Source organism: Rhododendron vialii, chromosome 11a, assembly GCF_030253575.1.
Source record: "Rhododendron vialii isolate Sample 1 chromosome 11a, ASM3025357v1".
Lineage (NCBI taxonomy): Eukaryota > Viridiplantae > Streptophyta > Magnoliopsida > Ericales > Ericaceae > Rhododendron > Rhododendron vialii.
Genome location: NC_080567.1, coordinates 16,977,825 through 17,100,913, shown reverse-complemented (window position 1 = coordinate 17,100,913; position 123,089 = coordinate 16,977,825). Strand labels below are relative to the sequence as shown.

The 123,089-nt window shown below is 38.8% G+C and overlaps 8 protein-coding genes and 1 long non-coding RNA gene across 13 annotated transcripts; 2 read left to right on the top strand and 7 right to left on the bottom strand.

Annotated features, from left to right (window-relative positions):
• Positions 1-18,430: 18,430 nt before the first annotated feature.
• LOC131306686 (uncharacterized) lies at positions 18,431-20,434 on the bottom strand. Of its 2 annotated transcripts, none has more exons than XR_009193976.1 (4): positions 20,141-20,434; positions 19,082-19,134; positions 18,967-18,989; positions 18,431-18,886 (listed from the first exon to the last, which is right to left on the bottom strand). It is a non-coding gene; the product is annotated as an uncharacterized LOC131306686 (long non-coding RNA). The 2 variants fall into 2 exon arrangements; XR_009193975.1 differs by having other exon boundaries at positions 20,282-20,434.
• Positions 20,435-21,714: 1,280 nt separating this feature from the next.
• On the top strand, positions 21,715-23,767 carry LOC131306645 (uncharacterized). Its single transcript, XM_058333028.1, has 2 exons — positions 21,715-22,258; positions 22,347-23,767. Exons 1-2 carry the CDS (start codon positions 21,803-21,805, stop codon positions 23,727-23,729), a joined length of 1,839 nt encoding a protein of 612 aa, XP_058189011.1. The 5' UTR covers positions 21,715-21,802; the 3' UTR covers positions 23,730-23,767.
• A 2,438-nt stretch (positions 23,768-26,205) lies between these two features.
• LOC131306670 (uncharacterized) lies at positions 26,206-30,122 on the bottom strand. 2 transcript variants are annotated; one of them, XM_058333070.1, is made up of 4 exons: positions 29,840-30,122; positions 28,981-29,113; positions 27,467-27,843; positions 26,206-27,003 (listed from the first exon to the last, which is right to left on the bottom strand). In XM_058333070.1, the coding sequence occupies exons 2-4, from the start codon at positions 29,000-29,002 to the stop codon at positions 26,761-26,763; spliced, it is 642 nt and encodes a 213-aa protein (XP_058189053.1). In that variant the 5' UTR covers positions 29,003-29,113; positions 29,840-30,122; the 3' UTR covers positions 26,206-26,760. The 2 variants fall into 2 exon arrangements, with proteins under 2 accessions (XP_058189053.1, XP_058189052.1); XM_058333069.1 differs by lacking the exon at positions 29,840-30,122 and having other exon boundaries at positions 28,981-29,457.
• A 6,988-nt stretch (positions 30,123-37,110) lies between these two features.
• On the bottom strand, positions 37,111-52,350 carry LOC131306665 (U1 small nuclear ribonucleoprotein A-like). Of its 2 annotated transcripts, none has more exons than XM_058333061.1 (5): positions 52,165-52,344; positions 51,884-52,056; positions 49,823-49,916; positions 38,285-38,373; positions 37,111-37,674 (listed from the first exon to the last, which is right to left on the bottom strand). In XM_058333061.1, exons 1-5 carry the CDS (start codon positions 52,247-52,249, stop codon positions 37,393-37,395), a joined length of 723 nt encoding a protein of 240 aa, XP_058189044.1. In that variant the 5' UTR covers positions 52,250-52,344; the 3' UTR covers positions 37,111-37,392. The 2 variants fall into 2 exon arrangements, with proteins under 2 accessions (XP_058189044.1, XP_058189043.1); XM_058333060.1 differs by lacking the exons at positions 37,111-37,674; positions 38,285-38,373 and adding exons at positions 48,279-48,790; positions 49,376-49,464 and having other exon boundaries at positions 52,165-52,350.
• A 9,836-nt stretch (positions 52,351-62,186) lies between these two features.
• On the top strand, positions 62,187-63,231 carry LOC131306679 (protein SENESCENCE-ASSOCIATED GENE 21, mitochondrial-like). The gene is made up of 2 exons (XM_058333086.1): positions 62,187-62,487; positions 62,794-63,231. The coding sequence occupies exons 1-2, from the start codon at positions 62,414-62,416 to the stop codon at positions 63,011-63,013; spliced, it is 294 nt and encodes a 97-aa protein (XP_058189069.1). The 5' UTR covers positions 62,187-62,413; the 3' UTR covers positions 63,014-63,231.
• A 3,569-nt stretch (positions 63,232-66,800) lies between these two features.
• LOC131306673 (uncharacterized protein At5g01610-like) lies at positions 66,801-67,602 on the bottom strand. Its single transcript, XM_058333074.1, has one exon. It carries the CDS (start codon positions 67,458-67,460, stop codon positions 66,915-66,917), a length of 546 nt encoding a protein of 181 aa, XP_058189057.1. The 5' UTR covers positions 67,461-67,602; the 3' UTR covers positions 66,801-66,914.
• Positions 67,603-87,712: 20,110 nt separating this feature from the next.
• On the bottom strand, positions 87,713-90,507 carry LOC131306932 (uncharacterized). The gene is made up of 4 exons (XM_058333363.1): positions 89,768-90,507; positions 89,414-89,639; positions 89,081-89,322; positions 87,713-87,935 (listed from the first exon to the last, which is right to left on the bottom strand). The coding sequence occupies exons 1-4, from the start codon at positions 90,505-90,507 to the stop codon at positions 87,713-87,715; spliced, it is 1,431 nt and encodes a 476-aa protein (XP_058189346.1).
• Positions 90,508-105,184: 14,677 nt separating this feature from the next.
• Positions 105,185-114,139, bottom strand: LOC131306644 (protein root UVB sensitive 1, chloroplastic). The gene is made up of 7 exons (XM_058333027.1): positions 113,155-114,139; positions 111,576-111,851; positions 111,059-111,115; positions 110,634-110,832; positions 108,180-108,295; positions 107,512-107,688; positions 105,185-106,017 (listed from the first exon to the last, which is right to left on the bottom strand). The coding sequence occupies exons 1-7, from the start codon at positions 114,133-114,135 to the stop codon at positions 105,733-105,735; spliced, it is 2,091 nt and encodes a 696-aa protein (XP_058189010.1). The 5' UTR covers positions 114,136-114,139; the 3' UTR covers positions 105,185-105,732.
• A 2,382-nt stretch (positions 114,140-116,521) lies between these two features.
• Positions 116,522-120,959, bottom strand: LOC131306648 (uncharacterized). 2 transcript variants are annotated; one of them, XM_058333032.1, is made up of 9 exons: positions 120,182-120,959; positions 119,718-119,892; positions 119,429-119,506; positions 118,834-119,197; positions 118,579-118,691; positions 118,294-118,458; positions 118,059-118,198; positions 116,962-117,054; positions 116,522-116,857 (listed from the first exon to the last, which is right to left on the bottom strand). In XM_058333032.1, exons 1-9 carry the CDS (start codon positions 120,295-120,297, stop codon positions 116,698-116,700), a joined length of 1,404 nt encoding a protein of 467 aa, XP_058189015.1. In that variant the 5' UTR covers positions 120,298-120,959; the 3' UTR covers positions 116,522-116,697. The 2 variants fall into 2 exon arrangements, with proteins under 2 accessions (XP_058189015.1, XP_058189016.1); XM_058333033.1 differs by lacking the exons at positions 116,522-116,857; positions 116,962-117,054 and adding an exon at positions 117,061-117,968.
• Positions 120,960-123,089: the final 2,130 nt, after the last annotated feature.

Below are 123,089 nucleotides of genomic sequence, written 5' to 3'. Positions count from 1 at the left end.
AAGGCAAGGAAAGTAAGTTGAGAAACGGCTGGGAGATGATAAGGCACACTGGCAAAGGCTCTTCTTCAATGCTCCTGAGTCCTCAACTGCAGCTTCTTCTGTGTGATTGGTGTATGTGTGAGTTTATGGGAAAACTTGGGGGACAATTGGATCCTACAAGTTTGGACATATTCAGTGTATTCAATCTCCTTCATTATCATTCTTAATCGCTTCCATCGGTTTCCTTAAGTGATCATCTATATAATATGATAGGGAAGTTTTCAAATCCCCTAAATTCCCTCCTATATTTTGGACTCTAGGATCGGTACACATTTTTTCTATGGTTGAGATTAACAGGTAGTAGGGCTAAAATTATATTTGGAAACCTACTATTAATTCCTTATTGCATTTTTACGGCTGATTGTATTTTAATTCCCTCATTCTATTCATTCCTTTAATTATAGACTCTAAAGGTAAAATTTCCAAATTCCTTTCAATCACCGAAATCTTTTCCACCTTCTATTCATTCGACAACAAAGTTTTACCAACTTTTTCCTTTTATTATTGGCCAAGATTGACCGAGCTTCATACGTTCCATTTACCAACTTTTTCCTTTTATTATTAGCCAAGATTAATTCCTTTTATTATACATACCTTTTATCATAACTTCCATTCATTTTCCTCACTACCTCTCTATCACCGAAATCCTACCGCAAATTCAATCACCGAAAAGCTTTTCACTGTTAGTCTGAAAGCTTTTTCACTGCAAGTTTTTTATTTCCAAATTCATTACCATTTTTTTTCCAAATTATATCTTGGTTAGAAGCAGGCAAGTTTCACGATCTCTCTTCGTTGATTTACCTTCAGCGGAGTGCACGGCTTTAGCAGTGGTGTTATCCATGAGGTTTGTATCCGAATTCTCTATCTCACTAACTCAATCCCTCACAAAGTATCTAACTCATTATCTCTTAGGCACGTGACTACAATTTTGTTGGTTCAATTATCTTGGTAAACAATAGGAAAATGATCGAGGAGGTTTATTTGTATACGTCGTATGTACAATACCTCACTGTTATATACTCTGTCAATGTTCTTGAACTGAGATCTAAATGCAAAATATAAAAGTAAAAAAGTGACTTTCCGAAATTTTTAATTCGAACTGAGATCTAAATTTTTTATTATTAATTCGAACTGAGATCTAAATTTTTATTCTAACTCATAATATTGTTGCGCTGATAAAATCATATTTCCTCCATCTTCAGACATAATTCTTTTTTAAGTAGAAAAAAACTCATACACAAATTGCGTTGAGAAATCTGAATTCACATTATACTCCAAAGCAAAAAAAAAAAAGAAAAGAAAAAGGGGGGATCTGGGGGTGCTATAGTGCACCCCCTACACTACACGTGTAGTGCGGCCGATCCGGCTGTCCATCTCGGCAATGGACGGCTTGAATTTGTAAAAGCTCGGATTAAATCCGAGCCCTTCATATAAAGATGGATGGTCGGATCCGTCGCACTATAGCAACACCCAATCCGAAAAGGGGACACGGCCATGATTGAAAAAGAAAGAAAGAAAAAAGATATCTACTTCAGTCTGTCTACAATAAGACAGCGGACTAATAAGGTATCTATAGTCTTGAACATTTTTCATAAACATTTATTATCATAAACGCTTATTTTTTTGAGTCCTGTTTACATGATGAATATCGAGAATGAAATTAATATGCTTCCAGTGACCGAAATAGTCGAGACGCATGAAGATGCTCAAGTAACAGTTGAGGAGTTGAATATGAAAATTGACCAACCAAGTAGTGTCATTGATTCTATGTCTATGTAGTCTTTGTTTTTGTCCCTAGCGTATTTTTTATTTTCCTGTTATTTGTATGTTACTACCATTTATACGAATCTCTTTTTTATTAGGCTATCATACAAAATGTATTGCCCCACATGCTGGTCCTGTATGTTACTTATTTTCTCTTTGGGTAAGTATCTTCATTTTTTTTGTGTCCAGTTTATAGGATGAATAGCAAGAATGAAATAGTCAAGACGCAGGAGGATGCTCAATTACAAGTTGAGGAGCAAACTATGGAAATTAATCCACTAATTTGTAAGCCTTCTAATTACAAATACTAGATTTACCATATAAATAGGAAGGTGTATCTCTCAACTGAATTTAGTCTGCTAAAATATTGAGTTTGTTTTGTTTATATGTATAGATGAAGGAAGAGTTTGCCAGCATGAGAATGCTCAAGAAGCAACTGAAGAGACAAATATGGAGATTGGCCCACCAATTGGTAAACTACGCCTTTCAGTTCGCTAACAATACGGAGTTTCTTATAGAACGACTTAAAAATATTGGTAAACCGCGCTTTTTATTTTGCTAACAACACGGAGTTTTTTTTTATGTTTATGAACGTAGATGTAGTAATAAATGTGCCTCATGTATCTGAAAGGGTTCGCTTGCATGAGAATGCTCAAGAAGTTAATGAAAAGAAAACTATTGAAGGAAATCTACACTAAATCTACCATGGAGTTTTTTTTTACCATGTTTGAATTTTTTCAAGGAAATCTACACTAAATCTACTTTACAACATGCTGAAGTCGGGTTCGTTGGTCAATAGTAGGAAATGGTGGTTCAACTTAGTTGTATTCAGAATGTGTAGCATCGTGTCTTTAGGCACGGGCAATGATTCTGATGATGAGCTAAAAGAACGACGCTACATGGAGCTAAAGGCAAGGCACTACCATGTGATTCTTATTTTATTTTTTCAAGTGTCAATGATTTTAGAGATGGAGCTATTGGGTCCTTTGTTAGACAACTAAGGTCAATAGTAAAAGTAGTTGGTTTAGATTCATTGATATGTGAGCCTTAGCACCTGCAGTTGTACTGTAGTCGGTTTCTTTGATTTGTACTCCTTACTAAGTTTAAAAAATTGCTTGATTGTTTTGGAATTCAATGCACTAAATTTTGATAATCCTACGTTCACTGGGTGTTTGTGAGTGTGAGTGTGAGTGTTTGTGTGGTGCTTGAATTTTTAAAAATTGAATGAGCGAGGGTCGTTAGTTAATGCTTTTAAATAAGTGCCTTAAGTTGCTATTAGAATTCATTATTAGTTAGCATTCTCAGAATGGGTGTGAAGAAATGTGCAAGTTTTTTTTTTGTATCCAACTTAATTGATGAGTTGTTAAAACTGCTCTATGCATATTTTGTGTAGATTAGGGAGGTTGAAAGAGTGGATCATTATGCAATGGTTTAATTGTCTTAGGTTGTGATCAATTTTTTTTTTGCGTAACTTTGACATCTTTATTTTTGTATTTTTTTTGAAATTTACTTGCATGAAATTGATTAGATGTACCCTGTTTGCAGCTTATTTAAAAAATCTTTTCCTGAAAAAGTCGGGTTCGTTACTGGGTTGATTAGAAACAGAGAAGGGTAATGATGTAGTTTGCTTTATCATACAATAGGTTGCGGATTATTACAATTTAGTTTGGCTGCTGATTTTGCCACTTTCTTTTTTGTTAACGTCACTCCCCTGCAAGTGTATTTTTGCACCAAAAATATACTTGCAGGGGAGTGACGTTAACAAAAAAGGGAGTGGCAAAATCATTTCCCTTTAGTTTTCCTTTGTTACCGTATATAATCCTTTAAACAAATAACTTGGCACACTAACTGGGCTTCTGTTGACATATCATTCTTTTTTTAGGATCGGAATCGAGAAGTCTCGAAGCTCATAACGATCAATACAACTAGATTAAGACAGTGGCGGACTAATAAGCTAGTAGGGATGGAAATTTTAACCGAAAAACCGAACAAACCGAACAATTTTTACTTAATTCGGTCGGTTTTAGGTTTGAGTCGGTTCGGTTCGGTTTTGTTTTTTCGAAGACCGAACGGTTCGGTTCAGTTTCGGTTTTATAGAAAAACCAACCAATTCAAACCGAACCGAACCGATTATATTAAAGGGGTTATACTTTCAATCCTAGCCATTGGATTATCATATATATACGGAGTATATACCTAAGATCTTACAGACCCTAAAATTTTCCTACATCTGTTAATCCTCCTTCCCGTCCCCGACCTCACTTCCCATCGCCGACATCACTACCCAGTGCTTCACGTTGAAACACCCCATTCCTCTCTCTCTCTCTCTCTCTCTCTCTCTCTCTCTCTCTCTCTCTCTCTCTCTCTCTCTCTCTCTCTCTCTCCTGTGAGAACGAAGAACACAGCAAGATCGCCATGGACATGGAGAACGAAAAACACATCGCAAGATTGCCATGGAGAACAAAGAAGAGACGGCAAGAATAGATTGCTTCGATGGACTCCAAAAGCACAGATCCACACCTATCTTCCTCTCTTCTCACTCTAAGATGATCTCAAAAGCTTTAAAATCTCGATAGTCGACATTCAACAGGTTTGAAACAACATTTTTTTGAAAAAATTAGGGCTTTTTGAAAAGAACCATTTTTCTATTTAGTTTACACGATTTTGTATGATTTGCGTTGTTTTTGGATGGATTTGAACGTGATTTTGTATGATTTGTGTTGTTTATGGATGGATTTGGACGTGATTTTTTTTTGGAGTAATTATTTGGACGTGATTTTGTATGGTTTGTGTTGTTTATGGATGGATTTAGAAGTCCAGCTGCCATTTCTTTTACAACAGTCAAAACCGATGCAACCAACCGAACCGAACCGCCAAAACTACCAACCGAACCGACGATTTCTTCTGGGAGTGAGTCAGTGTCGGTTTCAAAAACACAAAAACCGACTTAGTCGGTTCGGTTCAAAAAGTGGTAAAAAACCGACCAAACCGAACCGATTTCATCCCTATAAGCTAGCTATGGTCTTGAACATTTTTAGTGTTCTCAAAGGTAACCAGATTGTTGTGCATGCTGAGAATTGGTATGTAGAAGTTGTGTTTGTGGATAGACTTTTCTATGGATACGTTTTGCGCCCTTTTTTTTTATCATTTGACTCTTTTTTTTTGTGTGAATATGACATGTTTTCATGTTTGAATATAACATGTTCAACGTTAGTTGTGTATTGCCTTTTATATTCATTGCTGTTTTGGATGGTATTTTTTGATTGGATCAAGGATTGAAAATTTGTTTGTTCTTTATTGTTTTCCCCATGATTGAATTTGTTGGACAAGGGTTGATATATTGCACACAATTTTAGTGTTTATGTGTCTTGATTGTTCGAGCCGTATATAGCACGTGAGTTCAGCATTTATTTGCGCGTGCTAATTGTTCGAGCCGTGCCTTCAGGCACAAGCATGCGCTAGTCAATTTATATTTTCGGGATCCAATATATATTGTTGTGTACATATAATTTAATATGTTCTATATACTCCCTCTGTCCCCATTTGTTGGTCCCAGTTAGCATTTTTTGTTGTCTTAAAAAGATTTTCCCTCTTCAGTAGTAAATGGGCACTATTAAATAAATTTTTGCTTTTGCCCTTCCTTTTATAAATGAGAAGTACTAACAAAGTAAGAAAATATAATGATTGGAGAGTAAAACTGAAAAATAAAATGATAAGAGATGCAATGATTGTGTCCTCTTATTAAGTTGGAATCTCTTAAAGAGGCCAACAAATGGAGACGGAGAAAATAATAATGTTTGGTTTGCAGTTTTTTGAGATAAAAAAGTTTTACTATAGATTTGCGTTATTTTTTTCTTCTTTAGTAAATTTTTTTGACATTTTAATAAATTCTTTTACTTTTTGAATAGAAGTACGTTATGTACATGCAAAGTAAACAATAAGTAAAAAAATTGACAAAAAATTACTAAAGACGAAAAAACACGGATGACGAAACAATCAAAAAATTTGGAGATTATTTATGAGAGGGGAACCAAACAAAGTGAATTTTGTTGAACCCACAAAACTTGAATATTTATATGCTAACTAAATGTAGTGAGTCTCAGTATTTTTATACTCATTCTAAATTTGTTGATGTGGATCCCACTTAGCCTATATCATTTGATGAGGAAAAGAGGCATAATAATATTATGGGTCCTACAAAGATTGAATATTTGTATCGTAGCTAAATGCGGTGGGTCCTATTTGATGGTTTGCTCTCTCGAAAAGATTTAACGATATCTTAGTTGATTTTGGATTCCACAAGCAATGATGGAAAAACGCATTCCCGCTTTTATTTTATAGGGTGTTTACGCTAGTGATTAACTTATGCAGAATAAGTTTTTGGTTTTGTCTTTATTCAATTTTTTTTTTTGCATTTGTTAGTTTTACGGCAAACTTTTATGTGATATGGGTGAGTAAAGATGAGAGGAACCTGAAAAGTAAAAAAATTATAACTTTTACACAAGTATTTTGGGAAATATCCAAATAAAAGCTCGAAAAGTCAATTTTTTGACCTTTTCTTGGATATTTCACAAAATACTTGTGTAAAAGTCATAATTTTTTATTTTTCCGGTTCCTCTCATCCTTGCTCACCCATATCACATAAAAGTTAGGCGTCAAACTAACAAACCTAAATTTTTTTTTAAAATAAGGACAAAACCAAAAAAGTTGCAATATGGTGCAATTCTAAGCACCAATTGTTTTCTCCCCCCCTACAATTGCCGCCGTCTGTGGGAAACAAAAGAGTTCCCTTTGAAATACGACCATGGTGGAAATAGATCCAGCAATACCACACGATCCAAAGAATATGCTAGATGGAGGTAAAGATAAATCTCCACCCGGGGCTCCGAAAAAGCCCGAAGGCGGACATAAGAGGACCACAAGTAAAGGTCGCCCCTTTACTGTCCATGACAACTCTACAAACAGAGACGGAAGGACAGCGTCTAGATGCACGAGAAGGAGTAAATCCCATCAAAGGGATGAGTCGGTTGCACACTCAAGAAGTATGCACTACAACGAGGATGTCCTTGATAAAAAGAGGCAGGAAATCGAAGAATATGCTCGTTTGATCAAAAAACGAGAGCACGAGATCTGGGAGTTAGAAAGGATCCGAGAACACCCGGAAGACTCTGGACTCTCACGGAGAAATTTCATGGCAGATGAGTATACTATGGTAAAATACAGAAAGGCTCCTTCACAAGGAAGAAGGAGCAGAAGCAGAAGTCTCACCCCAAGGCGACATAAGGTTTCTCCACGAAAAGAGAGGAGCAAGAGTAAAAGCCGAACACCAGAACGGCGAAGGGCTTCTTCAAAGAGAAGGAGGAGCAGGTGCCGAAGTTCTACCTTTGAAGAGGAAGGGACTAGAAAACATCATAGGGACAGGTACGAGAGACTTGGCTTTGATTGGGAAAAGGCTAGACCTAAAGGTCAAAGAGCCAAGAATATGAAACCATGACTGCACGAGAGGCAGCATGGAAAGCACTCAGAAATATTGCGTCTTCACCCTTTGCAAGAAAGTTACAAGAGGCTAGGTTGCCGAACAGAGTGAAACATGGGACGTTCATCCTCTATGAAACAGATGTTGATCCTGTGGCACACATACAGCACTACCAGCAGGCAATGTTCATGCATGAAGGAGACGATGCAATTATGTGCAAGATGTTCCCATCAAATTTGGGGAAGGTAGCTTTGTCTTGGTTCCATAAGTTGGATTCACGCTCCATCCGAACATGGGTGCAGTTGGCCGAAGAATTCACTGCACGGTTCTTAACAAGCAGAAGAGCCCCAAAGACTTTTGAGAGCCTCTCATTTATGAAACAAGGCGAGGATGAGCCGATCAGGAACTATGCAAAGAAGTACTGTGAAACTTTCAACGAGATTGAAGGTTGCAGCGAGGAGTACGCAATAGCCACGTTCAAAATCGGGTTGCCTGTTCGGAGAGAGCTACGTAAATCCTTGAACATGAGCCCAGTAGGGACATTGGCTAAGTTAATGGAACGGATAGAGCAGCACGCCAGGCACGAGGATGACATACTCCGAGAGGACGGCAAGATGGTTGCCGAGCAAGTCAAAGGGCCTGCGAAAAAGTAGATAAGCCCGAGCCCAAAACTTATTGAGAGAGGAAAGATTATAGGCATGCTAAGAAAGAGCCATACAAGGATAAGCAAGCTCCTGATCCCAAATCTTTCTTTTCTATTACCACAGTTTGGAAGAAACCCATCTATATAATTCTTTATCGAATAAAGAATCAACCTTACTTCAAATGGCTCCTAAGTCTAGGTGGAGATAAGAATACAAAATGCGCTACAAATCAGCACTGCAGCTACCACAAGGATTGGGGCCATATGACTGAGGATTGTGAGATGTTTAAAAGGCACCTTGATGATCTGGTTTCACGGGGCTATCTCAAGGAATTTATCCAGGAAGATTTCAAGGATAAAGAAAAAGCAATGGAGTTGGATTACGAGCAAAATCCAAAGGGCATAATCCATATGATACATGGATTGGCCGAGAATTATACAAGGAATGAGGTAAGATTGCTCCAAAGACGGATCAAACACGACCAACATGTGATGCGGTTGGGGAAGAAAAGAGGACGTGACGAAGAAGCATGCAACGAGAGCATAATTTTCATGGATGAGGATCTGGGAGGAGTCCAGGTACCACACAACGATGCTTTGGTCATAACCCTACGAATTGGGGAATATGACATGGAAAGAATCCTGATGGATTCAGGGAGTTGCACCGAAGTGCTATACTACGATGCATTTAAGAAATTAAGGCTAACACAGGCAGATTTTGGTACAGTCAGTAACCCCCTTGGTCGGATTTGGGACAGGTGCAGTTTGGCCATTGGGCAAGGTAACTTTGCCTGTTCGGACAGGGACGGTAGTACTACGAACTGACTTCCTAGTAGTGGACGTGTCATCTTCCTATAACGTGATTATAGGAAGAACATGGTTACACAAGATGAGGGCAGTTTCTTCCACCTACCATCAGATGGTAAAATTTCCTAGATCAACGGGGTTGAAAAAATCCAAGGTTATCAAAAAATAGCACAACAGTGTTTGATTTCCACCATCAAAAGACTCCCAAAGGCCCATCAAGTTCATATGGTAGAAATACTGGATCAACCAACTATCGAAGATGTAAAAAGCAACCTAGTAGAAAGAACAATTGAGGGCTTAAAGAAAATACAAATTAACGAGACTGATCCTGATAGGTATTTTTTGATTGGAAAATCACTGCCAACAGAGGAAGAGGCTGAATTGGTGAGTTTTCTAAAACAATACGTTGACGTATTTGCCTGGGTACCTGAAGAAATGCCCGGGGTAGATGCAGATGTCATCTGCCACCACTCAAACGTTAATCCACAACATAAGCCAGTCATTCAGAGAAAGAGAAGGGTAGTTGTGCAGCACGTGGACGCTGTGATCGAGGAGGTTGACCGCTTGTTAGAAGCAAAGGCCATACGAAAAGTTTACTACCCAGAATGGTTGTCCAACACTGTGGTGGTAAAAAAGAACGGAAAATGGCGTGTTTGTGTAGATTTCACAGATTTGAACAAAGCGTGCCCAAAAGATAGCTTCCCTCTTTCCATAATTGACCAGTTAATAGATGCCACTGCTAGATACGAGCGGATGAGTTTTCTTGACGCATATCGAGGATATCATCAAATTGCTATGTTTAGACCTGATCAGGAGAAAACCTCTTTCATTACGCCACGAGGGTTGTACTGTTATAGTGTCATGCCCTTTAGATTGAAAAACGCAGGGGCAACATATCAAAGACTGACAACCATCATGTTTAAAAAGCTCCTTGGAAAAACCATGGAGGTTTACATTGATGATATGGTAGTGAAAAGTAAGACTAGCCAAAGACACATAGCGGATTTAAAAGAGGCCTTTAAAATCCTGAGAAAATACAAACTACAACTCAACGCCTCAAAATGTGCGTTTGGAGTGGGATCTGGAAAGTTCTTGGGCCACCTCGTAACCATAAGAGGGATTGAGGCAAACCCTGATCAAATAACGGCCCTACAGAGTCTACAGAGTCCTAAGACAACGAAAGAAGTTCAAAGGCTAACTGGGATGGCAGCTGCCCTTAATAGATTCATCAACTGGTCAAGTGACAAGTGCAGATCCTTCTTCCAATTGTTAAAGAAAAGGGAAGGATTTGAATGGGGAGCAGAGTGTGAGCAGGCCTTCCAAGACCTGAAGAAGAATTTAGCTAAAGCCCCACTCCTTTCAACTCCAGAGCCAGGTGAGTCTTTAGTTTTGTATTTGGCCGTCTTTGAACATGCTGTGAGTGCAGTCCTGTTAAGGGATAAGGGATTCGAGCAAATCCCAGTCTATTATATGAGCAAAACATTGCTAGACGCGGAGATAAGATATCTGCCCCTCGAGAAATTAGTCCTGGCGTTAAGGACAGCGACTAGGAAATTGCCACATTATTTTCAGAGCCACAAGGTCGTAGTTTATACTGAATTCCCTTTGACATCACTGCTACGAAAAAGCAGACTTCTCTGAAAGAATCTCAACTTGGTCCGTCGAGTTAAGCCAATATGATATTGATTATCAGCCGCGCACGGCAATCAAAGGCCAAGTGTTGGCTGATTTTGTGGCAGAATTCTCACCTGCAGTAGCGCCTTTGCCTCCTATGAGAAAGGAGCAGGTAACTGAACCACCAACAGAGAAGAACCAGGCCCCAACTGAACAGGATCCCCTAGAATGGAAGCTGTTTGTTGACGGATCAACATGTAATACTGGATCTGGAATCGGGGTTATGCTTTTTCCTCCTGAAGGAGTAATGTTGGAACTATCTATTCAGCTAGGATTCAGTGCATCAAATAATGTGGCAGAATATGAGGCACTTTTAGCTGGCTTAAAAAGTGCAAAAACCCTAAAGGTTGAATGAATAAGAGTTTATTGTGACTCACAACTTGTAGTGAATCAGTTGTCCGGAGAGTATGAAGCCTGGAGTGAGAAGATGGCAGCATATGTCGAGGCAGCCAAAGATCTATTGGACACTTTTGAGAGGGTGTACATTGAGCAAATAGGTTCCGGGCAAAATTCCCATGCAGATTCCCTCGCTTGGTTGGCAGCAGCTATGCCAACATAATTGAAGAGGAATGTGGCAGTGGATTATCTTGCTGAGCCTAGCATTGGAAGAATCGTAGAATTGGTCTTGGACGTGAACCAATGTCCAAGTTGGATAGATCCAATTATGGAGTTCTTAAGAGATGAGATACTCCCCACTGATAAAAAGGAGGCTAATAAGATTAGAGTAAAATCTGCACGGTTTTAGCTGTCACCTAAAAGAAAGCTCTACAGAAAGTCCTTCACTGGACCCTACTTGCTTTGTGTGCACCCCGAGATGGTGCAGAAGTTTCTCCACGAGATTCATGAGGGAACATGCGGAAGCCATGTTAGGAGCAGATCCATTGCCCATCGAGCAATCACCCAAGGTTACTGGTGGCCACACATGCAAGAAGAATCTAAGGTTTATGTGAAAATCTGTGAGAAGTGTCAGAAATTCTCACCAATGATTCGAACACCGGCAGAAGATTTGGTGCCATTGACGAGTCCTTGGCCGTTTGCCCAATAGGGCATGGACATCGTGGGTCCACTCCACAAAGCAACAGGAAACATGAAATTTCTGTTAGTAGCAACAGATTATTTCACTAAGTGGATTGAAGCAAAACCATTGGCTAAGATCACTGAACCTATGGTAGAAAGGTTCGTGTGGAAAAACATCATTACTCAGTTTGGGGTCTCTTATTCATTGATTACGGATAATGGGTCCCAATTTTAGAAAAAATTCAAAGCATTCTGTGCCCAGTACGGAAATAAGGAATTACTACTCAACCCCAACCTACCCTCAGAGTAGTGGGTAGGCAGAAGCTTCCAACAAAACCATTCATGATGGAATCAAGAAAAGGTTGGATAAGGCAAAGGAAAAATGGCCCGATGAGCTGCCCCTGGTCCTGTGGGCGCACCGAACAACGCCTAGGAGCTCTATGGGAGAGATCCCTTATTCACTGGCATATGGTACAGAGGCAATTATACCCCTAGAAGTTGGCCTACCAACCAATAGAACTGCATTGGTTGAGAGTGGGGGCAATGACAGGGCCCTTGAAATTGAACTTGACCTTGCCGAGGAAAGGAGGGAAAGGGCCCTGGTGCACCTTGCTTCTTACCAGGAACAGCTGATGAAAGGCTACAACAAGAATGTCCACCCACGAGAATTTGGTGTTGGAGACCTTGTGCTTCGAAAAGTGCTCGGCAATACCAAGGTGGCCAATGAGGGCAAGCTAGGAGCCAATTCGGAAGGCCCATATCGAGTAACTGAGATTGTGGGCATTGGAGCTTATCGTTTGACAGACCTGGACGGGAACCCGGTGCCAAGGCCTTGGAATATCCATAATTTGAGGAAGTTCTTTGTTTAAAAGACTCCAGTTTTGTTTCAGTTAATCTTTAGGATGCACTACGTGATTGTGTGGGAGTTACGAATAAAGCTCCTCTGTTTTTATTATTAGTTGCAATGGTTACGAGTAACGCCCCCTTGAGTTATCAGATCATGAATAATGAATAATAAATTTGATTATGAATTTTTTTTTCAAATTTTATGGTTATGGATTTCCACTTCCTCCTTTTTGTTTAAATACGAAGCTAGCAAATTCTACACCGCTTCGTATTGGGGAGCAGAGGAGTGTAGTATGAATTACGAGCAAATTCAAAACTTCACAAAGTACGAATATACTTGGTTTTTTGTCCAAGTACGAATACACCTAGAATACCAGTAATTCTGCCAAATATAAATACATTTGGACAGTAATCTAAGTACGAATATACATGGTTATAATTCCAAGTACGATTACTTGAGTATTTTTCCATAAGTACGAGTACACTTAATGGGTGTTTATTCAAGTACGTGATACTTGAGCAAGTACGTGAGACTTAGATTTGCATATGCACATGTGCACAGGATTGCTAAGTATGAAAACACTTGAGCACAAACATAATGAGATGTGTTTAGTAAATTAGACTAAGTATGAGAACTTAGATAAACATTCGTACATACAAACAATTGCATACGAAATATCCACAGAGATGGTATGAGGTACTAGGCTAAACATTTCAAAACAAGAATTTATGGCCATGAGGGGCCGAGCAAAACATGTTGTTACGCCACATTGGGCCGCATACCTGTATTATCAAAAGTATGAATGTATTGGTGCCTCGCAGGGCCAATACTTATGGTCACGCAGGATTAGCAAAATGTTCCAAAACTCAAAGGTTCACAGGAAGTACTTACCTATCAGTCCAGGTTTTGGACCTCTGGAGGAGACTCGTTTATAGCTTGTACATTAACCTCAGTACTGGTACCACAACCAATAGCATTCTCTTTCAGGTTGATGGGTTCATTGGTCCCCTCCGAATAGGTGCATGATCAGCAGTGGCACCTAGAGACTCATTAGGTGTACTCTCATCAGCGTCAACGAATTCGTCAATCTGCTGTTCAACATCATCAGCTTGTTGTTCCATGGATTCGTGGGTAAGTGCTGCACGGTTGCTTGGTAAGCCATTTTCAACCCAGAGGGGCGAATCATCTGCAACCCCAACTTTCGTCAAACACGCTTCCCAACATGCAATCCAGATCTGGTCCTGAATGGCCGGCATCTGTTCCACATAACTTGCGGTCGTAGCGTTAAAACCTTTTTGATACCCATCATCATAAGCTGCCTTTTTGGTACTATCAATTTTAGACAGAGTGTGGCTAAGACTGTCCTCAGCGATTTCAAGCTTCACCTTCATTCCGTCCACTTTTAGCTTCGCCTTGTCTCTTTCCCTTTCCAGCCTGGAGACAGTTTGCAACAGCCTGGTATTGTCCCTGAGCAGCCTATTGCGTTTAGGTTCAATCTCCTGCATCTTTTAACCCAATGCCACCATTTTTTGGATAAACTAGCCGGAACCGAGCAGTTAGCAGATGATATGGACATACGTGATACATAAAGTATACAAAGGAATAAATGAGATACCTTAATCCCACTAACAAGGCCAGTGGATATAACCCGATCTGCAGGGGAAGCAGACTCCTTTTGCATATCAATCGGCAACAACAGGCCTTGGGCGAGGGCCAATGCAGTTTTCGAGGAACTAGCGCTATCCCCGATGTGTACTGGTCGATCACCCGTAATGAATGAAGGGGCCTAGGTTTGAGGAAGTACCTGGGTTGCCGGTGAGAGAGGTTGTTGAATGGAAGCAGCGATTTGAGCTGTAGTATCCTCGGTATCACTTCTGGGACGTTTGTCCCGGTGAGCCTCATCTGCCTTTAGGGAAGTATCACGTTCCCGAGGAGATGAGGAAGATCATGTAAAGCCCCCCCCCCCTATTACGACGAGGTGGTGGGAGAGCATGACCAGTTGAAGAAATTCGCCCAGTACCACGTCCCCGAGCAGAAACGATAAGCAGGGAACTGAGGTTTATAGGTTCTTGAGACATAATACCTAAGTATGGTGGTGGTGGTGGTGGTAAAGGTGAATACCCTGCAGAAACGGTAAGCAGGGAACTAAGGTTTATAAGTTGTTGAGACATAATACCTAAGTATGGTGGTGGTGGTGGTGAAGGTGAATACCCTGAAGAGGAAGATTGGCTGGTTTCACGATCTTCGACCTGTTGTTCGATTTGTTGATGAGGGGTCCTCCTGACAATTAAACGAGGCAACGGAATGCCCTCAGAGATGGATACTTCACCTGGTTGCCCGGCAATGGTAACTCTAGCATGAGATCTCAAATTCCTTGGCTGAGGAGCAGTCGAAGTTGAGGTGGCACTGGTACTTGGGTTGGCAAGCCTTCTGTCAATGAAGCCTTTGTAAGAAGGATCATAGCCCAACAGGACACTCGCATCACGACCCCGACCAGCTGTCAATGTTCCAGGCTCCCCTATGTACTTGAGAATCCTATTGATTTTTGCTGTTCGGACGTTGCTAGGTTCACGTTTTGGACGTTTGTTAGCATTATCCGCTGCAGAATTAAACGCAAACATGAATTAGAAACATAAAGAAACTATGAGAAAGTAGTAAACAAGAATTATGAAACAAATTAGGAGCATACGTGGGTAGCCCCATACGTGGGGGCAATGGAAGCCCACCACTTGGCCGTCTTCCCCCATTGGCTCGAAGGCTCCAGTGACATAGAGGAAGTCCATTTCATGATCACGAGCAGAATCTGGCAAATTAAGCACGAGACGCTTTTCTGCTTTCCTTACTTTGAAGTAGTAGATATTGTATTCAGGGTTTAGCACAATGCTATACCACCATTGGATGTCCCAGATTCCTAGTTGGGTCCCTAAGATCCTATTTAGAGACACGACCCCCATCACTAATCTGAAGAAGTTAGTGGAAACTTGCATGGGCGAAAAGCGGTACCAGTTTAACACACGACAAAGTAATGGATCGAGGGAAAAACGAACCCCACCCTCAACAATAGCTACGATAGGGATGCACATCCTATCCCATGAACCAACGTCCCTATCTGCTCCTAATGGGGCAAGTTCTAACCCTACATTATCAGGGATATTATATTTTGTTCTAAAGGTCGCCATGGCTGCGGGAGTATCGCAAAGCTTCCTTAATTTACCAGGCTTGGGGCCATTATTATCCTCATCTGCCATGGATAAACTCAAGAAGCTATGAACAGAACAAAGAAAATCAGAGAATGGGTATAAATGAAACCCTAAGAATGAAACGCGAGAAGGGAATAAGGATCTTACGATGCTTGTTGCAGTAGTGGTTGGAGGTGCAAATTAACGAAAGCTTCAGATGGCGTTAATGGCTGAAGAGAAGAGAACTCTTGCCTGGTTTCAGAGAGAGAAAGATGAGATTCGAGTTTTGGGTGAAAAACCCAAAAAAGGTCCCTTTTTGGGGTTTAAAGGTGAGAGACGGAGACAAAACGTCTCCTCTCACACCGTTACTTAAAAGGTAACGTGAAACAGGGATCGAACGGATGCCGTTCTGATGCCGTTTAAACAAAACGTCAGACGAAATTTAATGCAAAGTGTATGAAACACACCATATGAGGTCATTACCTCGAGAAAAGTAATGACCAAGCCGCCAAAAAATATCAATAGCTTTACCAATTACCCCCGAACAATGGCAAAAAGCAAAGCTGGGGAGCAATTGTAGGGAGGTATTCCCGGACAGGTAAAAATAATACCCGAACACGTGGTACGTGGGACCATGGTTTGATTAAGACAGGATAAGTCGTCATGCAATACGGTGGTCGGCAATGATGACCGGTGACATGAGAAGTTGTTTGATCAAGAGATTGATATAGGTGCAGTGACATGTGGAGTCAAATGGTCCAAAGTAGTTTGTTCGGCAACGAGATGGCCGAACAGAAGGAGAGCTCCAGAGGAGACATTGGTCCAAATAGTTGATAAAGGACTAGTTACATATGAAGTGACTGGTCCAGGCAGTCTGTTCAGCGATGAGATAGTCGAACAAGGAACGAACTCTAATCAAGTGTTGGAGTATAGGGAATACTCTAGGAGATTCCAGGATAGTGGTGTTCCGTAAAGGAATGGGATCCTGAGAATATAGGATCCAGGAAAGATACCCAATGGGAATGGCATGTTCGGCCTAAAAGGATTGAGGTAATAAACTGATGAGGGAACGAGAATCCAAGATATCTTGGGTTTCCTATACGTGATAGAAAACCTAAGGCAATAAGGATACTTGGACAGCAAGCATCTATGAATCTATAAATACAAGGGAAACCTAGAGGTAGAAGGTAAGCAATTGATTGCACTCATGCGATACTTCCTATTGATGTTTAGGGTTTTTTGCTAGTACGTGATACTAGCTGAGGCATCGGAGGGCCTTTGCCACGAGAGGCAAAGGGTGCACTCACCCCTTGTCTGTTTTACAGATTAGGGTTCTGACAACGAACAAGGGCTCCGGTGAAGAGGCAAGGGAAGTCGTCGTTGCAATCTGGTGCAATTCTAAGCACCACTTGTTTTCTCCCCCTACAACATTGCATCATAAAAATTCAATTGGCTTGCTAGACACTTGGGCAACTATTTCATGGAAAAATCAATTAGTTTACCGGAACATTTTATCTCATAAATTGTTCAGTCACTACATATGATTTTCACAAAGTTATTATATCATTTCAAATAATTAAATTCTGTTAGGTTTACTTTCGAAATAAAATTATATATGATTTCCACATAATTGTGGTCAACAAACATGAAAGGGAATTAATAAATCACGATCACAGATAATGATTGCTCATATTATTCAAACACAAGAAAAGCCTTGATAAGATCCTATTCTCCTATAACTTCGAATTAAGGTCTCATTGAAACGACCATACATAGTGGAATGATTTGCATAAAGATCCTGTCAAATTGCTATTGACGAAATGAAGAATTTGGCATATAAAAGAAGCAAGCTTTGGAGGGGAAGAGATCTTAGGTTGTAACTTGATCATGAGCGAATTTGTTGATGTTGCACCCATGAAGTATGGAAAGTGTTCTATTCTCCTATAACTTCGAATTATAATCTCCGACTCCGATGTTTTTTCAATTTTATGATTTCATGATCACAAATAATAATCTCCGTTTATCATACTCCAATTAAGCTAAGCTCAACTTATAATGCCTATACTAGTCATGATCACAGATAATTATCTCATTTGTCATACTCGTACGTACAAAGCACAGTATAACTAACTAATGAGCGTCACATTGAATCTTACTCTATGTCTCAATCCTATGATTTCACAATCACAAATAATAACCCCCGTTTGTTATACTCTAACAAGCTAAGTTCAACCTATAATGCCCATACTGGCCATGATCACGTATAATGATCTCCCTTTGTCACACCTCTTACAAAACATAGTATAACTAACTAATGAGCGTCACATTGAATCTTACTCTATATAATCCTATGATTTCACGATCACAAATAATAATCTACATTTCTCATACTCTAACAAGCTAAGTTCGACCTATAATTTAACGAATATGATGCGGTTTAGAAACGTTCTCACGCTCATGATACCGTACGCAAACCCTGCACACACATTATGTAACTTAGATTATATCTATTCACTAGCGAATGCCCGTGCCTAAAGGCACGACGCAACACATTTTGAAGACAACTTAAGCTACGGGTTGAGCAATGAGCAAAGGGAGCATGTCGAAAAAAATGGGTAGGAACAAAGTAAAATATGGTATATTTTTGTTGTTGCAAAACTTTGATATGCTAATTACCTATGCCTGTAGCACTCCGCAACAAAAAGTTTTATTTGTTACGCCCCTACCCGTGTGTACATCACTACCAATGATAATCGCAATCACACATACCGAGTTAATTGCATTGATAGGATACACACTGAACTATACTAATCCAAACCACAAAACTCAAAATTAATGCCATGTTGCATTCATAGAATCCAATTTTAACATGCATAAAAAATCTAAAAATCTATATAGAGTCAAATCTGATACACTACGTAGGGGAAAAAAAGGTGTTCAACATAGGTTTTATTGTCTTGAACTTTGTCTCTCCATCTGCCTCCCGAGAGTTTTTGTACCAACGCATATCTACTTCATCCAAAAAGCACAATTAGGAACATGAATAACAGCCTAAAAAAATAATTAATGAGCAAGAATCCCTTCTTGTAAAAGTAAAATGATGACTAATAATAGTTACCTTAATTCTAGATCTTGTTTATTCGTCTCTCAACACTATCATGGTACGATCATGACCTTTGTAGATGTACTTGTGGATATACTTAATAGATTTTATTCCAGGACAAACTTCCACATTGTTATGAGAATTATATTTTCTCGAAAGGTATGTATTGTATGGCACCACATCCCTTTTATCAATTCGTTGACCCCTTACAGTACAGAGGGAGTAAAGTAATAATGGCATTGGTAGGCATACCTCATGCATAAAAATACTATTAATTTCTTGCTCATCATGAATCACCACAATTACATTTTTTTCTCAAAGACACGTAACCTTTGTACTGAAAATATAAGACAAAGCAAATATGAATCAAATATATAAAGTCAAATTAAGTAATGCAATTGAGTAAATAGTTCTAACATTTTCTGCAAGTTACCGTCGAGCTGCATAAGAAAATGAAGAATTCACCGAATGCATAGAAAACAATTAATTTGATTATTACGACCAAGGTATAAAATGAAACGGTTTAACTCACATGGCCATAGACGCTTAGATTGTCCATGATTAGTTAAAGTCCCAAGAAGTTATCTGAAATTTGAAAGAGAGTAATAGTCAAAAGTTATCATGGGAATAACAACAGAAAAAGTTTTAAAGATATATATAGACTCCCATAATATTAAATGAGTGACAAAAAACAAAAACAAAAAGGAACACAAAACTCCAATTTGCGGTGTGTTTAGTTAACATCATAATATTTTCATTGATGCATATATGGTAACGTTTAAAAGAGTGTCAATAACAACACATGTTCTAATGAAACGAAGTTTAAAAAAATGAGAAAAAAGGTTTACAATTACTCCATGTGTTAATCTTGCAAAAAAATGTTGTTTTGACAACTATCAAGGAAAAAAAGAATAGGGTGTTGCCGTTAAAAAAAAAAAAGAATAGGGCGTTAATTAGTTTTGAACTCTTTCTTTTCCTATGTCAGTAGATATTAAAAGACATTTAAAAAAATGCCCCTAGCCTCAAGTAAACACCCCAATTGCTTACAATTTTTTGCGAACATGTCTCTCATCGTTCTCTTCTCTGTCATTTTGATTTTAGACTTTCTAAACATTCAGAGCCGACTTCAAAACCAGTCCTATCTCCTTAATTTTAGGGTGTAAATATGGCCGATCTTCTTGTTGTCTTATACAGTAATACAAATCTTAGGAATTTAGGATTCTGAAAATAAGGAATGGATAGGTTAAATCTTTATTTTTGCATCTATGTCCATAAACATTAAAAAACGCTGCGGTGTTAGCAAAATGAGAAGCACAGTCTACCAATATTCTTAAGTCGTTCTATATCTATGAACATAAAAAAAATCCGTATCAATCTATATCTATGAACATAAAAAAATCTGTATTGTTAGCAAAAGTATTGTTAAAAAATTTGATTAAACATGAAAATCTATAATAATCACCAACAAAACTCCAAACCACAAAAATATTAATGGGACCAGTCATCACTTTCCCTCTTTTTTCAATACGTTTGACGCAAACTCAGGCATACATGGCATCAAAACATCAAGAATGGTATTCCGTTCACGTACAGAGCCTTAATCTTCATAGAATAGCGAAGGGCTATAATTCCGTTCTCGTAACGTCTTTGTTTTTTTAAACTGTAGAGAAGGGGATTTAGCTCCGTGCATTAGAACTGGAAAAACTGTTGAAGCAGAAGAACAAAACATTACCTCACTATCGGTGTCTCGGTGATGTCTGCAATGGTCCTTATAGTTCAGCATCAGAAGTTGGAATAAAAAATCATCATTAAATTAGAAGTTGGAATTGAAAACTAATATTAACAAATTGTATCGTGCCGATTAAAAAAGAACACATTATATCGTCTTTCCTTTACGTTTACGGGAACCTTTTTTGCTTACCATGTAGATATCTCTGTATCTCTGTGTATGAGAGAGAGAGAGAGAGAGAGAGAGAGAGGGGGGGGGGAATTCACAGCCGTGATTGTGATTGTAAAATTTTATAATAAACCCCACAAAATCACAGCCATGATTGTGATTCGTAACTGAAAAGGAAATTAAAAAATTTTAGTAACTGGCAGCCGTAATTGTGATTGTGATTATCGCTTAACAACCATGATTTTTTCCTCCTTGCAATTCATTACGTGATTGGGGGTTCATTCTTTCCAAACATACTTGCTATATATTTCCCAATTCATGTGATAATCAATAGAAGTTTAAATGTCAATTTGGTAAATGTGGTAAAAAATTAAATCCCTGAATCACAGGGAATCAATCTCAGAGATCCTTTTTCTTTTTTTCTTTTTATTAGCCGATTACCAAAATGCGATGATGATAACCCTTGAACAACCAACGGTCTAAATTTATAGAGGGGACAAATCTAAGCGTTGGTTGTCTTTTGGATTCAAACCGAGTCCTATCTTATTATATAGATTATTAAATTATATACAATTTATTTAACAGTAACACATTTTTTTTAACGATCTTATTTTTAGAATATTTTTGTATATAAACATCCAAACCTACTTTATACTCTTTAGTTATTATTAGCCGTAACTTTTTTTCTTAGAAACTCAAAGGTCATATAGGATAAAGAGAAAATTGAAGCTAGCTTCCCAATATCCTTGAAAATGTGCAGAATGGCACTTGCCAAGAAAAAAATGTCTTCTATTCTGTATAAATACATATCACCAAAGTATGAAAGGAGACCAAAATTTCTGATTTACACTTCAGATTCACCATGGATCTTAGTCAAAACATATATTCTGAAGATGAAGAAGATCAAGAGATTGAAGAGCCATAGGCTACCCCACTTTGGAAATACATTACCAAAGTTTCTGGTGAAAAGAAAGTTGGAGGTGGTGGATCTGGAAAGTTTCTATGTAATTTCGAATGCCAAACTATGCATTTCACTAGGTCTTATTCACGAGTTCATGCCTACTTGATAGGCCTAAAACCTGGTGAAAAGAAAGCAGGCGTAAACCTATGCCCGAAGGTGAGCCAAGAAATGAGGGAATTGCTGAAACAGGAGGAAGAAGATGCGCAAAGAATCTTTGGTGGAAATGCTAGGGCCAAAAAACTTCAAAGGCCGAAGGTATTGTAATTTTTATTCCGAAGTGTAGTGTTAAACTGTTAATACAAGTGATGAATTTTATCTTAGTTTGCTACTTTGCTTAAAACTGGAAAAGTTTTGGGTTGTTGCAGGTTATACATGATACTGGGTCCTCTCCTGGTATGAAGAAAACAATTGCAGACATTTTTCAAACCAATGACAGGGAGGATGTGGACCAGAGGGTTGCTAGATTCTTTTATTGTAATGACATTCCGTTCAATGTTGCGAGGTCCCCTTTTTGGACAGATATGGTTACTGGCATCAATAATGTACCAAAGGGGTACAAAAACCCCAACTATGAGAAGATAAGAACTTCTTTGTTGGACAAAGAACAGAGCAAGGTGCAGCGTGCCCTTACCCCTATAATGCAAGATTGGAGCACACATGGATTGTCTATTGCTTCTGATGGTTGGTCAAATTTAAAGAACCAACAGTTGATTAACACCATGACTGTGTCAGGTGGTAGAGCTGTTTTTGTAAATGGGCATGATGTTTCTGGAATAGAGAAAACTGGACTCAATATTGCTGAGTTCATCTTCAAGGCCATCGATTTTGTTGGGCCCTCCAACGTGGTGCAGGTTGTAGCTTTTTTATTTATTTCGATCATCGATCAATTTTTTTCATATTAATCTCAAATTCTCAACAAGTATTACATACATGTTGCAGGTTATCACTGATAATGCATCCAATTGCAAGGCTGCAGGGGCAATAATTCAAGGCAAACATCCACACATCTTTTGGTCCGGTTGCTTAGCTCATACATTGAATTTGTTGATGAAAGATATTGGTAAGAGTTCCGATCCATCTCTATCTTTCTTCAATGAGAGCTATAATAAAGGCAAAGCAGTGGTAAAGTATATAAAGAATCACGGTTCATGTCAGTTTTTATACAAAACCTTCTCTGATTTGGAGCTTCTTAAAACAAAGAAGACTAGATTTGGGCATGTTTTCATAGTAATGCAGCGGCTGGTAACAGTACAAAGTTCTTTGGTTGCTATGGTTCTGAGCAACCATTGGGAGACCTTGAGAAGAAGCTCATCAGATCCAAATCAGCATGACACTATCAAGAAAACTGTGATGGAAGAGGATTTTTGGAGCAAAACCAAGAGAGTTCTCAAAATTACAAAACCCATATATAAGATGCTCAGGTTTTGTGACACTGATCAAGCCATTATTGGGGAGGTTTATGAGCAAATGTACACCATGTTGTGGAAGCTCAAAGATATTCTTGTAACTGATCCCGTGGTTTACAATTTGGTTCACCAGATTGTTGTGGAAAGGTGGGACAGGATGAACATTCCTTTGCATTGCCTTGCTTATGTTCTTGTTCCCAAATACTACACCCATTCTTGGCTTTCAAAACCTGCTCCAGGTGGTGTGAGGAGAATGAAACCTCATTGTGATTTGGAGGTTCAAAAGGGCTATCTTGATGCAATTGAAAAAATGATTATTGATCTGAGTGAAGCTACTAAAATAAGGCATCAGATGAGTGATTTTGTTAGTGACAAGGGTGTTTTCGCACAGCCTCAAGCAATTAAAGATCGAGCAACCATGCAAACCTTGTCATGGTGGCACATGTATGGTGGGCCAGCACCTGAGTTGTATTCTTTAGCACTTAGAGTGTTGTCCCAAGGTGTTAACACATTTTGTGCAGAGAGGTGTTGGAGCACTTACTCATATATCCATAGTGTGAAGAGGAACCGGTTAATTTGTGATCGAGCGGAAAAGTTAGTCTTTGTGCACTATAATCATAGGCTACTATCGAGGTACAGAGCTGATTATGAGTCTTTCAAAAATTGGGATGTGTTTGATGGAGATGCAAACATTGAAGAACCTATGCCGACAATGGGGGAAGGAGAAAATATGATTCTTTCGGATAGCGATGATGATGCTATCCAGGTTGTCATTACTCCCACATCAACTGCCCCGGGTTCTAGTTCTACTTCCATTGCCGCAACTTCATCAACTCTACCTCCAAGTGCTTTGACGGAAAAAACACACGCTCAAATGCGACTTGAAAAAGCACGAGGAAAAAGACAAAAGAAATGAGGAAAGTTCTTTGTTTTGGTGATTGTGAAACCATTACATTTTAGCGGATTGGGGTTTTTTTTTTATTTTAAATTTCAGGGCGTGTTTGATTGCAGATTTCGTTTTGAGGGGATTCGTAATGACGTGGGATTAGGATTGGGATTGAGAATGAGGTGGGATTATTAATGAGAAGACGAATTATTTATTCATGTTTGTTTTGCACGGGATTAGGATTGGGATTCGGATTGAGAATGGGAAGGGATTGTAAATAACATGTTTGTTTTGGTTAGGATTAGGATTGGGATTGGGATTGAAGTGTGTTTTTAAACATGTATTGCTCAATCCCATGGGGATGGGATTACTAGTAACACCCCCCCGCCCATGGTATTGCTAATACCCCCATTTTGGGGTGGGACAACTAATCCCCCCTCCAAAAACCTAACCAAACAAGGAGTTAATAGCCCCATGGGATTATTAATCCAATCCTCCCCTCCCAAACCTCCTATCAAACACGCCCTCAGTCTTGTGATCTTATAAGAAGTAATGAAGTATGCTATATGCCATATGTGGTTGTATATGTTGAATTTTATCAATGGAAATTTTTAGGTTTTGCAATTTAAGTGGTAGAGAATAATTTTTTCTAACATTTAACTATATAAAAACATAACAATATTTATTATTTTAATAAAAAATTACTAGACGCTCCCGACGGCACTCCCACACTTATATGATCATCCGCTCCCGCTCCCATCCCTGCTCCCGCTTCGTGCAACTAAGAAAAAAATACATAGGTAAAAGAAGAAAACACAGCTGAAAAAGTTTGGATCTGTGAACTACAACACTTGGAACGACGCTTGATTTGTCTGTTTGTTCGATGAAGAAGATGAGATGTCGTCGTACAACAACAGAGAACAACAATCTGTTCCGCAGCGGTAGAAATCAAAGGCAAAAATGGTATTAGTACTACCTTGTTCGATTTGGGTTGATTGATTGGAATCGGCTTCGATGTCGTCGTCGTCGTGGTGTTTGAGTCCCAGTGGGAGCTGTGAAGAGGGGAAACCATTGTCTTCCAGCTGCTGAAGGAGTCATTTTAGGGTTTTGAAAAGCATAGGGGAGTCAGTCGTAATTGTAGCATGTATTCAGGGCTTAATGTGCAAATATTGGAATTGGAGTCAGTTGGTTATAAGGGGGAAGGTGGCGTAGGAATAAGGCAGAGTTGTTGTTACCCATTTCTTTTCTTCTTCTGAAACTCTTTTCCTTTACAATTGTTTCTGTAATTCTTTTCCTCCTTCAATATTAAAGTTCTGTTGGAATTAGTACACAATTCCATTTCACTACGAAGACTCTATCAGGTTTAGATTCATCCAGAGAGAGAGAGGGGCTGCGCATATTTAGGTAAAAGAGAGGCTGTGGAAGTATCTGGTAAAGAAGATATCTGTGGGAGTTTAGTGTTTGTGATCTTTATATATGAATTTCATTTAAGTATGTAATAAATAAAATTATTAGACCTAACTATTAACAAACGGACAAACAACCCAATGGTAAGCTGAGTCTGTGTAAATGCTTGGGGCCTCGAGTTCGAGCCTCACCTCTCGAAAATTTTTATGTACAAGCATTAATCCGGTCCGGTGTCTAAGTCTCTCAAACCGGAAACCGAACCGGAAAAATTATTTACATTTTATCAAACCGGACCGGACCGGTTCAAGTTGAAAACCAGATAAAACATCCGGTTCGGTCTAGTTTTTCTTTCCGATCCGGTTTTCCGGTTTAAAAAATCACTCCTATCCAGTTCGGTCCGGTTCGGTCTGGTGTCTAAGTCTCTCAAGCCGGAAACCAAACCGGAAAAATTATTTACATTTTATCAAACCGGACCGGTTCAAGTTGAAAACCGGATAAAACATCCGGTTCGGTCTAGTTTTCCTTTCCGGTCCGGTTTTCCGGTTTAAAAAATCACCCCTAGTTATGGTTTTCACTTCCTCAAATATTAGGGCTGAAGATGGGCTTAGGGCCCGAGTGGCCCAAAACATCTTGAACTGATTTTTTTTTTTTAGTGGGCTTGCGGGCTTTCGACCCAATACCAACTTCGAGTTGGACTTCAACATCGGGTTTGGATCCTTCAAAATGCTATGCACTCTCACTCTTAATCATCGCACTGCACTCGAGCTCTCAATCCTCCCTATCATAGATTCCAGTGGTTTAGGTCGTGTTTCATAAACGCTTTCACGTTCGCGCTCCTGTACTTGCACGCAAATTATGTGACTTACAATGTGAAACTAGTGGATAAACTATTACTACATATAATCATCAAAGCGCATCGTCCCCAACTGCAAACAACCATCAGAGCGCTAACTAGCCTTGCAGTCGTAGTTAAAAGAACCATTTACTCACTTCCTCTCAAGGTGGCAATGCGGATCATAAATGACCACATTAATCAGTAGGAGTATTACTTTTGCAAGTACACTCTTCAGTCATGGGGATGGGGAGAATAGATCAGGCTATTGTATGATGAAAAAATCGCTAAAGAACTCATATATATTGGTAAATCTATCACCATTTCACAGTAATGGGCCAAGGCACTTGTCACCCACTTGACCAAGCATGCTTTTAAGCTAAATTTCTTATCAAGCTCACTTCCACCCTTTGCATATTTCTATCAGAAAATAGGCTTTTAGATCGCCTAACTGAAAAGAGAACATAAAATTCAACGTTACAAAGAAGAGGATTATGAAACAAAGAAAAAAAGGTAGTGAGCAATTCAACTCCACGTTTACAAAAGAGGAGGGCCTTTTACTTGTTGAAGCCTCCGACCCAGGGCCAGATGGTTTATTCACCATCTCCTCCATCATTGCCGGAATCAGTTCAACTTCATTCGATCCTAAAGCTTCAGTAGGTGCATTCCCTTCAGCAACTGCCAACACCTTGTCCAAGATCTGGCCGCATTTCCTCTCTTTTTCTAACCTAACCAGAGCCTCTGCGTACTTGTCTTTAATCTCTTTCACCGGTTCGTTGTTGTAACGCTCATTAGCTGTAGTTTCTGCGACTGAGGTTTCAGTTAAGTAACGATCAACGACGGTGTTGACTGCGGGGTTGCCAAAGACATGCGTTTTTGGGCCTCACTGAAGGTGAGAACGGCGCCCTGGACGCCACATATTGAACAGAGCGCTTGCATCTTGCTGAAGAGCCCGTCACGGCGCTTGACGAAAGTGACCAATCGCTTGGATTTGTCCTCCAATCTTTTGATTTCGATTTTTCTACGGCCCTTGCCTGGATGTCTTGGTTTTTTCCTCTTTAACGGCTGCCACTCACACAGAGCAAATACAAAATTAATGGTGTCAAACATGCACCTACTCTTACTTCCTGAAAGTTCTTACTCTCTCAAGAGCAACCTTAGCTCTTAAGGCCATCTCCAACCCTTACCCACACACAAAAGTTCAAGTAAAAGCTTTATGTGATATGAAGCACCCTACGGGAAAACTCAAGTCCAGCTGTCCAGGCATAAATTTTGAGTAAACACTTAACTAGTAGAATAATCGGGCAAACATTTGGGTCATCTTTAATTTCCGTATGACTTTGAATAAAACAGCATAAATTAGGGTAAAAAATTGGAGAGGGTTTTAAGAGTTGTACTCAAATATTGAGTTCAAAAAAAAAGAGGCAAGGCTTGGAGATGGTCGTTGCAGTGGGAATACTAGCCTATGCACAACATGACAGATACTAGATCAAATTTTATGATTTGCATAAGCGTAGGACCGCCATACCTGGTTCGGTTCTAAAAGCCTTGCATCATCTTTCTTTTGAGCTTCCACAACTCTATTATCATTAACCAAAGGAGAAGTTTCTTTCTCAAACTCCCTTCTCATTTCAAATTCAGAAGCTATAGGACTTGCAGTGGATGATCCCAGGAAATGAGTTGGTACCAGATCTTCCCTCTCCTTCTCCCAACCTGCTTTTCGAAGTGGAGCCTTAATGGACATGCTCTTCTCCACCGGGTGCATTTTTTTGCTGAAACCAGGCTTCCCAAGGAGAGGGCTCTGAAAGCTAATGCCTCCATGGTCATCAAGAACATTGCCACTGGGAAAATATGCGGACACTGGGTAAGCCTCAGTTATGATAACATCATGTTTCCTCTTTCTACCTGGCAAAATAGAATCAAGGCCAGCTAGGTTATTTAATGTTACAAAAGCATTAATAGAAGGATGTGACTTCCAAACATGTAGTAAAGCCTACACGAGCCACATGTCCTCCAGACTAAGATTTTCTGCAATGTGATCAATAATAGACAATCAAACCAATCACCTCACAGCCAATGGCGACTCCAGAAATTTAAATCATTGTGTCATAATTTTAATAATGGTCTGATACGTACAATGTCAACATTGAAAGAAGACTTGAAAATACTAGTAAAAGAATGCAAACACCATAAAAAGTAGCACCACAAATATGCACTATGTATGCCTGCAATATATGTTAAATATCTCTGAAACTATGTTTTGTATGTGTAAATGCATATGGTCTATTCTAAAAAACAAAAATGTGTATTGTCTTGTAAAGGTGCTGGTAAATGTATCCAATAAATTTCTCCTTGCACCAATTTTGTTTTTATGAAATGCCAGGATCAGTACATAAGTCATGAAGTTGGTATGAATATCTGTTCAAGGGGTTTTTGGCATCCAATTTGGCAGTCCACATGCACATAATTACCATTCACCCAATGGGTTGCTTCAAAGCCATTTTCACACAATCAAAGGGGTAAAAACTTAAAGGGGTAGTCTAAGAAATTTCGTCCCATGGGGTCGCCTGACCCCACTATCCCCTTAATAGCATTGCCACTGCTAGTCACAGCTGTTCAATCATAAGTCTTTACCATGGTCCATAAGAACTCAACGGCAATCTAATTAAAAGTACAGAGCTTATTTTATAATGGCAAATACCGTACAGGGAGACCATGGATTGGTATATTGCCCCGGCTTTTCACAAACTTCCTCATCAAAGGCATTAATCAAGTCAAAAGAAAACGAAAGGTAGATATAACCTGTTACCCATATAATAATAATCTCTCTGGAGGTCTGTATTAGATCCTTTAACTGGCTTTCTAGAGGCAGGTAGGAATCAGTTTAACAGTGATGCCTATTCATGTTGAGCCCTACACTGGTGTGACATTAACAAAATGTATTGCATGACCACACTTCCCCCTACAGGCCGCAAGTCATGTACTGTGGTCCAAACAAGCCCAAATTTAACTAATTCGAGATAGTTTGATAACTAATCTTACTGTTGGAAGTCTCATGCGACATCCTTGCATGGCTGCATTCATCTTCGTCTTCAAACTAATCTCCTTCTTCATTTTCCCTGTTACCATTGGGATCATCATCATCCTCATCTCAATGTGATCCTACATTTTCATCCTACAGAAACGGAACACAAGCAAATTTTACAGATTCACATTAAAAGCAATGAGTGGATATGTGGCATTCCAATAATACGGGATCTTGCACAATGTAGCTCATCAGTGCTACATGTGTTAGTCTGTTGCATATAAATAAATAGATTAAAACAGATAAATTCGAAATAATCAACAAGACAACAACCAATCCTTTTGACAAGCATATCTCAACAGGTTAGTGGAGATGCTTTGGGTTTGGAATTCAAGAGCCACGTATGCAAAATACTGATTGGTTGTGACTTGAGAGAAATAAGGTTTCCCAATTAAGAGACAACATTGACGGGCGGGCATGTTCGGCTTTTGCTTCACCAAGACACCCCTTGCGTAGTTTCGGTGTCATCTCCTTACATTATGGCTTGATATGTTTTTTATGACTCGACCTCATCCAAACTTACCCCATTGTAGATTGGAAATCAAAATATCAGTCCCTTACTGAATCCATCAACAGAATATGGCATGATATATCTAACCTAAAATCAAGATAACAATCTTGGGTGATTCTTTTCGGTTGTTCTTCGTTGGGCAAGTTAAGACAATAATCTTTTCAATTAACAAAACAATCTTGCAAAAAAAATAACTACTACTATGCAAATAAGTTCGACATGAAACTTTCCTTTCGTTTCTTCTTTGTCTATCTAAACCACCAATCATCAGAAGTAAAGAACTACAAAAACAGATCGAGACCAACCTCGAATTGCTCCGAAAACTCCCACTCGGAGTTGTAAATAGGATCAAACCGACAGCTCTTTCTCTATTCTTTACAAACACCGTTGGAGTCATCGGACTCGGTCTCTTCGCTGTCCGAAAGAACAGCAAGGTTCAGATCAAAGTCCCGCAACACGCGAGGGGCCAGGACTTCCGCTCCTATCGCCTTCCTTGATCTTGTTTAGGGTTCCCAAATTCGAAAGCTTTCTGTTGTCATTCATGGTTTTTTTGTTTATCTCTCTCTCTCTCTCTCTCTCTCTCTCTCTCTCTCCTCGAATGTCAGAGTTGAGCATGGGGATTATGTTATGTTCGGGCTTATGGCACAAGCGGCAAATTTTCGTTTTCTTGAATTTGTATCAGGTTCGGATTCTTTCAGGGTTATTTCCGTACTTTCACACTTTTTGGATATCAGTTTTAATTTTTTTTTTTTAATATTGATCTATATTCTATATAGTGATACTTTTGAAATTAAAAGCGAAGTGTCCAAAAAAAAGAATTTTCTAAGGAGGACATGAAAATTAAGTTTTCTCGTTTATAGTATGATGTTTTATGAGTACATTATACTTTTCCATGGCAACGTAAATTCAATTAGCATGAGGCTATGATGATCCTATTTGAATATTATAGACTTTTCATTGCATACGAAAAATAATGCACTAATTATCATGTAATAAAGATGCCTTGTGTGTTTAATCGAAAGTCCGTTACAATTACAGTAATTGATGATCATACCCAACCATCTAACTTATTTAGTGTACATACATTGTCATTGAACTAGTGATAAAACATAAGTTAAAAAGGATCAAAATATATGAAACTTACCGAAAATCAGCTATTTTTAGCTCCTTTATATTGCTTTTGACTTTTAAGCCCCAGATAAATGCTGTTTTAATTTGCAAGACAAAAAGGTTATTGGGTTAATTACTTCACTTAAGTAACAACGACAAACACATTGAAACATTGCATTTTTCTAATGCTTTGGAGAAGGTTTTTGTTACCTTAACAAACAATTCATAGGCGTAGAAGGATCATGACCACTTTGGCTTTAGCCTCCATTCTTCCCCCTCATAAAATAAAATATAAAAAAAAACAACTGCAAATAAACATTTATTTTCGAAATGCAAGAGAGAAACAATTTCACAAAAAAGGCCCAATTGTAGCAGTAGTAAGTAGTACTAAACTTGGGGAAAGATGGTAAAGGTGATCAGGAGAGGTGAGGTGATCTTGGAGTCGAATTGAACTACTATACCTACAATATTTACATGCACGTCGACGTCCATCCAGCTGAGTTGGGGTGGAGAGAGAGAGCTAGGGAGGTGAGGAATCCATGTTGGGGAAGGAAAGCACGTGCACAAGATTTCACCGGCATGTTAAGACGCCAAGGCCTTTGCACGTGCCCTGCTTCTCCATCAAGGAGCTACTCACCAAATAATATTGATCAATGGCCAGCGCTTCTTATTAAAATCAGTCCTGAGATATACCCATATTTATAGGTGATATGTGGAGAGAGAGAGAGAGAGAGAGAGAGAGAGAGAGAGAGAGAGAAACCAAAGGAGGCATGGGGACGAGCAATTGAGTGAGTTGCAGAAGCAGTACTAACAACTACGGAGTACTACTGGAGGAGTGGAGATAAAAATAAATAAATAAAGATAAAAAACGAACTGCTATTCCATTCCGTGCCCATGATCATCTTCGTTTTTTGGTATAATTTATGTGTTTTGGTCAGCTTACGCGTATCTTAACTAAACCTAGCTAGAAACCAATCCCCGCTGCCCACTTCCTAACCCCTAGGTCACAGGTGTATGAATTGGCCCCAAATGAGTTAATAGCACCTGAGAAATTTCAAACCTGAGACATTTAAAATGAGCAAACCTCCAAATCTCAAGCTTTAATCACTAGGTGAACCCCATAGGTTCAATCATCATCTTCGTTGGCACACACGCTAAGATAAATAAAATTCATCAACTCTTGCTTCCCTTTGAGGATTCATCAATGCACACAGGGAGACAGAGTGACATGAGAACCAGTGACCCATATTGGAGGCGTTTTATTGGCTCAAAATGTCCATCGATTTTAATTGCAGCATTGAGAATTTGGAGGAAGCTATGGTACACAGGGTATACCGTATACCTAAATTATGATAATTTGTGATTTTTCTTATGCCAATTTTTGGTTTTCTAATGCATATTTATGATTCTAGTTACGACTTGTACATTAAAATTTCCCTGTTGAACAGGTCATTAGCAGGTTACCTATAATTAAAAAATATTGTTATTATGTAACCATAATTATTCGTACTGAAATCCATAATACTTGTACCCTAACCAAATATATATGTACAATATCAAAAATTAAATAATGTTACCAACAAATGTTATAACAACACCATAAATTGGCATTATCTTACCACAATGAATCGTACCAATTTTTTTTTTACTCGTATGATATTCTGTTACAAAATCAAAATATGTCGTACCAGAATCAACAATTGTTATACCCAAGCCAAAAATATTTGTAAAATGCCACAAATTTTATACAATAATCACAATTATTATGACAACACCTAAAATTGCCATTTTCTTAACACAACGTGTCATATCAAAAGAAAACATATTTAAATACCACAAATTTTATAACAAACCATAATTGTTATGACAATACCATAAATTAACGTTTTCTTACCACAATGTGTCGTACCAAAGGAAATTAATTAAAATATTCCGTAATAACACATGTCTAAAATACCACAAATTCAGTAATATAACCAAATTTGTTATGACAACACCATAAATTAACATTTTCATACCCACAACGTCTCATATAAAAAAATTCAATCAGAATGTTCAATTAACGATAGTTATAATCAATAAAATATCATACCTCAAATTCAGTAATATAACCAAATTTGTTATGACAACACCATAAATTAACGTTTTCATACCCACAACGTATCGTATAAAAAAAATTCAATTGAAATGCTCAGTTAACAATAGTTATTATTAGCAAAATACCATACCGCAAATTCAGTAATATAATCAAATTTGTTACGACAACACCATAAATTGGCTTTTTCATACCCATTACGTGTCGTATAAAAAAAATTCAATCAGAATGTTCAGTAAACGATAGTTATAATTGACAAAATACAATACCACTAATTATTTTCAATTCCCGCCACATTATTTTTTCAAATTTTAAAATTTCCACCATATTATCTTAATTTTCGATTCCCTCTACATTATTTTTTCAAATTCTTATTTGTCCCTACACAATACCTCAATAATTTAAACTAAAAATGAAGTTCTCGCACAAAATTTTCATCCAAGAAATTCACCAAAAAGTAAGTATTATACCCAAATTTTTGAATACAACTACAATTTCCTCTCAAAATATTAGTCTAAATCAAATTCTTTTTCTACAAAACTTAATTCAAAAAATCAAAATTCCTTCGTGGAAAAATGAGAGGTTACGAAAAAAATAATTTTCCAACTGTCTCAAATGCATACAATTTCAACACTAAAATGGAGTACAAAAAAATAAGTGTGAATATCAAAAAATAGAGTGTGAAAATTACTCTCTTTTTTGTAATTGGTGAAATTAATTATATTAATACCCAATCTTATCAATATTCAGGGCGGTGCACTTAACAATTGGCACTATATATTTGACACGTGGATCGGTGTCGAACCTTCACCCTATGCGTACCAATCCAAATTTGATGGTGGTCCTTGGAACTAGGTTGTGGAAGTAAAATCTAAATAATTTTGTAAATTTATTGTCATTGTACTTTCTTTCAAAAAAAATTATTATAGTCGACATTTTGATTTACATCAATGACATAGGCTATAATATTGATCTACAAGTGTAGGCCCAGCACTAGAATGGAGGCATTTGAGGCCTCTGTCTTCTCAAATTTTCAGCCTGAAAATAAAGCCCTTACATACAAGAAAATATTATATAATTAATAGCCTTTAGAATTACAAATTCTCAATTGTGTACCATAGTGATAAGGTGTTAGAGTTTAGACATTTATCTATAAGATCTAGGGTTTAAGTCTTAAACCCTTCGTTCCTTTTTTTTTTTAAAAAGAATATTGTTATTTTTTAAGATAAATCACATAGTTAGTCCTTGAAGTTTCATACTTCAACAAATCTCGTCGTTCAATTTCAATACAACATTAAAATATAATAATGCACCATCTGAACCCCACGTAAAGTGTTTTTTTCTTTTATCAAAATCGTCTATCTTTTACATAATATTAATTAAGTCATTCTTACCAAGAATGAAGTTGATGGCTTATAGCTAGACACTTAATTGGATGGAAAATATCATTCTATTATTTAATTTGCGTGCCGATGATGGAGCTTCCTAAACTTGATAGAGACAAAAAATTACGTAGGTGACTTAATCAACAAACATAAAAAATTCAACGGATTTGATCGTCATTATTGTGTCACAGTCGCATGGCTACATTACATTCAACTACAATAGAGGACTAGGTTTCATACCAAATATAAATTGACTGTACAATCTAAATGTCGTTAGTGAGTGTATTTTTAAAATGATCGATCAGGACTGTTAGGATATTAAGTTATACAATATTTAATTTGTGATATTTTAGACATGTATCTTGTTTGGGTATAATAATTATTGATTGTGCAACGATATACTTTGATCTTGTATCTAGTATTTTTTGATCGATTTCTTTTGGTACGACATATTGTGGTAAGAAAGTGTCAAATTTTTGTGTTGTCATAGCAATTGTGGTTATGTTGTATAATTTGTAGTATTTTACACATGAGGGAGAGGGAGAGAAAGTCAAGGAAGAGAGAACAACCTGTTACCTGCTAAGCCCTTTTTTTATTTTATTAATTGATTTAATAAATTGGTGGTCTGGATTATTTACTTTGAAATCCAAAGGTTTAAAATCATGATGCGTACGGTACACCCCTGAATAAAGGATGTGTACCATAGGACTACCCTGAGAATTTTAGACATATAATGATAACCTATCAAGTATGGACATGTCTTACATGTGTCGGAAATACACACGACATTGTTCGGACAATGTCGAACACGTTTAAGTACACGTTCAAGATACTCCTGGAACACGTTAAGGACGCATTAAGAGATTAAAAGTCAATCTCTTAAACTTGTTTCGGAGTTAAAACTTCCACCGATCGATATTGAGTTCATATGAATTCCTAAGATACATCAACGATATAAACGTAGTTTATGTTTTGCGTGTCCATATATGTCCTTATTTTTGCATATGTTTTTTGTGTCGTGTCGTGTTTGTGTCCATACACAATATCATAGATGGTAACAGTCACAGTGTATCAATATCGAGATTATTGAACGAGACATGCAATGGGCACCCAAGATGATTATGGTGAATGTTTCAATTGGAGCAAGTGTATTACAACCGGAAGTTCAAAAATTGTAAACCGTTCTTAAGAAAATCGGCTAAACTAATAAACACATCAAACGTGGAGAACAATCAAGTTTAAAATAAAAAAATAAAAAAAAGACACACAGAGGAGAGCCAGAGTGGTGCACCCCATCAGGAGGAAATAGGCTATAATTATTAGATCAACAGATGGGTGCACGGGACCATCCCAAGAATAGAAGGGGGTATAATAACTTTCAGGAAATGTAGGTTAGCTTTGCGTGTTGTCCGCAAGTTTTTGATTGTTTGGTTGGTTGTTTTTTCTCCCTTGTCCAGACGTATGGAGCTGCCGCTGGGAGCTAGCTTCTATAATAGGTATGCATAATTCCACTATATGTTAGCTATAGGCACCAGCTTTTCCTCCCGCATCTCTATTTTTTTTAGTTTTCGACGGTAAGGAATATTCGGGCTAATTTACACGTACATTGATTAATACTATTTCTGAGCTGATCAAAGATAAGTCATCCACGCAGGGATTAGGGGATTTACAAGAAATTACTCTTTTTCCTCCGACATCTCTGGTGAATTAGTTTCCGCAAATCAAGAGTTGAGGATTACCCTTCTGCTAATACTTGAAGTTATTACAGAACAAAAAGACTACTAGATACAAGATTAGGGATTTTAATAAGCTAGTTCTTCCGAAACATCCAGCAGTAAATGGTTAAAGTCTGGAATCATTCATTTCAGTTGTACCAAAATAAAAAGTTTGAAATCAAGTAATTCTTATAATGACCTTTTCATTTAGCATCGTGCAGTGACGTCGACGGAAGAAATCAAGGTGTCGCCGGAGCGCCTAGAGCTCGACACAACAAATCAATTTTAATTGTTCGGTCATAAACTCTAACTTTAAAACTAATCGAAGTGCGCATAAACTGAACAAATACCCGATTATCAACGGTGATGTCCACAAAAACAGAGCAATTATAGAGCACAAGTGGGCCATACTTAAACATGAGACGGAGCTGTTGTCACTCTTGAATCACTCTCTGTGCGTTTGTCTTGTGGGAGAAGAAGATAGATTTGGGATGAAGTCATGAAACAAAATCTGGAGACATAAATGCACGGATATATAGCGTGTGAAGCTACACTTGGTTCTAGATTTAAATGCCTTATTTGGTCACACACTCATATCTCTGCTCCTTCACTGTCAACACCCTCAATTATGCCCTTTAGGACCCAAATTCCACTCTACTTGATTCACTCTCTTGACTTCGTCTGAGGAAAGAAACAACGCCAGCAAAACAAAAGCAAAAGCAAAAGCTGAAGCTGGGATGACGTCCAGATTTCTGTACTCTTTTTTTTTTTTTCCACTTTTTTAGGAAATGTTTGCTCAAAAGATAGAAATCTTGTCCATTGGTTGGGAGAAATATGCTTATTTACGAAGAAGTATTATTTTGTTTCAATCATCAAACCTGGAACCCTTCTAAACCAGGAGCTTCAACTATTAACAAAATTATCTGGCTGAACCACGATGCTGCTGCTTTCGTCTTTTTAAACGGTTCCCCGAATTCCCCGAGTTTCTAGCATGTCGCTTCAAGCACTTGTTACGAGTTATGATGTGAATCGCTAGGATTGTTGATGTTCTTTGAATCCTATGGGACGAACTCCCTTACACGCCCTCATTATGAAGAAGACAATTATGTTAATCCACCAGCGACATAATTAATTGACTAAAGAAGCGAGCTCTATTGCTTTGAGCGGACCCATTTCACTGTCTTGAGCAATTATGTTGGGTTCGTCTTTGCCTGTTTGGTACTTGTACAAATAGAAGTACTGCCAATAAAATGGAAAGTTTATGTGGACTAAAACAAACATAGGCTAGTCGAACTAACCTGAATTCAAGATATGCTAATAAAAAAAAGTAGATATACAGGGAAAACTAAGGTTTAATACACTACAATAAGTAAATAATTACTTGTCAAAAAAAAAATGTAAATAAGTACACTAACAGCCAAAGCAAGATGGAAATAGGTACTACACAACATCTTTCCAGATCAACGGTCCAGAGCTAATCCTTCTTAAGTGCATCCATTTTACCAAAAAACAAAAATGGCAGCTTCAAAAGGTCATCTAATCTATTTCTTTGCCTAGGTAATCAACATTGGGTTCTCAAGTGATATCTTGAAACCCTGGAGTCCCTGCATTGCGTATGTGGATTGCATCTCATTCTCATACTCAACAAAGGCGATTCCGGGTTTTGCTTCCACCATCCTTGCTTCCTTAAAGCCAGGGTATTGGCGGAAGAGCACTTGCAGCAGCATTGGAGTGGTCTCATGCGGAAGATTCTGAACAAATAATATGTTATTTGGTGGAGCTGGAGCTTCTGGAACTGCAGATTTTGCACCACCCATATACGGTATTTGTGATAAGTGCACCAAATTGTGGAAGGAGACAGAAAAGGTGAGGTCCTTACAAAACATACACCAAAATTATCCATAAATACTAAAAAATTACTACAAGGAATGAACACAAGCTACCACATAATATTCTAACGAGAAACCTATTGCATCCATTCCATGCAAGTAGAGTACTGAACAGCAGTTAGTATATCTACTTCATAAAGTGGAGTCTAAAATCAAACACTGAGTCAAACATCCGTATGGGGTATAGTTGTAATCGACAAAATATTACGCCAACTTATTAAGTGCCCAATAACTATACGGTCTAATATATCGCGTTAATTCCTATTTCCTTTCTCGAAGTCTGCACGGTATCACAGCAAGCTCCTGTGACAGGACACACCAACCGTAGGAAAAAAAGGACTATACCTTGAATATCCAAACAAATCAAGTAGCACGGAGAACATAGAGATTTCTGAAGGATAAATATAGTAGTGACAACAACAATACCTGATTTACTCTTAGAATATTCCTTATAAAACATATGCATGCAAACTCAATAAAGTTAATTCCAAACCATTCTCTGAAAAACAACTCCAAAAGTAATTTGACCTTCTAAGATAACAGGAAACATGCTTACATGAGGAGCTGCACCGTAGGCACCGCCATAAGCAGGATTCTGACCCATTCCAGCTTGATTTGCATCGTGTTGGTCTTTTCGCTTCCTCCCTGTTGAAAGAAAGAGACAAGAAAACTCATATAACTAAAGAGAAAGCTTACCATCATCTTTTTTTGATATGTCTACTTCTATATGAGTAGTCTTAACTTGAACAGCATCAAGTGGCATCAATGTTTACTTGTCAAATACTCTTCAAAAAAGAAATGAAACATAGCAAATACCCTTTACCATTTATAAAAGGGCGAGTGAAGTACATAATATAACTATAACAAGATACCTGAATGAAACCCATGTTAACATTAGGAAAACTCCGACTTTTCACAAATCATCAGCATCATCGTAAGGAACTTATAATATTTAATTTTGCATAAATACACAAATGTGATTAGCAAAGTTTCTCGACTCATCGAAAACTCAGACTCAGACTACCATAGAAATTGAAGGAAGAGAGGCGTATTCCATGCATGTGTGCAATAATGTCTCACCTTTTTCCTTGTGCCTCTTTCTTCTTTCTCTCGGAACAAAAGTACCATCAGCTTTTGCTATTACATCTGATTTTGTCTTTGCATATTGTATCCTCTGCATTAAAATAAAAATTCCTATTAGTCATGCGTCTATATGAAAGAGCAAAACAAACACAAACACACGCACACCTACACGTCATGACTACAAGTCTACAACTAGTCAACTGGCATGAAATGCAACATAAGCAACATAGGACTCAGAATTACCCGTTGACTTCCATAGGAGTCTAAACTCAACATCTACTATCGGAACACGAATGTAATGCATATTTGTAGCTTAGTGAGCTAAAGTTTTGCAATAACTTTAACTAGACACAAATACAAGTTTCTCTTCAGAATTTACTATTTCAGTTCTCAGACACAATGATGAAACTTTGTTGGGGGAGAACCCTATATATTATATTAGTAAAGTCTAATGACCAGGCCAAATATTCGATGACCTTGAAATGGAAATAATCTTTTATAACAAGCTCACACCCAAAATTTCTTATTCCAATAACCTACAATGTCGGACCTTATTATTTCTTCTCTTTTAATAGGCCAGTCCAAACACAATTCCGTCATCAGTTGGTTACCATACCAGAAACCTGGTGTCCCTTTCCTGAGTATTTGGTCTTATAGAGGCAAGTAGGCAACAAAACAGGGGCAAAGAAAACAACCATATGGGAGAACACAATAAGCTAGTTGAGCACTATAGCAAAAAACATGACCCGGTCATGACGTCAACAAAGTGAACTAAACAACATTGCAACTGGAATCATAAGTATCTGTTCCACCAAGGAGATAGATTTCTCAGCTCCCAATTGAGTCTCCTCAAATGTAAACATTTCTCAAACAGAGCAGGCAGCAGGGAAAAAATAAGGAGCTCCAACTGTAATACATAGCTAGGCCACCATTCAAAGGACCACTCGCAGGTCCACTATCAACCATTAACAGCACAAAGTCAAACTTGTATAGAGCCCGGTACTCGCAACGTGCTCGGAATTGCTTATGACAATGAAAAGCAAGCTGCCCGACCACAGGTTACTGGTTATGGACTGTCACCTCAAACCTTAGATAAAAGTTATACTATAAACAATCATAGACTAGTAGCGCTTAGTATTGCTTATGATATTGAAAAGCAAGCTGTCAAAATTTAGGTCATTGCATATGGCAACCAATCAAGGTTGCTGTCTGAAAGACACACATGCATAAATCTTACATCTTTAGGGGATTCAATTCTTGCTGGGGAACAAGACTAACTATGGTCCACAGGGGCTCAATCATCGACCAGATGACTCATCATATGAGACCCTTATGTAGTTAAAATGAGAATTATACGATGAAAGCAAAATTTGATTCGTCTGATGGTGTTATTGTCATCAAATGGAGATATTTTTTATATCATGAACCCCATATTTATCGTCATATGCTCTCATTCCAATCAACTAACAATGTCATAAAAAAGAAGAAAATAACTTGCATTGATCTGTTTTGCCTGCATAATTAAGTTATCCTAACAGTATAAAAGCACAACTGTCCATGATATAACAGAAATTCGCCGCTGTAGAGAATTCCCACAAAGAAACCATGAAGAATATTAGAGTTTGCTGAAAGAGAATGCAAATTAAAGACAGTTCTTTCTGAGTTCTTTTTGTTTCCTGGTAGAATTTTGCTACTTCAGTTCGATAACACCACCGAATTAGTAACATAACAAAATGAACTGTCATAGAATCCATAGTTCCGATTTTTTAATTGACTAAACAAGTTCGTAGCACATTGACTATGAGGAGCTCTAGCTAAGTAACACCTAGTCAAGGTCCTTAGAGAGGCTACCTTCGGCCACTCCAGTTACAACTATAAACCAGAAAGAATCAGCAAATGTGTTATGCAGTTCTCCAAATTATCCCACCGGTGCTCGCAATACTTATATTGCACTGAATTTAACCTGACGATGCCATCAAGTACTCGTGAAAACTGAAAAGAATGGGTAGCAAAATATGGGGCCACTATCCATACCATAGGTTTGTCATAAAACATAGAGCCTTGCTTTTGGCGAAGCGCACTGGAGGCGGAAGAGACATCTTCGAGCACAACCCAGGCTTGACATTTGTGTTTAAGCGTCTTGAATGCTAATACCACCAATATCTTCCCGAATTGAGAGAAATCGGCTAACAAGGATTTCTTCAACTCTGGAAAAAATCAAACTCAGATGTAAACACCTCCGTTCCAGATAGAGAAAGAGGAACTAGGGCGAATCAAGTACAAAAAAAGACGATAGGGAAAGGTTTTGTAAATTTGAAAGTCTGGATTTATTTTCTTATTTTTCACTTTTCGTAACTTTTTATTTATTGTAATTTTTTGGGTTAATTGTTTGACTCGACAAAACGAATATAAAAATATGGATCGATATTAAAAAAAATTTAAATAAGACAACACTTTAAACAAATAAGACAGTTGTTTAAAACTTTTTTTCCATCTTCCGTCGTAATTTTGTACTTTCGGACTTCTCTTATCGAGCCGAATGATTAATCCAAAAATTATGACACGAATCAAACAAAAAATTTAGGGGAAATTTCTTTTATATCCCTTCGACTTTGACTAAAAATTCATTTTGGTCATTCACCTTTTAATTTCGGCATAAAAATACTTCGACTTTCCAATTTTTTTCAATGTCATCATTTAGAAGGAATCCATTTTCTTTGAGTCCTGCTATAGGGACGTCGGGCCGTCTCCGGCACCGAATGATCGATCCGAGTCATCCAAAAATTCTATGAAAAAACAAACGAGGGGCTAACGCGAGAATCAACGGCATCCAATATGTGTAGATTTCTTGATCCAAACACTCTATTTTTCGTGTATATATGTAGATATCCCTAAATGATGACATTGAAAAAAATTGGAAAGTCGAAGTATTTTTATGCCGAAATTGAAAGGTGAAGGACCAGAATAAATTTTAGACCAAAGTCAAAGGGATATAAAGAAATTTTCTAAAAAATTTAGGACGCTGCTATTCGTAGCCCCATATTTTCTCCCATAGCCCACTGTATTTCGGTAAATAGTTGTTGAAAATCATATATAACATTTTGGTAAATAGCTGTTAAAAACAAGATTATATTTCGGTAACTACGTGTCGAAAATATGTTCAACATTCGGTAAACAACTGCCGAACATACATTTTCGGTAAATAGCTGTTGAAAAAAATATTATATTTCAGTAATTGGATGTTGAAAATGTATCTCAATTTCGGTAATTAACTGTCGAGTATAATTGAAAATTTTTAACGGGCTATGGGAGAAAATAATGGACTGCGAATAGCAGCGCCCAAAATTTAAAAAGAAACAAAACACACAAAAAAGAAGAAAAATAAATTTACAAGAATGGAACCTGAGTACCTTCGAGCTTGATCTTCTCATTAAGGTTGTTGATATATAGGGTCATGTTCGGAGGAACCTCGCGGCCCATAGCCATCTCCGCCTTGGGTCTCTCTCTCTCCCTGAAAAGCTAGTAATATAAACCCTACCACCTTTGAACTCCGACAAAGCAGCGAGAAGTTTTCCAGTGATTTATTCCGAGTTTTTGGCCGAAATGGCCATAATTTGTAATCAAATTGGAGAAATATCCATCTTTTGAAACGTATTGTAAAAATAGGCCATCGTGCCTTTTCAAAACGCGTTATAGCGGTTAGGTGCCATGTGGCCACGGTTTGGTTGCCACGTAGGAATCACGCATTTTGCCATAATAGCGCCTTTTGAAAAGGAGTGATAGTTCTAACCTAAATAGCGCCTTTTGAAAAAGAGTGATAGTTCTAACCCAAATAGTGCCTTTTCAAAAGGAGTTATATTTCTAAACCCTAACCCTAATAGCGTCTTTTTCATATTTTAACCCTAATAACTCCTTTTGAAAAGGAGCTATAATTTTGACCCTAATCACCCTAATAGCTCATTTTCAAAAGGAGCTATAATTCTGACCCTAATAACACAATCTCGAAAACGGGTTATGTAACATCCTAATTTTTTTTACACAAAATGTGAGAATTTGTTATCACCAAAGATATTATTAAAAGATTGGAAACAAAGAGATATTAAAAATTCTCACGATTCGTGTTTAAAAAATTAGAATTACTATTAATTTGGAAAAAATTTGGATATAAAAGAGTTCACGAGTACATTGATTAACATAAAAGACTTGTTGAGTACAAACTTTTCATATAAAAACATCACATGACATGTAATTTGAATTTCATTTTCCGCATCTTCTCTTGTTGTGACCTTGTTGACCACACTTGGAGCACGTCTGTGGCGGTTGGTGCTCAATCAAATCATCTATTTCATTTCGGATTCGATTCACTTTCGGGTGGCCTCAGCCTCGGAGACGTTCTTTGTCTGGAAGAATTCTTGGCCCATCGTATGGCAGCCAGTAGGCTTGGTCAGGCAGTGGCTTGAATGAGAGAGATCCATACATGGCAATTGTTGTGTCGACCGTCCAATATTTGCCAAAGTAATCAAGAGGGTCAATATGCATTTTGTTGCAAACCACAATAACGTGCGAACAGGGCATTTTCCACAACTGAATCTTATTGCAAGTGCACGTCTTGTTCGTCAAGTCAACTATGTGTTTGTTATTTCCTTTGTATGGGCTCGTTCGATTGATTGGTGTATGTACCTCAAACAAGCCCACTGCCCGGTTGAACACAATGACATCGTGTCCCACTGCATTTTCCCTCCAATGATCGTACTTTTTCTTTGCATATAAGCTAAAATGATTCCCTTTGGCTTTTGTATCCATTGACTTCACCAGCTTATCGTCAAAGTACTCTACACACTTGTAGAAGGTAAACACAACAGTTGCCATGATCGGAAGGTGTCTGGCTTCTTTTTTACGACCCCATTGAAGCTCTCAGAGCAATTGGTAGTTTCGTTGCCGTACCGCCTACCTCCATCGTATGCAAACGTCAACGCTCTAGTAAAGCTGTCATGAGGCCAAGGTCAAGAGAGATAAATGGTATATCTATGACACCACCAAAACCAGCCTGCCTAATCAATTGTAAAACTGGTGGCGATGAGGGGTCCAACTTCTTTAGTCTAGCTTCAATTCGTCGTACTTTAAGATGTTTCGAATCAACTGGAGGCTCTCCCTGAAAAAATATGTCAAGTTACTTTCACAATTTATAATCTGAATCATATAAAGAGTGTTGACAAATATTTAAAATTTGTACTTACATTATTTGCCCATATAGAATGGGAGCGATGACTTTGCTAATAAGTTAACAAACTCCCGTCAATGGGCCCCTCCTGAAGAACCATTTTTACCTTGCGTACCTAAAATAAATTGAGTTAAATTATCAACTCAACAATCTCAAAAGAGAGTAGGAACTTATCATCCAAAAGATTACAAATTTGTAAAAAATAAATAAAATATTACAAAATATATGGTTGCTGAAGGATTCAAACAAAAAAGTTGTAAATCATTTACTTATCAATAATAAAATGCCACATATGCATATAGTACAAATGGTTGGATAAATGATTGTGTTAATAGACTTCCCCCAATACGCTAATGGTCTAAAACTATTCGAACATGTGGGTTCCATACGCTGCATCTAGGACTTACACACATCGAGTGGCTACACATCTTTGTTGAAACACACATCATAAAATCATTTTCCGAAAACATAAGAGAGACAAGGTGCAAACCCAATGTACCACATACATGTTGGCTCGTTATGGCACTATTGGAGCTCGATACGAAATTGGGGATAAAGACGCGAGATGATGTGTTGAAGATGGGGATTGGAAATTACAATGAGGAGTGTAGGAGCATTGTGACGAGATATGTGGGGGATTGGGAGAAGGTTGTGGCGAGAACTGGTCCGTGGATTGATTTTAAGAATGATTACAAGACGATGGACTTGAAATTTAGGGAGAGTGTTTGGTAGGTTTTCTCACATATGTTTGAAAAGGGCTATGAAGCACAGATACGGATACGAAGTATGGATACAACAATACGACAAAACCTAAACAAATTATTGTGATTGTTTGCAACTTATCAAGTGCCAGCAGTTTTTCACATGTTCTCATACCAGCATGTGAAAGTCTATGTATAGGTTTTGGGGCTTCAAAACATAATTAACCCCTTCGTATGTTGTTCTAAGTTGTGGTATAACTGCATCCTAAATATTTTCTGTATCTTATAGTTTACAACTACAATGGAGGTCCATGCTATCGGTGTCTATTTCCCACCCCGCCGCGACCAACAATATTTTCTGTATCTTACGTGCTCAAAGATGCTCTAAAAACAACAAAACCCTCCTCCTTCTCGCCGATTTCAACCCCAGATTTCTCATAGATCTATTTCCGCCTTGTGTTGTTAAGAGTATATGCATCTTTTCTGTAGATAAGAAAGATAAATTCAAACCTTTTTTAGCTAACACTGTGTTCAGCAAATGGGGATAAGTTTTCTTTTTTCGTATATGGGGATAATATTTTCAGATAAATATGAGATTGCAATTTCTATGAATGTGAATTCTCAAGGGGGTTTTGACCTTAATTTTTTTTTTAACCTTAGTTTCTAGGCATTTGGAACTCAAGAAATTTTATATTGCATTCAAAACTATAGGAATTTTAGATTCAATACTCTTGATATATTCGATCATGTCTTTAAAAAGTGTGTTTCGAGGAAGCTAGAATTGCTAAATTCGACTGTAGGATCGCCAGACAATCAACCTTGACATGGTTAAACGTACAAGGGGTCCAAGACATAAGGTTTCTTTGAGTTCTGTAAGAGTGTTGCATTTCTATACACTTGCTTTTACTGCAAGGGGTGAAAAATAATACAGTAGCAAAAAACTTGATCACTTCAGGGGTTTAAACATGAAGTTGCATTGCATACATGTCATTCATTTTTTTTTTTTTTGATCCTGATATAGGAATTCATTTGATGTTGCCAAGAAATTTCCTTTTGGCTAAATGGGTTGTAGATTCGAGCCAAAACCCTAGTATATATACACACATACATACATATATATAAATATATATACATACACATATACATGAGACAAGGAAGATGGAGATGAGAAAAGGAAGATGGAGAGGGAGAGACTTACTGTGAGTGAAACGGAGGGTGGAGAGCAAGACGACGGAGAGGGGAGGAACGTGGCTGGAGGAGATTGCGATCGACGTGGAGAGAGAAGGTCGAGCAAATAGGAGGAGAAGGAGGGTTCGATATAAGTTCAAGTGTTGGAAAAAACCTGGATTTTAAACCTATAGCTCCTTTTGGAAAGGAGTTATAATCTATAGCTCCTTTTGAGAAGGAGTTATAATCTGCCTATAACGCCTTTGCAAAAGGCGCGATAGCCTATCTGCCTATAACGCCTTCCTAAAAGGCGCTATAACAATCTGACGAGGACTCCTTCGCCACGTAGGAGTTGGCCTAACCGCTATAACGCGTTTTGAAAAGGCGCGATGGCCTATTTTTACAAAACGTTTCAAAAGATGGATATTTCTCCAATTTGATTACAAATTATGGTCATTTCGGCCAAAAACTCGATTTATTCCGAGTGGTCAAACAAATAGGTGAGGCAATTCAATTCCTACTGTTGGTTTGGGTAGGCTAAACGGGCCTACTGTTGGTTTGGGCCACCAGTTGTGTGCCCGAGAGAATAAATTATATACACCAATGGTATAAGCATTTGTTTTTTCCAAATTAATTACATTGCTGTTTGGATTGGATTTTTGGTTTACCTCCAAAATATGATTGTGTGCGAGCGTGCCAGAAAAGACTTGTAATTATCCTTTTCAGATTTGAAGCTTACAAAAAGCCAAACCTAATCAGGCGATTGTGTGTCGGTTCAATTACCTCAATGAAGAGGATTTCTCTATCTAGAAGTATTAGAACGGCACAACGATTCACTGGAAACTTGATAAATCAAAGAACAAGCAAGATACCTTGATCAATTCAAAAACGAACTTGCTTTTCAATTGATTCTCCAAACTTCCACTAATGAACAGAACAGAATGAGTTACAAAGTGATTACAACTACTACAAACTCCTAACTTCTTCGAACTTAAATATAAGCTCTTCTAACTACTGCCTAATGGACAAACCAAGCATAGCATAGCTGTTTGTTTGATGATTTGTCTGGAGTTTTTCCTTTCTTCATTTTTTCTATTTATAAGCAAATTCTTGAGTCTTCTCCACGTCCTTATTTCCCGCCTGGCTGTCTTCGAAGGCATCTTGGTTTGAATTCAAACTTTCCCTCCATGATTCCTGATTGTGGCAATTCGGTTTAAATCATCACCCCACTTCCCTTAACTGCATCGTGGAGGATATGGGCAGTTATTTGCTTGAATCTTACTCCTTTGACCATGTCACTTGTAACTGCTTTTTGTTTGAATAAAACCATTCGCGCCTTTGAGCTTCGAACTGCTTACTTTCTAAGCTATTGTCTGAGTAACACCTGGCAACAATTAATATTACCTATAAAACGACATTGATTTAATCAAAACGTCATCGTTCTTTTAATTATGTGATTTCATGCACTTCAGTCTATGCGTACTCCGTTTTGTCTAATATGAATGGCCACGTGCCATTGTATGACTGGACCAATAAATTCCCACGCAAACAATTGCGTCACGTCGTCAAAACAGCGGTTTCAATTAATAAAATATGGCGACATGGCATAATATAGTAATTGATTTGAAAGAAACAAATATTAACACTGGCGGTGTAAATAATTTAACCTCGTGTGGCCTAATGGCTTTCGTGTTGGGCACATGCTTGGTCCAAATAAAAAACCCAAATCTCATTAAACACGGGCACGGCGATATGGCGTAATATAATTAATTTGAAAGAAAATAAATATTGACACTGGTGGTGTAAATAATTTAACCTCGTGTGGCCTAATGGCTTTCGTGCTGGGCACATGCTTGGCCAAATAAAAAACCCAAATCTCATTAACACGGGCTAGTGACGGTCCAATAGAATAGAGCATCTCTCACTTGATGGGACCTTCAAGAATTCTACAAGGTTAGAATAGAATTAATTTATCAGGCTTGCATTGTGAAGTTTATCCTTAATGGGTAGAGTCATGCATTCGAGTCTCTAATCAGGCTTGCATTGTGAAGTTTATCCTTAGCGGGTAGAGTCATGCATTCGAGTCTCTAGAGCTATGTTTGGGGAGACTTTTGTGGTTGGAGTCAGGTTATGGCTTAAGTTTGTCTTGAGAGAGCGAATCATCAATCATGTGTTATATTGTCGCCTCGGCTCCTCTTCTCTGACCCCCAGTATCCCAGAGAAGATTGCCACGGGGTTGATCGCCCCTTTTCGGCTCAGCTGAAAGATGCCAGACAATGTGGTGTTCGTGTTTGCCTATTTGGTACTTGTACAAAGAGAAGTACTGCCAATAAAATGGAAAGTTCGTGTAGACTAAAACAAACATGTGCTAGTCCAACTAACCTGAATTCAAGATATGCTAATACAAAAAGAAGACATACAGGGAAAACTAAGGTTTAATACACTACAATAAGTAAATAAGTATGGTAACGGCCAAAGCAAGATGGAAATAGCTACACAACATCTTTCCAGATCAAAGATGGTCCAGAGCTAATCCTTCTTAAGTGCATCCATTTTACCAAAAAAAAAAAAATGGCAGTTTCAAAAGCTCATCAATCTATTTCTTTGCGTAGGTAATCAACATTGGGTTCTCAGGTGATATCTTGAAACCCTGGAGTCCCTGCATTGCGTATGTGGATTGCATCTCATTCTCATACTCAACAAAGGCAATTCCCGGTTTCGCTTCCACCATTCTTACTTCCTTAAAGCCAGGGTATTGGCAGAAGAGCACTTGCAGCATCATTGGAATGGTCTGATGCGGAAGATTCTGAACAAATAATATGTTATTTGGCGGAGCTGGAGCTTCTGGAACTGCAGATTTTGCACCACCAATATATGGTATTTGTGATAACTGCACCAAATTGCGGAAGGAGACAGAAAAGGTGAGGTCCTTCCAAAACATACACCAACATTATCCAAAAATATTAAAAAATTACAAGGAACGAACAAAAGCTACCACATAATATTCTAAGGAGAAACCTATTGCATCCATTCCATGCAAGGAGAGTACTGAACAACATTTAGCATATCTACTTCATAAAGTGGAGTCTAAAATCAAGCACTGAGTCAAAAATCCGTATGAGGTGTAGTCATAGTTGATAAAATATTAAGCCTAATATATTGCATTGATTCCTATTTCCTTTCTCGAAGTCCGCACGGTGTCACTGTCAGAGAAAGCTCCAGTGTGACAGGACACACCAACCGTAGGGAAAAAAAGGACTTTACCTTGAATTTCCAAACAAATGAAGTAGCACGGAGAACATATAGATATCTAAAGGATAAATATAGTAGTGACATCGAGAATACCTGATTTACTCTTAGAATAATCCTTATAAAACATATGCATGCAAACTCAATAAAGCTAATTCCAAACCATTCTCTGAAAAATGACTCCAAAAGTAATTTGAACTTCTAAGGTAACAGGAAACATGCTTACATGAGGAGCTGCACCATAGGCACCGCCATAAGCAGGATTCTGACCCATTCCAGCTTGATTCGCATCGTGTTGGTCTTTTCGCTTCCTCCCTGTTGAAAGAAAGAGGCAAGAAAACTCATATAACTAAAGAGATAGCTTGCCATCATCCTTTTTCGATATGTCTACTTGTATTTGAGTAGTCTTAACTTGAACGACATAAAGTGGCATCAATGTTTACTTGTCAAATACTCTTGAAAAAGGAAATGAAACATAGTAAATACCCTTTACCCTTTTTTAAAATGGCGAGGGAAGTACATAATATAACTATAACAAGATACCTGAATGATACCCATGTTAACATTCAGAAAACTCTGCAAAGTTTCTCGACCCATCGAGAACTCAAACCATCATAGAAATTGAAGGAAGAGACGCGTATTCCACGCATGTATGTGTGCAATAATGTCTCACCTTTTTCCTCATGCCTCTTTTTTCTCTCTCTCGGAACAAAAGTACCATCAGCTTTTGCTACTACATCTGATTTTGTCTTTGCATATTGTATCCTCTGCATTTAAAAAAAATTACTATTAGTCATTCGTCTATATGAGAGAGCAAAACAAACACAAACACGCACACCTACACATCATGACTACAAGTCTACAACTGGTCAACTGACATGAAAGTGCAACATAAGCAACATAGGACTCAGAATTACCCGTTGACTTCCATAGGAGTATAAACTCAACATCTACTATCGGAACACAAATGTAATCCATATTTGTAGCTTAGTGAGCTAAAGTTTGCAATAACTTTAACTTGACATAAATACAACTAAGTTTCTCTTCAGAATTTACTATTTCAGTTCTCAGACACAATGATGAACCTTAGTTGGGGCAGAACCCTATATATTGTATTAGTAAAGCCTAATGGCCATGCCAAATATTCGATGACCTTGAAATGGAAATAATCTTTAATAACAAGCTCACACCCAAAATTTCTTATTCCAATAACCTACAATGTGGGACCTTATTACCTCTTTTCTTTTAATAGGCCAATCCAAACACAAAATCTGTGCATCAGTTGGTTACCTTACCAGAAACCTGGTGTCCCATTCCTGAGTATTTGGTCCTATAGAGCCAAGTAGGCAACAGAACAGAGGCTAAGAAAACAACCATATGAGAGAACACAATAAGCTAGTTGAGCACTATGGCAAAAAACATGACCTGGGCATGACGTCAACAAAGTGAACTCAACAACATTGCAACCGCAGTCATAAAGTATCTGTTCCACCAAGGAGACAGATTTCTCAGCTCCCATTGAGTCTCCTCAAATGTAAACATTTCTCAAATGGAGCAGGCAGGAGGGAAAAAATAAGGAGCTCCAGCTCTAATACATAGCTAGGCCACCATTCAAAGGACCACTCGCAGGTCCACTATCAACTATTAACAGCACAAAGTCAAACCTGTATAGAGCCTGGTACTTGCAACAGTGCTCGGAATTGCTTATGACAATGAAAAGCAAGCTGCCCGACCACAGGTTACTGGTTATGGACTGTCGCCTCAAACCTTACATAAGAGTCATATAAACAATCCTAGACCAGTAGTGCTTGGTATTGCTTGTGATATTGAAAAGCAAGCTGTCCAAATTCAGGTTATTGCGTATGGCAACCAATCAAGGTCGCTGTCTGAAAGGCACATGTGCCTAAATCTTACATCTTCTGTGGGTTCAATTCTTGCCTGGGAACAAGACTAACTATGGTCCACAGGGCTCAATCATTGACCAGATGGCTCATCATACGAGACCCTTACATAGTTAAAATGAGAATTATACGATGAAAATGAAATTTGATTTGTCTGATGGTGTTATTGTCATCAAAGGGAGATATTTTTTATATCATGAACCCCATATTTATCGTTGTAGATGCTAATGGTCGACACTATCATCATATGCTCTCATTCAAAAAAACTAACAATGTCAGAAAAAAGAAGAATATAACTTGCATTGATCTGTTTTGCCTGCATAATTAAGTTATCCTAACCGTATAAAAGCACAGCTGTCCATGATATAACAGAAATTGGCTGCGGTAGAGAATTCACACAAAGAAACCACGAAGAATATTAGAGTTTGCTAATAGAGAATGCAAATTAAAGACAGTTCTTCCTGAATTCTTTTTGTTTCCTGGAAGAATTTTGCTACTTCAGTTCGATAACACCACCGAAATAGTAACATAACGAAAGGAACTGTCTTAGAATCCATAGTTGCAATTTTTCAATCAACTAAACAAGTTCGTAGCACGCACATTGACTACGAGGAGCTCTAGCTAAGTAACACCTAGTCAAGGTCCTCAGAGAGGCTATGTTGGGCCGCTCCAGTTATAACTATAAACCAGCAAGAATCAGCAATGTGTGATGCTGTTCTCCTAATTATCACTTCGGTGCTCGTGATACTTAAATTGCACTGAATTTAACATGACGATGCCATCAAGTACTCGTGAAAACAGAAAAGAAAGGGTAGCGAAATATGGGGCAATACCATAGGTTTGTCATAAAACGGAAAGCCTTGCATTTGGCGAAGCGCACTTGAGGCGGAAGACACGTCTTCGAACACAACCCAGGCTTGACCTTTGTGTTTAAGCGTCTTGAATGCTAAAACCTCCAATATCTTCCCGAATTGAGAGAAAACGGCCAACAGGGATTTCTTCAACTCTGGAAAAAATCAAACTCAGACTTAAACACCTCCGTTCGAGAGAGAAAGAGGAACTAAGGCAAAACAAATACACCAAAAAAAGACGATAGGGAAAGGGAAATGAGTACCTTCGAGCTTGATCTTCTCGTTGAGGTTGTTGATGTATATAGTCATGTTCGTAGGAACGTCGCCGCCGGTGGCCATCTCCGCCATGGGTCTCTAACTCTGAAATTCTAATAAACCCTACTACCTGTGAAATCCGACAAAGCAGCGAGAAGTTTTCCAGTGATTTGTTCCGAGTGGCTAAACGGGCCTACTGTTGGTTTGGGCCACCAGTTATGTAATGGCTTTCGTGCTGGCCACATGGTTGGCCCAAATAAAAACCCAAATCGCGTTAGGATTATTCTAATCTCCATAGAATTAAATAAAATGTGCATTGATATCTGAGAAAATTATATGGATATTTATAAAAATCTATTAATTTTCATGAGATGTTCATTAATATCTGTACTTATTTGAAATTATTAGTATATTATTCTCCGCCCACTAGGCGGAGGTTAGCAAGACCGATCTCATTAACACAGTCCAATAGAACATCTCACTTGACGGGACCTTCTAGAGTGTTTTAGAAGGTTAGAGAAATGAACTTGGAAAGGAACTCATAGAGAATGAATGTGCAACTCAGGTGTTCGGGCTTGGCCCAACTTTTTGGGCTTTGGCCCTCAGGTGTTTGGGTCTCGGCCCATTTTTCAACCTTTGGTTGGATCTCCCTCTCCCCCTACTTGATGTACCCCTATTAAGTTTCTTAATAAATTTTTGCCGTTTCAAAAAAAAAAAGAAAAGGAACTCGTAAAGAATGAATGCGCAACTCTCATCACGTGTCGAGAATTAATTTGTCAGGCATGCATTTGTGAAGTTTTGTTCTTAGTGGGTCCCTCCATTGTTCTAAAAGTGTGTTTGTTTAGGCCTTTAGATTCCACGCAGGTTATGTAGGCGGAAACCTAATGAAGAGGAAGAGACGAAACCCGTTAAACCTGCAAATTTTTGTTGTGATGTTGCATCGTGGAATTATTGTTTGGTGGATCGTTTACAATATTGCTATATATAGTATGTTTATTTAGCTATCGGATTAGCATGCAAATTATTTAATGCATACTCCTGAATTGTTGTGACTTTGTCGCAAAGGAAGATTCGCATATTCGTAATTTATTATGACTTTGTCGCAAAGAATGACAATAAATTATTAAAGAGGGAGATTAAAACTCCATTTCTCGCTTATCATATAGGTGACATGTTTACATATTAATGATGCCCCATTACCCTATCCAATATGATGGATTTTTGCTTAGGTTATGAAGAGTTTATCACATTTTGTTATTGAATTCCCCTTCAAATGTTTTTTCCTGAACTCAAACGTTGGAAAAATAAATTGTTAGTAATTGAACTTTTTATCAAAGTGCCCAATGAAAAGTGAAGAGATTATTTTTCAAACATAAAACCAAAGCTTTACGACATTTACTAATTTGGTAAACATCCATCCAGAAGCAAGAAGATAGGCATGAATGATTAAAAAAAAAAAAAGGAAGATAAGCACGAAGCAAGAAACCAACTGTCTGTTCGGCCTTTGGCTGGCTTTGGTGGAGATGCGATGACCTTATCCTTGACCTTTCTTTTAGTCGACGTTCGAGAATCTCTTTTAAAACCGTTTGCCGCTCATACCTTCCTCTTTTTTTCTTTTTATTAGTAATATAATACTCCTATAATACGTGATGTTTCGAGTCAGTTTGTGCGAATTTTGTACAAACTCTCATGAGGGTAAGATGACCCAAGTTTAACACGCTTATGCGTGAGGTTAAGGTGGCTGAAGTGTTGCTCGTAAAAAAAAAACGAATCTTGAGTTATTAATTAAGAGTGAACAAATCTGTAAGTGTCAAACAAGACAATTTGGCCAATGCCTGGGTGCTTGCAGCCTTGTTTGTAAAGTGGACGCCAGTGATGATTGGGAGGGAGAAACAGTCCGACGGCTGAGAGAGAGATAATTCATCGCCCATTTGAAAGATGGGAAATTACATATCAGTGGAGAAAGGGGTAAATAATGCCCAAGTGATGGAGAGGTTTTTTCAAAATTCCATAAATATGGAACGGAGGAAAAATAATTCCCCATACATGAAACGGAGGAAAAATAATTCCCCATACATGGAGTCCGAATCTGGATATCCTAAGTTGCCATTTCTATGAATTTAAGTTGCCCCTTCTATGAAACTAAGTTGCTCCTTCTATGAATTTCCTGGGTATTCAATTTCTTGAGTATTTCTTCAATCTCCTTACCATTTCTATTATTTTTTGAAAAATTTGGAATCTGGGTTACTTGTAGATTTGCATGAAACGGACCAACTGAAATTCTCTATGTATGAAACAGAGGAAAAAAATTCCCAAAACAAGAAGTCGGTTTGTAGTCAAATCTGAGTTTGAATCTAAGTTGCCCCTTCTATGAATTTAAATTGCCCTTTCTATGCACCTAAGTTGCCCTTTCTATGAACTTAAATTGCCCCTTAATTAGCTAGTAGCATAACTTCTTCACATTTTCAAGTAAAACCAAACAAGAAATTTTAAGTGGCAATTCCTAAAATCTAAAAGCAAAAGTATAAAGTGGATGCTAGAAAACATATATCTTATTTTCTCTATCATTTCTTTTTTTAAAAAATTAGCCAAAATACACTAATCTCAAAAATACTTTAAAAACTCAAATCTACAAGTAACCCAGATCTCAAATTTCTCAGAAAATAATAGAAATGATAAGGAGATTGAAGAAATGCTCAAAAAATTGAATATTTAAGAAGTTCATAGAAGGGACAACTTAGGTTCATAGAAGGGACCTAAGTCTATGAACCTAAATCTATCCGCTTCTACATAAATCTATGAACCTAAGTTGTCCCTTCTATGAACTTCTTAAATATTCAATTTTTTGAGCATTTCTTCAATCTCCTTATCATTTCTATTATTTTTTGAGAAATTTGAGATCTGGGTTACTTGTAGATTTGAGTTTTTAAAGTATTTTGAGATTAGTGTATTTTGGCTAATTTTTTAGAAAGAGAAATGATAGAGAAAATAAGATATATATTTTCTAGCATCCACTTTATACTTTTGCTTTTAGATTTTAGGAATTGCCACTTAAAATTTTTTGTTTGGTTTTACTTGAAAATGTGAAGAAGTTATGCTACTAGCTAATTAAGGGGCAATTTAAGTTCATAGAAAGGGCAACTTAGGTGCATAGAAGGGGCAATTTAAATTCATAGAAGGGCAACTTAGATTCAAACTCAGATTTGACTACAAACCGACTTCTTGTTTTGGGAATTTTTTTCCTCCGTTTCATGCATAGAGAATTTCAGTTGGTCCGTTTCATGCAAATCTACAAGTAACCCAGATTCCAAATTTCTCAAAAAATAATAGAAATGGTAAAGAGATTGAAGAAATACTGAAGAAATTGAATACCCAGGAAATTCATAGAAGGAGCAACTTAGTTTCATAGAAGGGGCAACCTAGGTACATAGAAGGGGCAACATAAATTCATGGAAAAGGCAACTTAGGAGATCCAGATTCGGACTCCATGTATGGGGAATTATTTTTCCTCCGTTTCATGTATGGGGAATTATTTTTCCTCCGTTCCATATTTATGGAATTTTGAAAAAACCTCTCCATCACTTGGGCATTATTTACCCCTTTCTCCACTGATATGTAATTTCCCCGAAGAAAGATTCGGCCAGCTCACCCGCTTTTTGCTATCGTCGAAGCTTCTTCGCACTGTTTACAAAAATCACACGTTAATACCGATTGGTAGCAAAACTTATGTGATGCTTTCAAGTGGTATGGGAGGAGTCCATCTCCTCTTCAATCCATAAGGAATTGGAGAATCCTTCAATTGCAATTCAATGGTTAGAATTATCCTAGCATCTTCAATCCCAAAACTCATATGGTATTCTACGGGCACCCAATTACTCCCAAAATATTTCCCATCGAATCTCAGACACCAAATTCCAAACATTAGTAAAATTTCATATCGTAACTTTAATAACAGGTGTAGATTTAAAGAACTATTAAATTCACAGAGTTAATCAAAGAATTCATTTTGCATTTCTTCTAAAATATTTTTTCTGTAAAAATTATCTTACGTTCAATTACTTACTCTTGCGATTTCTTTCTAATTTCCATAACTGAATCTTAATTTCAACTTTCTTATATACAAGAACAACTACATCAATGAACACACGATTTAGTGCGAAGCACACGTGAAAATATACTAGTATCGGTAAAAATAATCTCATGGACTACATAATAAGATAATATCAGCGAAAAAACGATAGTGAAAGAAAAAAATTATTGATATAATATTAGTAAAAAATTCATGAGCTACATGATATCGGTTGAAAAAAATCCTCACGAGCTATATAAAAAAGTTTTTCAAATGCAAGTTTAACAGGGAGAGAAGACGCCCTTCAAAAAAAATGAATTTTTTATAAACTTCGAAGAAAATTCATTAATCTTATGTAATTGCGAAATATTTGATTAATCCTATGAATCTGATAGTTCTTTGAACCTGCCCCTGTTATTAAAGTTATGATATGAAATTTTACTAATGTTTGGAATTTGATAAATTGGTGTATGGGATGCGATAATTAAGGAATATTTGGGAAGTAATTGAGTGCCTATAGAATACCATATGAGCTTTAGGGCTGGAGATACTAGGGTAATCCTAACCCTTGAATTGAAATTGGAGTATCCTCCAATTCCCTATGGATTGGAGAAGAGCCGGACTCGTATAGAAGCATCATACTCCCAATGAATTACGGCCCTTGGATTGAAAATAGATAAATCACAGCCCTTGGATCAAAATCAAAAACTAAAAATAAGGTGGTTTTGTTAAAAACGAGGTGGTTTTGTTAAAAACGAGGCGATTTTGACCCAAAAAACGGAGGATTACTTACCACAAAACAGGCAACTCATACTATTCACTAAGGCAACACTTACCATTATATAAGGTAACACTTACCACACAAATAGGCAACACTTACTACAACCGGTTGATCAGGTAACAAGTTACCATTAAGTAAAAAAAAAAAAAAGTGCCTGATTTTTTGGTGGAAAAATTTGCAGATTTTAGGGATTTATATATTAGAAGAATTATCTAAAAAATGGTGTTCATTTATAAATCTAGTTTAAAATTTTAATTTGTTATGAAACTATAAAAATTTGAAAAATATTTTCCATAATTTTCAAATGACATTATAAATGTATTTAATTAATTAATTTTCAAATAATCATTTATTTTAGATATATTTAAGTAACTTAGTTTTAAATATTATGGAAAAAAATAAGATATTTATTAATATTTTGATAGCTTACAAATTTAGTTAATATATATTATAAAATAACGCTACAAGTTGATTGTTACAACAAAATTGAACCATAAATATATTTTCATTTAATAGCTATTGAATAATTTTGTAGGATTCTCAATTGAATTTATGGTAGTATTTAATAAAATTAGGCTATTCAATTTCATTAATATAGTTTATAGTGATTAATATGATATATTTTACAAATCTAACAACTAATAGTGTTGATACTAATATACTTGGCAGCGAACAATCAACGAGAATTGATTCATTTGTAATTGATTGATCTGGTTATATGTTCAGCCAATTAATCATATTTGGCAGATGTGGTAGTTAACAATGATGTTGATTGCTAGTGATTAGTGAAACTAATATAACTGGCTAAAGTAGGCTAACTAATTTGTTTAATTGCTTAACTACAGACTTATCTATTTCAATCATTCAAGTTACACAATTAGCACATTTCAAAAATGGTTATTTGATTGTTAACATTGATCACTTAGAAAATAAATGAGTAACAGTCTTTGAGGTTACATTGATCACTTGGCTAATATATGAGTAACCACTAGTGAATCTGTAAATTGAAATATCTCATTTATTTGATCCGTTTTTAAAAGTAATTTTATTAATATAAATGCTTTTATTTAATTTATCATAAAAAGTAATACAACAAATTCAAATAAAATTTAATATGGTAGGTAATATGACACTAATGATGGTATACATAAATGTATACCTACCCGTCATTAATGTCTTACTTACTATAGGAGTATGCTAACGTTCAGCAAAACAGTGCGATACCTTCTCATGACTCGTAATGACGTTACAGATGAACTGAGACAACTGAATAGTAAGATTACTCGATGACCCCTTTGACCCTTCTGAACCGTGATTATTTCAACCCACTACAATATGTAATATAGATTAGTATTCAGAACTATAATATGCACAAGGACAATGTTGGTATTGTGAAGTCGAGGAGTGGGTATGCTCAAAAGAAAGATATAGAGAAGCTAAACAATTGGAGAGAGAAGATCGATTAAGATGGCCGCAGGCACTTACGAGAGTTGGATGTTCTGCTATATTTATATGGTAAGTATTGCTATGGAAATGGTAAGTATGCTCAGATTTCTGTAAGTATGGTTACTGAAACGCTAAGTATGCCCAGATTTAAGTAAGCACACTCGATTTATATGGTAAGTATTGCTATGAAAATGGTAAGTATGCCCAGATTGTAGTAAGCACACCCTATTTATATGATAAGTATTGCTATGAAAATAGGAAGTATACCCAGATTTTAGTAAGCACATGCATGACCTTCTCATTTTGTTCTTTCTTTTAGCTCAGAGAAGGTAATGAAACAAGTACGTATACACATGCATGTTTAAAGTGTACCACATACATAAACCAATGAGGTTATCGACTATATCCACCATAATGATGACCATAATGCATTTGGGTATATCTTCCATAAATTGAAGAATCTCGAATAAGTGTTTCACAATAATCTAATGAAGCTTTCCATGTTTTGAACCCTGTATTTGTGGTAAGTATGACTATGGAAATGGTAGGTACTCCCAGTTCATGCCTTGCCTACTAAGCATATGTAGATTTTAGTAAGAGAACCCATTTTTCGTGATAAGTATGCCCATATTAGTTCGCACACCCTGTTTACCTACCACCAATTATGGCATTAGTAGTTTTAGGTTTCTCCATACCTACCTTAAACCCTGCAAACTTATCCACTCTAACTCTTCTAGCTCCCATTCATCTCTCCTCCTATCCAAAAAATGAAGATTTAAGAAGAAGCTCCATGACAAGTTAAAGAAGCTCAAGTGAGTTTTTTTCAAGAACAAACTGAATTTAGTTGTAATTATTACCTCGTACCAACTTACCAAAAGATCATAAGTTGAAGAATCTCGAATAAGTGTTTCACAATAATCTAATGAAGCTTCCTAGGTTTTTACGTTTTTTATGGTTATACTTACCATTGCTTATGGCTATACATACTACTTTTTATGGTATTTTTACTACAGATGAATTCCGTATTTAGGAAGTATCTGGAGAATAAGTTCTTCATATTCGTGGTAAGTATATCCAGAATTTAGTAAAAAATCTTGTATTTATGGTAAGTATGGTTATGGAAATCGTAGGTACTCTCCATAGGTAATATAATTTTGTTTGTCATACCGTAGGTAATATAGTATTTATGGTAAGCATATTTATGTTAGTTTTTACCACTAATTGTGAAACTATTTATTTGGATCAAATTTTGATAGTGATTAGTGAAGATTAATACAATTAGCTAAAGTAGACTAATTAATTGTTAAACCAGTAAGATTTATCTATTTCAATCCTTCAAATGACACAATTAGCAAATTTCAAAATTGATTACTTGGCGGTTAACATTGATTACTTGGAAAATGATGGGGTAACAGTTTCGATGGTTAACATTGATTACTTGGCAAATGTAGGAGTAACCACTATGAGCATCTCCAATCTTTACCCATTTTACTACCCATACCCAAAATTTGAGTAAAAAGTTTAAAAATCCATCTCCAATGTTATACCCATTTGCCTACCCATTTTGAGTTTTATCCATTTTCTCACCCAAATTTAGGGAGACTCAAATCCATACCCATTTTTTTCAAAACCTATTTTTACTCATTAATTACAAGTGTGCCACTCATTAATTACAAGTGTACCATTCAAGAATAGATTTGGGTACCATTCATTAATATAGTTTACAGTAATCAATATGATATAATTTGCAAATCTAACAACTAATAGTGTTGATACTAATATACTTAGCAGCGATCAATCAACAAGGATTGATTCATTTGTAATTGATTGATCTAGTTATACGTTCAGCCAATTGATCAGACGATTTGAATCGATTAAAATTATATTTGGCAGGTGTGGTAGTTAAAAATGATATTGATTGATAGTGATTAGTGAAAATTAATACAATTGGCTAAAGTAGTCTGACTAATTTGTTTAATTGATTAACCACAGACTTATCTATTTCAATCTTTCAAATTATACAATTAACAAATTTCAAAAATGGTTAACATTGATCACTTGACAAATGAATGAGTAATAGTCTTTGTGATTAACATTGATCACTTGGCCAATGTACTAATAACCTCTAATGAACCAGTAAATTGAAATATCTCATTTATTTGATCCTTTTTTTAAAAGTAATTTTATTAATATAAATACTTTTATTTAATTTATCATAAAAGTAATACAAATAGATTCAATTAAAATTTAATGTGGTAGGTACTATTAAAAATAAATAAATAAATATAGATATATAGATATATATATATATATATATAAAATAAATGGTTATTTAAAAGTAACTTACTTAAAAGTAAATATATCTATAATATAGTTTTTCCATAATATTTAAAAGTAAATTACTTAAATATATATATAATAAATGGTTATTCAAAAATAAATAAATTAAATACATTTATAATGTTATTTAGAAATTATGAAAAATAGTTGTCAATTTTTTTGTTTTTAGATAACTCTTCTAATTATATTATATATTCATAACAAATTAAAATTTTAAACTAGATTTATAATTGAACACAAATTTTTAGGTTTTTCACTACCCAATTCTTAGCAAAAAGGCAAAATATATGGTGTATATAGCTTAAAGTGATGTGAATATATATATATCCCCAAAATCTCCGAATTTCTTGGCCAAAAAATAGGGTACTTTTTAAAAAATTAATGGTAACTTCTTACCTGACCAACCAGTAGTTGTAAGTATTGCTTGTTTGTGTGGTAAGTTTTGCCTTATACGATGGTAAGTGTTGCCTTAATTAATGATAAGTGTTGTCTGTTTCTGTGGTAAGTAATTTTTCATTTTTTTTCGTCAAAACCACCGCGTTTTTAACAAAACCACCCTATTTTTAGTTTTTGGTTTTGTCCAAGGGCAGTGATTTATTTATTTTCAATCCAAAGGCTGTAATTCATTGGGAGTATGATGCTCCCAAAACTGCCTGGGAGCATCATAGCCATGGCCGATTGGTAGTGGAAAAGTAGTGAGTAGCTCAACCGTCCGATTGTGTTCATTTTACATGACCGAATAATTCGCGGGATTGCTCACTCTTAATTAATTACTCAAGATTCGATCTTTTTTACGAGCAACACTTCAGCCACCTTAACCTCACGCACAAGCATGTTAAACTTGGGCCATCTTATCCTCATGCAAGTTTGTATAAAATGCGCACAAACTGACTCAAACATCTTGTATTATAGGAGTATTAACAAATTTGAAGGTAGTAACAAATTTGAAAAGAATCACTTTTTACTTGGTAAACTTTATTCAGAAAAAACAACCAATAACATAGAAGCTAAAAACATTTTAAAAAAGACTTACAGTATATTACTCCTATAAGGAAAAAAAATTAACCAAACTTTTCGTGAATAATTATTTATGGAGGTGAATCTCGAACATTCAAACAGTCCATCCAAAGCTGAAATTGATGGCCAAAATGAATGACCGAAATCGCACAACTTTATGAAAAGCCTGTTTATAACAGCTCGGTGAATAAGTGCATCTCTCTTCCTATATTCTAGAAAAAAGTGGAAGCCGTTAGCCTCCACGACTTTGCGTCAACCAGTAAGACACAACTTTACGCGATTAGATGCCGACTTTGACGGGGCCCCATTGGCAAACCACGCGTTGGAAATTTCTCTCTCTCTCTCTCTCTCTCTCTCTCTCTCTCTCTCTCTGTGTGTGTGTATATATATATAAACTCTGCAATCGTCTGTGACTCTCCCTCATAACGATCTCTTCATAGCACGAGAGGTACCCTTCTAGAGAGAGAGAGAGAGAGAGAGAGGATTCATTAGCTGCTGCGAAAGGTTTTTCCATAGAAGAAGAATCCACAAGCCTTTTCGCAGTAGCCTTCAATTTTATTTTCTCCAATTCGCATAAACATATTATACTCCTACACAAGCAGAAATGGCTCGCTCTCTCTCGAACGCCAAGCTGCTCTCCGCTTTCGTGGTTGACAGAATCTCCGTCGTCATTAGCAGGTAGCTACCGCATATTCCTCAATCTTCTCTCTTTGATTTTACCCCTTTTTTGCTCTCTGTTTCTACAATATATGGAGAAAACGGAAACGAAAAAACAGAGGAAACCGGTAGATAACAACAATTACAGTACTATACTTCAAAATCAGCATATGGTGTATTTTCCATTTTCTACGAATATTGCACATACAAGTATATTCTGGAAAAGTCAAAAATTTCCATCCTTTATTGCATTTTTAGGTAGGATTAATAAGATATTCAAAATTGTGTATTGAATATTGAATTTAAAATCCAATTTTGTGTGTACAGGCGCGGATACGCAGCGGCATCACAAGGTGTTGCATCGGCTTCCGTGAGAGGAGGCTGCGTGATGGCGAAGAAAGGAGGGGAAGAAACAACCAAGAAGACATCTTCGTGGGTACCGGACCCGGTGACCGGATACTACAGGCCAGAGTCCCATGCCGACGTGATCGACGTTGCCGACTTACGGGAGATGCTCTTGAAGAACAACAACGTTAGACGAAACTGAATAGGAAAGACGGTGATCGCTCAGAAATTATTTTCATTCCGTTTCTTCGCTTTCGAAGAGATGGATTAATGTTATAGTAGACTCCTCCGCTGTGCCTTGTCGTGAGGGATTGTTATGGTTACTGACTTACTGGGGTCTATTGTTCTTTCCATTGTTTTGTTCCCGAAATTGGTTTACCATTGAATAAAATTTACCAATTGCGATGTTGGTTTTCTAGATGCCTTTCTCTCATTTTTTTAAATAACCGCATGTCTGGTTAGCTTGCATGCATCTCGACCCTCTCATCTTTTCAATTTTGGCTCTTTTTGTCATTGTTGTTGTAGTTTGTTGTTGCGTTTCAACTAGAGTCGAGAATCACACGTGCTCTAATAAAAAAGGTGGTGGTGAGCAAATTGAAATTGAGATACTCAAAAGCTTCAGCTCCAAAAAAAAATTCTCACTAATAATAATAGTGGAAAATGGAAATTAGGTTGTCCTGTAGAATAAAGCAATCGATTGATAGCAAACTGAAATACACAATTTGTCTTCCGGTAAAAGACTAAAGTCAAGCATGGAGAGGAAATTAAATAAAAAGAAAGTAGTCCGGATTACCAAATTGGTAAGCGAAACGGGGAAATAAATACTCCCTCCGTCCCACTTTGTTCCGCCTGTTTCCTTTTTTGGACGTCCTAAAAAATTGTCTATATCTCACAATCTATAATATTTTATATATTCAATATGGATCTTGTTTGATAGATCTCAATTTATTTTATTAAATAAAGTTTTCGAAATCATAAAAAACATTATAGATTGTAAGATATAGATAATTTTTTGTGATGTTCCAAAAAAGAAACAGGAGAAACAAAGTGGGACAGAGGGAGTATATTGGTAATATATAAATTTGAGCGATCAGTGTCAGCCCGGTACATGCATGCACCTACACCTTACATGGCCAAACACAGAGAGTCATTACGGTGATTGGATGAACCGTCCCAAAGGAGTCCTAGGAGTACAAGGCCTCTCTTGTAACAGCCTCCTACGACAACAGGGATAAGCTTATCTCTGCGGAAATAAGGATTAGCATTCCAAGTTTTACGGGAACTCCTAGAAAAGCTGTGCAATTGGACCAGTTCGGTGCCATCCTAATTCACACCCCAAGATCCAAGGATTCTAATCCTAATGGTACTCTTGAGCTTCTAACTTAATACTTTCCTTTTCATGAAAACAAATGTTTACACCGATGGTGTAAAGAATTTATTCTCTACTTATATTTTCATGAAATAAGAAGAGTAACACGAGGAAGATGCATCCCTTTTCAAATACATGTACTTCGACGATAGAAAAGTCGATAGAAGAAGCAATCCAACTAATGCATTTTCCCACTGAAAGCAACTTCAAACTGTATTTACTTGGATAACATTTTCCTGAAAGGAAAAAAAAAAAAAACTTATTTCATTGAACACGCAAGCGTTTTCGTCAAAACATCTTTACCATATATATAGCATACATGTTGATACCACTCAGCCTACAGAAGCCTGCTCAAAAACAGTAAGAAAACAACAAACAGTGCAATCCCTGATCCGTCTGGTCCGAGATCTTTTTTGCGAACACTTGACTTAAAAGATACTACTATATATTAGTCGAAAGGTGTCAATAGACTAGCGTGGTCATTAATATACCAAGTGAGGCTCTAGTTCCCGGTCGATGTGGGAATAAGCACTCAAAACACCAGTCGATCGCCCCTCAAGACTGAACTACCGCTCCCCCAAATCTGGGGATTACAAACAGGGCACCAAATTGAAATTCAAGCTAAACATGCTTCCCAATCAATTCAAGTAACAATCCATAATAGTTCAAGATGCTTCCATTCAAGTACCAATCCATAATAGTTCAAGATGCTTCCATTCAAGTAACAAAATCCATAATAGTTCAAGATGCTTCTGCATTCCAATCAGCCAAAATCAAGTACAACCAACATAAATAAGATCCAGAAGTAACAGCAGTAGCAGAATTTAGTCAATATCCATGTGGAAGTTTAAGATGTTTGATCCTCGACATCTTTCTTGCAAAAACCCACCATCGACACTGCTCGGTTTTTGGCACTCTTCGTCAAGAATGCCTCTCTCTCATTCTTATTTTTTACTAAACAGTCGAATGCCCTCAGCAGTGTCTATTCATCGAAATACTTCACCTTCATAACTTTCTCGTATTTTTAAGGCACTTTTAGAGGATTATAATAAGAATAGTCTCTTCATGTAAAAGGGAATCTAATAAATGCGCGAATTTGATTGCCTGTAAAGCTAAGGAGGGCCTTCTTCCTCCTCCTCCCCTTTCCCCTCTCCCTATAGAGTTGTCTACCCTTTTGGACACTGATCATGTTGCTAAATGAAACATTCTTGCACAGGGAATCTAATAAATGCGCGAATTTGATTGCCTGTAAAGCTAAGGATGGCCTTCTTCCTCCTCCTCCCCTTTCCCCTCTCCCTATAGAGTTGTGTACCCTTTTGGACACTGATCATGTTGCTAAATCAAACATTCTTGCACCAAAAAAATTGCAAGGAAGTTTTGAAGGAGAAGGATTGTGACGGACAGACACTGCTGAGGGCCTTTTACTATTTAGTCAAACACGAGAATGAAGGAAAGCCATTCTTGACAAATAGTACTTGTCATAAACCAATCAATGTCGGTAGAAGGTTTTTGTAAGGAAGTTGTCGAGGATGAATCATCTTCTTAAACTCGTTCCTTCCATAGTAAGCTGACGTTGAATCGGTCCTCTGTAATTCTGAGAGCAAAGCAAATTCTCCAAGTTGTGCAGATAACTTGGAGAAATGAACATGCATCTTAATTGGACGGAAAATTCCTTGTGATGAAACTTCTTCACTCGCAGGACCAGTTGGTTTCTCTTGTAATACCATATACCTCTTTCGGAGAAGTGATCTTTTCTTCTACATTGAAGACTTTGCAAAAGTCCTTCACTCGCGGGACCAGTTGGTTTCTCTTGTAATACCATATACCTCTTTCGGAGAAGTGATCTTTTCTTCTACATTGAAGACTTTGCAAAAGTCCTAATTGACAGGTCTTTTACCCACTACGTCACAATTCTAACCCAAAGCCTACGACCTCGTTTTTTCTCACCCATCCAAAGATGGACTTCGCTGGCGAACATAACGGGTATGATCACCTACCCGTTATGTTCTCTTTAAACTTGGACAGATATGCATCCACCCTGAAACTGCACGTAACGGTCCTTTTCAGTAAACTAAAAATTGGCGGATGACCTGTGATTTGCGTTGGGAGGAGACCCACGGGGTACTCGTATGTGCAACGAGTACCTCGTAGGTGTCGGCAACGATGGGTGGTGGAAAATTCGTGAGTAGAGATGCATAGAAGAGGGAGAGTGAGAACTGAGAACAATGACTCTTAGTTTCTCCGATCTGAATGGGATTGATTGGAATTAGAATTAAATTCAAAGAATTTTTGATAAGGATGAAGATGTTATAAACAAAACGTGTGGGATCTGGTTAAATCTTTGGTTGTGAATCAAAGTAGCTAGGGGCGAGTAAATAGCGGAATTTTTTTTTAGTGGTTCTTAGTTTTTTTTTGAGGGAGGGTAAGAGGGTAATTTTATCTATCAAACTCACATAGGCAATTGCTGACTAGGGAGAGGTAGAGTGAACCTTTTAAACACACACACAAACCCAAACTCCCGATGTGGGAGCAAGCCTCTATTATTGTTAAAAATACTAGGCAAAAAGACCAATTCAACCTCTGTTGAGGCTCATCTTGACTGTTAATGAAACTAACAGCATTGACCAACAAACAGTCGTACCATTGGTGAAAAAAAGGCATATTCCGATCGAACAGCACATATTTCAGTTCCAAAACACATGCAGGTTACAGCATTGTCAGCATAGATAAGAAATCAATTCAACAAATCGGATAAAACACGATACAAATTGAAAATAACCCCTCTCCTGGATCTCATTCTTCCCCCACTGACGTCGTCACAATCAAATCCACAGCCACACTGCGGGCACTCGTCAAAGCCATCAACGGGGAAATCGGCGGAGGCGATTCCGACGGAGAATTCGAGCTCGTCGCCATCGCGAATGACCTCAGCAATGTTGAGCCAAAGGAAGAGTACTTTGACGCTGATTCCGCTCAGCTTGTACAGATTGTCCGTGGTTATGACGCCCGTGATTGTGCTCTTATACTTGAGCTTGTAGCTGCTGATGGTGAATGTGCAGCTGCTGTTCAAGTAGGCCGAGAATTTTCCTGTTGACGTGTCCAGTTCGTAGCCGGTGACGCCTTGTGGGAGAAGACCGATGGGGAAATCGTATTCCTCTAGGACTTCGTACGCCGTGAGCGTGTCATTGACGGCGGCGGCGGAGGAGGAGGAGGAGGATGAGGTTGAGAGAGTGAATACAAGGAGTAGGAAGAGGCAATAATGAGCAAACAGTGAAGACATCGGTGGAGGATCGCCTGGTCTCTCTCTCTCTCTCTCTCTCTCCAGATGGAGAAATTATGGTTTGTTGGGAGTGGTAGTGAAGGGGGGTTGGGAAATTGGATTTGTCTTCGGTCAATTTGATGCAGTCCCAATGCTAAAGTCATTCATAGCGAAAAATAGTCATTTTAATAAGTTTAAAGTTTCGTGACTCATGCTACACGTACAACAATTTCAATCTACGTGACGGAAATATTGAAATGTTATGCATAATATTTTATCGATTATTTTATTTTAAGTTATGCTAGTCCGTCATGAGGTGTCAAAAAAAATCTACAATAATTATGTGAAGGAAATATTGGGATGTTATGCATAATATTTTATCGATTATTATTTTTTTTAAATTTACGTCATTCCGTTATGAGATGTCAAAAAAAAAATCTACAACAATTGGCCTTTTCAAATGTCAAACAATGACTTTAAGTCAAATTTAGCACAAAAATAACAAAACTATTTTCAATTTCACATCAGTATTTGTGTGTTATACTATTTATTGAAAAAATCCATGTGTCACAAGTGATTTAACTGTCGCGAGCAAGTAAAACGGAAAGAATGAGAAAATTTAAAGACACCCTGAACTCACACATCAGTTATCTCATAAATACTGATGGCATTTTGATGCAACAGGCAGTTGAGTTTGTTGTCGCAGGGATGGATGTAGTAGCACGGAGCTTGATGATTCTATGCTCGATCAGTCACATAATCTTTTAAAATGACATTCGCTTCCGCACTCGATCATTATTCTACACTCAAACTCTCAATTCTCACATTCTTGTATTCTAATTGTTTGGTGGAGTTTTTCAAAGAACGCTTAAACACTTCCGCGCTTCTGTACCCGCGTCCGTGTGCGCCTTATGTGACCACTGGATGAGCTCTCTCTAATCAGCTACCCAACCACGTGGTTTCACGTTTCTCGTGGTAGATGAGTTCTAAAAAGTACTCAACGCCTTTATTTTTATTTTTCCACTGGTAGGAGTATTAAATTTGTCTGCCCACTTCATGAATTCAAGCAATAAATTTACCCAAAGCAAGCACGTAAATTAAGAAGCAACAGGCTTGTCTGCTGTCCAAACGTGTACTGCAGAGGTATGGTTAAAATGTTCGCAACCGTCAAATGATATTTTTAACGGTCGAGATTTAAAAAAAATTTGAAAAAGTTTTTAAAAGTTTGGACCGTTAGATGCAAAGATGAATGACTGTGATTGAACTGCAGGACTCTCTGCAGTTGGAGAGCAGAGAATCCGCCTCCATTAAGAAGCTAGGAGTAGCTAAGATAAAAACAAAGATATATAAACCCGTGGTCCTGCAAGTGAACGTGTACGAAAAAGCTGTTGTAAAGTTTCGTTGTTCGTTCCGTCCAAGGACGGAATCAGGATTTTACCCTAACAGTGGCGAAATGTATACTAAAAAAATTTAGTAGTGGCAAAACTATGTAAGTTGGGCATAATTTTTATTTTTACATATAATAATTGTGTTTTCTAAAATTCTTGTCGTGACGGTCGCCACCACTAGACCCCCCCTGATCCCATCCTTGGTTCCGTCGTCGACCCTATCTATGTTTCTACGATGGTCCAAGAACACGCTCATTCTTCAGCTGTAGAGAGACTTTTGAATTGCGAGGTACCATTACGAGCTCAATATATACGAACAGGTCCAGACTCGTGGACGTGTGCGCCACCTTGTAAGCTGATGGTGAGTGGTGAAGAGAAAACTAAACATACCTCTGATCGGACCTGTGGACCACGCGCATCACCTCGTAAGCTGATAGTGAGTGTTGAAGAGAAAATTAAACATACCTCGTCGATCAGAGGGATCAGAGTGTTTTGGAACACCGCTATGCGGTGTTATATATATATATATATATATATATATATATAGTCAGTCTTAAATGAGGGAGTCTTTATTTTAGTTAAAATGCGGACCTCCTCATTTCTCCCATTTTCCGATCGAATTTCGATGATCCGAGCCGCTCAATGTGTTCAGAATGTGATTTTAAGGGTAACGAAAAGAAATCGGCAAAAAAATGACCTGGAAGGACTTGATTTGAGTAGTTTTTATTTGAACCATTCGATAAAAAATAAATAAAAACTGCTCAGATGAAGCCATTCCTGGTCTTTTTTTTTTGCTAATTTCTAACGGGTACTCGTAAAATCACGTTCTGAACACATTGAGCGGCTCGGATCATCGAAATTCAATCAGGAAAGGGAGGTCCACATTTTATTAAAATAAGGTGGTCCTTACAGGAGATGGACTGTGTGTGTGTGTGTATATATATATATATTGTGAAGGCCAAGGATACTACGTAGGCGCACCTAGAATAAACCTAGTAACCGTTGTAGTCCTTCGGGATGTAGGATGTTAAGGATTAGGACCATCTCAGCTTGTAGTAGGAATTCTTGTTCTAATCTATTTGTTTTGTAGTAGAACTCTATGTTTATGTTTGTAAATTCTATGTTTATGTTGTATGATGTTCTTACGAAAAACCTGTTTTATTTTTAAAGAGTGCCGTTGCATACTATTTGTTAAACTACTTTTTGCTTTTGAAAGATAGACCATTTGCAAAAAGAAAATTTGTTTTAGTAAACAAAAACCCCCTTTCGATTTTTCCCCCGTAGATTGTTAATACGTGCCATGGATTAGGATACGACAATGGAGAACCCTCTAAACCCCGACCTAGCCCAAATCGTGCGAGCGTTCATAGCTGCCTTGAACGCCAACCGCCAAAACCAAAAAAACCACAACGATGGATCCATGACCCGAACCCGAGCGATCTACAAATTCTGCAAACGCCGACCTCCGACCTTTCATGGAGACACCAACCCTATTGTAGTCGAGACGTGGCTGAATGAGGTCAAGATGATCCTCAGCACTTTCGGAGTTACCCAGGACGGAGATCGTGTGGCTTTGGCCACGTACCAGTTGAAGGGAGTATAGCTGTTAGTCTAGTGTGTTGAGAGTGCGAATTAGGAGTAGCCGACCTGTGCCTAACTTGCGACCTTCGAGTGATCAACATGGCAGATTTTCGACGTAATCCTGAGGTTGGACCAGCGATCGGCACGTCAAGCGATCGTAGACTGCCATCAGAAGAATGGTGACAACTTATACCCTAGAAGGGACTCGATTCCTTTTAAGGGGGATAGACGGACAGCGAGTTCGGCGACGAGGAGATCAAGATGGAAGAACCAACTATTTGGATGGCTCGCTAGTCTCCAATTGGAAGAAGCCAATAGCATGGAAGTGGGATTACCACGCGTCGTGTGCAAATACGCCAATGTTTTCCCTGAAGAGCTTCCTAGCTTACCACCCCTAGGAGAGATAGACTTCTCCATAGAATCCAACCGAGGATGGCACCAATCTCTGCAGCACCATACCAAATGGCCCCTGTCAAACTAATAGAGCTCAAGACCCAATCGAAGGAGCGGATGTACAAAGGATTTACTAGGCCAAGTACGGAAGCACCGGCATTGTTCGAGAAGAAGAAAGAAGGCACGCTTCGACTGTGAGAAGTTAGGAAGGTTTATCTTTCCGTGACTGCATAGGTTCTTTCACTGCCTTAGTTCATAAAAGCTGAGTTCATGGAGTACTGCAAGGATTGCCTGCTGAAACCCGTTTATTCTCGGAATGAGGATGGAATACTCATGCCTTACGATTATAAAGGATGGACCCATTTTTCCTACTTTTGGAAATAGGTTTAATATCGAGAAGCATGAGGGTTCAACAAGGATGTACTAGGAACACTTGTAGGATACGAGTCCGCAAGATGATTTGGTAGAAGTTCTGCATTTGGTGTTGGTATTTACGATGGAGACCTTACCAAAGGCGTACGACGAGGCAAGCTGTTCAACGGCAGAAGCAACTTCAACCCCATCTCGTTAAGCAAGTGATGAGGCTTAATTCGATTGATGGTGACCTACTCGATTCTTTTTAAGGGGGATAGTCGATGATCCCAAGATCGGTTTAGCAACCTAGTCTATTCTGTAGTCGCGTGCCAATTTCGGGGACGAAATTGTTTTAAGGGGGATAGATTGTAACGACCCTGAATTTTGGTCAGTAAAAATTTCGTTAAATATTTGAATTTTATTGAATTACTTATTTTCTTTTATGTGGCTATATGTTTCCTTGTTAATTTTCGTCATAGTTAGATTTTGGTCTCGACTAGAAACCCTACTTGACCAATGTAGTTCGTTTCTAACCGACTACTTGGAGGAACCGAGCAACCAACTCACCCAGTTACTAGTTGAACCTTTTGGACCTCTTGAACCTTTTCCATTACCCATTGGTCCATAGTGGTTAGGGTAATCTTTGTCCATTGGACAATAAGCTTTTCATTATAGTATTTGATTAAAAGTACATGTAGTCTTTTCAAAATCTTATTTAAGTATAAAAGTACTCATACTTCTTTTATCCTTTGGTCTTTACCCGCTAGGGAAATTATTATCTATTGGGTAATAGCCCAAATCTTCCTACCAAGTACAAGTTTCATTTTAATAATCAAGATTTGGATTCCCATGTACTTTTGTGCATTAAACTATTGGGGTATATCTAAACCCTAGATTTTCTAGTACTTGTACTCTATTATAAACTAATGGGGAGAATCCTAGCCTTTTTATTTAATTGAGGTACTTGGTACCACACCTATATTTAAATATAGGGCTTTTGTCACATGCTTTAAAGGACTTTGATTATTTTAATTTAAAGTTCCCTAGTAACTATTGTCCATTGGACAATAAAAGTTAGGGAATTTATTGTCCATTGGGTAATAGGTCCATCTTTCAAAACCAAGTACATGAGTTTATTAAAATAATATTTTTCTTAAACCCCATGTGATAAAGTACATATTATTTTATTATTAAAAATACTTAGTAGCCTTTAAGGCCTAATATTCTCCTAAGTACCTTTTTATTATTTTGTATTGGGGTTTTGTACCCAATTGGATTAATTTATTGGGGAGTTGATCTTCCTCGAGTACATTAGTACACATGTGCTTATTTATTTGGAAATCTTAGCCCTTAAGTTTCTTTGATTCAAAAGTACCAAAAGTACTTTTTGTTTATTGTTATCTTGTACCTTCTTATTCTCTCTTGTTATATATATATATATATATATATATATATGTGTGTGTGTGTGTGTGTGTGTGTGTGTGTGTGTGTTTGTGTGTGTGTGTGTGTACTAGGGAGAGAGAGAGAGAGAGAGAGAGAGAGAGAGATTGCCGAGAGAGAGAGGAGAGAGAGGCCGAGAGAGAGATAGGAGAGAGAGAGAGAGAGGGAGAGATTTGTTTGTACTTCCATATCTTCCTCATCCTTTCAAGTCCATGGGAGAATCTTTCCCCTAACAAAACTTAACTCCCCATTTGTACCTCCATGCTTTGTTTAGAACAAAATCTTGTACCATTGTCTCCTTGTTACCAACAAATCTTCCATAAATCCCATCATTGGTACAAATCCTAGCCATGCAAGCCTAATACCCTAGCCCATCAAGCTTTCAATCAAAGTTTGACAAGTGAAAGATTGAGTTATGGAGCAAATCCATGGGAGATTTAGAGAGAGAGAGGGCTGGCCATTAGAGAGGGAGAGGGAGCCAAGGTTTTGCCTATAAATAGCACCCCATGCTTCTCATTCAACTCACACCTTCACCTAGCAACTTCTCTCTCTAGAAAAATTGTGTTCTTTCTTTGTTCTTATTAGTTCTTCCCTTGTTCTTGAGTAGTTCTTGAGTTCTTCAAGAAACTCAACCTAGGCCGCCACTAAACCACCACCCGACCACCCTTCGATCCATAAAGTAGAGTAGTGTTAGTCAAGTAGAAGTTTCAAGAGAAACCTTTCTCTTTCGAAGCTACCGGAGACCACCGTAGGAAGTTACTCCGCCCGACCACCGACGTACTTTCCGTAGCCGACCTACCGCCAATAAGAACGGTAGATTATCCCTATCTACTACTCCCAATTATATGTAGTTCATCCTTACGTACTTATCGTTTGATTAGAAGTATTCGTATTTTGTTCTTTAAGATGATTAATGCGTATATGAATTGCTTGTATTACTTGTGGTATGTGATAAAGCATAAGTGATTTCACTCCAAAGACGTCCGTACATGTGGCGTTGTGCTTTGAATAAAGCATAAGTGATACACTCCAAAGGCGTCCGTATATGTGGCGTTATGCTATAAGTAGTAATTGAGCGTGATGAGTAATATAGAATTGGATGATCTTGTTAGGATGATTCTTGCTTACGTTTGTCCTACCGCGGAGTCTTTACATGTAAACGAGACACGAGAACCGAGAAAGTAGAAACATGACACCTAGGGTGTGGTTAATAAAAAGGCGTGTTTTGAAAAGAATGAGATGTTTTGGAAACCGCAATGTGGCCGGACATGGTAGCCCATTGTGTGGTGTGTGTTGAAAAAAAACCAATGAGAACCCGGAGCGGCGGAATCATTGTGGATACTCGGGAACCCGGAGCGGCGGAACCGAGGTTTTGTGTGTGTTGAAAAAACCCAATGAGAACCTAGAGCGGCGGAATCATTGTGGGGATACTCGGGAACCCGGAGCGGCGGAACCGATGTTTTTAGATTTCGAAAACCCCCAATTGGGAACCCGGAGCGGCAGAACCATTGTGGGAGACTCGGGAACCCGGAGCGGCGGAACCGAGGGTTTTGAAATGTGTGTGTTCCCATGGGAACCCGGAGCGGCGGAACCATGGTGAGGTATAACTTGGTTATCCGCGGTACGGAGCCAATGCAAATATTTTTGTGTGCCAATGGGAACCCGGGACGGCGGAACCATTGTGAGGATACTCGGGAGTCCGGAACGGCGGAACCGAGGTTGGGTGTGTAGCTTGGTTATCCACGGTACGGAGCCAATGCAAATGTTTTGTGTTAAACAAATGGTTTTTGAAAGATTGTTTTGTAAGTGAAAATGTTGACACGGTCTACGATGAGTCGCGTAAGAGAAACTCTGAAATCTTGGACACCAACGATAGTTGATTAACGAATGTGGATGTGTCATTGTTAAGCTGCGTATATATGTATCATGTGGAAATCGATGTGTTATTATTTCCTGTTGTTTTAAGTTATGGGTTAGCGGGTATGGGATTACTCTGCTGAGCTTTGTAGCTCACGATGTTGCCTTTTTGGTGACCCTGACATATTATATCGGTGGCAATGCTGGTATAATGTGTCAGATCTTGTAAATAGTCAGGGTAAGCAGATCACCGTGGAAGCTTTTGGAGCTGAGGAGCTGGCTAGGATGGAGAAGAAGGAGGAGCTGTAGTTAGGAACCTTAGAACCCCCTTCATTTGTGTAAATATTGAACTCTCGTGAGAGTATTTGTTGTAATAAGAGCCAGACTCTATTTTGAGGTTTTCAATAAAATGTCCTTTTAACGTACCCAAAATTCGGGGCGTTACAATCAAGTCATAAAAATGAGTCATAACACCTAAGCTTAGCGTGTGTGAACAAGGGAGTTGGTCACTTGTGAAAAATAACTACAAGTTCTCCCCGGACCGAGTCTCGACTTCAAATCTCACCGTGTCATGCACTCAATAAATGAAATCACTCGAAACAAGGTGCATATTAGATACTCTCAATATGTGCAGGCAAAAGTTATGTAAATGAAAGCAAAGTATCCTGCACAAGTTGACACGAAAAGAAAACTCTATATAATGGATACACGATCTCATGAACGGAATGCCAAATATTGAAAACTCTCTATATCCACCAATCCACAACCCATCGCCCCAAAGATCAAATAGGACTTCAATTCGGTTATAACATCAGGTAAGGGAAAATACATCAAGGTTAGGTAAAATATTCAAGTGTCTGAGAATGGCTTACAACAATAACTCCACACAGGGCAAATATAATTATGCATGCCCCTTTTCTTCTTCTTTTATTTTTTCAACTTCGCCACATCTCTTTTTCCTACCTTTCTTTCCCACATTCAAAACAAGTATTTCTCTTCTCCACAATGATTTGGTATCTTCCCTTTAATTTTACTCTTTTTTGAATGTACACAATTTTTTATTTTTTTATGGGAAAGATCACCAATCAACAAAGCTCAATTCACAACTCACCTTGTCCCCTTCTTTTCTCAATAATTCACCTCATCCTCGGACTTGGGGACGGCCTCGCGCCACGACTAGGGTGGAGCAGCACTCGATGCAGCCTACGGCTTCTTGGGGGACTCGTCGAGGACGGAGCAGGGAGCTGCTGGCTATTGGAGGATTTGGGAGGTATGATTTCAATAACAAAGTACAATTTCCATTATACTTGTATCATTCGCATAGCCTTCTTGAATTCATAATTGCATAATGTGTACATCTTGTGACTGACGTATATGCATATTTGAACACTGTAAAGCTCTAGGCCTATGAAATGTTGCGGATGTATCCGCCGATGTGCAAACATCCTGACTTGAGCACCCTCCCTCGCACGCTGATCTGGAGTAAGAAGAACATGGGGACAAAGGAAGGAAGAGGCGACCTTAATGCCTTCAGACTGTACCTGGACGAGCTCAAAGCCTCATAGGTATATTGAAAATCCTTGAAACAAATCACGCATTCCCTTCATTACTTTAATGTCATCGCTGATCAATTGCATACATAGCCTGTTTGTCGTAACTGCAGATCAATTGGGAACCGTGGAGAACAGCAGGGTGAGAGCTTGAGTACTTGACCAGGAGCAGAACTGTCATAGCTAGCAGGGTGTTACTAGAGTCAGCCTTTGGCTGGCAATGGTACTTGGGTGATCGAGTGACTTGCCAGTCACTTGGTTACACTGAGTTTCAGGTGCCAGGGCCACTTCCACCCCGAGCTTCGCACACAAGCAAGTACACACGGGCCGAGCTGGAGACATTCACACAGCCTGACACCGACCTGACACGCCACTTGCATCTTAAGATGGACTATGATGCGTACCAAAGAGAGCGCCTAGCGGGGCCGTTGGGAGTTCGGGCTTTCAGAGGGGTTCGGAGTCAGGCTCGTGGAGCTGCTGAGGAGAGGAGGGCTGCTGGAGAGAGACATAGAGGAGGCGAGGGCCGTGTGAGAAGGGGACTTAATGGTCTAGTTAGAGGTGGGCCACCATAGCTGCCGTGGAGAGTAGCAGTGGTAGACGCACATGGCAACCCGGGAGAGATACACTTTGCGCCTGCTAGAGTGGAGCCTGCACCGGTGACCATTCAGGTTAGACTTAGCTTCCATTCCTATCTTTGCATAGTAATTGAATTGCCTGAATTGCTCAATACTCCCAATTTGTACACAAGTGCCTGTTGAGTGGGTGAACGAGGCCGTTTGTCGCATGCTTGCGATGGAGAACGTGATCAGAAAAGTGGTAAGTGGCATGCCACTGGAGATACACTATCCAGCACCGACTCCACTACCGGCTCAGGCAGTAGCTGTTCAGAGGGCTCAAGTATTGTAACGACCCTGAATTTTAGTCAATAAAAATTTCGTTAAATATTTGAATTTTATTTGAATTACTTATTTTCTCTTGAGTTGCTATATGATTGCTTGTTAATTTTCATCGTAGTTAGATTTTGGTCTCGACTAGAAACCCTACGTGACCAATTTAGTTAATTTCCAACCAACTACTTGGAGGAACCAAGCAACCAACTCACCTAGTTACTAGATGAACCTTTTGGACCTTTTGAAACTCTTGAACCTTTGTCTTTACCCATTGGTCCATAATGGTTAGGGTAATCTTTGTCCTTTGGACAATAGGCCCCCCATTTAAATATTTTGGTAAAATACAAGATATAATATTTTAATGGTTTATAAAAACATGTGCTAGTACTTATATGCATTGTTTATTGGGGATTCTCCCACCCCTCCATTATCCATTGGTTAATAAACACAAGGGTAATTTTTGTCCATTGGATATTATAAAAGTACATGTAGTCTTTCAAAATCTTATTTTAAAATAAATGGTACTTGTACTCTTTTGTCCAATGGTTATTAACCGCAAAAGAAATTATTATCCATTGGGTAATAACCATTAGGGAAGTTAGTGACCCTTGGATAATAGAGTCTTTTGACCAAATAAAGTACCGATGTGACTAGGAAATCTTCCAATAAAGTTGATTTGACTAGTCAACCTTTTTCAATCCTAGAAATTACTTATTTATTTTCTTTTATTAATTTGGTTTTATTCTTTGTCCATTGGACAATAAATTTTAGGGAAACTATTATCCATTGGATAATAGAAATCCAATTCTTTATATTAAAAGGATTTTTGAAAGATTTGAACAAAGTACTATAATCTTTTGGAAGTAGACTTTAATAATTACTTTAAAAGTACTTTTTGAATATTTTACTATAAAAAGTACCCTCGTAACTATTGTCCATTGGACAATGATTGTTAGGGTAATCTTTACCCATTGGACAAAAGCTTTTCCTTTATTATATTTGGCTAAGTACATATATATAAACACATGGGTAAATTTCAAAAAGGACATGTAGTCTTTTAAAAGACTTAAATTATGATTTAAAATACTCGTACCTTATTATCCATTGGACGATAACCGTTAGGGTATTTATTATCCATTGGGTAATAGAGTTATTCTTTCACCAAGTACATGGGCTTATTAAACTAGTCATTTTTCCTAATTGCCCATGTGATGAAGTACCAAAATTTTATTTTGAAAGTACTTAGTAGCCCTTGTAGCCTTTAAGGCCTAATATTCTCCTTAGTACTCTTTTATTATTTTGTATTAGGGTTTTATACCCAATTGGATTTATTTATTGGGGAGTTGATCTTCCTAGAGTACAATACCCATTAGTTTATTGGAGACATGTGTTTAATTAAGATTCTTACTTGATTTTGTAAATCTTGTACTTTGTACCTTTCTTATTCCTTCTTTCATTTATATATATATATATATATGTGTGTGTGTGTGTGTGTGTGTGTGTGTGTGTGTGTACTAGAGAGAGAGAGAGAAAGAGAGAGAGAATGCCGAGAGAGAGAGAGAGAGGAGGAAGGAGAGAGGAAGGTTGGTTGTACCATGCTTAATCTTTCCTTGATCTTTCTCATCTTTTCAAATCCTTGGTGAATCTTCCTTCCTAGCTAAGAAACTAGCCCTCCATTAACCTCCATTGTACTTCTATATTTGTTTAGCACAAAATCTTGTACCCTTGTCTCCTCCTTTCCAAACAAATCTTCCTTAAATCCCATCCTTGGTACAAATCCTAGCCATGCAAGCCTAATACCCTAGCCCATCAAGCTTTCAATCAAAGTTTGACAAGTGAAAGATTGAGTTATGGAGCAAATCCATGGGAGATTTAGAGAGAGAAAGGGCCGTCCATTAGAGAGGGAGAGGGAGCCAAAGTTTTGCCTATAAATAGCACCCCATGCTTCTCATTGAACTCACACCTTCACCTAGCAACTTCTCTCTCTAGAAAAATTATGTTCTTTCTTTGTTCTTGCTTTTGTTCTTCTTGTTCTTAAGTTCTTCAAGAAACTCAACCTAGGCCGCCACTAAACCGCCACTCGACCACTCTTCGATCCATAAAGTAGTAGTAGTAATAGTCAAGTAGAAGTTTCGAGAGAAACCTTTCTCTTTCGAAGCTACCGGAGACCACCGTAGGAAGTTACTCCGTCCGACCACCGACGTACTTTCCGTAGCCGACTAACCTTCCGTAGCCAACTACCGCCTAGAAGAACTGTAAGGAAATCCTTACTTACTTCCCATTTACTTACTCCCTATTTATTTACTTACTCAAGTATAAAGTAGGTTATCTTTATTTACGTACTTATCGTTTGTTTAAAAGTATTCGTATTTGATCTTTAAGATAGTTATGAGTATGCGTATATGGGTTGCTTGTATTACTTGTGGTATGTGATAAAGCATAAGTGATTTCACTCCAAAGACGTCCGTTCATGTGGCGTTGTGCTTTGAATAAAGCATAAGTGATACACTCCAAGGACGTCCGTACATGTGGCGTTATGCTATAAGTAGTAATTGAGCGTGATGAGTAATATAGAATTGGATGATCTTGTTAGGATGATTCTTGCTTACGTTTGTCCTACCGCGGAGTCTTTGTATGTAAACGAGACACGAGAACCAAGAAAGTAGAAACATGACACCTAGGGTGTGATTTAAGGAAATGTTTTCCGAGGAAGGAAATATTTTGAAACTACATAATGACCAATTTTGGGAGGCATTATGTGAGTCGTGTGCGTGTGTAAAAGAAACATTTGAAAAGGGTGAACTGTTTTGAAAACCGCAATGTGGCCGAACGTGGTAGCCCATTGTGTGTATGGAAACCCACGATGCGGCCGGACGTGGTAGCCCATCGTGTGGATTGTGAAAACCGCAACATGGCCGGACTTGGTAGCCCGTTGTGTGTATGAAAACTCGTAATGTGGCCGGACTTGGTAGCCCATTGCGTGGATTGTGAAAACCACAATGTGGCCGGACTTGGTAGCCCATTGTGAAGATTGCCAATGCGGCCGGACGTGGTAGCCTCATTGGTAATATGGCTTGGTTATCCGCGGAGAGGAGCCAATGCAAGTTTTGTGTGCCAATGGGAACCCGGGACGGCGGAACCATTGTGAGGATACTCGGGAGTCCGGAACGGTGGAACCGAGGTTGGGTGTGTAGCTTGGTTATCCGCGGTACGGAGCCAATGCAAATATTTTTGTGTGCCAATGGGAACCCGGGACGGCGGAACCATTGTGAGGATACTCGGGAGTCCGGAACGGCGGAACCGAGGTTGGGTGTGTAGCTTGCTTATCCGCGGTACGGAGCCAATGCAAATGATTTTGTAAATTGTGTGTGTTAAACAAATGGTTTTTGAAAGATTGTTTTGTAAATGAAAATGTTGACACGGTCTACAATGAGTCGCGTAGGAGAAACACGAAACTCTTGGACACCAACGATAGTTGATTAACGAATGTGGATGTGTCATTGTTAACTGCGTATATATGTATCATGTGGAAATCGATGTGTTATTCCTTTGTTTATAAGTATGGGTTAGCGGGTATGGGATTACTCTGCTGAGCTTTGTAGCTCACGGTGTTGCCTTTTTGGTGACCCTGACATATTATATGGGTGGCGACGCCGGTATAATGTGTCAGATTTTGTAGATAATCAGGGTAAGCAGATCACCGTGGAGACTTTTGGAGCTGAGGAGCTGGCTAGGATGGAGAAGAAGGAGGAGCTGTAGTTAGGAACCTTAGAACCCCCTTCACTTGTGTAAATATTGAACTCTTGTGAGAGTATTTGTTGTAAGAAGAGCCAGACTCTATTTTGAGGTTATCAATAAATTGTGACTCTATTTTGAGGTTTTTAATGAAATTGTCTTTTTAACGTACCCAAAATTCGGGGCGTTACAAGTATACTCTTCAGAAATGATACATTCCTACTTTGATAGCCCTTGATAGCCAATAGATAGCCTTTGATAGAACGTACCTGTTTTCAAACATTTGACATACAATATGCACAATGTATTCTAATGCTTTAAACTGAAATGACTATGTAGGAAAAGGGAAGGGCGGTGCCTAGAAGGAAAAGCGCACGGGACCCTCCACAGAAGAAGATGGCAACAAAGGCCCCTGCACCTCCGGCCACCACACAACGGCAAACAAGAAGCACATGCTAGACAGTCGGAGACCTGCGGGCGGCCAAGGAAGCTATGGCACGGGCAGAATGGCAATACCACATCAAGATGCGCGAGAAGCCAACGCAAGATGAGCCGGTTCGCAAGAAATGACTAATTCTGCCTGAGATATCTGAGGAAGAGAGCGAGGAAGAAGAAGAAAGAGAAGGAAAAGAAGAGGAGGGAGAGAGAGAGGAGCAGTCGAACGAGGAGCGCTCTTCTACTAGCAACGGCTCTGAAGACTCCGTCGACGATCCAGGGTACAAGAAAGACCCTAGAGAGGATGAAGACGACGACGAATGGCTCGCAGAGTGCTGAGGGCTACCATTGAGCGTCCTTTACTTTATGCATTTTGACTTTTGCTTTCGGGCCTGCGTGCCCAAGTAGATAGCTTGATAGAGGACGAATGTGCCCTTTTGACATTAGCACCTGGCCTGCGTGCCCTTTTGACTTGAGGGAGGATGTGCCTTAGTTGACGTGATGCTTTTGATTGGCTAAAGTGTCGTACATACAACAACTTTCTCTATTTTGACATGGATAGATCATGGTAGCTATAAAATTTGCATTTTGACGGTTTATTTACTCTTGTAATGTTTAAAAAGAGAACAAACACTCACCGCTAATACCAAACTTGTATTGACAACGCACTGAGACTGTTCACAGACACAAGTGTATGTACTGGAGTGACTAGCTCGAATGAAAAACTGAAATAAACCCTAGGATACGACTAGGATACGAGGATGCGGGAAATATAATGAAATTTTGGGCATTAATGAGCCAAAATCCAAAATATTCCACTCTAGACAAAACTGACACTTCTAAAAGGTCACATACGCATAACATGACCTATACGACTCGACGGAACTAAGAAAATTGTCCCAGAACAAGACTTAGACCAAAAAGTGCTAAAAATGTCGCAAAAATGGACAAAAGACACAAAGTGTGACTCAATTATGTCCCAGACTGAAATGGACACCTCCGTACAGTCACATTAGGTCCATATGACCTGTACGGCATGATAGAACTTGGCGAAAACCCTCAGAATGAAATTTGACCTCCCGAAACCTCAATCTAAACTTGAAACGAGCCTCCGAAGGTCCAAAATCTTCGTTAAGCGCAATATTTGAATCCGATGCTTGGATACAGTCACATATGCCTATGATGACTTGCTAGAATCATCAAAAGTGCCAAAAGACCTTTGGAACCAAAAATGCCAAAATCAGATCAGTAGCTGCTGCAAACTGTAGATCTGCACATTGCATACGCACGCGATGGACTGGGTTGCACGCGATGGAGATACCCTCGCGCGCAGAAATGAGACAGTCGTGTGACATTCATTCACTGCTAGGCTGCCTTTGTTTGACCAGATCACTCCATTAAGGCACAAGAAGCCTTGTCATCCCACCAAACGGACTGCAGACTGTCTTGAAGCTGTAGGGGAGGGTGTCCTTGCATTGCAAGGTGGTAGGACACCTATGCCTTGAACTTATCTTCCGGCACAAGAACCAAGGACGATATTTTTGATATTTTGCCTATAAAAGAGAGGTACTAACAACATTATAGGGTATACCCTTCCCTTTTAATCACAAAACACCTTCCATCCTTCTCAATGGAAAGCCCATTGCCCGCTTTGATTGACCCTTGGCTCACAAGGTTTGAAACCAATTGGACGAGCCCTCGGTCACGAGGACTAGCCTCCATCCGTGATCTCCGATAGGTGGGGCCACGTCCCGAGCTCCTCGAAGCTGCTATGATACACTGGGATCCAATCATGCACGTCTTTCGGTATTATGACGACGAACTATGTCCCACAGTGGAGGAGTTTCAAACCTATCTCCAAGGTTTCGTGAATTCCCACATACTTGCTGTCCCACGGGTCCAAGAGAACATGAGTCATCTGCTGCGGATGACACTAAACATTTCAAAAGAGCTGGCGGCCAGTATCATTCACGACAGCGAATTGGACATTGCGCGCCTGATTGAGCTGTATGGCCCAGACGGGATTTTAGAAAACCATGTCGAGCAGGCACATGGACGTTTCGCCTTTTCAATCTGCGCCCTAGCTGCGTATATGCTAATTCTTGCTGACGAAAAAGTCAGTCCTAGCTTAGTGAGCATAGCATCATAGATGGGAGCTCGAAAGAACATCATTCCCACAGTCCTGGCTGAAACTATAATAGGTTTAGATTTGTTCAAAAAACGGCCAGACCAACACATTCAGCGGTAGCCCGCGCTTGCTCCAGGTAAACTCTCACTCAGCTCACTTTTTTCACTCAGGCTTTATCTGGCTTCTTACTTGTTTTTACACTCATGTAGCTTTGGCTGTCGGACAAAGTGCGTTTGCTCGAGGCACCTCAGGTAGGTTTCGATCACTTTCCTAGGCACATGCTTGAAAGATCTCCGTTGTACCCTGAGAGGGGAATGCTTGAGTGGTATGCCTTCCTGCATGACCTACAGTCTGATGACTTTGTCTGGAGATGCCCCTGGCTGAACATGCCGGAGATGGCCATCAATTCCGCAGGTCTTGAGAGAATGGTAATTGCCGGTTTAGCGAACTTTACCTTTTACATCCCGGGGCGTATACTTTGTCAGCTAGGTATAAGCCAAGGTTTGCACAAAGCTGGAACTAAGAACTTCCAACTGCCCAATTTCGATGTTCAGACGCTGTGAGATTACTGAAGGAGCTGGAGTAGCAGGGTACTCTTGAGTCCTAACCCGAGTTTCATGGACTGGCTGGACAGTCTTTACGTGATGTGGCTTCGATCGAAAATAGAAGCAAGACCCGGAGGCTACTACTGAATCCTGAGGAGAGCTCCACTTGTATTGAGAATAAACTCGAGAGCCGTTGGGTGGTTCAAGCATTTTCTTCGCCCTTATTGTTTGCTTTGAATTTTGTTGTATGGCCTTTAAGCTTGGCATGCTCAATAAGAGAACATCCCATTTAGCGCTAAATTGCAGAATCAACACTTCGACACAGTCATAAATACCTGTAACAACCTGCTGGAATTGCAAAAAGTCCAAAATCTGTCTTCCTGGCAGGGAAAAGGGCTAACCCACGCGCGACGAAGTGATCCAGGTGTGCGTGTTTCACTCACGCGTGCGTGAATACCACACAGGCGCGCGCTAGTAAATACCTATCACAGCTGCCAATTTTGACTCATTCAGAGGTTGAAAGGTTGCAGGCCTTGTTATCACCCTTGGCCGTCCAAGATATCTCTAAGACATCACAGAGGTGTGCCCTTGTGTTGAAGGGATGGAGGGCACCTTGCTTGGATATTTCTCCTGGAAAAAAGAGGGATATTTCTCATCCTTTTCCTATAAAAGACAAAAGCCTTTGTGAATGCAAGATATTCCACCAGATGGAAAGCTTCACATATCAATGGAAAATCCTCTTCCAACTCTCATCGACCCCTGGCTAGAGGCATTCGTCGCGGGCGACTGGTTATCCTTCCGGACCCACGGCCTAGCCGTTTTCCGTTTTCTTCGAAGCGTAAGGCTTTGTCCCGAAATCCTATGGGCCGTACTACGGTTCTAGGATCCAGATGTCCATGTATTCAGATTCAGGGACGACGAGCCGTGCCCTTCCGTGGAGGAATTCCAGGCGTATCTCCAAGGCTTTGCTTCCAGCGTGATTGTCGTACTGCCGTACAGAAAAAGTATGCCAAAGGTTTTGAAAACCAGCCTAAACATCTCAGGAGGAGCAGCAGAAAGCATGTTGAGCAGCGACCCAATCAATGTGATGCACCTAATGGAGTGGTACCGGCCCGAAGGCAACACAGGAGATACCGCTGCATAGGCCAAGCGCCGATTTGCTCTGTCGATCTGCGTGTTAGCCGCGTATCTGCTTATATCACTAGACGGGCGGGTTAATCCTTCACTGGTGAGTGTCGCCGCTCAAATGGGCGCACGGAGGAATGTGGTGCCACTGGTTCTCGCGAAAACACTCATAGGTTTGGACTTGGTTTCTACTAGCCAAACAAACATATTCAGTGGTAGTCCACTCCTATTGCAGGTAAACTCTCACTCAGCTCACCTTTTTTCGGCTTTCACACATTCTGTTTTTACCTCAACTCTCAGCTAAGGCTATATAGGACTAATAGGAGCTACCCACTTGTTTTTCCGTTCAAGTTTTATATGGCTCCTTACTTGTCTTTTCGCTCATGTAGCTATGGCTGTCAGACAAACTCGGACTAATTGCGGCTTCTGAGGTGATCTGGCCTCATCTGTTGAGCCGGATGCATCAACGGGGATTGATTTATCCAGAGATGTCTGAGGAAGCATGGTTCCAGTTCATGACGGAAGTGTCACCAAACGAAATCAACTGAAGACACACAGCTTTGAATATCCCAAACATGGCTACAAACTCTGCGGGCTTCGAGAGAATGGTGATTGCCGGGCTGTCCAGTTTTACATTCTACATCCTAGGCTGTATCCTTCGTCAACTAGGCATGAGTCAAGGACCGAACCGAGCCGGGGTTGAAAATTTCCACATTTCGGCATTCACCGCCCAAAACTTGACCGGATATGAACACAACTGGGGTCTGAGGCAACTTCGTGGAGCAGATCCAACTTTCAACACAGGACTCAAGCATCGCTATAGAGCATGGCTACGGAAAGAAGTTGCAAGGAGACAAAACATAGGTTGACTCCTGACAAAAACTCCAATGATCTAGAATAAACTGTAAGCCTATTAAGGCCGCTAGCTTTTCATTCTATTTTTAGGCTTAACTGTTTTGAAGACTTGCTCAGCCTTTGTAATAGAAATAGTAGTTTGAATAAAATTGAAAGATTAAGGACTTTCCCCTTTTGATTCAAGTGTTGAATGTCACGCCGCTTTGAAATAGAGATACACCCTGGAGCAGGAAACCATGGATCAAGTTGATTGAATGTGACCGAATCTCACGGAGAGATTGCCTACGTATCCCTTTTCAAGGAATCAGGTCAAAACATAGTTCAGGCTAAGGTTCACTCATACTATATTTTAGCTCTCCTTTTAGGCTCTAATTTTTGCCTAGAACTGCCTTCTCAGGTATTCAGTCTAGCAAGCTTTGATTGATTGCCTATTTATTTTTGCTGAGGCTACCTTCTTAGGTTTTCAGTCTAGCAGACTTGCTCTAATTTTTGCTTGGAACCGCCCAACCTTGTGGTTTTCGTCCCAACGAGCTTCTCTCAGCAATAGTAACGTTTAAGTTTATCCAGGTTGACTAGAGTGCTGAACTCGTTGTCGTCGAGGTCTATGAGCTGAGCCACTCCACCCGAGAGGATGGTCTTGATAATGTAATGTCCTGAACGCTTTGGACGGAACTTTCCTCGAAGATCGAAGATTGGGCCCGGATTTCCTTTGTAACAATATTTCCTTCGACTAAGCCTCGAGACTTCACCTTCTTGTTGAAAGCCCGAGCAATTCTTCGCTAATACCCCCTGAACATGATACAAGCCACGTAGCCTCCTCTCATTAAAGAGCATAAGTTCAACAAATCTTCCACTGAGCCATTCGGATTCCGTGAGTCCACATTCTGTAACGATCCTCAATGATGGTACTTCAAGCTCAATGGGGAGTACCGCTTCCATCCCGTAAACTAGGGAAAAGGGGGTTGCCCCTGTTGATGTTCGAATTGACGTTCGATACCCCCAAAGAGCTAGAGGTAGTTGTTCATGCCAGTCCCTGGCGGATTCTGCAGACATCTTGTTGATCGTCTCGACATTCTTACTCGCTGCTTCAACTGCACCATTCATCTGAGGACGATAGGTTGTTGAATGATGGATCTGGATGTTGAACTCTTTGAAGAGCTCCAAAACCCTGCCTTTGAAATGAGACCCATTGTCTGACACAAACGCCTATGGGACACCGTATCGATAGATAATGTTCTTCCTGATAAACTGAGCAACTTGGACCGCAATTAAGGTTTTATAAGACTCAGCTTCCATCCACTTGGTAAAGTAGTCTATCGCCACTAAAATGAACCGATGACCATTCAAAGCAGACGGTCTGATCATGTCAATAATGTCGATGCCCCATACGTAGAAAGGCCAAGGCGATGTCATGCCAAACAAATTGGAAGGAGGGGCGTGCATAAGATTGGCATGGATCTGGCACTTGTGACAACGGCGCACATAATCCACACACTGTGATTCCATAGTGGACCAAAAATACCCCTGCCGTAGAATTTTCCTAGCAAGCATGACACCACTCATGCGAGGGCCACAGATTCCCTCATAAATCTCTTTCATTATTCTGGTAGCCTCAGCACCATTGACGCAGAGTTTGTGCATTCCACAATGTGACCTCCTGTACAGCTTCCCTCCACAAATGATGTATTGAGCCACCAACCTTCGCAATGCAATTTGATCCTTCTTTGTGGCCTCAGTCGGATACATCCCACTCTCTACAAAGTTCCATATATCATGATACCAAGGTAGGCCATCATCGATGGCGTTGACATACTGATATGCAGGGAAGTCCCGCTGTTCGATCAGGATTGGACGAAGCTTAACACCCAAAGGAAGCTCGACCATGGAAGCCAAAGTTGCCAAGGCATTAGCGAATTGATTTTTCAAACAGGGAATGTGAGTAAAGGACACCTTGTTAAAACGAGGAATAAAATCTTCCAAGTCTTGATGATAAGGTTTCAGCTTTTCTCACGAACTTTCCAGTCCCCATTGGCTTGAGATACAACAAGATTAGAATCGCCAATGACCTCGAGCTTTTCAACGCCGAGAGTAAGAGCAGCTTCCATGCCAACAATACAGACCTCGTACTCAGCTTGGTTATTTGTGACATCGAAATTGAGTTTGAATGCAAGCGGAATATGAGAGCCATCAGGCGTAATCAATAATACTCCAATCCCATACCTTATAAGTGCCAAAATATAAATATTTTGGCCCTCCAATCTACATTTATTAGTCTTTTATATTTCTTAACTGATTTTTATTATGTGTTTTTATATTTATAGGTTGCTCGAGCCCGTTGTCCGAGATTTTGGATTAAAAAAAAGATTTTAAAGAAGTTTGGGGTTAAAATGCAAAATGATTCAAAATTGAAATGTTGATTTATTATTTCATGAAATCTAAAGGGCTTTTGTGTGATTAAGGTGTTCAAGCCTTTTATAAGCAATTTAACCTACTGACTTTTGGGGGTCTGGCGTGAAAAAAAAGAAAAAAAAGCTGTCGTGGAACAGAGAAAACGGACGGGGCTGGCCGTGGAAAAAGAAAAAGAAAGTTGCGGCATAAATTGTTTAGTACGTATTTTCTTTTCCTTTCAAGTTTTGAAACTTTGTTTAATTACTCGCATTTCGATAACTCGTTTTAATTCGTGTTCTTATTAAAAGTAGTTCGTTTATTTTTGTTTGGTTTGGATCTCTTATTTATTTTTCGTATCGAGTAATAGAAGCATGTTTCAAACTAGGGTTTCTTCTGTTTCTTGTGCAATGATTAGTGAGTAGTTGTTTGGGTAGGGTCGCGGGGTAATTAGCACACCGTGGCCAGTCCGGGTACTGCTTCTATTTTCAAACAATAAAAATGATAATTTTAGATTGGAAAAATACTTCCCCCAGAAGAATCCGGACATTGTCGGAGCCCATGTGAACGGGAGAATAGGGGTCCAAAACTCATTCTCCGCTGCGGATGGGTGAACGGCAACCATAGGATCTCGCATCTTGCAGGGTATCTTTTCTCACTAAAATCGAACGTTTTAAGAACACCGATTGGAGCAGATTAATCCGGACTGCTTGCGTGAGCTATGAACCCTACGACCATGCCTTCCTTTTAATTATTTGAAAAGTACAATCAATTTCATAGGTTTTAGTTAATCCCAATCAAATTACAAGGGGTGGCTACCTAAGAGCCCGTTAAATTAGTTAAGCCCGAGTTTTTAGTCAGCACACATTACCGTCTCTGTGGATTCGACTCCGAACTTACCGGATATTGTGCTACGTCGGTCTCCGCCCTACGCTTGGGGCAACCCATTATTTTAGGTCTATGAAATCGTCAAGCAATACCCTTTCTGGTTGGCTGCCCCATCAAAGTAGAGAGTCCACACATCTTCAACGACCGTTAGCACCTCCTCATCCGGAAACACAAAATCAGAATCCTCCGGCCCATCAACAGGATGATCCGCTAAAAACTCCGCAACAGCATGTCCTTTGACGGACTTCCTCGTGACATACTCGAGATCGAATTCTACCAGTAAGAGCAACCAACGTGCTAATTTACCAGTAAGCGCAGGTTTCTCAAACAGATACTTGAGAGGATCCATTCGAGAAATCAGCTTCACTGGGTAAGCCAGCATGTAGTGTCTTAGCTTTTTGGAAGCCCAAACAAGAGCCCAACACATCTTCTCCAGAGCGGTGTAGCGTTCTTCGCATCCGACCATCTTCTTGCTTCAGTAGTAGATGGCCTTTTCGACACCCATATCCCCTTCTTAAGCCAGCAAACATCCCATAGATGAAGGGTTCACAGACAAGTACAGAATCAAAAGCTTTCCCGACGCTAGCGGCATCAAAATCGGAGGGTTCTGCAGGTAGTTCTGAATAGACGTAAAGGCCGCTTGACACTTGTCTGTCCATACAAACGGGGTGTCTTTCTTGAGTAGAAGAAATATCGGCTGGCAAGTTAAGGTCAACTTGGCGATGAATCGGCTAATGAACTGAACCTTCCCCAAAAAACTCCGCACTCCCTTTTCAGACTCCGGTGGCTTCAGCTCAAGCACTGCCTTGATTTTAGATGGATCGACCTCAATTCCACGAGAAGTAATCATGAAACCAAGCATATTTCCTGCTATGACCCCGAAGGTGCATTTCTGTGGATTGAGGCGCATGCAAAACTTGCGGAGCCTCTCGAAGAACTTCTTAAGCACAGGAATGTGGCCTTCTCGAGTTTTGGACTTGGCAATCATGTCATCCACATAAACCTCCACCTCTTTATGCATCATGTCGTGCAAGATAGTTGTTGCAGCCCGCTGATAAGTAGGACCGACATTCTTTAAACTAAACGGCATGACCAAGTAGCAGTAAGTGCCCCACTCAATGATGAATGTGGTTTTTTCACGGTCCTCGGGTGCCATATGAATCTGATTATAGCCCGAGAAGTCGTCCATGAACGAGAGCAAAGCATGCCCCGCTGTATTATCCACAAGCACATCGATGTGTGGCAAGGGAAAGTTGTCTTTGGGGCTTGCTCTGTTCAAGTCCCTGAAATCAACACAAACTCGAATCTGTCCATTCTTTTTGGGAACGGGAACAATGTTGGCCACCCAGGTTGGGTATTGAGAGACCATGAGAAAACCTGTGTCAATCTGCTTGGTGACCTCTTCCTTGATTTTCTGCACCCAATCCGGCCTCATCCGCCTGAGCTTCTGTTTCACAGGTTTCGCATCCGACAGTAAGGGGATACGATGCTCCACAATCTCCGGGTCGATCCCTGGCATGTCCTAGTGTGACCATGCAAAGACATCGCTGAACTCAATGAGCAGCTCTTTGAAATCACGATGCTCCTCTGTTGAAAGTGTGGAGCCCACCTGAACCATCCGAGGATCGTTCTCATCTTTTAAGTTTATAGAAACTACTTCTTCTTTTAATGGTTGAGCATGTCTTTCATCTTCCCTTTTGATGAAGGCACGGATTTCCTTAGGAATTTCCCCATCGAAATCTATCCCTTCATCGTCGGGGTCAACACAGTTTATATAAAGATCATTGAAGTAGTCAGAAGATGATTCTTTCATTTCACAAAACCCGTCAGGGTTGCCAAGTACAAGAGAATCAAATCAAAATAAAAGCTATGACATGGAGGGCCAAGAGGCATGAACTCCGACTTAGAGCTAGACTTTGATGACTCTACAGACTCTGTGTCAGACTCAGACTCAGAGGAGTCATCAATGCAAGTTAGGCGCGGTTTGAAAATGCAATTTTTAAGGCTGCCCTTGGCTTCCACGATGAGAGAGGTGGTATCCTCGAGGGCGTCGGGCCCGAGCATGAGCACTTCGGCCTTTTCAGCTTTCCTAGCCAAACCCACTTGAGAGAATTCATGGAACAGCATCTCCAAGCTCCCCTGATCAAATGATCCCAGCCAATCAGTCTTCACCTTAACCTGACTAAGCTTCCTCTTGTGTTCCGCTTTTGCTGGCTCTTCATCGCTGCCTGACCAGGTGTCATCAGCGAACACTTCAAAACTGGGCAATAGCTCCCCAGTCTCCAGATTGACGAACATCTCAGGTTGTCCCGTGTAAGCGACATTCCCCATTTCACGGACAAAGTAGCTATCGGGATCACCATAGAGGGTTCGAGGTTTTTTCCTGTACATTCCCTTTTACTTGGCATCTTTAGCAGAGGCAAAGTACCCCAAACCAAAGCGGCCCTCGCATGAAGGAAAAGTAGGGAACTCCGAGACCCTTTGTTGGTGAATCCTTAAACCCAGGCCAGGCAGATAGGACATCCTTCTCATAATGTCCAATGCGATAGAGCTTATGATGAAGTCCTCATCCACTTTGATGGCCAAAACGGAGCCGGAAGTGTCAAATGAGAAACCTCCGAGATCAACATCCTCTTCGCCATGCATAATTCCCAGAATAGGAGTTCTGTCCTCCTTGAGCAGGCGAATCCCCAAGTCCCCGCAAATAGTCAGAGTGCCGGGTAGGAAGTCCAAGCATGACTTTTTTATGGAGGGTAGATGGCATAGCCATGATGTCCAATCGATGGAGCCATGGCCTGCCCAGCAGCAGATTGAAAGTTGCAGGTATATGGACGACATGGAACTCAACGTCCATTTTGAAGCCCTCAGCATCGAGCTTGAGCATCAGAGTGCCCTCGACCACACGACGCGTGCTATCGTATGCCTTAACAGCCAGATTTGAAGGCAAAAAGTCCTTAGCCAGTCCCAGAAGATAAGCCACCCTCATACGGCAAATGTTGATCGCTGAGCCGTTATCGATGAGGACGGTAGGAACCCAGAGTCCTCGGCATTTGACAGTAATGTGCAAAGGGCAGTGTTGATCGACCTCTTTAACAAGCAGGTCCTTATCAGTGAAGACGACAGTCTGCTTAGAGGTAGGAGGGAGGATAAGAGATACCATCGCCTCAGGGGTGACATCAGTTGGGACCTCCAAACAAGATAGAGTGTGGCATAGTTTCTGACGATGCTCACGGGAAGAACAGATCAGTCCCCAAATTGATATAGCAGCGGGAATCTGCTCCAATTGTCTCTGAACCAAATCTGCACTTGTAGAACCAGCTAGTGCCTCAAGCGATGCAGACCTTGGGAAATTAATGGGTTCGTTCCTTTGGTTAGCAGAGTTGGACGAACTTCCAGCTTGCAAATTAGCAGGCTGAAAAACTCATCCACTTCTGGTAACGTTGTGAACATTCCTGAAAGAAGGCACGACCTGAGGGTCTTCGTTTACATCCCAGAGGTCAGCAGGAACCTCTCCCAACTTACCCTTTCCTTTATCAGCGGCCGACGCAGTAGTAGGTACTTTCATATCCAGTCCCAGATCCTCAGCCAAGTCTTTCATCAGCAGTGAGTCCCAGAAGTTCAAATCTTTGACGGTTGCAACCTCTGTAGTAGGCTCCGGGTTAGTAATGAAGGGAACATCCCAAAGGCCATCGTCTACTAAGGACCGATTGACAACCCAGACCTCCGCCCCAACTTGAACATCGACTACATCGTTAACATCCCAAAGGTCAGCAGGGGGAATAAGATCCATGACCATAATGCTGCAATCCTCCTCTGGATAAGAAGCAAAAGGGCATGGAAGTAGCTCATCAATGAAGTTGAGAGCGGGATCATACTCAGTGTCAGTGACCGTATTGACCAACCTGCTGACAGTAGAAGGGAAAAAGCATTCCCCCAAGACACGACGCTCTTCTTGGACAAGGTCGTCCTCCACAAAGTGAGTCCTATGATCTGGCAAGGCGTAGCCCTGGAGAGCATTGGGGTCAAAACCCATGGGGAATTGCCAAGTCAGCTCAAGGTCCCACAGGTATTCCTCCGCAGGGATAGCCGATTCGGGCTGCTAAAAGAGTATGTACAAAGAGAGGCCATCCAAAGGATCAATCATCGCCTGATTATGTTGAAACAACCATTCTGCATCCCAAGCGTGATTGATTGGAGCTTGCTCAAGCAGCGAGACATGGTCGGGATGCAAAGGGAATCCCTCCAGCTCAAGCTGGTAAAACTCTTGAATAATGGGAGCTGCATAGTCATCATTGTCAGCTATTGCCCATCCTACGGCTTGCATGTCCATTTTTTGCTCTGGCTTTGGCTGAGCTGGCATCATGGTCCTGAATCAATCCACAAAACTCTGAGAAGAGTTGGAATCAACCATGATGAAGATAGGATCACGACGGGTTGAGGTTTGACCAAGTTAAACGGGCTGTATGAGGCCATCGTGGAGATCATTGATGATCTCGTTGAAGAAATCCAATCCCAATTGTAGAGTATAAGGAGTTGCATTGGGGCAAGAGGGCTCTCCAATATACATGAGTTCAGCTTCAGGTTCCAGAGGTATGGATACCACCGGTTTGGGTTGACTCACAGGGATTATATGATCGATGGGGTTAAATATAATGGAGCTGGGATTGATATAAGTGGAGGTGAGAGATATTTGGCTGATATGAGGGGCTGAGTTATGCTTTGGAAGGGAGTTGGAAATGACATTGGGTTTTGAAGGAGGAGGCATTATGAGAGTGCCGTCATTAATGAGGTCTTGAATCGCATGACGAAGACGATAACAAGAGTCAGTGAGATGGCCAGCGCCCTGGTGATAGGCGCAGTAAAGGTTAGGTTTGAAGTTGGATGAAGGGTTTTTGGGAAGTGGAGTTGGATCAAGGGGCTTTAGATGCCCAGACTTGATGAGTTTTTCCATGACGGAGGAGAGCGATGCCTCAAAAGCTGAGAAACTACGGGGCTGAGTGCGTGGCCGGTTGTTCTGCGGTGTTTGCACTTAATTCACATCGGCAATATTGGTCGTGTTGGAAGAGGAAGCGTTAGTGCCGCTCGTTGCTGCATTAAAGCAAGTCCCACCCCCAAAAAGAGCATTGGCGTTCCTAGAGTACGCCCGAGGCTTTGATTTGGGAGGGTTGGAAGTTTCCCCTTTTGACAGAATTCCATTTTGCAAAGCGTCTTCGATGGCCAAGCCAGAATCGAAGAAAGTTTTGAAGTTGGCAGACGCTTGAACAAGCACCAGGTGCCTGGCATAGTCTAGTTGGAGATTGCGGGAGATGATGTGCAGTGGGTCTCTCTTGCTGGGGCGCTCAGTCATTAGAGCGGCTTTGGCCCTCCACCTTTTGACGAAGTCTGCAAAGGACTCCTTAGCTTCCATTTTAGTGGATTCAAGTTCCCGTATTGTCATCTTCAGCTGGGAGTTGTAACTGTACTGCGAAATAAATGCAGCTCCAATGTCCTCCCAAGTTCTTCTCTTGGCAATGTTGAGTGATAAGAACCAATGGAAAGCAGGGCCGAAGAGGGTCTGAGGGAACAACTGTGACATGGCCTCAGGCTCAACGGACAGCAGCTTCATGGCGGCATGGTAGCTGTAAAGGTGAGTTTTGGGATCGCCACTTCCATCGAACTTGGCCAAGTCAGGCATCTTGAACTTGTCAGGGAGCTTGGCGTTAGGGTATAAACAAAGACGATCCAAGTCGATTCCACCAGCACTGATACTTTCGGATTTGGAGACAGAGTCCTCCAGTTTGGCTATCTTGGCCAAGAGAACGGCCATATCCAAATTCCAAACAGGCTTACCACCTGCCGGAGCTGGGTTTGCAGTAGGCGCACGAACCTCTCTAGGGTTGGGCTGAACAATGAGACGCCCCTCGTTCCGTGGATCAGGGATCATGACAGGCTGCTCTTGGTTGGCCTCATCGTCCTCGCTCTCCTCTTCAGGCGGAGGTGGAAGACAAGTGTTGATAAGGTCATTGAGACGGGTGAGGTTAGCATCGATCTGAGTAGCCCTTTGTTGCATCGCAGTGATGCTATTCTGAAGATTCATGAGCATGGCTTCCACGGTGATTGGTTGCAACTGATCTACCATAACAGGTGTCTCGGTGGTGCTTGATGTGGACGATGGGGAAGCTGGTTGACCTTCCTGTAGAATTGACGGTGAGCCTAACTGTCGAGCGGCCAACAGAGAGTGCGGAGAGTCTTCCGTAGTGACTGACTGGGATTCAAGCTTGATAAGTCTTTGAACCGGATTCCGACGCAGACGTTCCCAAGCGGGTTGGCCTTTCTACTTCAATACTTTCCTCGGCGGTGCAATGGTTTAGAACTTGCAGCAAAGTAAAAGAAGTCTCAATAAGGGTCCTGCAAAAACTTTAATCTAAATAAAAGACTAAAGTAAAATGCAGCCAGCGTCTTCAGTGTCACCCTAGACTCTAGAACTAGAAACAAGTCTGTCTCAAGATGCTTAGACATTGCCAGAATCCTCAAAATTCTTTTCGAATGTGTATCCTTACTCGGAACATGTGATCCTGAAGGATGTCAAAAGAAACCTAAACCTTTGGCTACCCCATCGTCGGAGCTTCAAACTTCGAAGTTGGAACAACTCGGCATGAATGTCATGATACTATAACCAGAATGGCATGAGCGGCACAGCGCTGTTAGCCAGGCGGTGTAAGTGACAAGTCACTTGTTACCTATTTGGTGTAAGTATCATGGCATTCTCTCTGTTGTTCCGCATTTTCGATTTGAAACCTCAAGTAGGTATATAGATAAGGATGTAGGAAGCCGTTGATTTTCCAAAGTCCCATTGTTCTAAGGATTTTGAAAATTTTGAAAACACGCATAAAGATGCATGACTCGTCATCGGGCCGCAGCAATGTCCTAATAAGCTTAAGACAGACTCAACAGATCAAGAACCTAGAAGTTGCCCTAAACATGCTCCTACGCAAGACGGAATGTATGTACAGTGCATGCGATAGGGAAATCAGTAATACATAGACAGTGTACGGGGTTAGATGCAAGTAATTCTTACCCTGTAGGTACCTGTCCTAGTTTGGAGAGTTCTAGTGCTTTGTATATGCAAAGGCCGGTTTTGGCTTGTAACAGGTTCCTCGGACTAAAGCCAAGATATACCTCCCGCTGCCCGCATAACCGCAGAGCAACAGTTGAACGGTAGAATGACTTATCATCGTTGAAGGTTGCTGGTCATTCGGGGTCCCTGAGCTCCGGTAAACCATGCCGGATTGCCAAAACGATCCAACAAGGCTTATCCCACATCGATGCAAATGAAGAATGCTAGAAGTTGATTAAAAAGAAGAATAATCACAAAAATTCGCAAAATGCCTTTTCAAATTTGGCTCACTTTATTTAGTCCATCTTTAGAGAAAACTACGCAAGTGAACAATTGAAAAAGTCCCAGATCAGATTGGCCGGACACGAGGTCCTGTTAAATCACCATTCCAACCTTCGGCAACGCGAAGCTCACCGTTTTGACAAGCTTTTATAGGATTGTTCCCAAGTGTATTAAACTCTAAGTGTGGATCAATATCGGTTGGATCTTCCCCAGTAGAGTCGCCACTGTGGGCAGCATGCCCTTTGGAAATTCTGGTTTCCAAAATGCAAGGGCCCGGATCGAGGGAGCTCCAGCGGAGAGGACAATTGCTCGGAATACAGAGTCGCCACTCGGGTTTGAAGGTCCGACACCCAAGGAACCGTATTTCGAAGCACCTGTCGCGCTGTTTGATTTGAAAAAAAGTGAAGGAACGAGTCCGTCATAACCATATCTAGGTTCGGGAGCCAGGTTACGAGAGGGGAAGAGTTTTAAGGCACTCCTCTCGCTCAATCCAGAGATCGGTCTCTACTTAGGCATTTTGTGAAAATATTTGAGATTCTTCTTTTGTTTAATCAATTTTAGCCAACTAGGGCGGGGGAATAGTTAATCGGAGATTAAAACTGTAACATTTTACAGGATGTGATCGAAAAAATAGTATGGATGGATGAAATACTGAAAGATTAATAGGAATAAAACCCAACACTGTGAACAAACATCAAAACAGTGCTTTGAATGGTTTTGACGTGCACATCGGCCAACTTGCATGCATGGATCTACGTGCATGCAAGTTGATAAGCGTGCGCCAAATCCACTCAAGCGCGTGACGGTTCATGTTCCACCACAGGTTTGAATTTTATCCCCTTCTGGGCTCTAGAAGGACCAGTGCACACCTAGGGGCAAACCAAGCAGTTTATATGTACTGAAAGTAAATAATTATTACATACAGAATGAGCAAAATTGATGAACAACCCCTAAATAGTGGGGGTACTTAAACAAGAGGCAAAGGCCAGGTTGCCCATGCAAGAGCAGCCACTGGAAACAGACTAACTAGCGCGCGTGACAGCATGACTGGCGCGCACAGGTCATGACTGGACTTCCAGGAATTGCTTTGCATGCCTAGGCCCTGAAACATACTCAGAAGCAACCCAGGGGCATTCCAAAGTAGACAGAAAAGCAGGCTGAACTAATCTGTAAGTTTTAACATGCAAAATAATGGATCAGTTTTAAAACATACACCACAGTGATTAACAACACTATGAAAACAAGAAATAACTAGCATCTCATCCCCACGTGGACCATCACGCGCAACCTGTGACAGGCGTGCGTGTATACCAGTCATGCGCACGCGGGAAAGCAAACCTCACGGATCTTGTAACCCTGCTAGCCCCCCTCAGGGATCAAAATAGTAAGCAATAAAGGAGTTTATACCTTTGCTTGAGTGTTTGGAAATGGCTTGAGCAAGTAGGTAGTAGTGGTAAAATGAGTGTATGAAAGTGGATTGGACAAGAGACTATGAAGAGTAATAGAGCTTGTGTGGCTTTTACTTGACTTTTGATAGTTTTTGTAACTTGAGTTTTCGTAACCCTTTGGAAGAAATACAATGGGGGGTATTTATAGGAGATGGGAGAGGTGTAGTGAGTGGTAAACAAGGCTATACAACCAGCCAACAAGGCTGGTTTGTTGGCTGGTTGTGGTTGCTTGGTGGAGAAGAGAAGTGCAAAAAGTTGATGGGAGTGGTTGTGAGGATGGTGCACCCTAAGCCTTGCAAACGTTGTTCAGGCAACGAAAATGGGGTTCTACAACCTTGTAGACCCCTGATCATCACAAAATCTAGCTGGAAAAAGGTGATGGGGATAGGTATTGACCACCGCACGTGGGATCCAATCACACGCGCGTGAGAGCCACCAACCTCCACGCTGGTCAACAGTCAAAGTTTGACCTTTGACCAACACCTGGCAAGCTGACAATCGCGCGTGGGAACCACCTCAGCGTACGTTGGTCAAACCCATGATTAGGGTTTTGACTGAGGATTTTTAGGGATTCAAAAGGTTCATAAGAGGTTCCACTCATTCCAAGCCCAAACCATTCCACTCTCAAAACTGTGTTTGATCTGATTCATCATTGGAGAAACAAGAAATCGAAAAACAAAGTAAAACAATTGGGAGATCCAGATTGGGGTGCCTACAACTCAACTTAAGACGGCATGTGATATTATACGCAATCTTCAGGAATGAAGTCATCCGAAAGGCTCAAGAAAAATACCGCAACACTAGAAGGATAAGTTGATACCAATTGTAGTTCTTTTCTTTTTTTTGACAAATGTAGTTAAAATTCAGTTATGGAGACAAACAATTATATGACAAATGCTGCTTTTTTGTGAACTTGATCATATGGCAAAATTCAATCATGTTGTAAACTTGATGAATGTGAGGTGCCTTTGTGGCTTTTGTTGTAAACTTGATATGGCAGGTTGTAAACTTAACATAGCAAATGCAGCCTTTTTGTAAACTTGGTGGCTCTTGGTGTTTGATAAATGGAAATCTTGGTTAGTATCTTTGTGGTGTTGTTTGGTGTGACATGAACAGGTTGTACCATTTCAATACCCATACATATACTTACAAAAATTCGAGCATACTTCTCATTTCTGTAGCAATACTTACCATATAAATAGGCCGTGCTTACTAAAATCTGGGGATTCTTACCATTTCAATACCCATACATATACTTATAGAAATTCGGGCATACTTCTCATTTCTGTAGCAATACTTACCATATAAATAGGGTGTGCTTACTGTAGACACCCCAATTTGAAAATCCCGGATAACCTTTTAAGTTCCCAATGATGATAAACAAAGCTTGATTTAAACCTTTGGATTGATATAAACCTTTTGGAGCGCTACCTTTCGAAAACCGTACACAAGTGGCCGATAAGCTTTCCAATAATAAAAATGTGCCTTGAAAGCTTCAAACAATGCTCTTTGTACTCAAAGGAGTGAGGAAACACCTTAGAACTAGGTATGAGAGTGCCAAGTAACACTTAGAATGAGTGAGTACGTGTTTTGGCCATCATGGCACTATCGGTCTTCGGTTTAGTCAGCTTTCAGCCCATTTTTCATAAACCAAACTTTCTTATTTTTATGTTTGGATTCCACCATCTTCTTCTACATTCAAAACCCTCTTTATCAATATATAATAAGCCTTAATCCGATTTGAAATGAGGGAGATACAAGGATTTTGCCTAAACGACTTATTTTTGAACCACCTGAGGGTAAAATCGTCATATCTTTTGATGTACAAAATTATTTTTATCCAAATCACTTGGGTTAGAAAGTAGACTTGACGAGCTTTCCAACAGTTCAAAGAACACCCAAAACCGAGTTCGGGAGTGTCCGGGGTGGCCTTACGAAGTTTGGTCTGTTGAGCAGTCAAGTGTACCGTACGGCGGTCAACTATGCCGTATGGTGGTCAACTGTACCGTATGGTAGATGTATTTGCACCGTACGGTAGAGTTTTTAACCGCCTTAACTTAAGTCGGTTGGGATGTGCCGTACGGTGGACCCTAGTACCATACGGTGGACTTTAAGTGCCGTACGGTAGACTAACTTTTGGTCAAAAATGTCAGGAACTTTGTACAACTGCCTGAAGGCCGAAATTCTTTGTGTGCACACCAAGTATGCTTGATTCCTAAGCCATTTTTACCCTATAAATACCTCCCCTGCTGTTAGACAAGGATATACAATTTTTTTGAAGAAAAAGAGAGAGAAATAAGGCCAAAACTAGTTCAAAAATGCTTTGAAAAATTCGTACTTGTTTTCATACCTCTTTCAAACACCAAAAGCATCATTCTCTTTCAAAAGCCAAGTCCAAAAACCATTCTTCGAAGGCAACCCACGGTTTATGTCTCACACCTTGTCATCACAGCATACTAAAGTCTACGAATTTGTTCAAGCTCGTGCCAAAAGACTTTGCAATTGTCACAATTTTCCAAAGAAAGGTTTCGCTCCAAGAGGTATAAATCTTTCATCCACTACTTGTCTTTTTAATCTAAGGGGAAACCACTAGGTACAGACTGGTTCCTCATACCAGTTCTGGGCCTAAATGGTTTAAACATCATAAGAAATTAAAGTTGGAATCCCTTATACTTCCACTGTACGGCACACCTTACTACCGTACGGTACAGGTTTTTCAGGGAACAGTCTAGTTTGCAACTTCTTTTCTTCTTCTGATTTGATATAAGATACCATGTTGTTTCATGTTATGTTTTAAATTCATGTCCTGTTTACATGCCATGCTAGCTAGATTCATGAAATTTGCATCAGTCATGTGGCATGTTTTGACATAAAAATTGCTTATTTGATACATGATCATGTATGCCTGTTAGAACATTGAATGTTAAATAGCTTTGTTTTGAAACTGGAAACCATATAACATGTACCGTGCGGTACATGTGTCTGCCATACGGTTGAGTTCATGTGGGACAGCATGTTATTTTCTGCAATTAATTAGATTTTCCCGCTGGCTTCCTGTTATAAACATGGTAGTTGTTAAATGTTTATAATGTTTATATTCCTGACATACCAACCTGCTTATATTTACTGCATGCTCATGTTTCGATCTACAATTAAACTGCTTTATGTGCTATAAACTGTTTACCTGAATAAAGTTAAGCAATAAAATGATTTTTTTTCAAATCCCACAAGTATTAGTGTAAAGACCGATTTTATCGGGCGAGGAGGGTGCTTTTCCAAACAAAACCTTCCCATTTCGTAACCTGGCTCCCGAACCCAAAACTCTCTGTTTTCAATAGACCAAAACCTTCTTAAAAGGGCAAAAGAGTCACATTTTTCAATTAAACGGTTTCTCGGGGGACAATCCTTTTCAAAACCCGGGTGGCGACTCTCAAACGAACCAACCATTTCCCCTTTTTGTGACACTAAAAATACAAAAAGAGAGATGGGAAATTTTTCCGGGCATATAGCCCACACTTACTAAAATCTGGAGATTCTTACCATTTCAATAACCATACTTACTAAAATCTGGACATACTTCTCATTTCCAAGCATTACTTACCATTTAAACAGGGTGTGCTTACTAAAATCTGTAACACAGTTTAAGATGTCATTTGCATAAATGATGATTAACATCAGGTTACACAATTTTTATTGCTCTTTGCATAGCCTTATCCCAATCGGTCATTACCGACACAGGCTTCTTGTAGTCCATGGAATCAAGAAATCTTTCCAACACCCATGTATAAGCCTCAACAATCTCAACAGTCAACAATGCACAACCAAAAATTGCTGTTTGAAAGTGACTATTAACTCCAACTAGTATCACCAGTGGCTTACGGAGATTACCTACCATTTCCACAATCATAGTTACCACAAAAAAAGGTTTTTTTACTAAATTCTGGATATTCTTACCACGAATATAGAGAACTTATTCTCCTGATACTTCCTAAATATGGTTTTCATCTGTAGTAAAAATACCATAAAAAGAGGTATAAAAAGCCATAGTCAATGGTAAGTATAACCATAAAAAACGTAAAAATCTGGGAAGCTTTATTAGAATATTGTGAAACACTTATTCGAGATTCTTCAACTTATGATCATTTGGTAAGTTAGTACGAGGTAATCATCACAACTAAATTCAGTTTGTTCTTAAAAAAACTTACGTGGTGAGCTTCTTCAACTTGTTATGGAGCTTCTTCTTAAATCTTCATTTTTTTTTGGACAAGAGGAGAGATGAATGGGAGCTAGAGGAATTAGAGTAGATAAGTTTGCAGAGTTTAAGGTAGGTATGGAGAAATCTGGTACCATTAATGTCATAATTGGTGGTAGATAAACAAGGTAATTGGCAAAACGTGAATCAATTTGTGTGGTAAGACTGGTTTAAGGATATAGTCGTTCTGCCCTCATTTCATGGTAAGTATTGTCAACACGTGGTAAGTTTTATCAACGAATATTAGTCCATCGTAAAAATTCAATTTTTGTGGTATCTCTAGCCTTATACGTACTTTGGTAAGTAAGATTTATTCTATAGTAAGTATGACATTAATGACGGGTAGGTATACAGTTATGTATATCACCATTAATGTCATACTTACCTACCACATTAAATTTTATTTGGATCTATTGTATTACTTTTATAATAAATTAAATAAAAGTATTCATATTAATAAAATTACTTTTAAAAAAGGATCAAATGAATGAGATATTTCAATTTACTGGTTCACTAGTGGTTATTCCTACATTAGCCAAGTGATCAATTTTAACCTCAAAAACTGTTACTTATTCATTTGCTAAGTGATCAATGTTAACCATCAAAAAACCATTTTTGAAATTTGCTAATTGTGTAACTTGAAGGATTGAAATAGATAAGTCTGTGGTTAAGCAATTAAATAAATTAGTTAGCCTACTTTAGCCAATTATATTAATTTTCACTAATCATTATCAATCAACATCGTTGTTAACTACCACATTTGCCAAATATGATCTTAATCGATTCAAATCGTTTGATCAATTGGCTGAACATATAATCAAATCAATCAATTACAAATGAATCAATTCTCGTTGATTGATTGCTGCCAAGTATATTAGTATCAACACTATTAGTTGTTAGATTTGTAAAATTTATCATATTGATCACTATGAACTATATTAATGAAATTGAATAGCCTAATTTCATTAAATACGACCATAAATTCAATTGAGAATCCTACAAGATTATTCAATCGCTATTAAACAAAAATATATTTATCGTTCAATTTTGTTGTAACAATCAACTTGTAGCGTTATTTTATAATATATATTAAGTAAATTTGTAAGCTATCAAAATATTAATAAATATCTTGTTTTTCCATAATATTTAAAATTAAGTTACTTAAATATATCTATAGTAAATGATTATTTAAAAATTAATTAATTACATACATTTATAATGCCATTTGGAAATTAATGGAAAATATTTTTCAAATTTTTATATTTTCATAACTAATTAAAATTGTAAACTAGATTTATAAATGAACACCATTTGTTAGATAATTCTTCTAATATATAAATCCCTAAAATTTGCAAATTTTCCAGCCAAAAAATCGGTTACTCTTTTCTTTTTTTTTACTTAATAGCAACTTGTTACCTGACCAACCAGTTGTAGTAAGTATTGCCTGTTTGTGTGGTAAGTGTTACCTTATACAATGGTAAGTGTTACCTTAGTGAATGGTATAAGTTGCCTATTCTGTGGTAAGTAATCCTTCGTTTTTTTGGTCAAAACCACCTCGTTTTTAACAAAACCACCATATTTTTAGTTTTTGGTTTCAATCTAGGGACTGTGATTTATCTATTTTCAATCCAAGGGTTGTAATTCATTGGGAGTATAATGCTCCTATACCACTTGGGAGCAACACAAAAGTTTTGCTACGTGAGACCTTAGAAGCTAGGGCTCTTTGATCCCTTTTTGTGCCCGTTGTAGGGATGAAGTCCTTATAGTAACGTCCTTAATCACATAATCCTTCTGTATGAGTTTTCCGAGCTTTGCATTATGAAGCTGGAGGACAACAGTGATTAATTTATTCTTATTGGCAACCAACAATGCTACCACCACACACACATGCATTTACAATAGGGGTAGTAGGCCCCACACACACTGGAGGTGTCTAGTATGTGCGGGACCCACCCCTATTATGAGTGAATGTGTGTAAGTATTTGTGGCTTTGTTCGTCTTGATGTTGTAACTTTGTTTTAATTTTATTTTCTAATCATTACCCTATATCTTTCTCTAATCATTATCATATTTCTCCAATGAGAATGAGTTCTGTCCGGATGAGGCGGAAACCGTGGGGTTTCCGCTACCGCCATTTGTGGGCCCTGTCATGCGTTCTTTGAAGTAATTTGAACCATTCATCTTGTAAAGCTCACAAAAAATCAACTTCATTGGACATTCATAGGTATATCAAAAATTAAATTTTGGCTTAGAAAACAGACGGCCTGGATTCTTTCAATAGTTTTTAAGTTAAAATGTGTATGACCATCCATTTTATAAATCAAAATTCAATTTTTGATATACCTATGAATGTCCGATAAAGTTTATTTTTTGCGGGGATACACTATTTTGCAAGCTCTACAAGATGAATAATTCAGATTACTGCAATAAACGTACGGTGAGGCTCACAATGGGAGGCAGAAACCCCATGGTTTCCACCTTATCCAGAAATAATTTTCTCTTCTCGAATTATTATTTTCATTTCTCTCTCTATCTCTCTATAGTCAATACCCCTCTCTTAAATCATTACTTTATTTCTCTCTCCACCTACTACCAAAACTAAAATACCCAAAACTAGCAAACGAATAAGGTCTGTGTATTTGTGTGTAGTTATGTACTTATTGATTGGCAACAAAGTAACAGTTGAGTATCAAAGTTGCAAAATCCAAAGTATAGTAAGGGCTATGTACGTATCATGATATACTACTTGAATGGTGCGAATTGTAATTTGCTTTTTCGCGAAAATGATGCAAACTGCATCTTCAATTTCACATAGGCGTCCTTTTGTGTTTTTTGTATTCACGCTCTCAATCTTCACTATATGCTCGCACTCTCAATTTTTGCCCATGAATTTTAGTAGTGTAGAATATTTTTAAAAAACGCTTTCACAGACACGCTCACATTCTCGCTCACACACGAGCATTGTGTGACTTATGTCACACTCAAGAAAGGACTGTTACGCCCGGTTGCCCCCTCCGGCCTCCTCCACCCTTTTTACTCGGCCAAAAAAAAGAGATCGAGTGGAGTCAATCAGACAAAATTAATACTGCCGAAAAATATGTGATGTTAAACAGCGCGCTGAATCTCAATTTCCCACCTTGAATACTACATTTATACAACTAGAAGGACCTGTATCCAGATGGCAGAATCATACCAGTGTTTACCGATTGTAATGAAAATTTCTGCTTTTGTGAACTCAAGCTTACATTGCGAGAGAAGGAAGTTTTTCTATGACCTCGAGCAACATTTCAGCAACTCTCAAAAATTCAATGGGAAACTTTTCTGAGACCTAGACAAGCACCATGGTAGCACAATGAAAGAATGTGGTTCTGAACTTAGCAGCTAATCATCTGTAAATTCAAGTTGCACACCAAGTCCACGCCGCCCGTGGACCTGCAACTTTCAATTGTCGAGCGGATCTGCAACTTTTAATTGTCTGTACACATCTTCCCGGTCCTTCCAACCACCAAGGGCGTTCTAGTCTTTTTCCACACCCTTCGACTTCTCCATTCCATCTTCCCCCCTGCTGAAGCCGGTTCTTGCTGCATAGAAAGGCATTTCCTTCCCTTATTTGTTTGCTTGCAATGTACACATGGCGACTGCATGCCTGCTTTCTGCATATTTAGATCAGCATTGTACAGCAGAGGAAATGTTTCCAGGACGGATTCTGTTAGGCAAAGGCCTCGCAATCAGACCATCTACCGCCCAACCCGCCAGTTCGCCGTCCTTTTTGACATGGTTGAACTCCCTTAGAACATAGTCTAGCGATATTTGCAGCTTTCCCCCTTGTCTGCAGTCATCAAACAAGCTCCTTGTTTTGATTCCAGCATTTTTCTCCAACCAATACAGGTAGCTGACATGGAACATTGACTTGAGCATGTCTTGTGGCAAGGAGCTTTCTTTGAGTACTACCTGATTTAGTTCAAATTCCAACCACAAAAGGAAGTTTAAAAGGCAATAATTAGCAGTGAGTTTTGCTCTTCCTATCGTAGGGAGATTTTTTAATACAAAAAAGTAGTTTCATGCAAATAAACAAAGGTAAACGAACAACAAAAGTAAGAACAATCTTCACCGACATAATGATGTTTTAGTCATATATTGGCTGATGCAAGGTCCAAAAATTTGGAAATGACAAAATACATCCTTAACCTGAAGGATTATAATTTGTTGACTTTACTGACCTTCTAATTTTGGACTCTTTTTATTTGCCATCTTCTATCATGACACTTCTACGAAAAAGCTCAAACTCAATAAAAGTTAATGAAATGACAAAATACATCCTTAACCTGAAGGATTATAATTTGTTGACTTTACTGACCTAATTTTGGACTCTTTTTATTTGCCATCTTCTATCATGACACTTCTACAAAAAAGCTCAAACTCAATAAAAGTTAATGAAAAGCTTGCGGTAAATATTTGTCAACCACCCAATTCTTCAACTTCCGCAGGGGAAGTGTTGATTGGTCAACAATATTTGAACAGCTTCAATTGGAGGAAGAAAGTTGCAAATATCTAATGGCAAGAAACCGACCAAATAATGAGATTGACGACAAATACAGTCTCTATTTCATAAAATACGTCTTGTGTGATTTCCAAAGATTGGGAGTGAAGGAAAAACTACTTATCAGAAAAACAGTAGAAAAGAAGTAGAAACTTAGAAAAAATTGCTATTTCAGTCCGTCCAATGATCTTAGCCTTAGGATGTACCCGTCCCAATTTAAGTATCCATTATGGTTCTGCGTGTCATTTTCAATTGCTTATATCTCAATGTATATTACAAAAAATATGCAATATGGATCTTGTTTGATAGATCTCAATTATTTCTATAAGACAATGATTATAAAAACATAATATATGTTGAGAGATATAAGCCGTTGAAAATGGCATGCAGAACCGTAGTGGACACTTAAATTGGGACGGAGGGAGTATATATTTTGCATGGACCAGAACTGCTGGTGACTGGTGAGTCACCATAACTGCGGATCAAAAAAAATCAAAAAAAAAAAGGTCACCATAACTGATTTTTAGAAACACATCAACTTAATTCTTAGATTCACCAACTCACTAGAAGGGGAGGAAAACTCAACTGTTCTTTGAGCTAGAACCTCATAATCTATGAAACAACCGTATCTCTAACGATAAATCATGAAGTCATTCAAGTTGGGAAATACCCCAATGAAACAGGTATAACAAACACACAGATCATGGGGAAAAAATTCCAATATTCTGAAGGTTAGATCTTCAGTCTACCATCCTAGGCCTAGCACCACAAATTAGCAAGAACAACACCATATAATGGACTTTCTATGGATTTGATGAAATGCATGAAGTATGAACCCAAAAGAAAAAGAAATAACCAAGAAAACAAAAGAAAGACATTGGGAACCAAGGTAGGGATGAACATACACAAAATCTTCCCTCATGCTCGGTCAAAATGTAGCCTTCATCTCTGAAGAGATCAAACAGCGCAAGTGCATCATCCTTGTTTTTAACAACTTCAGAGAGTTTGGTCCCCAGCTGCAGCCGAGCCTCAATAGTGGCAGCCGCACCCTTGGCTTCTCCTGAAAGTACTGCCGACTGTGACTGGAAAAAACCAAAATGCATAAGCATCAGCAGCAAAACAATTCCCTGCTTTTTCTTCTTCATTAAAGATAAATGAACCAGAATATGAATTTTTTTAACTTTCCTTTCTTTTTATTTTTCTTTTTCCTTTTAAATGTTTGAGCAAAGGGGAGGCTAATGCGCACTATCAGACTCAGGGAGTGAAATGCAGTAGTGGTACAACAGAATGTATATCATGGGCAAAACATATTAGACTCCAAAAACAAACATGTCATTCAGATTCACAATGGATACCATAAGAGTTTTAATCATACAATCGATTGCAGCAAGTCAGAAATCACATGCACGGTTTATTTTCTAAGACTCAGTTGCTTTAGAAAGACCCCAAGTGTGCCATTCTAGGAACAATCAGCCATATCTCCGACTCACACTTCTCAGCAGTATTTGATGTTTATTACAGATACCAATATCAGAAGAAAGAAAGGACACACGGATAAAAAAATACAACTTACTTTGTTTGCAGGACTTAGGTTAAGAAGTGGTACAGCTGGAAAAAGTGGTTCCTCATCATTAACCTCCTTAACTGAAGGAATTAGACCACTAAGCAAGTATTCACTGAAGACCAAACCTGTTGAAAGAAATCAGAAGGTGTGTTTATAATTAAGTGCGAGCTAATATTCCACCCAAAAAAAAGACCTGTAACAAACATATTATTAATCTCTGTTCGTTCACACTCAACTTGCTCAGAACACATTTCAGATTACAATAGGACACAAATACCAATGCCAGAAATCTACCGTGGGAGATAACAAGGATTTTAGAAGGATCAATCTCATAGGTGAGGCCGTGAGGGAAGTCTCCTAATAAGGTTAAGAAAGGACGGAAACAGATTCCTTTGTTAAGCAGTTCAGAGAGTGGTGTCCAAATACTGATTCAGAAGAACTACGTTTTTATACTGTTATGTTCAGGGATAAAAGAAATACAACAGAACTTGGCTGTGTTCATGGATAAAACCTTTACAGTTTATGTGCTAAAGTTGTAAATTTTGGGTGTCTAATTTAGGGTACCATCTCAATACGAAAGACCTTGATCAGGTAATATAAGCTCCGGGCATGAAAGTAACATTGCATTTACACCAGTTTCGCAAAGTATGTTGCAGATCTAATAAGGGTCCGTTTGATTAGAGTGAAAATGGTAGAACATGCAAGAAAGAGACAAAAGGGAAACTTTTTGCGAGTTTGATTAGCATGAAAATAGCAGAAAGTACTAAAAAGTTAACATTAGCATACAACCCATATAACTATGGTTATACAGCTTTCACTTTCATGCTAAAACCACAAAAAAATAAAATAAATTATTTTTCTTGTGAAAGTAACCAACTTTTATGGAACTTCATTGTGCCCATGATTTTCACTTCCCATCTTCTCTTTCCCAACTGTTTACCAATAGCCTACTATTATCCATGTGTTTATATACCAAAGAGAGAGTGAAGGAACAATTGTTATTTTTTTTGGTATACCACTTTCATCTTTTTACTTTCTTGAATTGTAATATGTTCAATAATATAAGGTCAATTTCTAGATTTATTACTTTATGTGGGATAAGAACTTAGGTTCTCTCCATTTTTTAGAAAACTTCTTTTTTTTTATTTAATTAGCTAAGAAAGGTTTCCATATCATTAATAAAAATGTTTCAAAACAAAAACCCTGTAGTGACACACCAGGGAGCATCATGCACAAACGATAGTACCTCACCTCACATTTATTTTTATTTTTTTTAAAAACCTCAAAAAAAGACCCAAAAGTTGGTAAGACACCCAAAGCAACCCAGCCCAAACCTAAAAAACAGCAAAAGCCTAGAACCCAAAGTACTGCACCACCACCCCACCCGCCGTCCACCCAACTTCTTGTTGTGCCCATGATTCTCATTTCCTGTCTTCTCTTCCCACCTCTTTACCAATAGCTACCTATTATCCTTGTGTTCATGTACCAAAGAGAGAGTGAAGGAATAGTAATACTATATTTGTCCTATACAACTACATCTTTTACTTTTTTGGATTACATGTCCAATAGTATAAGGTCAATCTAGATAATTTAATACTTTACAAGGGATAAACACTTGGTTTCTCTCCATCTTTAACATTTACATAGGTGTGTTTTCTTAGATTGCAAAAATAGGAGTTGTTACACGAAAATTGAATGAGAAGTTTAATTTGTAAAGTATGTTATGGGTAATTTAGCAACTGTACATATTTTCTTGCAAGATTCATGCAACTTCTTGGTTTAACCAAAAGCATAAAAGAAAATATTTTCTTCTGACTAAACTTTCGATCATATTTTTCTTCTAATCAAACGGACTCTAGATGAAAAAAATGAATCTGAATGCTCCACTTAATAAAGATCACCATGAAGTATTCGGTATATACTTCTGGTAGTGGGAAAGGAGATAATGTTTCTGTAATGGAGAAGTCTGAGTCCTATCATCCAGAATCCTCGACCACAATTACCTGCAGGGCTCATGCTTGAAAACTAAAGATAGGCTAGGAGAGGACTGGGATTGAATCCTTCTAATCATTGGACTCCATATGCTACTTCAGTAAGGAAGTGAATGAAAATCAAGACAGGCCTAGGTAAGACATGGATTTAATCCTTGTAATTAACAAATGTCATGTGCTACCGTGTTTGATATTCATCTAGATAGGACCCTGTATCCAACTTAATAAGACTTCAGGAATTGACATTCAAAATGATTCAAGAGTATACATCTATCAAGAACTAAAGCAACTTATCTTTCCCTTCAGAAACCCGAACTTCAAAGCATCTCTAATCAACCACATTCAAGTTCCTAAGATGTCAATGCTAAACACACACAATAAAAGTGCTCATAATGGATCGAACTGTAGTGCAGATATCATTACCACAAAATAGAATGAAGTAAAGATACAGAAGAAAAAAAAAAAGGAGTACTTGCACGATACGGATTCAGACTCCTTAGTTGAATGGCTTGATAAGACTTCAGATTGCAGAACATGTGTATCCAAGTTACCACACCAAAAGAAGCAAGAGCAAGAGGTGTAGATCCCTGAATGCAGTTAGCTAATGCTATACCGAGCCCGATACCAATGAATTTGCTCACCATTCCCTGAGCTTCACCTTTTGCAATTACCTGCCAATTACAGTCTCTTTTCAGAAGATAAACGCAAGGTGATTTGATAAGGAGATACACAGAAGCATTATTCACAAAGTAAGCAGTAGCAAGGGACATACTTCCTGACCATCAAAACGAAATACATGATGTCTATTGGGATAAGAGGCTTTCAAGCTTTTGCAACATTGATACTTTGTAATATCTGTAATCCATTTTATAAGTACCAAGTGGAAACTAATATTACCTCTGCAAAATTCCTCTGAGCTGCAAAGCCCGCAAAGAAACAACTCCTAGTAGCTGCCTGTTGACAGAAGAGTTAGATCCCACACAATGTAGAGTACTTGAGAAAAATTGATGGCCAACCTAACACCCCCTCTATCCAACATACTAAAACACTGCCGTGCATATAGGCATGTATGCATGAAATTTTGAATCTTGAATCGTATTCCCGTGATAGTCAAGGAATAAGTGTTCAACAATACATAGCTGCCAAGCCAAGAGGAACATTCCATCACAAAAAGCTCAAGGAATTCATACATGCAAGAAGAGAGTCAAAGTATCAAAACCCAACATTTGTGTAGGGCATGCATGACAAGAGAAACAATAAAATAAGCCACTTTATGAAAAGTCTTCTAAACGACCTGTTTTCATTTTTCGTTTCCATGTGATGGTACTTACAGGCATTAGAAGATGAGACAAAAACAAAACAACATGATTCTCAGACCACAATTGACCAATAGGATCAAAATTTTCTCACTCACCTGGATTAGTGCAGCGGCTGAACGTCCAGCTCCAGCAGCAGCACCAATTGGAACGAAGAGATGGGGAAATGCAGGAGTTAAAATCTCCATTCCAAATGCAGCATTTTCCAATAAATCTGCAAATAATCTCCAGCCCTTGGGATTTACATCAAAGTGCCGACCAAACTTTGACAATAGAATTTTGCTAAGATAACCAATTCCATCCTTGAGTACCCAATTCACAGCCGCTGCAGCAGGAATGGCCCCTTTTCCCAGCCCAACAGCATAAAGCAAAGACTTCATCAAACATAATACAACAACATAACTAGTTAATAAAATATTGAAACAAAGAACTATCAACCACCCAAACATTCACTGCTGGGAAGGAACTAGGAGAAGACAACCCCGTTAATGGGAAAATCACTGCTTAAATAGTGATGTAGTAATATAATATATTTATCATTCTGCAGGCATAATGTCCCTCATTCTTACAAAGGGCCCCTGCAGTGCAAAGCTAGGATTTTGATTTGAGGGGGCTGAACAAAGAGACAAATTTATGTACTCCTTGTATTGAAAATATTTTGTATTCTCATACTATACATGGAGATCATTTTGGCCCAATAAAACATGTATATCAATTTGTTTTTTGTTTTTTATTTGCATAACTAAACCACACATGTACTAATTACTTGTCTGTGAAAATAATTCATAGAATTTCATGGGGTGATTAAACCATGGGAAAATTAGCCATAAGGACAGTAAAATAGTTTTCATTTAAGTGAAGGACACCAGCAAAATAGTTTTTAATGGATATCCTTCAACTTTTTGAGTTTTTTAGCCATAAGGCCAAAACATGTTTAGGCACTTTTATAGGGTTTTATGGTGCACTTTCTTATTATATGGTTTTAGTGGTTTAGGCACTTTCATAGAGTACCCTAGGATTTTAGACACTTTCATATATAGGGTACCCTATGGTTTTAGGCACTTTCATAGGGTATTCTAGCGTTTTAGGCACTTTCATTTACACATTTGTCCTTATATTTGATTGCAAAAGGTGCTTGTCCTTGAGCTCAAAAAATATAAATATGAGGGACTTTTGGCTAAGTTTCCCTTAAACCATAGACTAGGATAAACTAATACTCCCATTATACCATAAATAAAAATAAATACTCCAAGTAATACATAATACTATGCATCAAATCAATACTTCATATGAATCTAACCTAAATTGTTTATACTCAATTGAAAATTTCCAAGTTTTCCATCAATTTCTACTTGTTTCCTTTTACCACTTAGCATAGATTCTTTTCCGACGGATTAAATCTAGAACGGCACTACAGTACCATTGCACATGTCATTCCCTAATTATCAGCCCCTTGCCCTGAGAAGTCGATATGGATCTTCATTTGGATTGTTCGGCCATAGCATCATGTAAAGCATATAACTACCTTAACTGTTGAATAAAGAAAACACATTCCCAAACATACATCATAATGAGAAGTTTTTTTTTTTTTTTTTTTTGACCAATCATAATGAGAAGTTAAAAGCTTCAAAAAAAATTACAATCAACTCATTGCATTGCAGTGCAGAGAACAAGTACCTGGGTGGCAAGGACACCACTAACTTGGGCTGCTATACCCTGAACTCCTCTCCAAAGAGAATAATCCAAGTAATCACTTGTAACACTATGAGGAAAACCTTCCGGGAGCATAAAATGCACGAATAAATCCCGGCATTGCACCCACAAAGCGCACGCCACACCAAAAGGCAACGATTTTTTCTCAAAATCATTACCACCAACCGAAAAACTCGACCGGGAATTCCCATCCGAAACAATAAACGCGTCCTTAAACTGGTCGGCGATGAGCTTGATCCACCTCCCTCCCCTCACCTCCCAAACAACTTCTACTCCTTCCTTTCCATTTTCACCACTAGTGGTGGAACTATTAGCTCTGGCTTGGGCCGAAGCCAACTGGAATTGGCCAAACCAACACAAAGCGGAAAAAAATAATAACAGCAGCTGCTTTTGTAGAGAATTAAATGGTTCACCCTCATTGGAAAAAGCACGAGAGAAGAGGAAGAGAAGAACGCCGGTACCGTCGTTTCGCCACCACTCGTCGGCGTCGGAGGAATCGCTCCAACCGCCGCCTCCGCCTCCACCGCCATTGTTGTTGTTGTTGTTGTTGTTGTTGTTGTTGTCTAGGTTATTGAGTAGGAGAGGGGAAGCAGGCGCGGAGGAATTTTTAGGGTTTCTGAGGAACAGCGGGGCAAGAGGATTGAGCCGCTTACGACGGTCGGAGGCGGTGGTGAAGAGAAGCTTGGAGCTAAGTGAGAGCGGGAAAGTGGTGGTGGTGGGTGGTGGTGGTGGCAGTTGCACCGGCGAGAAGGGCCGGCAGTTGCAGCCCATCCTCTCTCTCTTTTTCTCTCTCTCTCTCTCTCTCTCTCTCTCTCTCTCTCTCTCCTTCTCCTTCCTTCCTTTCTCTCTTATTGCGTGGAATATTCCTCGGGTCAATTTTGACTTTTTGAGTCTTTGAAACCCCTCCAAAACCCCCGCCATCGAGTCAATTTTCAGTGCCGCCATCTGATTGGATTGGCTGACTGGAGTGTCCTTTCGTTTCTTTGTTTTTCCTTAACTAAAATAAATAATTAGGAGTACTATTTTAAACTAAGTATTTATTTTTTAAATTAAAAGTGATGTATTAGTACTAATTATGAGAGAATAATTTGTATTGTAAAATAAAAAATAAATATTTAAAAAATATAGCGAAACTGGACCTCAATTTGCTTTGGCTAATCAAAAAAATTATTGGTTTGTTGTTCTATTTTGTTCAATTAGGAGAATTTTCACTTGCACCTCCTGTATTTTGAGTAATTTTTAGAGACACTCCATCAACATATTTCTAAACACTTTACTATGACTAAAGTGAGACCGTTAGTTATTCCGTTAGAATAAACAAAACAAAAAATAGATCTTTTCACAATTTATGGCATTTTCACTTCCAAACATGTTGTTAAAAATTCTATGTTGATCTTATAAGACATTTACATGTTATATAAAGCTTCCTTGGCCAAAAAACAGAGCTTCCTACCCTTTTTTTTCTTTCATTCCTCTCTTCCTTTCTATCTCTCTCATTCTAGTTATGGTGCCCGCCCAACACAAATGCTTTTCATTTCGTTAACTTAAATTAAATTTATTTAATTTTGAGTTGTTGTAAGCTCAGCTCGGCCTAATATCCTCGCAACAAACCATTAGGGCTGTAAATAACGAGCAGGGTTGCTCAAGCTCGGCTCGGCATGAATATAGTCGACTCGAGCTCGGCTCGTTTTGCTCAGTAGCAGAAGAGCGTGGTGAGTCACGAAGGGGAAGAGTACTCTGGGTTCTTAATGATGTGAGTTCCCTTGGTTATCCGATGTAGGACTAGCGAAAAGATTGAACCAAAAATGGGCAAGATTTAGGGGACCAAAAATCTAAATCCCAACCCAAAAATGGGGTAAAAGTTGGGCAAGATTTTAGGGGCTTGGGCCATAACCAAACTGAGCTCAGTCCCCAACCCAACCCAAAATAGTAAGACTGAAAAAAAAAAAAAAAAAAACACAAATCTCAATCAATGGAGAGAGAGAGAGAGACGCCACAAAATGTATGATTTTATTAGGGTGCTGTTAAATACAACTGCGAATTTGCTACATGTAGCCAATTCATAAGAGGAAATTTTTGAATTCCTCCTTATAAATTGACTATATCTAGTAAATTCGCAATTGTATTTAACTGGGCCCTTTTATTAACTTTCGCTTTACTTTTTCCCTGGAGCACACAATTGGCAATTTGGCATGAAATACAGGTGGAGCTCTAAAAACTTACCTTTAGAGCATCTCCAATCCACCTCTATTTCTCCAAGATAGAGGATGGATGTGACACATTGAGGGGAAATTTTATAATTTATTCTCTTTTTTCTTCACTTTTTGTAATTTTTGGAAGAATTTTTGAGGGACCCACCGTCTTTTTTAGAGTTTGGTCCTCTAAAAGTAAATTTGGTCCTCTAAAAATGGAGGATCAAAAGTAAATTTGGAGTACAAAATTCCTCCAAAACTCTAAAAAGGACGATGGATCCCTCAAAGATTCTCCAAAAAAGTACAAAAAGTGAAGAAAAAATGGAATAAATTACAAAATCTCCCCTCAATGTGTTACATCCATCCTCTATTTTGGATGGATTGGAGATGCTCTTAGAGCCACAAAATTACAGAAAAGGAAAGCTTAAATATAGTATTTCTTTGGGTTCAACTTGTTGATTTTATAGTGCTGTGGACTATATAAAACAGGACCTTAGGTCTGATATAATAGAAATGAAATGTAATAAACAATAAAAGGATGAGACATATTAGGATTAAGTTGGTCTGACCCATACCTAATCTTATCTGCATCCGTTCAATCTTCCCCCAGAAAATGAAAAATACAAGCAAAGAACACTGAATCTGAAGATGTTTCTCTTCACACTTAAAACCATGCAGAATTGCAAATGGATGCCAGATTCAACCCCTCAAAGTCCCAACAGAACTGCTTAAAACTTTTTTTGATCTTAAAAACGAAAAAGCAGATAGGCTACTTTACATATCTGTCAGGAACTATTGACTCGTACCAGACATTTGCAGTGAATCCCACCCCACCTTTGTCGGGACCAAACCAAGGTCCTGTAACATGCTACAAATGCTAAAGAGTAGCCAATCAAAAAAAAAATGCTAGAGAGTATGTTTAGTCCCCATCAAATGACTATAGACTTGAATTCAAGCATTGATCAAGAAATTCAGGATAGTAATCCATCGAACCAATTACTTAGTGGTAGAACAGCTTAAATCATGCCAAGATTTTTTTTTCCCTTTGATCAGCATGACCAAGAAGTTGGGCATGCCACAAAACTTAATGAAAACCCAAAAAACAAAAGCCAGGAATAAAAAGTACGTACCCAGAGGAATATCAGATGATTTGAGTATAGATTGGTTCTTAACCGCAAAAAAACCATGCAATTCCTCAGGTTTGAAGGGAAGGATTACAGAGCCGAACAAGATTACAGTTACAGTGCCATGATTTCCTATGTAAACTATGTAGAAAGGATTTTGAAGGAGTTAGCAAGTATTTTGTACAAACAAGTTACGGAACTCTCAACGGACCTTTATGACCCAAAGATTTCCACGAAGATTCAAGCCGCAACAAATGCAATTTCTCAACAAATGGCTCCAAAATTCCTGCCTCTTCTTCGGGGGCAAAGGCCATGCAAATGCTAAGCTCTTGGACCGCCGCCTCATATTCCCTGAAATAAGCGGAAAGTTTTGTCAAACCAAATAATTCAAAACGAGATGAATGGCCAAACCATCAACCTAACAAATACAAGCAAAGAAGGTTTGGACTTCATACCTACTATAATATAACATCATGCCATGGTCTCGCCTCAAAGCCCAGTTATGTGGCTGAAGAATTAACAATCTCTCTGAAGCCATGATAGCCAGCCTAAAAGAAATAGTTTAAGATACCATGCAAGGTGTTATTTGGTTATTATAAGCGGAGATAGCAACTATAATAGAGCAAAGTTCATAACAATTGTGATGTGTGAGATTTCCAACAAGTAGCCGAAATTTGATTTATCACTGCATTCCATAGCACAATTTGACCTCCAGAAGAAAACAAGTGTTACATGTGGAGTAAAGCAAATACAGTAAAGCAACAACTGAATTAAAGAAAACCTATTAGGGGCAGAAAACCTGTAATAATATATTTTAGTTCCACACAAGATTATTCAGACACCTCACTCCATGGCAATTTAGACATCATACACTAGGTTGCTTGCATACCAGAAGTAGCTGTCACCAAAGATTTAGTATTCTCGCTTAGAATATCTACCCAAGCAAAGGTAGTGAACCTAAGAATTTGGGGGTTCCGAGTTGACTATGTCAATAAAAAGCAAGCAAAAAGTCCACGACTGTCGAATGCTAAAGCATTTTACTCCTCATCAGCTACTCCTAAAGTTCCCAAATAGTGGAATGGTAGGTTTGTTCCATAAAGTATGAACTATACCAAACTAAAATCCTAGTCTACAGTGAAGGTGTTAAACCATGATCCATAGCTTGCATATTGGAGACTATGAGCCGCAAAAAAGAAAACCTCCATAGCGTATCTCCAAAAACTTAACAAATAAGAAGAGTGCAGTGCTGCAGTAAAGCTTAAAAGTGCTGTAATACTGAAGCAGAGCACCCAGCTGTAGATTGATAATCAGATGATGACAATAAAAAAACTAAGTAGCACAGCATGACTAGCCAAAGATAGCTTTATCAGGCAATTAGGATTTAATTGCAATTATATCATGAGCCAATATTTCACAACTATCTCCTTTTTCATGCCAATCTTGCAAAATTTGCATCTTGAACCTGTATGAACAACAGCAAACAGTGTCTGCGTAATCAGGAAAGAGAATGAAAGGACGCAACCATTACCACAAAGGAGCATAAGATTGGTACCTCAGGTCCTGCGGCCGCACTAGTGGAAAATTTGAACCATGGATGTTGCTAAATTTGTCATTACCATCACAAACAGGCCTAAGTGGAGACGTTAGCATCAACCCATGGTTTGATCTTGAAGCACGTTTCCAGTGAAGCCTCTGCAAAAATATTCGTATCTTACAATTACACTGGAGTCACTGGACTACCTTAAAAAATTCATGTAGCACTAAATGCTCTATGGGTCAGAACATACAATTAAATTCGCCACAGCAATCCCTATAATGTCTCGGTTTGTTGCGATGTCAAGTCCTGAAAGTGAATTACTGCTCAAATCTGAGGCCTTTGACCTAGGATCGTCCACACACCTTCCGTTAACAACTCCAAACAAGCTGTGTCCTGAAGTTACCTTGAAGAGCTCCTAAATGAAGACAAGTTTAGGAGTATTTAGAAGTACTAGAATCATCATATACCAGGGTATTGCATTTGTAGGAAACAGTGGACAACTAGACATTGATAATGAGCTCCAAGATTAGCATACCTCAGGGTTCCCCGATTGGGGCCAAATCAAAAACTCTTCCCCAACTCGAGATCCCACAATAGTCAGATGAAGTCTTCGACAAACCTCAATGTAAATTATGCTAAGTAAAATTGCTGCCAGCAAGATAACTCGAAGTCGGATATCAAATATTTACTACGTAATTCATAAATCAATTAGTGGATAGAGTTTTCATGTATGGCCAAAAACAAAAGCAATCTATTTACACAAGTACAGAATTGCAGAATGAAGCTTTACCACTGCCACATCCAGAGCTCAAAACTGAGTGCAAATAAGAATTTTTGGGATTTATTAGCACAGGTGGCCTATTGAAACCTCTTGACTTGAAAAGAACTAAGTTCACCGCCTCCAAAACTTCAACCAGATGGCAACCTATGTCTCTTGAAACTAATTCTGCCTTGACTTCTTCGGCAATTGTATCCAACTCAATCAACCACTCTCTGATACTTTTTCCCGCCAAAGGCATGGCCTCCAACGAATCATATTCTTGGGCATTAGACTTGACCGAAGTATCTCTCCTTTCACTCTGAAGTGAACGAGCATCCTTCTCTCGGTTGAAAGCCATAAATGCCTCATCTTCAGCTGATACATACAGAAGAGCCTGGAACATGGCATGTTGGAAGCAATTAAAATCTCAAAAAGCAGCATATGATCAGCTCCTAAAAAAAGGAAAAACAAAGTACCAGTCCCCAAAATGGTACTCAAACAGAATAAATACGAGAAGGCAATAACCCTAATCTCAGAGCAACATACTGGAAATGGCGGTAATGACCCTAGGCTTGTGAAAATCCACATGGCAATAACATAATACAAAACAAAATGACAAGACTACCTTAGCAAGGGAGATGTCTTTGTCCTTGGACTGGAAGGATATCTCCTGAGTGAACTTTTCCCTTGCAACCTGGAGTACCTGGTAAAATCCATATCGTTGATCACAAAGCTGGTTATAGAATTATCAGTAAAGTGGGTGACCTTTTCGACAATAATAGACGCAAATCGACAAACAAAATGTAAGCGGCGTCATACAATTTAGGGATTCAAGCATTCATTTAATGAGTGTCAATCCGTGGTTAAACAAACATTTCTGGAGGAAGAAGATGGGCATTATTCGAAAGACAGACCTCCTGATGAAAATTGGGATGTGGCGAATTTCTCATCGTTGCCAGAGCGGAACTAGCCCGAGGCGAAAAACTCAACCTCCTATTCTTGTGCTTCCCCATAATAAGAGTCGAACTGAATTTGCTCTTCTTCCCTTCTTCATCCCCATCCCAACAACTACGTCTACTGTAATAACACCTGATGATCACAATAGAGGTGAATAATCAATAAAGCAATGTTCGAGATTGGATAACACAGAATCTTCTCCAACCCTTTAACATAGGCACATATACATGATGAAGGATAACCAATGAAAAGTTAAATAAAAAACCCAACTCAGAATTCGCAAAATAAGCTACTTAATCAAAAAACCCAACTCAAGATTTGCAAAATGAACGGCAAAATAAAAAAAACCCAACTCACAAATTGCAAAACAAAAACAGCACAATCAAACGTTATCATCATCAAGATTTATTACAGTCATTACCTGAAACAACGGCGGTCACTGTAACTTCGACCGATTGCAATTGAAGTAGCAATTGAACTCATCCGATGGTGACACGAACCAGTCAGCGATACAAAAGACATTGTATGCGTATCCATATACGTATTTATGTATGTATAGAGAGAGAGAGAGAGAGAGAGAGAGAGAGAGAGAGAGAGAGAGAGAGAGAGAAGGTAGGGTAGGGGTGAGAGAAACAGAAAGAAAAGAAAAGAGAAGAGAATTAGAAATTGAGAAAGGGAATCAAGCGGCTTCTACAGCAGCAGAAGAGGACTTGGGAGTGAAACAAGAAACGGAAACAGTGAAGGGGTATGTGGGTTTTGACATGGGTTTAGGCTCCAAGGCAACAACACTTGCAGAAATCAAACAAAGAACCCACAATGGATACGAGCGATGGAATCCTGATAAAGAAAGATGATGAAAGTCCACAAAAGGATAATCGTCAGCATCCATAGCAAATTTTAAACAAATTTTATGTCCCAATTGCAGCATTAACCAACCCCCTTCTCTCTCTTGGTTTCAGCATACATGTATGTATATATACATATATACACAACTGTAGATATGGGAAGAGGGAGGGAGAGAGAGGGAGAGAGTGATTGGTAACCCCACAAGTGGGAGAGGAACTCTGATTTGGGATTTTTATCAGGAGTGATGGTTTGTTGTTTTTAGGATTTTATTTTCGTTTTGCGTGTGGCTGCTGATGCAGGGTATCAGATGGAATGAGCAAAAAGTGGGGATGTGTCTGAAAAGATGAAAAGCGTGGGTGGGCTCAAGTTGGAATCAAGCTGCCATTTTATACTACTATTATCTACTATTATCGGTACCATAGCACTATAGCAGTGTTCATTTGCTTGCTAAATCGCGTAATTTTTTTTTATCCGCCTAAATCACGTAATTAAACGTGTCTCTTTTTATTCTGTTTTCTCTCAATTTTTTCCTTTTTTTCTGAAATTTTTCTGAAGAATTCAAAATAATCTCTCTTAAATTTGTCTAAAGAATTCAAAATTTTAATTAAATTTTACTCTGTTTTCTCTAGATTTTTCCTTTATAAATTTCTTTAAATTTTTCGTTTATATTTTTTTTGAAAAATTTCCTTAAATGCAATTTGATTTTATTTCTCAATCGTAGGAATTTGGGAATTAGTTTTTAAATATTTAGCCAACACCAAGATTCTTTGATATGTACGACAATTTAGTTTTTCTCTTATCTTTTTATAATTTTATTATTTGAAATATAATATATTTAAGTTTTGCCTAGTGTTTGTTTAACAATGTATTAAAATTAAAATTATATAATCTATTACTTATGAAAACTTATGAAAACTTATTTATCACTTATTGTCTATCAATAGTACGAGACATCTGTTTCTTTAAAAATCTATTTTAGATTAACGGTGCATTCATAAGCAAGAGGGTGATGCCTTGCTATTAATGTTCTGGCTTGGGGGGTTAGGTTGCTGAGTCCGAAGTCAAGAGGTTGGAGAACAGGATTTGATCTAGAGTTGATTTGGAGAAGGGAAGGTTAGATTGTCTGATTCTGCCCTGCCGATGGTTTCCTTTTAATTACTTTCTAGTTTTTTGCTGTGATGTCTTACTTGCGGGTGTTCTGTGATGTCTTACTTGCAGGTGTTTCTCCCCTTCAGGGGTTTTCCTAACCCTTTTGGATGTAATGTGTTTTTTTCTCTTTGGTATTTGTGATGTGAGTTTTGAGCGAGTTATAGTACCTCGGTGGCCTTTGTAAGGAGTTTTTGGTGTGGGTCTTTCCTTATCGAAGCCTATTCGTCTTGTTAGCTACTCTCTCCTTGCCCAAAGAAGAATAGGCTCTTTGATGTTCTCTCACTGTAATCAATGAAATTTCTAAACTTTTGGGGGAAAAAAAAATCATATTAGTCAGAGGAGTTGTTTTTCCCTTTGTCTGCCTCTGTAAACCCACAATCAAATATGCTTAATATATACATTAATAAGCATTCCCGTTGTCCATCTTTGTAAACCCTCAGTAAAAATCTTCTTGTGTGGGTCTCGCAATTGCAATTTTTTAATCCATTGCAAAAGTCGTGTGTGACATTAGCATGGATCCGTCATCACAGGTTTCACCAATAAGATCGTCTGATCGTGCTTCATGTACAACAACACAAATCTCATTCCGGGGATCTACTTGCTCGACTAATTAATAATATGTATTTACATTTGGAAACAAAAAGCATTGAACCACATCCAATCACTTCTAATAAATTAACATGGGGAAACATTAGACAAAATTCTCATCATAGGTTGCAATTTCGACAAAGGATTGGGGCTGATCAAAGGACAAAATTAATAAAACTTGATTATGTTTGGCTATTCATGCCTTTAAGTTAACCTTTTGTTCTCTACTTGGTGCATTCTTTCAGACTATGAATTAGATTAAAAACACTTAAAACTTAAAAATAACGAAGAAATTTGTAGAAATTAAAAAGTTGCAGATTTTGTTAAGTGACAATATTTCACTGTCTCAAAGAGGCAACTAGCAATCCCTATCTAAAAAAATAAAAACGAGGCAACTAGCGACGAGGATAGAGCTCATCTTGATTAATGCATAAATCTATTTCTCGCAAAAGAGGATGATGGATATGACCCCTATTATTTATGTTAATAATGCACAAATTGACAATATTGACATGGGAAAATATAGCGGTATTTACTAATACATATACATTTGTATAAATAAAAGTCTTCTCCGTCAATAAAGTCCAACACGTCACGTGTATGCGCGCGCATGCGTGTACGAGAACATTTATTGAAGCGTTACAGATGGACGTGTATATATGACCATTCTCTTCAACAAAGATCTTAAGCAAAACCGACAAATCCCACGTTATTAACCACGAAATTAACGTATAATTAATACTAAG

Coding starts and splice junctions, on each gene's coding strand:
- LOC131306645 (XM_058333028.1), top strand. CDS start 21,803: ATGAAGAAAACAATTGCAGACATTTTTCAAACCAATGACAGGGAGGAT. Junction 22,259..22,346: donor GGCCCTCCAACGTGGTGCAG/GTTGTAGCTTTT, acceptor TACATGTTGCAG/GTTATCACTGATAATGCATC.
- LOC131306670 (XM_058333070.1), bottom strand. CDS start 29,002: ATGTCGCATGAGACTTCCAACA. Junction 27,844..28,980: donor GTCGCATGAGACTTCCAACA/GTAAGATTAGTT, acceptor CTATTTTGCCAG/GTAGAAAGAGGAAACATGAT. Junction 27,004..27,466: donor GGCTTTTAGAACCGAACCAG/GTATGGCGGTCC, acceptor TGTGAGTGGCAG/CCGTTAAAGAGGAAAAAACC.
- LOC131306665 (XM_058333060.1), bottom strand. CDS start 52,249: ATGGCGGAGATGGCCACCGGCGGCGACGTTCCTACGAACATGACTATA. Junction 52,057..52,164: donor CGAGAAGATCAAGCTCGAAG/GTACTCATTTCC, acceptor GATTTTTTCCAG/AGTTGAAGAAATCCCTGTTG. Junction 49,917..51,883: donor CGTTTTATGACAAACCTATG/GTATTGCCCCAT, acceptor TTTTAAATGCAG/AGGATACAATATGCAAAGAC.
- LOC131306679 (XM_058333086.1), top strand. CDS start 62,414: ATGGCTCGCTCTCTCTCGAACGCCAAGCTGCTCTCCGCTTTCGTGGTT. Junction 62,488..62,793: donor ATCTCCGTCGTCATTAGCAG/GTAGCTACCGCA, acceptor TTGTGTGTACAG/GCGCGGATACGCAGCGGCAT.
- LOC131306673 (XM_058333074.1), bottom strand. CDS start 67,460: ATGTCTTCACTGTTTGCTCATTATTGCCTCTTCCTACTCCTTGTATTC.
- LOC131306932 (XM_058333363.1), bottom strand. CDS start 90,507: ATGCCAGGGATCGACCCGGAGATTGTGGAGCATCGTATCCCCTTACTG. Junction 89,323..89,413: donor TACACCGCTCTGGAGAAGAT/GTGTTGGGCTCT, acceptor GATCCTCTCAAG/TATCTGTTTGAGAAACCTGC. Junction 87,936..89,080: donor GGGGCAGCCAACCAGAAAGG/GTATTGCTTGAC, acceptor GGCACTTATAAG/GTATGGGATTGGAGTATTAT.
- LOC131306644 (XM_058333027.1), bottom strand. CDS start 114,135: ATGGCGGCACTGAAAATTGACTCGATGGCGGGGGTTTTGGAGGGGTTT. Junction 111,852..113,154: donor GTGGTGTCCTTGCCACCCAG/GTACTTGTTCTC, acceptor TGTTTGATGAAG/TCTTTGCTTTATGCTGTTGG. Junction 107,689..108,179: donor ACCTAAGTCCTGCAAACAAA/GTAAGTTGTATT, acceptor GGTTTTTTCCAG/TCACAGTCGGCAGTACTTTC.
- LOC131306648 (XM_058333032.1), bottom strand. CDS start 120,297: ATGGATACGCATACAATGTCTTTTGTATCGCTGACTGGTTCGTGTCAC. Junction 118,199..118,293: donor TTGCTGTGGCGAATTTAATT/GTATGTTCTGAC, acceptor ATATTTTTGCAG/AGGCTTCACTGGAAACGTGC. Junction 116,858..116,961: donor ATGATGTTATATTATAGTAG/GTATGAAGTCCA, acceptor CGCTTATTTCAG/GGAATATGAGGCGGCGGTCC.